The 124,017-nt window shown below is 38.1% G+C and overlaps 4 protein-coding genes across 4 annotated transcripts in view; 2 read left to right on the forward strand and 2 right to left on the reverse strand.

Annotated features, from left to right (window-relative positions):
• The window catches only part of GPRC5B (G protein-coupled receptor class C group 5 member B), a gene marked incomplete at its 3' end in the record, with an annotated part of 8,204 nt that extends 2,891 nt beyond the window's left edge, over window positions 1–5,313 (forward strand). Inside the window, exons 2-3 of the mRNA XM_082006499.1 lie at window positions 3,724–3,836; window positions 5,269–5,313. Coding sequence (XP_081862625.1) covers window positions 3,724–3,836; window positions 5,269–5,313 — 158 coding nt within the window. The remainder of the gene's footprint in view (window positions 1–3,723; window positions 3,837–5,268) is intronic.
• Window positions 5,314–10,264: 4,951 nt separating this feature from the next.
• Window positions 10,265–53,742, reverse strand: IQCK (IQ motif containing K; the record flags this gene model as incomplete). Its single annotated transcript, XM_082006771.1, has 9 exons — window positions 10,265–10,323; window positions 26,698–26,809; window positions 32,705–32,789; window positions 42,545–42,622; window positions 42,738–42,790; window positions 48,478–48,575; window positions 50,436–50,574; window positions 52,318–52,373; window positions 53,694–53,742. 9 exons carry the CDS (start codon window positions 53,740–53,742, stop codon window positions 10,265–10,267), a joined length of 729 nt encoding a protein of 242 aa, XP_081862897.1.
• Window positions 53,743–54,988: 1,246 nt separating this feature from the next.
• KNOP1 (lysine rich nucleolar protein 1) lies at window positions 54,989–63,615 on the forward strand (the record flags this gene model as incomplete). The annotated part of the gene is made up of 4 exons (XM_082006979.1): window positions 54,989–56,371; window positions 60,091–60,159; window positions 60,652–60,729; window positions 63,304–63,615. 4 exons carry the CDS (start codon window positions 54,989–54,991, stop codon window positions 63,613–63,615), a joined length of 1,842 nt encoding a protein of 613 aa, XP_081863105.1.
• Window positions 63,616–67,432: 3,817 nt separating this feature from the next.
• On the reverse strand, window positions 67,433–121,545 carry VPS35L (VPS35 endosomal protein sorting factor like; the record flags this gene model as incomplete). Its single annotated transcript, XM_082006938.1, has 31 exons — window positions 67,433–67,531; window positions 68,091–68,237; window positions 75,218–75,336; window positions 77,146–77,311; window positions 79,338–79,477; window positions 89,346–89,460; window positions 91,016–91,093; window positions 91,888–91,986; window positions 93,983–94,046; window positions 96,734–96,814; window positions 97,876–97,961; window positions 99,021–99,083; window positions 99,888–99,968; window positions 100,388–100,441; window positions 100,804–100,920; window positions 101,126–101,237; window positions 103,409–103,455; window positions 104,167–104,289; window positions 104,673–104,750; window positions 106,969–107,062; window positions 108,106–108,153; window positions 108,570–108,666; window positions 110,604–110,663; window positions 111,624–111,708; window positions 115,511–115,639; window positions 117,063–117,139; window positions 118,183–118,207; window positions 118,569–118,691; window positions 119,024–119,191; window positions 120,179–120,292; window positions 121,426–121,545. The coding sequence occupies 31 exons, from the start codon at window positions 121,543–121,545 to the stop codon at window positions 67,433–67,435; spliced, it is 3,009 nt and encodes a 1,002-aa protein (XP_081863064.1).
• Window positions 121,546–124,017: the final 2,472 nt, after the last annotated feature.

Below are 124,017 nucleotides of genomic sequence, written 5' to 3' on the forward strand. Positions count from 1 at the left end.
TTCTGCGGTGCAGGTTGTGGTCTGGTGCTGTCCCCCAGTCGGATGAAGGATTTCAGTACGAGTCCAACTGCTTTTTACTCCCTGCGATTGAGAAGAGGACTTCGGTATCCCAGCCAATAGTTGCCACGTGGCTTTGGCAGCCCCCAAAAGAAGGCTTGGGGCACGTTGTCCAGGCACTTCACCTTCCTGTTGATCTTTATGTATCTTTGATTTCCTCTGGGTTTGATGTTTCCTCTGGGTATAGACCAGATACGGAGGAAGACAGCACTCTTGTTTGTCACAGTGTCAGGTCAGGAGGGCATTTTTCTTCTAAGTGTTTCAGCAGGAACTTTAAAGGTCTCCTAGTATGAAAGTTTTGAACAGAAGGAGTTAAGATCCTGTGAGTGTATACCAAGCGCAGTGGTAAAACAAACAAAAAATTGCATGGATAAAAGAATGGTTGTTTATTGCTAATGTTCCAGAGTAGCAGAGGCAGCTTCATGACGGACTGTAAAAGCGCTCATCTTTTTTTGCTGTCCTCCATTCCCCGTTAAATTAATTTCATAGTAAGGTAACTGCAGGGACTTCGGTGGAGCTATTTCTGACTCAGGAAGATCTAAGAACAAAATTGGATCTTTCACTCTGTCTTATTCCCATTCATGCATACATTTTAGAAAGAACAGGAAGTTCCTTTTCAATCTAATTATTTAGTGATTAAGTTTTTTAGTGAAATGGATAGACGTATGACAGCTATAAAATCATTATAGGATCTATTATAGTGCAATATATGTTCTGTTTCAATCTATCTGAATTTTATGCAGTACAACACAAAATAGATTTCCTTGTCTGATGCCCTTATTAATATTTATCATAATAAATGCAAGTCATTCCTATTCCTATGGCATGTGGGAGAGGGATTCATGCATTTTTAATAAATCAAAACAGATTCATTATTCCTTTGCAGTGGTTCTTTAAGTAAAGACTTATGACAGCAGGGTTTGGAGAGAAAACTTACTGGTATGGTAGAGGCTTAAAGTAAACACAGGTAATAATACTCAAGTCACGTACTATGGCTACTGAAGTGTTGGTTTAAGTCAGATCACTGTACTGATGGTTGTCAGTGGCTGAGCACCTGGAATCTATTAGCAATTGGCTCTCTGCAGGTATGTAGAGAATGCTCTCTCTCATTCATTTAATTAACCTCAATTCAAGAATTCATCATTAAGCACTCATGATAACCGGAAAACACCTCTTAGTTCCCTGACTGTAATATTTGTTTTAGTAAGTAGTTAGCTTTAAATAGAAAACATGCTTGGATAAACATATTTTCCATTAATTCTTGTTATTTCCATTAATACTTGTATAAAGTAATTTAGTAATTTTGCTCTTTTTTCTTTCTCTTTTTAAAGACTTTAAGCAGCATTTTATGAATCTGAACAACCTTTAAACAATAGGCTCAAGCAAGCATACATTCTCCTAGTTTCTCGCTTTCTTAGCAAAATGTAGCTCCAAGTTATATGTACCAGTAAGAGCTGTTCTATTCCAGTAATATCATTAAGCATTAATAAAGCAAAACTATTTTAAAGTCAGTTATTTAAACATCATTTAAACAACATGCTAATCTGGGATTTTAATGTTCATATGATAGGTGAGTTGAGGTATCTACTTAAAAGAGTTATTTTCATACCTGTTGTCTTGCAAAAATGTTAGTAAAGTATTTAGAAACCCTGGAAAAAGGCAATTTGGATGGGTTCTCAGTGCTCTCTGGAGATGCAGTGCGTACTAGTAGGGCAACTTCTGTAAGGCAAAGCGAATTTGCCTTCTACGTGAAAAATCTAAATATGAAATGTAGAGTGCTACAGCTGTCAAGAAACGCAAGCCTAAGCAGCTCTGGTACTCAACTGATTTCATTTAATAACTTTTAATACTACAAGTCACCCTTGGAGCCAATGCCTAAAACCAAAGATAAATAAAACTTAAAATAACGTGTTAAAAGGAGACTTTGACATGACATTAGCTCAAATCTTCTTGGCACTATTTTTTTTAACCTATACATCCTCTATGCAAGTAGATGTATTTAATAGTAATGGAAAAAGTACAAGAAAAAAATGGTAAAATGGGTATGAGAAAAAATTCCAAAATTAGTATTTTTTCCACAAGCTTTATCTCTTGATTCTCATGTTAAAAGAATTTTAGAGTTATTGCAATAATAGGGAAGGAGGATTTAGCGATCTGTAATCAAATTTACTGGCTGTTTAAGATAACTTTGAAATGACAATGGAAATTTTCTGTAAATATTTTCTGTAAATACTTTAACGATAGTATGCATTATAAAGAGGTTTTTTTCTTTATGTGTATTAGCAAATACCAGTGCAATCATTTAACACACAATAAGAATCCAAACTACAAAGAAAGAATACTACTGACCCTGAGATGGTTAAATATGAAATAAAAAATACATAATTCTAGTATAGGCATTTTCATCTTTTGTTCTTCCAGTGTTCTGCAAAAATATCTAATTTTAAAATACAGAGCAAGTGAGGGTCTGTGCGTATCTGAAGTCAACAACTGAGCATTTGCAGGGCTGGATTTCCAAGTATCTGTGCTAAATCACTACTGTTCCTCCTATCTGTGCACAACTCCCAAAGAGAGGAGTAGCAGTGGCTGGGGGACAGCATATGGCAGTAGGATCCATTTAAATCTTGTTCCACGCAGTGCAACTGTATTAAATCCTGGCTTCATTAAAGTCTATGCTGAATTTCTTGTAAAATTCAGCTTGTTCATGATTTCAGCCAGAGAGTGCAGAATTGTAATTTGAATTAACTCTAAGACAAATTCTTGCCCCAGGTGCCTGAACTAGGCATGTTTCTGTTTACCAACTCACAGATGAGTATTGCCTGTTGTAACCACGCAAGTCGCATGGATCAATGAGCTCTCTTCCCTGGCCACAGCTGAATTCAGTGAACGTTATTTACCCCCAAAGCAAAAAGAGAGTTTGTACGTGCCAACCCCTGGACTGGTTTAGAGAGAAAGAAGCATATCCCCAACTGTGCGTATCTCTCATTCAGAATATACATCTTGAAACCAAGCTTGTGCTAAAATTAACGGAGAGATTGATGTATTTTGGGTATAAATGTTCTGAAGGACAATCAGTATCTTCTCTTTTGCTTCAGTCAGTTGCCATGTTTAAGCTATTCAAAAGCAGTATTTACTTCATATTTCTAGTTTCTCAGAGTAAATATAATCTGAAACATCTGGAAAATCCTTATACGCTAGTCATGCTGAAGTAATGCTCAGGGGGGTTGTGAGCATGCTCACTGGCTCGAGCAATGTTTTGGATCCTTGTCCTCTGAATTTGATAGAAAGCAAAATGTGATATCACTTTACTTAACCCCACAGTATCCAGACCAGTACAGTAAGCACTTTGCAAAATATACCGTGCAAGATACGTCAAAGGTTCAGTGATTGAAAACATTTGGATCCTATTGGAATGAGATGAAGCAAACTTCAAAAATTTGGTTGCAAACAGTTAATTTTATGTAAAACTGATTCTTCTGTGATCCATCCCTAACTATGTAAGAAAAACTGCTGTTCAAAAGCAACGTGAAAACTGGTATGGCAGCGTAAAAGTTAAAATCAATGGCAAAGTTCCCAGTAACTAAACTGGAAGCAAGGTATTTTTATGATTTCAAAGGAGATGCATTAATTGTGTTCCTAAGAACGATCTCTCTTTTCTAAACACAGCACTAAGAACGGCAGGATTTCGAAACGGCAGTTTGGGAAGCCGACCTAGTGCTCCTTTTAGAAGCAATGTTTATCAGCCAACTGAGATGGCAGTTGTGCTAAATGGTGGGACTGTAAGTATCAAAATGTGATGATTTAAGAAATCTTTGACATGCACTGATATATACAACCACTGCTAACTGAAAAACCTTATGCTTTTAGCTTATTCACAGCAGGGGGAAAAACTATAGATGAAAATTTGGGCAGCGAGTATGCATGTAATGCTTCCCTTCCCTCTAGAAAAGATGTAATTACAAAGTATTTTGCATTTCTTTACTTGGCCGTTCATGTTTTGCAGTGTAGCTTGAGTGAACCAAGTTCTTGGTGAGACTACATATTTAATGGCCCTTTCAAATTAAATTTGTGTTAAGGTATTTAACATAACTATCAAGTGACACAATTTCTAACCTGATTTTTTTTCAAGATACTGTGAGTCACACAAATGTTTACAGACCAATACATTACTTCAAATAAGAATCACTGTTGCAGATAGTGGTGGTCTCTCACATATCTTTCATTTTCCTGTAAAATGCATGTGGTTCTTTGTAACTGAGTTACAGATGTTTACGTCTCTGGGAAAGGGATTCATCAAAGAGGAATATAGAATATTTTAATGTGAATAGCATTGATTTTTCTTTCCTAGACTATAGTTTGGCATGCCATTCTTTGATGGACCTGTTTTTCTGCAGCCTGGTGGTTGTAAGAATGGCTTAGTGATCTGATGCCAAACAGACTTTCTAAACGTTTTTCATATGATGTGTAATTTGTACTTGAAGACATTTCATATAGCAGGCGTACTGTTGAAAAAGAAGAATTTTCATCCCCACATTTTTCATGCATACCTACATGCTTCTTAAAAATCTACCCATGAGCCAGTTTACACTCATGTGAGTTGAGTTTTCTTTATTTTGAATCATGAGCTGATTCCATAACTCAACCTCTACATTTAAAACCAAATAATGCAATCTGATTGCAGGTCCCTTTTTGTTTTTAAATAAGTAAAGTTTTGGTTGATTTTAGTGAACAAAAGGGACTAGATACAAGGATTCTCCCGTGTGGGTAAGACAGTGGGAAACATATCAACTTGAATAAAATGAAAAGGCTTGTGCTTTGCTGTCAGTAATGAAGAGCATCCTTCTGATGTTTGGATTTATCTATGCCTACGTTTTCTGATACTAGAATATGCAGCTTTGGGGGAAAGGCAGTTTAAGGATGAGAAGCTAGAGAATTTGGTTTGGGTTTGGGTTTTTTTTGTTTGCTTTGTTTTGAGGTGGATACAAGCTTACTGGAGAACATCAGATAGTAAAATGAGAGATTAATGTGTGTATATATAGTCATGGTTTTTACAGAGAGTTAAATGTACTGTATGGGTGGAAGATGAGTTTCCTTGTATCACTTTGCTCTGGAAATACTGTCTGGAAAGTTGTCATGTACATATAGCATGGTAACACTGGTTTTTGAACAGACTAGATCTCTCAGTTATGGGTTTATTATCCTTATTTCCAGATACCAACTGCTCCGCCAAGTTACACTGGACGACACCTCTGGTGAAAGGCTGTAGGCTGTAGAGAATAAGCATCCTTGTTGCAGATGTTGTTCCCTGGCAGTGTGTCTTTGAGGGAGGAATCCATAAGAGTACCAGAACAAAGCAACAAAACATCCAGGAGCTTTCGAAATCCCACAGAGGATTTTGTCTAAATGTGAACACCATTGAATGGAAAAGATAATTGCAAAAACAAAATTGTAAAACTGAAGCTGAATCTAATTCAAAATAGAAGTAGGCACACCTTAAATTGGAAGAGGGGGATTCTGAAATGTAAGATATTCTCTTGTCTGTAACTAGTGCGCGAGGCAAGCCTGTTTTTGTTGGTTGCCAGTTGCTTGCAAAATACCCTCCTCACCTAAGCTGAATTCATGTTGCCACAAGAGATTGCCACTACAGTGTGAAAACGTGCAGGATTTCTTTCCATATTGCTCCTTTTCCCTTCATTTCAAACGTCATGAAAAGTCCCTTGTTTGCTTCATTGCCTAGCTGTTCAGTGAAGTCACGTAGCACCATGTGTAGTCAAGCATTGTCACTCGGTGGCAGCTAAATTACCATTACGCTGTAGCCTGATACTCTCCTCCTTAAAAAGCTGGTGTAGGAAATGCAGTTCTGGAGGGATGAAAGCTCTGTGCATGTTTCACGCGAGTTATGGAGCTTCCTGAAGCAGAGGGAAAAAGCGTAGGTCCAGCTCTCCTTGGCCGCGTGGGATCAATTCCCCGTTATTTCAGCCTCAACCCCAGGTGTGAGGAAAGAGCCATGTGCTCGCACGTTCTCCTACAGACGAAGCCATTAAGCGAAACTTTGGAGGGACATATTTTTGCAAAGACTTAGCTGGAGCGAGAACGTGCCTCGAGTTTGCCAGGAGTTCGTTGTGATGGTGGACTAAAGGCAACCCCCTGTACGGCCCGGGCCAGGCTGTTCTGTTGGGCTGATGGTGTCGAGCAGGAACGCGGTGGCAGCCGGGAAGTACTGACCACCTTTCAGGAGAAACTCAGCAGCAGGCAGGGTCAAGACCTCTCTTTCTAATCCCTGGTTGTACGAGTAGTCCCCTTGACTGCAGCTGTTCGTGCATTTAAATGTGGTTGTGCATTTTAGTGCCTAGCTAGTAGAATCTCCGTGCTGGAGGTGGTTTCTTGTTGTTTGTGTTTTTTTTCAAGGTGGTTTCTTCCCTACTCCTCCCACACACACACTTTTTTGAGTTGATGTAAGGCAGACTTTCGCAAAGCTCTTCATCTTTGTTTTCTACAGGTTATTTAAAAGGTTCCCATTGCCCATTGTTTGTGCCATGGTTTTTCATTATGTTTAAGCAATCATTCCTTTATTTAACATTTAATACATATCAGACATTGAAAACATCATTGTATCCTCACCGTTTGGCCAATATTAATCTTAGCTTTCCTCAATACTAAAAGCTAATTGTTTTTACTTGATGGTATAGGAAACATATAACAACTAAACTTTGCATATGCTGTGATAAAAGTATATATTTTCAAACTAAAAAATACAATGTACAAATAACTGAATAGCTTAGTAGCTTCACAGAAGGAAGTTACTTGCTGTATACTGCAAAAGAAATACAAGCTTTTTATTTTTCAAGAGTCTTCCTGATTCTTCATGTACCTCCATTTCTACTGAATTAGGAACCTAGTCCTGCAGACTTGTACTCGCATGAGTATTCCCATCGACACCAGTAGGTCTACACACAGGTACAGAGGCTGCAAGACCAGTCCCTGAGTGTTGCACACAGATACATATGTGTATATACATATGGAAAAACTATGTATTGCCATTCTTGCCATGATCATCTTATAGGGTTTTACTTCAAAGCCCTTCTCTTCCAGAAGCTATGTTTTTCTGTCATGCATGAGTAAAGGAGCATGTTAGCTCCCCCCTGCCCTTCCCTCCTCCAGGCAAAGGAAGCATGTGCTTGTTTTAGGGATTGCTTATTTTATTTTGTAACTAACTAGATGGCCTTAGCAACCAAGTAGGGTAGGGGGGGATATTGCATGCTATCCAGTGACTTAGAAATACATTTTGCTTGTTTTAAGGAAAGCTTTGATCAAATAAGATAGTATTTAAGATAATGATAGTTACCAAGAAGATGAATCATTTGGAACAATAAAAAATGTTACCATCACTTGCTTGCAGAATTTTGCTTTTAAAAACCAATTTAAACAAACCCTCATAAAACTCTATTGTAAAAACATATAAGATGACCATGGCATAAATGGTAGGACAGCTTTCTTTTAAAAAAGTTTATCATGCTACAACCAAGATTTATGAACTATAATACACATTTTACAGACCTTGGACAAAATCTGTACAAGATAGTTATCTTAAGAAATGATTTTTTTCTTTTTCTAGATGTGACTGAATTGATAACTAGAGTTCCCAATCCTGCTCCTGATGAAGTTGTTTGGAATTTGAGGCCTTATGCAAAGATATGGCCAGATCCTCAAACTGCTACTCACGTGACTAGTCTCATTGGGTTAGTCATGTGGACAATTCACAAAATTAAAAATTAGCAGGATTGGGTTTAATTTGTGGTGGTGAAGGTGTGGCAATAGATTAGGAGGGTCTTTATTTTCCAACTTTATACAATTAGTAATAAGCAACTTTTTTTTTTGTAAGTCACTAGTCTGTGATATAATATGCCCCAAATAAAACTGTAATTGAAGAAAGGCACCTTTATGTTAACTTTTATTTTTGTTACAGTAAACAAATTGTTTACTTTTGCCTTTTATGAAAGTTATCTAGAATGTAGAGCATCTGTGAACAACGTAGTAAGTAAGCACAAGCCTTTCGCAGTTCAGTTAATTATAATTACCTTTTATACTATAAAAGCTACTATGTTGTCCCTTGATGGTTATTGCTCTTGGTGTTTCCATGCAGAGAAATGAAGTCATAAGGCATCTGAATAAACTATTACCGAAACAAGATTTATAATAACTGGCTTTTGATCAATGGCTGGAAAAAAGTTCAAAGCCATACTTTACAGATCCTGTCCTGCTTTCAGATGAGTTAAGGGTGTTTGACACTTGCCAGAAAATATGTAGCATCTTCAAAAGAACACTCTCGATACATACAGTTGTTTCTATAAACAAGGTACATGAAATACTACAGAAGATGCTTCTGGTTTTAGTCTAAACACAGGCATCTTGGTTGGCTTTGTTTGAGCTTGATGCGTTGGGTCTAACCAAAGGCCCTGCAAAAGGGAGCATTGTAGCTTTTATAATAAAACAATTGGACTATTCTACCAACTTACAAGATTAAAAAGCAGGTGCTTTTTATTAATTGATAAGAGCTAAAGCTAATTTTTGATAGATAATATATATTTATTAAATGTATTAATGTGTGTTTTATAACATACCCTTTTTTTCCGCTGATTGTTGCATACTGGTATCTTATTAAGTACATCTTCAAAGGATTTTCAAGACAATCAATGTGTACAATGAGGACTGTACATAAGTATACAAAACTACAAAGGTTGTAAAGCATGGGCAAATGTTTTATTTTCAAAATGCTGTTCTTAACGAGAATAAAGGCTTTACTATTTACTTACAATGTTTGTGTTAACTTGGTGTTAAAATCAACCTAAAATTTTTCCATTACAGTAACCTACTGGTGCTACAGACAGCATTGTCCCGTGGTGACACCTTGGGTGCAATTCTGCAATATAAGCTAAGTTGAACTAAAGGAATCCAGCTCCTAGAGGCTAGGCCCACATTCCTTCACCTTTGGCCACACTCCCACATTTACCCGTAGCTCTGGTACCTATCAAACCCATGGTGAGCCAGTCAAGGAGCTAAGCAGCCAAACTCTTAACACGACGAGTGATTTTTTTTTTTCCAGTTGGCACAGCAGTTTCCCGTACTGGCTCAATTGCTAGTGCTTGGGAAAAGGAGGGGATAAGATCATACAGCTGGGGTTCAAAAATGCAGGTTGAGAGTTTTTTCTTCAAATGGTTTGGTTTTCCTGATCTGGTGCAACAACCAGCATCACCAACTAGGAAAAAAACGAGGGGTGGGTACTGGTATAACAGAGAGGAGAAAGTCTGTGTAAGTGATGGAAGAAATCCACATTGAACCACAGCAAGAGCTAGAGGATATCCATGTTTTATCATGGTTTCATTCAAATCAACTAGACCTTTGTTTGACTTGTATGGAATTGTATGCAGTAGAACTGCAAATATCTTCATTAACTGTGAAATTATAAAGGCCTAAATAGGACTATGCTTGACAAGACAATTAAAAAAAAACAATGAGAGCTCCTTAGCAGGGGGCCCAATCTGATTTTTATTCTGCTTGCACCTTATATAAGTACGTACATGTACACAACATCGCTGAAAATGCTATCACTGTGATCTTAATTTTACACTTTCTCAGCACATGTGCTAAGTGATAACAACAAAAGGCCCTTTGACTGTTTTCCCCTGCAGAAATGCAGAGAAACCCTAGCTCTCACTGTGTTCAGCTGGAATTGCAGAGGCACAGCATTTCTGAAAATTAGACCACTATGAAATTAGACTACGACGAGTGATTTGTGTAAATTGCCACAGCTCTGCAGAAGTCAGTGAAGCTACTCCAGGTTATACTAAATCAAAATTTTTGCCTTAGTTTTAACACTTGCCTACATGTGGGTCTAACCCCATTTATTCATCCAGAGTTTTGTCCCTGTCAGAAAAGCCTGCAAGTGAGCATTCAGGAACACAAGATAAACACAGACTCAAAATTTCTGGCTAAATGTGCACAATTCCATCTGTTTTAGCAGAATTGTGCTCACTTAAACTAGGACTGAATTTTGTCCTGGCATGTTGGATCCTTATGTAATTGCCCTTTGATTTACACGACCTCACATGTAAAAGTAAAAACGTAATGCTAAGAATGTTTCTAAATCAGTACCACAAAGTTTAGTCCATGAGCTTTGTGTTTTGTGATATTGGCGAGAAAACTAAAATCAAGACGTTGAATGATTTTGTGTATGTTCTTCTGAGTCTTCCAATTGTTTGCTTCCCACTGCAACCATACAAAATAAAACATTAAACACTTAACTTTCCAAAACATCCACAGAAACAAAAAAAGTAAACATCCATATTTCCACAGCAAATACTTTGTTCAATAAATAAACCCCACTCAACCCAAAAGACATATTTCTTCTATGCATGGCATTTTTTTGTTTTGACACAGCAAGATACTTAGACACAGTTCTCAGTGCCATCTGTGGGAGTTGTGCATGTGTAGCTGACGGCAGAGTTGTTTGCTAGTAAGAAGTTATTGGAGTGTTAAAAAAAAAATTAAAGCAGCTCTTTGAGGTTTTTAACTTTGAAGAATTTTCAATTAAAAGTCAGTGACGAAGTCATACAGTTCACCTAGTGTATAAATATATTTGTCATTTAGGACAACAAGCAAGGTCAATAAAGAATAGTTTTCTATGTCTCAGTGGAAAGAAGAATGTTATCCATGTGATTGCAAAGGGTTTGCCAAATGGGAAAAATCAGTCAAACAAAGAGCACAGGGTTGCTTGCTGGAGTAAACAATTCTAAATGAACAAAAGCTCTACATAAAAGTAAAATGTCCCACCCCCTAGTGAAAGCTGTTTTCAAAGCTCTGTATTCTTTCAGAGTGCTGTAATACAGATTAACCTAATGTTTTTCTTCTGCTGATACAACAGTCTGGTTCCTCAGTCTACTTCTGTGATTTCAGCTGTCATATTCTGTTCTTAGTATTTTACTATTTTACAAATTGCCTTTTAACTTATAAAAATCTGGTTTCCTACTCCCAACACTTCAGAAGATTTCACATCAAGCAAGTTTGGTGGGAAGATACGCTAGAGGCAAAAAAGGCCAAATAAGCCCCAAAAATCCACTTTTGTACATAGAGTTTCAGGAGAGCTTAGTTACCCTTCCAAGGCACGCAACTGAAAACCAGCAAACAAAACCCTCTTGGTACATACCCAGAATACCAGGCTGCCACAGGCCCATGTGCTAATTTAAGGTGCTCAAGGTGCTACCAACCTGGAAGATCTCAGCTCATAGAAACATACAGGACAAGTGATATATGATGATGAACACAGACAATACCTTAGAAACCCAAAATACGACTGCAGTGGCAGGATACGGCCTGTGTTCTACAATAGTCAAGGCAATATGTGCCCAGTGCCTTGCTGGCACAAGACCCTTCTGGATTTTAGGGCTTTTGTTTGTACAGCTGGTAAGGAGAGAAATCAGACTAGATTAAATACCCCATGTGACTAGGAATGTCCCATATACAAAATACTAACTACTGCACTGAATTTTATTTAATATTCCTTGATGTGATGAGGCTGGCCTTTGCAAATATTTCATTAAAAATGCAACAAATTCAAAAGCCCCAGGGCTCACACACACTGTTTCACATTAAAATGAGCAGGTGTTTTAGGTAGCTGCTAGTAGTGCTTTTAGTCAGGAGGGTCCATGTCTTATTATAACCTGTGTTACTTAAGCATAATAATTTCAAATCACATCACACTAACCAGGAAGCACAGGTTGTCAGCATGAATGTGGATTTCAGGCAGTTATTTAAATAGTTTTTGACACATACTTGCTTCCCATGCAGATAGAAAAGTAAGATGTCCTCAGGATTCAGATAAGTTGGAACTATGAGGATAGAGGTTGCCTAGCTAAGTTAGCCTGGCTAAGTCTTTTGACTAGAAATTTCCACTGGAAAAAATGTATTTTTCAGGCTGAAACATCATCAAACTGAACTAACTTGCTTAAAATACTGCGAAATGCCTAAGGAAGATGTTTAGTTCATATATTAGCATAGGTCGCATGAAATTTAGAACAACTTATACTAGCTCATAAGCCATCCCTTTTTTTTCAGGCAACACATATCTAAAAGCAATGAATAGTGTAAATGTCAATATGAATAACTAGCTTACAAACCATGCCATTCATATGCTGAATTTTAAGCACTTCAGTCTTAGAAGTCCTCCCATTCATTCAACAGAGCAAGAGAAAGACCCATTTCTATTTTCACTTGCATTTAAAAAAAATTAATAAAAGTTGAACTTTAACACCACAGTTCTCATTTTATCCCTCTATGTCCCTAGTCACTGTGTGCAGTTATGCTGGCAGATTCCTCCCGTTGCAGAACTGTGACTCTACTGCAATGGAGACCACCTCTTTTTCTTTACAAAGATTTCCTGCATGCTGGGGAAAGGCATATGGACATAACTGGGCAGAACAAACTGCCCGAGGATGCCAGTTACCCAGTGGCGATTGCAACTGCGCACTGCTGCCAGTCTCCGGGCAGTGCCAGGAAAACCATTCTCGCAGGAGGCTGGATTCAGCTCCCATGAAAATTACAAACACCTTAAGTCCCAAGACATTTGTGTAACAGAATGTGTGAAAATTACCTACAGAGAACGCATAATCACTAATTTAATGAGGTGCAACGTAAGATTTAAGTAGAATTAACACAATCGTGATCACTGGTAGCATGACCACAGTATTCCATATAGTTTTAAAACATCAGCTTCTGTTTTAAGTCCTAAGACACAGAGCACTTAAGCCCCTAAGTGCTATGACAGTGTTAAGTTAAAAAAACAAATCTCACATCTCACTTATTTCCAGTGTTACAGTTTCCATCTATATAGGTCATACGGTTTCTACTGTCAGGACAGCTGAATTTGTTAGCGCTATGTTTCAGTCTCATTACTCCTATTTTTTAATACAGAGTGAACCTGATGAAAACGAGCTTTAGTCACACGCATGTTCTAAATCATAAGACACTAAATGATAAGCACTAGTGGAGACTGTGATTAATTTCCTTGGAAGTGAGGTGGGGGTTGCTCTGAAGAGGTTAGCACTGTTATTTTTGACTTGCTATTCCTACTATAATAAAGTTACCTATTAGTTTGTCTGCCACGCTCCTTGGAAATGCAGCTTGTCTGACATACTTCATCATGCACATGTTGCGATGTTGTGGCACAGATGACGGCTAAAGGAAGCACTGGCTTAGAATGTATTTGGATCTACTGTTTTGGTCAGCTCCTGGGAGTGGAATACTTAAAATTCTGCAAAACTCCTATTAGACATCTGAGGATTGGCCTTTCTCCTATTTATATGTGCATTAAGTTTAAACACCTTTACCATCTATTTTGGATAACAGAGGCAATTTTCCCTCATCTTAAGGCACTAATACAGAATCAGGACTGCCGTTCTAGTTTAAGACTTGGTGGTTTTCAGCATAACAGCAAACAAACTATGACCTACTTTATACACTGCTGTATAAATACAACTGGTTTGTGACAGTAGCTTATGAAATGTTTATACACCCACACGCTTTATTTAAGTCATAAGAGCTCTAAGAATTACATTTAGTAATTTAAACAGTTGAAAACTACTAGTAATGAAAAATGCCATAGACTCAGACTATAAGAAGATGAAAATCCATTAACGAAAATCTATTGGAATAACTTATTAGCAGCGGCTTAGAGTAAAAAATATATATAGAAAGGAGTTTCACCCTAGCCTCCCAATGAAATGCCAGAGAAGTCTGAACATGAAATTGGAGCCACCAGCAATCTGTCTGAAATAAGACCTGACTTTTAAAGAGACAGTTCTTTATACAGTGTGTATAATTTTAGCCTCTTACTATTTGGAAGACAACATGTAGGCAATTATTAGCGAAACCTTTCACTTCAGGAAATCTTGGGTCACTGATGATAGGAAAATGATGTATTGAAAAAAAGAGATGTTAAACAAACAAACAAAAAATAAACCTGCAGTTATGGCCATACACATGCCTGCTACTCACGAATCTGAAATGGAACTGCCAGAGGATCACGCATCAGAAGACGCTTCTGCAAAATGGATATATAAAAGTGACAGGACAAACCTAATTCTCCAAATCAGCAACAGAGTTTGTAAAATGATTAGTCTTGCCTCCAGGACTTTAGAGAACAAACAATTTCAGGGCATTTTTTTTAATTCACTTACGATTAGATTAGGGAAGCAAGAGCTGACATAGACGAGACTCCCAAACACCAACAAGAAGTAATGGAGATAGGGAAAAAAGGGCTGAATTTGTTTGTGCAATGCACCATGCCTTCCTAAAATTTTAACAGAAAGATGAAGAATTCATTTAGATATATCTGGATAGCGTTTTTACAATTCAAGGTGTACAAAGAGAAGAGAAATATTGGAAGATACATGCATTAGACTAGACGAACAACTGACACGAACACCTGAGTTTAGGAGAGAATGAACTACAAAGATTTTGATATACTGGAGACTGTATTGCTACTGATTATCCAAGTGTCCTCTAAATCATTCAGTGACCTGAGATTCATGAAGAGACAGCCACAGAAACACAACAGTTTAGGGAAGATGACCCTGGACTGAGAGAAAAATCCAGAATGAAGGTAACCAGTGCATCTTCAGTGCATCTGTTTAATGCAGGTTTTGTCCATGTAAATAGTCAAGATAGAAAAAGAGAATGGTCAAAATAGAAAGAACTGATCAGAAATGGAGAGAAATCATTCCGGAGTGGCAGGTCCCCAGCAAAAAGCATTTGGGGATTTACAAGTAGAAGCCAATTTGGGCAGAAAATAGGAATGCCAAATTTGCTGGGCAGCTTCACGAAAACAGCTCTTACACCCATTAGACCCTCTTATTTCTGAAATGTTTCCTACTTGCAAAATATGATACGTTCTGTGAAGTCACAATTTAAGGTCTTACACAGACTAAAACAAATGATGAGGCAAAAAAATCCCACAGTTAGTTACATCGAAAAAGACGACCAAGTGACTAATACCATGGTGTGGGTTTAAAGGGAAGTCTGGGGCAAGTGGCTTGTATGTTCTGCAATCTGTCACCCACTTCTTTGCTAATCTCTGAATCATATTTTAAGCCTCCACTAACAGTTCGTGGTTTTTGTTCTCCTGCCTCCCCCCCCCCGCCTTTTTTTTTAACCAAAAGAGTCTCAAGTCTAGTTTTGCTGTAGGACTATTTGGAGGTTTTACTTTTTAACTGATGACAGTCTTTTCTCCAGGCTTTTAATGCATCTCATAGTTACAAATAGAAATACTGCTTTTGCATATCTAAATGACTAACAGACAACACCAACAGAATTTTCAATAAAAATTCTCCCATTTTTTTCATTATTAACTTGAAAAAGGTTGAAAGAAGAAAAAGAAAAAAGAAGATTGCAAAACTCATGAAGAATTTCTCCTCTCCTTTAAAACAGAAAAACAAGCAAAAAAATTTTGTTTATATAATCACAGAAAAGTCACCAAATTGCAATTGTCTTTTTTCCATTACAAATCATGATTAACAACTGCAGAGTGATGGGTAAAAATACAGCTTTGGTACTGGAGGATTAGTTCAGACTTGTGCTAGCAGATACACTGCTATGCCTGTATAAGCACAGTTCAGAAGATGGTGTATTTTGTAGCTTATCTAAACGATCATCTTTCCCCCCCCCCCCCCCCAGCATTCCCAACGTAGCTTTAGAAATTAAATGTTACTGTAATCTTTATAACTTTTCAAAGATGTCTGAGTCCAGGGTGTGGACCAATAAAGTGGAATCTGCATCATGAGTCTTATGACTTTTATCACCACATTCTCAGCTGTTAGTGCCAAGATTAAACTTTCAGAAACATCGCAAGCATCTTGAATTAGGCTTGATGAAAACCACCACATACTCAGCTATCGGCACTGCTTTGTTCTTGGATCTTCTTTAAAAAAAAAAAAAAAGGAATTTTGAGGTCTTTTGTGCAACTGAAACCTTATACTTTTGCTTTTAAATCAAAAGCAATCACATATGAGAATCCATTTCAAACCATTTTGACTGCAGCACTTTCGTTTTCAGAAAAGAACAACTGAATAACTTAATATACTGTAAATACAGTAACGTTTAAAAAAAACCCAGAGACAAATTCTTTTAATTGCAGTATCCTAGTGACAGCAAGTAGCCTTCCACTTTAAACCTGTTTATACAGTTCAGTTTAAAACAAAGTAATTTGAGGAAATACCTTCAACATGTCAGATCTTAACATATGTATGTGTGCTATATAACAGATATATTAGAAGTGTAAAACCATGGAATATGGGGAGGTCACCACTTACAAGAGCTCCATAATGAGATTAATTAAAGAATTACAGCTACAGTAAAAGGAGGGCAGATGAAATTAGAAACAAATTATTTTGCTTAAAATCTTCCTAAAACATGACTACATTTCAACCACCATGTGAAGGGGAGCGAGGAGAAGGAAAGAAACTCATATAAAACTGATTAATTCCTTACAGTTTACTGAGCTGAATTTTCCTATATAAACGACAGAGTCTTTAAGAAACCCATTAGCTGTTCAGACCATGTCTTTTCCTAATCCAGCATTATTACCTACAGTACATTTTAAATATTTTTTTAAGCCTAGTGTAAGATGTTCCATTTTTATATATATCCCCTTTTCAATATTTCCCTTGGGAAACTACTCAGTCCTGCAAACATGCACACTATTGTAACTTCATTCATGGCCTCATTAGTAAGGATCCATTACAGCACATGACTATACTCATATGTTTATTTCTTTATGGAATTAATTCCAAGAAGTTTCACAGTGGAGCCATTTTTTTATATGTAGTGAATTTAGAATTTTTCTCTTCTTAATTCATTCTGCTTTGATGTGATTACATTTACTTTGCTATGATTACATACAGCCATCCTTCAAAAGTACGCAGACCAGACTCCCCTGTTCGACTTCACTTGGTAAGCATACTTAATTTTTGAATCCTTCCTCATAATTCAGGTGGAGATATATCCCAGCCGCATAAGGAGTGACCGAGTGCATTTCCTTGCTTCTTGACAGTGCGATCTGTTCCTGCTCTAGCGCTCCTAAAATGTACAGCCTGTTCTCCCCTTTATCTGCAATCTCATTCATATTTTCAAGGATTTTCCAGTGACAGAACACCTACATTTTGAGTTCTTCAGCATGTTGCTGGTTGCATTTTCCCAAGGGAAAAGATTCTTTCTATGAAAGAAGTATTTTTAAAATCTCTCAGTAATAACTTCTACTGCCAAAGGAGAAATACAGCTAGAAAATCGAATGGCATGTAAAGGACTATTCCCTCCTGTATCTGGAAATCAGCCTCCCGACCACCTGCTGTGAAGATTACTTTCTGTCTCAGTTTGGTTTAACTAGATTTTCCACACACTGTGTACATTCACAGTTACAGAAGTACCTTGCAAAGCCGAGGCTACGGTTGATCTGTAAGAACTGCTAGTCAATGGGGTCACAATTGTTTTTTCCATAAAACCAGGAATATTTATTTATTTTACTATTTTCCCTAGGAATGATGCTTGTTGAAAATAAAATTTTAGAAATTTTACGCAGGTAAGAAGAAAAGAAAGCCCTTAGGAAACAAAATAGCTGAAAGTACTATATACAGTGTACACAGAACCAATCGCCCTTTCAACAGCACACCAGCAGAGAAACAACCATTGTAACAGACAGTGTCAGCAGAGTGTTTTGTTCACGTAAGTGATGAATGAAGATTCAGATACTTTCATTAAAAAGGTCAGATATTTTCAAATTCCTTTCACTGTAGGACAGATACTTCTTCATATCCAGTGATGTCCCATCAGTACTGCATCTGCGTAATGCACCGCTCAGAATCACGACTAGATGGGGTTTGTCCACTGCATGGAGGCACAAATCGAAGTGAACAGATTTTGAACTAAAAAGTGAGGGCCTATTTCTTCTTGGAAACATTAAAGCAAAAATGTTTTGTGGGATGTCAGCTAGAAAACATGCAGCAAATTATGTCTAGTTTCAAAAGGATGTTTTAGGGTCCAAATATTGACAAAATTGATAGGGACTGCCCTAGATAAATGCACGTTAGGAAAAGAAATTCTCCTAAACAGACAATCTCATGGTAGATCATCAGCCTCATGAAACCAAAAGCAGGTCTCGCTATGTGTGTGCTACTGTGTCACATCCTGCCAAACATGATCTCAAATAACATGCAGGTAATTAAATCACCTATCTAAATACACTTACATTAAAGTAATTTCAGCAAATTGGAATAATAAAATCAGAAAGGACATCATGTTCAAAAAAAAAAAAAAAAAAAAGGCCCAGCTCATCTGCTCTTCACTCACATCCTCTGGAAGTTGTTTTTTATTAGCTGTATTTTTTACAAATCCTGTAAAATATTCTGGAACAAATTTATCCCATCAGCTGTGCTATATTGGGGAGAATTCTCTTTCTCCATACAAGTCTAAAGCTGTGAGCCACTAAACTGAGTCTTGAGTGCTATGCTTCTCTCTACATTTTCAGTCTGAAGTAGAAACTATTAAGAGTAAGAACTATCACAGCTTAAATATAGATCATTTTGTGGAATGTAATGTTACAGCAGTGGAGCAGTATAGCAAACAAAATGTCAGCTAAGAATGCTGTAGCTTTATGATCTTAGGTAAAGGCTTCAACATACCTTTTTCTTTGCACTCATAAAGAAATTTAGCAGGCATATGCATTAAAGAGGTTAACAGTCCTGGAAGATGGTGTTAATTTAAAGAGACATTTTCATGCAAAGTTGTCACACTTCTATCCCAGAACACTTCTAAAAACTAGTAATAAATAGTATAAAAGACACAGTGAAAGAAGAATAAAGAATTACAAACAAATCAAAATTTAAAAGAGATGCTTTAAACATGCTGTGAAATAGGGGGAGAATCAGTGGTTTATATGAGGCTGCATTATACCCTGGCCTACCAAACCACGCAGACATACCATGCAGGGTATGGTTTCACGTGACACAGCAGCCACGGGACAGATTAGCTGATCTAAAAGTGAGCGGCCATCATAAATGGGCAGTTTCCCTTCCCCCTATTACTGTTGCACCATTTCCCATATATTGGGTGTAAGGATTGTGTCATTACCGGGCAAGTCAGTTTATCAATCAGGTGGATCCAGCAGAAAACTAACCCGAGGGGCGGCAGAACAGAGCTGAAGAGCAGATCCGCCAGCTGAACCAACTCACCGTGAAGCCATGATTGCCAGAGCCAAGCAAAGGAAAGGATGGCAGAAACCTTGGTTGAGGAAGGACAGGACTGCCTTTTCAGTGGGGAAGTTGTTGGATCACCTTAGCTGGCCCATAAAAATCATGCTGTGGGTCCCTACGTGAAAAAAATCCCCCAAGTGTTTCGTTCTGGTTATGTTCTAATGAAAACTAAAACTTCACTATTTGTTTCAATAATAATGAACATGTTTTAACACACCTTCTGAAACTAGAAAAATAAATTCAGAATGCTTTTGGATTTTTTTAATTACAATCAGTCTACCTTTCTAACTTCTTCTTAATATCCTTTTTAAATATCACACTGGTCAAGATTATACAAACATACTTTCACAAAATTATAGATCTTTGCCTAAAACATACCCATGAAATAAGGTATACATATCATTGTGCTGAAAGCCACAACAAAGCAGAATCTGACTGTTAGCTCACATTAACCGGGTCTTTGGCTGATATTTGCAGAGGAGGTATGCTGATCTTTCTAGTAGTGTCAATAGAATCACATTACGGCTCGAGTCAGCATTTTCTAAAAGCTATTTGGCAGCTCACCATTCATCCCCTACAGTTAGATTCAACACTGTTTACAGCATCTAATAATCAGAGTTAGAGTCATATACAAATTTAAGAGCTACTTCATTGTTATTCTTAATGTAGTTAACTTTGTCACTGATTGCTGTATCTGTTTAAAAATGTTTTTCTTCTTTTTCTTTTGATCATGAATCTTAATGCTTTATTTGTGACATCTGAGTTTTGAGTAACGATAAATGCTTTGTCCTGCTTGAAGTGAAGAGCGCAGAGGTTTAATTAAAGGGGATTAATTGAATTAGCTGAATTAATTAATTCAGTTAAACCAAATGCACAGAAAGACAACGTTAAGAAGTAGGTGAGTTATGCTATGAATGCTCACAGTCCACTTCAGTGCAACGTCAGCTGGGTTAGATTGAATCACTGGTAAGAGCAGTTTAAACTAACCTTGCTGACTTTACAATGAAATAGGGTTTAATGACATTAATAAACATCAGAATAATAATAGCAGAAATAAGAGCAGCTGGAACACTAATACAATTAATTATGGCATCACAGCTGAGACTGATAATGAAAACCCCTGGACAGTAACTTCTCAAACTAGTACAGCTGTTTCCAAACAGCCATCTGTCTGGGCCTCAAGGCTATTTTATGTATGGATACTCTTAAATTAACTTAGCAGAGCTCAGTTAAGGAATTACATAAACACTGTGGTAGTACTGAAAGCTAACGTGATATAAGCAATACCAACGTGCTCTGGTTTAAGAAAAAAAATTGAAAAGGGGCAATTTTACAACTTTCTTTGAAGCGGTGAAACAGCTGTGCGTCCTAGAGTCCTAAAATACTGATTTGATGACAGAAAAGCTCTATGAGAGTGATTAAAAGGAAATTTGTTTTTCCTTTTGAAACAATTGGCAAAGAAGGCAAGTGAAATCTTATCACTACATTACTCTCCAAAACAACACAAATATAGTTTATGGAAGATTAAATTTCTTCAGAGACAGGAGGTTTTTGAATCAATTCAACTGCCAAATGACACAGTCCACAGTCCTTAGCCCCTACTTTTCTTGGTTGCAACATTTTAAAAATGGTTTTGTCTTGTCCTCTGCAAATGCACTTGTAATTTTCAGCTTTAAGATTTTACATGCATGAAGACTGTAAACTACGATCATATAATCATCTTATACCATACAGATCCTTTTTCACAGTGGTATCTTGTAAATATATAGGTTCATTTCTTAGTAATAAGTGGGAAACATACCAGTAAGAGTTACAAGTGTGTATCACATATGACAGAACATGTGAAAATACATGCCTTAATGAGATGATGTAAATGCTAACATATTAAAAACAGAGTCCAAAACACAAACATTAAACTGCAGTCATTTAAAATGCATTAGCAAGCCAGCTAGGTCAACTTCCATCAGCACCTTCAGGAACGCAATTTTTCAACAATTAACACTGACAGAATTAAACATGTATTACAAAGAGAATAATTTGGCTTTTATTCTTTAAATTTATAATAGCATTAATTTTATGATAGTAAATTTGAATCCACTGTTTTCAGACCCTCAAAACCAGATCTATTTATGTCGTCTTTAAAAAAAAAATGCCTATTTTTTTTTCAAAGTAAACTCTTAATAAACCATAGTAGATAGGCTATGAAATCCCACAAAGACCTGAAGAAAACCTTGGTTGCTTTGCCAAAGTTTTCTTTACATATCAGTCAGGTCTGCTGGAAGACAACTTATGTCTCGTGGATTTTATTTTTCATCATTTCTGTACACTGATACTAGTTACTACTTTGTTCAATCTTCTAGCTCTAAGCTACTAAAGCCAAGAATTCTACTTTACTTACTGCATATGAACACCCCATATATACACAAACATATAAATGCAGTTCTTCCCTGTTGTGATGTATGATTTTGCTCCTCAGAATTAATTCTTTTCAGCTATAAAATATCCCTTAGGCAACTGCATGGTTGGTAAATAAAACCTTACCTTTTGTGGATTAAAACTGCAATATAAATATGAATAAATGTTTGGAAAATCTATGCAGCCCTTGTAACAAACTGCTATCACCAAAAAAAATCATGACAGTCTTCCAGTTTTGGAATTTGTACTATAATGTATATTGCTCTAAAGAAAATTCTTTTTGTTCTGAACATTTCACAATAAAGTGAAGCGGTGATCAAAAGGTCCTGCACATAGCACACTGCAAACACAGAAAAGCATGTCAGCTCATAACACTTTGCAATACGTAATGCTGTAATGGCAAGGCATTGAGGAGGCATACTCTTTCATGACAGCTTTGATATCAGATGATACTTAACTGTCTTTATGATTTAAAAAACTCTACCCTGAGAATTCTGCAGACTGAATTCACACTTAAGCCTTCACAGCTGAAATACAACCTGCAGGAACAGCTTTCATTGTGGTCCTGCTGTTGGTGTAGGCATGCAGAACTGCTTTTGAGGTTGTCATTTATTACTGTCTTAATTATAACCCTGCCTCTCAATGTATCTACTCAAAGAAAACTATTGCTATTTGTACTGGTATCAGTACTGGTATCAATGCAAACACCTTCTTATGACAAGAACTCCTAACATTTGGAAGGAACATTGGAAGAATGTCAAGCATTTTGAAGTGTACGCAGAACACCAACTAATTCTGCAATCGGAATTAGAAAAGCAGATTTCTCCACTGTATATTTCCTAATGAACTCTGGGTGTAATACATATAGCATAAATCTTGCAGTATTGCAATGGAAGCAGATTTTACTTGACACATTCTATTAAATAACACAATGCAGCCGAAGCTACCCAGCAGGAGCTTCAATCCAGCTCACACATTTTCTCTGGAGATCACGAAGAATGGCTGTTGGCAGTAAAAGTACCTCCAACAGGAAAATGCTTTTCCTTGCACTTGCAAACATGCAAACCACAGAACCATCCAGCAGCTGCTGCGGCAGTCACCATTTCTCATCACAGGGAAAGCAGCAAAACTGGAGACAGACCTCCCCCTGTGCAAGAGCTTCGTCTAGTGTAGGTAAGCCAGGAGGAGTTACTGGGGCTGTCCAGGCCCGGAGGAACATGGTGGATGCAGTATTTGAACGTGATTCTCTCAGTTGCAAACACTGGACCCTGCGGTACCAGCTTGTGCACGTGACCGGCAGGTGAGCACTGCAGAGGACTAAGACACAGAGGCAGCTTTTTCACAGTGAACACTGTCCTAGAGGATGAGAGTTGCCACTGATGCACTTCATGTTATGTGACCAAATGGGGATTACTTCAGAAATCCAGAGCAACGATTTAAAATGTTTGCTCGCAGTACTGCCTGGAGTTCGCTGCACAAACAGCCGGTGTGTGAGAGTGGGCTTAAATACTGCTCCACTTCACACAATAGAGGAGAAGCTGTGTTACAACAGCACCATGTATTAAGATACTTATTGGAAAGATTTATACTATAACTACTAAACCCTGTGTTCATTAGAAAATACGCAGTGGAAATACCTACTTATCTACTTCTGATTGCAGAATTAGTTGTTGTTCTGCATACACTTCAGAAGGCTTGACAGCGAACTTAACACAGTATAACTGCAACATTCCCCTGACTAGATGTTCTAAAAACTAATGCTATCCAACAGATAGACAAGCACCCATAGGAAATAATAGAAAAGAAGTTTAGGGAATCAGTTTTTTGCCAGTGAGGGAACTTGAAAACATGGAGAACTTACCAATATATAACTTTTTGTTTGCTGGTGTTATAAAAAGTAGCCCATTCGGAAATGCTGGATTTCACAGAAGAAAGAGTCTAGCATTTGTTTAAAATGTTATTATTAGCCCCAAGTGCCTATTACATTTTTTTTGCGTGAAGAAAAAAAAGTCAAAATAAGGAAAACTGAAAACAAGGGTCTATTTTGCAATCCCAGTTGTTAAAATGATTGTTACTAGTACGAGATTTCTCCTTTCACATATGTGAAAAGGAGGCAAAAATTTCAAAAGAAGATTGCAAGCCGAAAGGGAAATGTGTGGAACTTTCATGCCATCCTTTTACCCTGATCTACTTGTAGCCAATGATAGATAGAATGGATGCACAATAAAAAGTGAAAGAATAATTGCAGTGCATCAGGTTAACGACCCGACTGCTGTTAATTCCTTTGACATTTACAGAGCATGGACTATTTTATAATTAAAATGCTTCATAGGGAAATTTTAGTTGTATCATCTATTAAAAAGTAGGACAATTTTGAAATTAACAATAGCCACAAAAGATTTGATGACTAGTGTTACTGAAGATTTGCAAGGCTGTAGTCACAACAAGCTCTGATTGCTATAGCAGTGATGTTAATAAAGTACTCTTTACGTATGGACATTCCTACTGCAGCTTCTAAAATAAAGCATACTGTGAGGATGTCAAACATTTAATTCCAGAATACCTTATTTCATATCTATGCATAAGTACAATAATTCCAGTTAATTAAAAAGAACAGTTAAGTTGCATAGGGAATAAGGAAAGAAAAAAACATTTGAGTGAAGGCCCAGCAGGACATATTCGATGTCTCAGCTCAGACTTTAAGTGTGTAGAAACTGGGTACCTGAAGGTGAACCAACGAAACAACGGCATGGTCTACAGAGGCAGCAAAGAGAAAGAGCTCCAGATGGTGACCCACAAATATTGAATGCTGAGTGAAAAGCTGCCTAGGTCATTAGGCAACACAGAGGACACTGGCCTCCCACTAAGCTGCCTAATTCCAGACTGCACATCAGCAATTTTTTGTCACTTGAAATCCAGCATGGTGAATTTTTATGGATAGTAGGTATCTAACTGACCGGGACTCAGCATTTTAAAACCTTTCAAAGAAACCTGATTCTGAACACCATGCAGGTATTCAAACATAAGTCTTTCCTTTCCCAGTGAAGTCCCATGAAACAGGCTCAGAATGAGGGCATCGACAGACGTGCTTTTGTGTACTGAGCTGAAGAGGTCTAAGCCATGACTTGCCCCTGGCTTTTAACTCCTGCCACTCACTTGGAGATCAGCACTTCTTCAGCCATGAACAGTAACTAGATATGAGAACACCATCTCATATTCTGCTCAATTTAACCAAGCTATGGACTGCTGAAAGCCATTGTCCCTCTCATTATCCCCAGTTCACTTTCTCCTTTGTGTTTAGATACAACAATCACATGGTAACAACATTGTGGAAACTAACCTGCCCCATACAAAAAACCCTCACTGATCCAAACCCATGGTGCAGTTACACAATCAACTAAAATTGATGGAAGAGCTACATAGGGAAGTGATCGTGCCCCTGTACTCAGCACTAGTGAGGCCGCACCTCGAACACTGTGTTCAGTTTTGGGCCTCTCACTACAAGAAGCATGCTGAGGTGCTGGAGCGTGTCCAAAGAAGGGCAACAAAGCTGGTGAAGGATCTGGAGCACAAGTCTTATGAGGAGTGGCTGAGGGAACTACGGTGGTTCAGTCTGGAGAAGAAGAGGCTGCGGGGAGACCTTATCACTCTCTACAACTACCTGAAAGGGGGTTGTGGTGAGGAGGGTGTTGGTCTCTTCTCCCAAGTAACTAGTGAGAGGACGAGAAGAAATGGCCTCAAGTTGCACCAGGGGAGGTTTAGATTGGATGTTAGGAAAAAATTCTTTACGGAGAGAGTGGTCAAGCATTGAAACAGGCTGCCCAGGGAGGTGGTGGAGTCACCATCTCTGCAAGTATTCAAAAAATGTGTGGTTGTGGCACTTCAGGACATGGTTTAGTGGGCATGGTGGTGTTGGGTTAACGATTGGACTTGATGATCTTGAAGGTCCTTTCCAACCTTAATGATTCTGTGATTCTGAGTGGGATCAACCCTTTTGGCAGCTCCCAGTTTGATCCAACTGACCGCATGAAAATGCACTCTGAATGCTTTTACGTAGTTCAGGTCAAATATCGGCCACCTGAGAACATACCTGCGACAGTGCCATCAGGCTGAAGGACCACACAATGGTGACTGTTACAAAACAATTTTCCCTCTCTTCAACACATGAACAACATAGCTGAACGACCTCTTCTCACCTCCATCTATTGGTGTGTAGTTCACATCCCTATGTGTATCACACTTTGAGTCCAGCCTAAAGAGGCTGATAAAACATAGACTGGTTGAGGAGCTAGTGAATCCTCCTGCATTAGTAGACAAAGAGTCTGGGTGAATAATCATAATTACACCACTGTGCCTTGAGTAAGTGAATGGTAACTTTGGCCCTGTCAGTAAAGCCTTGTCCACAACCAGGGCAAAAAGGAAACATCTTACAGTGTTGGTTCTTAAAGCAATCTGGCCTCATTTCCCTTGGAAATTTTATTGGGTTGTTTGGGTTTGTTTTCTTTTTTTAGAACTGTACAGGCCAACTTCTGCTATAACTAACTACAGGAAAATTCCAGGAAAACATTTACCAAATAGAAATCCCACAGTTCAGAAAACCTGTACAACCACCCATCTGGTAAAAATCACTATTTACATGTTCTGTAGCTGGTGGAGGTCTGATCCCACCCTAGGAAATACTCTGCCAGCACACTGCCATAGTCCTCTGAAATTACTGAGCTTTGGCTCTGTACTGTATTTTTAATTGCCACTTTCAGTTATGCAGGCAACTAACTTAGAGTAAGTACTGACTGTAAAGAAACAGCCAGGCATTTCCAATGACAGAAGACATTGCCTTCTCTTCTCACTCTGTGTCCTGTTTCTTAATACAACTTGAAATTAAACAATGTAAAAAGAAAAATCATTAAAATACACAATTTAATTCACCTACCTTTGGCTTCCTGCTTAGCCCAGAATTCTTTCACTCTTTTAATAATGTTTTTGTCCTCTCTCAACTGCTTCTGCCACTGACGTAGCTCTTGTATTTCACTATCACAGCGGACCTGGGAAAGGGAAAACAGAAAATGCAACTAAAATTACGCATGTTCATGTTATGCAAGATGATGAGACAGTTTTTCTCGTGGGGCTGTGGCTGGGCAAATATGTGACAACCAAACTTTTTGCAGGGTCTGATAAAAAAGCACAGTCCCAGAGGTTTACAGTTTTTGGCTTATACAGAAATTAAAACCACTTAATTGACAAACCACATTGAAAACATAAATATGCCAATTAGGGGATCATTTTGATTACCAAGGACTCCTGAGAATGTGATTGCAGCGAGACACTTATTCTTTGAGTTAATTAAAATTTAAAGCATTATGCTGAAGGGTATTAGTGCCTTTAGAAAACCACAACACTATAAAATCAACCCATTGACCAACATAATAGAGCAAAAGAGGAGCATGAAGGATCGTACAGCAGGAAATTTATTCCAGCACTGAATCCAAACTGATTCACACCTGCTACCAGCTGCAAATAGGCTTACTGACAATCCCAGCCACACAATTTCACAAACAGGAGAGCCATTAATCTGTTATTTACAGTAATTGGAATACATTACATGATATCTATTCTTTTTCATTCAGTCACCCCTATGAAGGGTGACTGCTTCCACATAAAATGACAATAGTCACAGGCCCTGACTCCATTTAAGATTTAAGTTGAATTTTTCTGTTATTGCTTTTTGTAGTGGTGTAGGTCCTACTAATATAAGACAGAGCTAGCTTGGCATCAACAGCTTTTACCACTCTACTACTTAAACTTGCTCTAAGCAGGATTTGATTCATTAGCAGTATGTTACCAGTTGTCTACCTTAGCATTCACAAAATTATTACCACCAGTGCTAGTGCAAAAATCCAGAATAGATGCCGTCCCTCTGACAATAGTGGGAAGGGAACATGCTAGTATTAGCTTAGACATTGGTAAGTGATTATTCTCTTAGAGTCATATTCAAATTATAATAAAATTATTAAAAATGCAGTTCCTATTTTTTCTAAATGTTACCTATATAAAATGTCATTATGTTTTAGGACTTAATGTCCTAGTAATTCAGGCTGAAGTTGAATAACATGGTAGAAACAGGCAGGTTTCTCCTGGCACATTTTTGCTTTCAGGAAGTCAACTACTTAATTTTCCAGAAAATTTTTTATATTTATTTTATCCTTTCATGATATGGTAATGAGTTTTCTCTGTTATTTGAACTCTATTACTCTACTTCACTACACTCCGGTTTTCTCTCACTTTCCTGAGATACATACAGAGCAAAAGAGCAGGACTTAGTTTTCCACTAGTTTAAAAAAAAACAACAAACAACAAACCTTAAAGAAAACAATATAAATTATTTATCAAAAGTATTCTTTCCACCCAGAATTTCTCCTTTGTGGTGCAGCTAAGAATGCAATAGACAGTAGCTGACCTCCCACAGCACTTTTCAATCCACTTAGGAGAAGACAACTTGCTATATTTCAGATAGGGCACTGGCAGAGCAGAAACACAATACAAGGTTACCTGATCAATAAAGACAGGCAAGACTTGTACTCGGTGACTTCTTAGGCCTCTAATAATATCCCATTATACTAATATAGTTCTGTATCACCTTCTATAAAAGTTATATGAAGTTCTTAAAAGGTTGATATGAAACTTTAAAAATTTTTTAAAAATTAAGTTACTGTTACTAGCAATACTCTTTTCAGCTACACAAAAAAATCAAAACCATTTTCTATTAAATCCATCAAATACTATTTCCAAAAATACAATACAATCCCAAACACAGGATAGCTTCTTTAGGCTTGCAAGAGACATTTTTTCTTTTATACTGTCACGTACGCTTTTATAGAATCCATAATTCCCTAATACATGGAGTCAGCTTATCTGCACAGGAAAGGGTTACAGGAATGCTTATGGGACATATAAATGACAGTAACAGAAAAGATGCAGGAAGATACAGAAATTACTACCTCTATTTCTAACAATAAATTTTTTGAAAAAATGAAGTGTCCATTTATAATTACAGCTATGTAAGACCTGTATTTTGGCCTGTGACAGGGCCACAGTGATCTCTGTATACTGAAAATGAAGACAATAACTCTTAACAGTTAAAAGATAAAAGGCAAGTATACTAGATTCTGTGTACGCTCCCCAGATAAATAAAATAGTGAAAGTATAGTGAAATACTATGCTCTGGGATAAAGGCATAGTCAGATAGAGTCAAATACTCCAGCATCCAACATTAAATCCAAGCAGTGAACATGAGCTCCCAGAACAAAGCAATTTTTTAGAGAAGTGAAAGAAAAGAAAAAGGAACACAGATACATCACCTGCAGTAAAACAGGTAACAGTAACTTAACAAAACACTATCAACATGTTCCAAATATGTTTAATAGATTGTAATTTAGCATAGTTGTGATAATTTCTCCGAAAGTGTTTTGTAATCAGAGTCCAATTCTACCATGATTAAAAAGCCATGACTCAGCAGCAAAATCTCCAGGCGAATAATCAAATGGTCAATTGTCTTGTCCAAACAACTGATTGCAGACCAGCAATGCATGAAGCACTGAAGGATTCTTAACTTTGAAGTGAGAGTTCACTCCTACCCAAGTCACTTGGATTAGATCTACACCTGCTGAAAAGAACAGTGACGATTTGTGTGACCTGGGTTTGAGCCTTTGCTAGTAGACAGAACTTGCTGGAAAGGAATATAAATTGTGATAGCAAAAGCACAACAAGACTTTGTAAGATACAAAGATAAACCTGCTTCAATTTTGATTTAACTTTTACTCAAACAATATTTATGTATAAAATAGCACTGAATATTTACGTAATGCTGATCAATTTAAACTCCATGAAATGACAAGATTTAGTCAAAATAAACTGCTTTCAATGCTAGGAGAGAACATGTTGCACAACACTGGAAGGATAACATTAAAGCATTGACCAAAGACATTAGAGCAAATTGTATTAACGAAAAATCCCTTCAGTCTAGAACAGTTATGCAAATTGTAAAGATTAAAAAGACCCCATAAAACAAATGGCACTAGGCACAGATTCTGCAGTGGAGAAGTGAAGGAATAGATCTTCTATTGGAAAAGTGCCTGGAAAAATGATACCTACCAATCAAGGGTTTTCATCAGATACTGAATACTGCCTTGGCCCATGACAGATGAATGGAACTTCAACAAAAGAGGATGATGAGAAGTGAAGAGAAAGAATTCTGATGACAGAGCTATCTCAAGCCTTATTTGGGTGCTCCTCCTTGCCCTCAGGACCCCTCAAGATGCCATCTTCCTTTCTGATCTCCTTAGAGTACTCAGCAGTTGTAGCTTCCACTGCTGTTTGTGCTGGAATTTGATTCTTAATTAAACCTGAAATGATTTTCAGAGTACTCATCAATGTCTTCGTATGAAAGATTGTAGAGAGGACTTCGTTGATGGCAGCCATTAATTATTACTATCAAAACAAGTAGTTTTCTGAAATTCGCTTCAGGTAAGGATGAATGTACTGCTTTGATCATGCTTTATTATCAAAAAGTTCTCAATATTCCTTACCTACAGTTTTTTTGCCCTTTACATAGAAAAACCTTTACTGCTTGATCCATTTTTGCTGATTGCCATGTGTTTTGATACCGGCACACTCAGACAGCTAGATGTGGCAGAAACAAGTGAAGTGTCATGTGAAGACATGATGCTGTCAGTTATATAACTAGATAAACTCTACTGCCTAGAGCAATATGATTAACGAAATATCTCAAAAATGGTCTGAGTCTGTAGAAGATGTGTCCAAGAAAAATAATTTGCCGTGGTTTCTCACACTTTATATGACATTGTTTAAGAATAAAAAACGTACAAGGTTCACATTTGGGATAGTGTTGTTAAAGACAAAATTATCCTACCCAGATTTCTGAGTCTGTTACTTTTTCTGAAATCCAACAGTGAGTCCAGAATCCTTCTCCATCCATCTTTCAAACAAGTACCTATGGCATATGATATTTATGTCCTTCAAAGCATATCTTGAGAAGACCAATGATGAAGTACACTGTTCCTTTATCACAGTGCCATGTAAAACACTTATGTGTGCTTCTGCTTAATTATTCAATGTTATCACAATGTGTAAATTTTTATTTCAAGAATACTGTTTAAAAGTTCCAAATTCTGTGAATTATAAAAGAAGGTTTAATGAAAAACATCAGAAAAGAATTTAAAATACTGACACAATAATATCCTTAGAATGCAAAAGGGCATTATTTGTAAGCATTCAGTTATTACCGCAATAAAACAGTGTTAGCTGACAGAGCTATTTATTTTAAAAGCAAATCATCCGAATCCTTTGGTAAATTTTCATCATATACTTTATCATTAATGCAATGAAATCCCATTTGAGCTTAGTGTTCTCTTAATTTACAAGCCCAAGGATAACACATTGCCCTATGTAGTAACTTGTTACTAATTATTTTTATTTTCTATTCCAATTTTAATTTTGATTTTTAAAAACACAAGTTCTTTCAGCTCTAATAAGCTAAAACATGTAATAATTAATTTTATAGTATGAATTATTTTTTATGTCTCCTGCTTTTTATAGCTACAGTTCCTCTCTCATTCCTGGGAACTGGTTTAGAATGATAAATACTACTGCGAAAATTTTGAAGTTAATATATTTAGCAAGAAAGGATAGTGCCGTTCAGAAGCTTTGGTAGAAGCACAAGGTATCTTGCACTGTTCAGCAAACATAACTGTTGTTGGATAATGGTTGCCTTTGCAATACCCCACTGTAAGGATGCCTGCAGTGATATTGTCAGTGCTAATTAATGTTAGTGTCAATGCCATCTCTGTTTAAAAAAAAAAGAAAAAAAGGAAAACAAACAAGCGGAAAGCAACACAAAATTCAATCAGTCAAGAAGATAATTTCAAGGTATTTCATCATCTTTGGCTGCACAGCACATTACAGTAGCCACTCATATGTTCACGCTTGTTAAAAGTAGTTAAGAAGAACTGACACAGAGTGTTTTATACTGATTGTTATTTAAACACCTGATGTACAGAGAGAGAGGTGTCTCACTGTCCATCACAACAAAACTACTGCTGTATCCGGGGTCTGTTTACAAGCTTAAATTTTGACAAAGGCAGCCAAAGACATTTCTTTATCACCAAAGTCACCTGACTTTCAAGCCCATTTCTTTCCAAGGCATGAATGTGTTAGAGTCTTTCAAAGAAATATTTGACAGAATCTGTTCAGGATTTCCAAAACAATTTATTTTGTATCCTAGGCTTAGCATGGCTGCTACCCTCCAAAATAATAGTATTAGCCAATTTTCTTCGTATTTAATTTATGTGTCTTGCTTTTCCCCCTTAAATTGGGGATTGCATTAGTGTTGTATTACTAGTATGGCTTGCAACATCTGTTTGCCATTTTCTTTTCCCTTTTCTTGAATAACAGCCTTCATGCCTCTCCTACATCTCCTATCTCATTCTTGGTCTCAATGTTTTCTCCTTTGTTTCTGTATGCTTTTATTTCTTAACAGACCTCACCAATCCTCCTTCTGCATCTCCACACTGACACACATATCCCTGCACAAAGCAAAATAACACTTCATCCTTTAGCAACTAGCCAAAGATCAACTAAAAAAAAAAAGAAATTGTTCAGTGTTAATTGTACTTTTGAAAACCTAATTGGTCCAGATTTTCTGTTGTTGAGGAAAACAGTGAGATTACATCAGCATAAATGCCTGTGAAAAAATTGTAGTCGCTAGGCATAAGGCAGAACAACATGCAAAGCCAATGAACCATGGGGGTCTCGGCAGCTATTTATAGTATCCGTTACTTAAAATTTATGTAAGGATTTTCCCTGGGGCCTTCATGGTCCTATGGTTTCCAACATCAAGCAAAATAATTATAGATTACTCTTACCCGATAACCTCTCCAGAAGGACTGAATTAGTATGCTTGCTTCTTCTTCTGATAGAAGGAGAGAGAGAGGAATTGGTGGCCTAGGACTTAAAAAAAATTAATGTTTTTTAAACAGACAGCCTATAAATGTAACTTACTTTCTTCCCTAACAGTATATGTTATAAAAAAGAGAAAGGTTGTTCAGGAGCTTGAAAGATACCATTTCTTACTGCTCCAAAGAAAAAAATATGCAAAGAAAATCGCCTTTTAAAATATATTCTGTGTTATGTTCGCTACAATAATTTCTTCTTTAAAACAATAATATACAAATGGCACATCAAGCACAATAATCTTTCTTATTCCTCCACATGGATTTCAAATTCCTACAATTATGGTAGGGTTTGAGGAGGTGGTGGGAGGGGAGCAAGAGAAGTAGGCATGACATTTGTAAAGCAGAGGAGGTTTTAGTGTGCATGCAACAATGAACAGACTTATGACACAAATGTTTCTAACAATTATTAAATACACAGAATGTAACTACATTTTTGTACATTAATTTACATTTCACTTAAAAAATGTACTGAAAAAAATTAATTATTATCATATCTGCATAAGCATGGATCCATGCTTAGAAATGTCTAGACAAGTTATTAAAATGCTGAATTTTTACTTTTGATAGCATATACATATTGTTTGGTGATAAAAGAAAGTAATACATGTGTGAAATCAACACTTTTCAGCCAATATACAGTAATTTGAAAGCATTTTTTGTGATTTTGTTGCTACAAATTTAATGTGAAACACTCTATAATTACAATTCAGCCATCACTAACAAAAACTCAAATCACTATATCAAATCTTGCTTCCCAAAAGCCATTTTCTATGGATGTTGATTTATTTCTCACACACAATGATCAGAAAGCATCCATTGAAAAGGAGAAGACAAAATTAATTTCTACAGTTGCTCTTAAAATAAATGTCATTTAAAGCTAACGAACTATAGGGCAACAACGCTGCAACTCATGAAAATACCAGTTATAAACAGTAGACTTGGCAAGAGTGTTAAAATGGCTGCTAAGAGCCACTCTCGCTGCATGAGACACAGATTGAACAGAGCTTTGACTTGGAAGACCATAGCGTTATGAATTTGGATGCAGCAATCATTTGGATTTAACTATCAAATATGTTTTTGTCTATATCAGTTGTAAACTGTCTATTTTACCAAAACTACAGACACATGCAACCCATGCAGGAACATTATTTGTAGTATTTATACCATAAAGACACATATACTGCCAAGACCGTCAATTAACAAGCTATTTATGCAGTCTTACATTTTCTGGCTAAAACATTACTTCTGCCATTTCCTTTGGAAATTTATTTTACAGTATATTATAGCTCAAGCTAGAAGGCTTGACAGCTTACATTTTCCTTTCTCTTAATTTCCTCCATATTAGTCTCTGCCCTAGTAAGCTTCCTATGCTCTCTGACATCCTTCTCTTAGGGCTTGTCTTCACTGAAGGAGCATTTCAACTTAGAGCACTATCTTAGCTATTACCTAATGCTATACTGACTACACCATTTGAGTCTGTGTACTCAGCTAAATTGGTCTCATCATCACATCAGCTGGGTTTTGGCCTACATTTATTGTAACGTGAAAGAAAACCTTGGTCTGTTTGGAAGAGTAGAAATAAGACAAAATAAAAAGAAGTCTCTCCATTAAGCTAAACAGTTTTAGCTTTGCAAACATTAATTAGCATTTCTACTGCTCAAGGGAAATGGTAAGTGCTGGGCAAGCAAGGTTTCATGAGCTAACTACTGCTTATAATCAGATTTAAAAATATGAAGTTGGACTGTGCTGGTTTGGCCGATAGGCTTTCATCCTCTGTTCATTTTTGATCTTTTTGAAAACCAAAACTTAGAGTGAGAAAATCACAGAAAGACCTACATATTTTACAGCAGTCATAGCAAAGACATCGAACTTTCTCTAAGAATGAGTACATCTCTAAAGAACAAACTGAGACTTCTCCTAGCCTGCAATGCTGACTCTAGAATTAATTTGCTTTCATTTTCAAATTATAAAAATGTCTAGTTTATAATCTAACACTAAATCTGAGAAACCAATATAAAAATCAAGCAAGAAATGGGACCTAATTTTCAGTATGACAGTCACTGGCAAATATCAATCATTTCAGCAGGGCAGCTATAAAGAACAGAAGTCGTGCCAGGTCCAGTTTTGTCTAAGAGAATATACGCAATTGGCTTCGGGTCAAATAAAAATAGAATCTGAGCAGAGGCAATCACCCCTCAGCAGTGAACTAGGAAAAGAGGGAATATGTCATTTGTGGCAGAAGACAGCTGTATGCCTCCAAGAAGATTAAAACTGACAGTAAAATGCACACTAACTGTATTCTGCTTATTTAGTCTTTGATGATGCACAATCTTAAAAGCCCACACATTAAACATATTGATATCTACCAGATACGCTGTTTAACATAAGTTGCACCTGTAAAAGACGACTAGTAAAATGATTTTTCTTAAGTATTGTATTTTACCAAATCTGAATAAAGCAGGCACTGACCAGAGGAAAGGTAAATTCCAGAAACACGTTTCTTGTTTTCTGAGCAAACATGTACAGATCCTGATTATGTGAGATACTTACTAATTACATTACATTATGCAGGTGGAATCTGGAACCCAGAAGATATAAAGTAGACTTGCATTAAATAAATGTATGAAGTATTGAAAAAGGTTCTTACTGAAGACCTGTGTCTGATTTCCTCATGGACAGAAACTGGGTTTCTCAACGAACTCTCAAGAAGGGGGAAAAAAAGGCCCTCCATTATCTTGTCACCAAAATAGACAAGCTAATCAATGTGTGTTCATAGTCATACTGGTGGACACTATATACAGTCAGTATTTTTACACAGTAATTTCCAGAAACCCCAATTGTCATTAAGTTCCCAATCTGCCCTACAAACGGAAGGTCTGATTCCTTCCTCGAAAAGGAAATATGAGAAAAAATTTAATCAAGCAAAATTTTCACTATGTATAATTCAGGATTTTGTAATTGCTCTTTTTATTCCAATCTGTTGCCTAACAGTAACAGACAAGCACCAAATGTAGCCACCAGCCTTACAGCTAGCTGCCTGCAGGACCACGGCGCTAGCTACAGCGAGCATCAGTGCCCGGGGCGGATGGTGTGCAGGTGACAGTGGAATATCCACGCGCAGTCAATGAATCAAGGTTTCTCCCTGGTTTTAGAAAGCTCGTCTCTAGCAATCCTGAAGCAACCCTAACAACAAAAATCAGGTCTCCTGGAGGCCTGTAAGTTTCAACAGAACAGCCACAGCCACTTCACCTTTAATTTGGCTGTGATGGTTATTGCTCTTGAATATTTGTATCATGTATGAACACAGGCAATGACACCGTCACTGCAAAATTCATAATCTAAAAGACAAAAGAACAGACCAAAGAATAGGGATAAATATAAGACATGCACGTAAATGACCATGGTGATGTGCATAACTCTTAAAAAAGGATTCTGAGAAAGTTTTTGGTTTTGAAAGAATACAAAAAATTCATATGCTGGTCTGAACAACCAAAAAAATTGTTCTGGAATTTTTTGGAAGAAGTTTTCCTTTATATTTTCAATATTTTTTATTCGTACTTAGAGAATCTAGAAATATTACAGCATATTAAGTCCTTCTTATTACATGCCTATCCAGAGTTGCAAAAGTGTGCAACAATGAAAAAGTACTGTTTTGATCATTCAAAATAAATGTCTCAAAAATCTCTGATTATAGATACTATTAAGATCATTTACCCCAAAAGCAGGAGAAAGATTTTTCATAAACAATCAGATGCTGAAGTACTGATTTATGTGACCTGGTATGTAAAAGCAATTAGATATATTAATGACATAACAGTATTACTGTGTAAGACTCACAGGTTTACAGGGAAATATTCCCACAGACACTTGACAAAAATACCCTTGAACATTTTCACAGGTCAAACTGAGTGTGAACTGAGACCTTTCTTTGTAACATTGTTAGAATTAACACAACTATTCAACGGTCAGAAAGAAATTACTAACTATTGGCTTACTTTTGCGGTAATCTAAATGCACTAGAATAAAAGAGAAGTATTTGGAGAAAAAAAATCGTCCAATATGTAAGAAAACATTTTTGTGTATTATATGGAGGGCACATTTTTGAAGGATTGTGAATGTGTGAATAACCAAATTTAATCTCCTGAAGAAAGGAAGTGCAAATGAGGAGACATTTTGAAGTGTGACTCCTGCTAACTGTCTGAACTTTGCTTCTCTATCACCTTCTCCAAATAAAAGCTCGTTAGTACTGTCAATAGCTAAATGAAGAATAAAAAAGAAATATATTTTGATCCCTTTTGCCCCCCTCCATTCTCAGCATCTTCCACTGATTTGCTGGTCTTTTGAACACACTTTTGTCTTTTGAATATCCTCAAATATAAAGGCTATAGGTTGTGAACAAACAAAACATTTCACTTCTAAATTTCCCGCTTCATTTCTGTCTCAGCCACAATTCTAACAAAACAAAACCAAAAAAGATGCAAAATATTACAGTATAATAAAACTATAAAATACACTCAGAAGTATTATTAAAGTGGTCAAAGTGATAATATGCATACAACTGTTAACACGTACAAACTATTTATATACTTATTTATCTATTTATAATGAAGAAAAGATACAGTAGAAAGAGAAGATAATGTGAAACCAACATGAGAAAGCTGGGAAGTGGGGAGGCAGAGTCCTATAACGGACAGGAGGATGAGGCAGAATAGGTGAACAGTAACAAGAATGTGAGAGGAATTGGAGAAAGCACAGCAACAAGTGTTAGTAGCAAGAACATGCCAAAATAATAACAGAGCAAGAATCTTTTGTCCTAAGTTCTGTCTGAAAATTATAATGGCTTTCTTGCCTTTTAATATGCTCTCTACCTGGGGAGGACTTAACCATTTTAATGATAAAAGTCAGTCCTCCTTCTGTGCTTGCATACTCGCTACGTATTTTGCAACTCACAATGGTGTTGCCTCAGTTTTCTCTTTTGTAGGACCAATATTTATGTATTCTGTAAGAGTGTTTGTGGTCCTGGACCGAAGGAAACCAAACATGGTCCTATTCCAAAGTCCACTCATGTCAATGGGGAATTTCCATCTATGTTTGTATACTTTAGATCACACCTTGTATCCTGTAAACATGAAAAACTAACAGCAGCAAAAATAATCTCCAGTTAGTGCTCTACCAGCAACATTAGGAAGATGTCACAAACCACTAATACGTTTTCAATTTTGTCATTGCAATTTTGACAATCTTTACATAATTAAGGCAAGTTTCAACACTGCATCAGGATTTGTAGCCATAAAACCTCAACCTCATACAAGACCATTACACAATACAAATATTGCATATATGACCTTTGTACAATTTTCCAACACACAGTTATAGTTTTTTAAGTCAAAATTTTCTCCTTCATTAACTTGAATTCTGCCACATTACTGGAATGGCAATTCTTTACTTGGATCCACATAAAATAACATCCATAGAGATATATTTGTGGGACTTTTCTGTTATTACAATTAAATGTGCTGCTCATACACACACACCCCCCCCCGCTTTAACGCTCAAATTATTAAAGAAAATGAAAGAAAAAGCATAATGCAAATTAAATATACTCTAAACATGGCTGGTTTAGAGACAAACCAGTGAAATAAGGCAGTGTGCAGAAAGCAAAACCGGTGGAAACTGGGCACATTATGGAAAGAAAGAAATCGGTCACCCATGAAAAATTACCCCTATTGGCCATCTGAGAACTGACAAGGAAGTCAACTGGAAAGGCAGCTGAGAGCAGCAGACTTCACCTAATTAAAATATTGGGAGGGGGGGAATAAATGTATATATATACGTAAATACAGATATTTGGCAAAAAGCCACTACTTCAGATTTAGCAATTGTTTACAGACATATATATATATATATTTATCTTAGCTGTCCACTTCATCAAAGCCATGATAAATTTATTTTCTCTGTATCGGCACATCTGTTTTGGTACACACAGATAGATTAAAGCAGGAAATGTGTCCTCCTGAACCGAGTATCAAGTAAATACTTCTATGCAGAAAATGAGAAAACGCGGATAAATAAATTCTTTTGAAGGAATGTTTATTTATGAAATACACCTTTAGTTCCTTTAACCTCTGTAAAATATGCATACAAAGACTGATCTTCCTAACCTAGATCCATATACCATTCTCCTTCATTCAATGTAAGGGTTGAAGGTGAACTTGAACAATACTGTCATATTACTAAATTCATGTGACAGTAGACTTTTATGGTATCAGTACTTTTCAGAGCAGTGGAACTATTTTTTATTGTTTTCTTTATATTTCTTTCATTAATATGCTAAAGAAGGTTGGGTAATGATACTCAGAATAACGACTCAGCCTACCTATGCCAGGAAAGTAAAATTTAAGGGGGATCAGGGCATAAACACAGGTCACTCTTTCCCTGTCCCTGATTCAGTACATAGAGTTGGTTACTTGTGATTGAGCTTCACTGCTATTCAACCTGAAACACCACTGGAAAATGCCGACAAAAGGCAACTGTGTTGCTCATTAGCATATTTATAGGGGTACAAAACATTCAAGGCTCTAATTCTATTTACTTGGCTATATCAGCAGTCTTGAATGTAGGAATGGAGACATCAGTAAGTATCTCAGCAAGTTTCCAAAAACCTTTCTTAACCTCTTGTTAAAACTCCAGTTTCCTGTCCTCTGAAAGGTACAGCTGTCCTTTAAGACAACAGAAATGTTTTGTGCTCTCCTGGATGTGAAATGTAGATTACCAGTCAGTCTTGAGACTGCTCCTTCTCTTGCTTTTGAAACCTGCTTCAGCAATCAAGGATTCCCAAATGATATATTTTGTCAGGGCTATTGGTAAAATACAGAACCCAGCGGAAGAAAGGTAACTATACTGAGGCTTTTATTTACTAATGTCATAGCAACTACTATAAATACTAAAGCTGGAAACAAATTCAAATTGTACAAGCTCCTTCACCTATAGTAACCAGCTTTTGAAGGTATAACATTTACATTTAAAATTCTGGAAACCGATGCAGCATTTGGGTCTCCTTATAAAGGAAAAGTAGGCTGCAAGACCTCATTTAGAAACACATCACACAGACAGCGAGGCTCATAAGACTGTGGCTTTGACTATTCTTTTAAAAAATTGAGCTTCAAAGAAAAAACTGGAGGCACTGGAGGACAGCCAAAAAAGTCATACTCAGGTACGGAATGTATTAAAAAAAGATGGATTTCTGATAGAACAAAAATTTATCCCTCTGTTTTTGGGGGGTTTTTTTGTGATTTTTTTTAAGCATGAAGACCACTTTGCACTGATAAACCCTATTTTAACAAAACATAGAAATTTATGCCTATTTAACAGACCTTTCAGAATGCCTTCCAAATTTAGACAAGTAACTGAAAAAGCAACACAAGAGTTTACCCCTTAAATCTGCAGCAAGTTTTTACTTCTTTTTCTTTACTATATCATCTAAACAGTTGGGATAAGGATGCTTCCTATGAAAAACTGACCAGTGCTTTTTAGCATATCATCTCTTACACATTCATAAATCCTATTAAAAAATGAAAACTCTTTTACAAATAAAAATGGAAATGTCAATAAAAAGCATAGAAACAATTACAATTAATTTAATTGTGATATCTGGAAGGACATAATAATAATAAAATATTTATTACATATCCAGAAGGACATAACAATAAATTCCCTCATTTTTATTCTTATTTAATATTGCAATCTTTCACTTTGCTTTAATAATGCTTCATAAGAAATATTTTTTAAGAAATCTGCAATTTTAAGGTAAGTTCACCAAAAGTTGGGTTCTAATAATCATTTAAATAATTATTATTTTTAAAGGCCTACTTGTTTATAGGACTTAAATCAAGTGTGTATCAATTTAAGTAGGACTTCAACACTTCAGTGTCCTTGTAGAGCTGTCACTATGTTATTTAGGAGCACAAGTACTAACAGAAGCTATGAGTCATTCGGGCTGTGATTCCACAGTGTATTTCTCTTGTTGGCAAAGCTGACTTAAGCAGTTCCTGCCACCACCGCTGTATCTTACCAGCTCATTTGTTCTCTTCACCTTGCCCTGAGCCCTCCATTTTAATCCTTTGTTTGTGCCAATACAAAGGTTTGCTAGGCTCCCAGGTGAACCAGATTGAAGAAATTTTGTCTATTTTAAATAGCTATACAAACCCTCCTCACACATTTTGGCAGGGAGATTTCTAACTCGGAGGAGGTCCTGATCAGAATAACCAAGCATCCTACCAAACAGACAGCGTGCTATTAGGCTGCCTACAAGCAGGTTAGGGGGAAGAACGGGAGAGAGCAGGGAACCATTTAGGTCAGTACATTTACTTCCAAGAGAAACATTTGTAAAACTGGGATCTTAGATACTTATCTTAGGTACAAACATCCTTACAAATCAGTGGTATCAAAACTGCCTCACTAACCGATGGCTCTTCAGTATGCTTAAGAAATCATAGAAATTCAAGAATAGGGTTGGAAGAGTCCTTTAAAGATCATCTAATTCAACCCCCCTGCAATGACCATGACAACTCATGATACTCAAAATGAGTATGACGACCTCACTGCTGTTCATAATTAGTTTCAAAACTACAAAATTCACTGCCTTAAATGAGAACCTTGCTGGCAAGACCTAGCGATCTACAGAAGAAACTGTTAGAAGTGTCCCACCAGTGATAGGGTTGAACAACAGTGGCTGGACAGCATGATGCAGTAGCAGGTACCTGAAGGTAGTATCGGAGTTGAGATGAAATGGGTCACTCTCCAAAGATGTCCGTCTCTTACTGCAGAAGCTTCCTACACAACTTTGACAGCATGACTACCTCTAAGATAGTCAAAGTTAACTGTTCATGCCACCATCACCAGCTTGTCTCCAAAGACCTGTGAAGGTCAAGGAGCTTTCCTCTTGTTGGATCAGTGACTCAAGGTTCTAAGTTTCACACCACAAGAGTTTAAGAAAGCTCAATTTCCACTTACATAGTGTAATGAAGTAAATATATCTACAAAGATTAATCTCTAAGTTTTCACTGACCACCAACCTAGCCTCCAATTAAGTTTTCAAATTGAAAATTTTCTTTAAAATCTGACCTCTGTAATTTTCTTATTCTCTCACTGTGGACTATACTTTTCTTCTTTTCTCATGCAGCTACATTGTAAAACAAACTGCAATCTCAAGAATAGTAACATTTCTTTAAAAACTACTCTGTAGCTTGGTTCTACAGGAATAATGAGGAATATATGATTGAGGCTGCCAAAACAAGTGTTCATTTCTCAGATGCAAAGTCATAAATGTATGCAGAAATTCATCCTAACGCCAAGGATTATTACAGGTATTTTTAAAACAGCTGCTTATAGTTAGAGGAAGACTTTCTAGACTGTATATCCTCAAGGATTTCCATAGTAGAAAGCAGCATTGAAAACACTGCTTTGCTCCTTAGTACAAAGATATTCACAATACTACCAGACTATTTGAACGCCCTGCACTCTACAATTAAAATGTTTAAGAATTCTAAACTAATTTCCCTGTGAACAACTCTGGTACAAAATACCCTGTAACTAATACACTAGAAAGCATCACATTGTTCTTTGCTGCACGCAGTAAAGGGCATTTAGAGAGCACAATTATAATGCATCGAAGCTCTATTACTTTTTTGGAATAGCAGGGGAAAAAGAATAAGAGGAGAAAAGGTTACTCAGAGTACAGCAATAACTTACTGGTCCTTTAGCCAGTTGTTAACAAAAGGAATGGAAAAGAATTCTGTGAATGACTCATCTTTCCTCTTTGGGTTCTTGCTGATAACAAAAAAAAGAAAACAACTTATATCAATTTAAATTGTATATTCTATTTGCAAATTAATGCCTTTGAATCATTGAGCATAATTAATAGTAAAAGCCACAATTAACTTACTTGTATAACCACTCCGTTAGGAAATCACAGGCAATAAATTTGGTCCTTCGTCTCTAAAGATAGAAGATAGTTTCAAATTATTTATTATCTTTGGATTGGTAACATGTTTTTACTACTGGAGAGGAACAGAAGCTAAATTGACTGCTTTTATTAAATAAAATATACAGTACATTACTCTGTCTACTTTAATATTGCTACTGCCAACAGTCAGTGGCTCAGCCAAAATTTTAGACATTTTGTGGAATGCTTTCAAGTCAAGTCAAAAAATGAGTGAGAAAATTCTACATATACTGTCTGGATATTTGCTCAGTATAGCTATAACAAATATCTCAGAATGGTGTTATTTATCAGTTGCAATCTCATTGCAAAGAAATTAATAGAACTCATATATGAAAACATGCTGTAAATTACTTACTCTTTTGTTCAAAGCTCTTTATCATACTTAAAATACTTCATTGCTTCCAAGGCACAGAAGGAACATTAATGGAATATTGTTTCCTGCTGCATGGAACCAGCTTGAAGGTATTGCAAATACTTAAGACACACACAGAGCAGAGCATTGTATGGCTGCTCAGACAAAATCATCTGTTGGGTAGTCCAGAAAGGAAGGCAGAAACAAGGCGTATGTACAAATGAGTACAGGTGCTTATTCTGCTTATCACAAACCAGAGTAACCACGACGTGGAGAATATAACATACACTTCTGGCTGGAATAACAGAAGAGCTTGGCTAGTATCTTCTGAACCCCTCCTACATGAGATGTGTTATGGGTGTACACAGCCAGAGGGTGAACGCTAAAAGACGTTAAGCCCCTGCAGAACAGAGACACGGAGCGCTTTATCAAAACAGCAGCCATTTAGCTTAGAGAAGGTCTAGCTCCCATCCAGAAGGTAATAGTTAGCCTGCCAAATGGGAGATTTAACTGCAATTCTTACTTTTTAGGAAAACAATCCATACTGGTCTAACACATTTGTGAAATTGCTAAATGTCCTGAAAGAGGTTGGAGTCTTTATTAAAATGTAAGAAATTAAGGTACTACTACCACTAGTAGAAAACTAGAAAAATACACATGTAATTGGAAATTTAATGCTACAGGAACATGATGCAAAAAGGACTGTGGTGTGTGAGCAGAGAGGCAGAAAAAAGTGCTCTACATGACATAATTCTTTCTGTCTGGGGTATTAGCACACGGCATAATTTGGAGGTTAGTGTATTACTTCAGCCACAGGTGAGGTAGAAGAGGAACATTATGTGCGGCACTGACTGCACAGCGAAGAATTCCGGGTAGTCATGCAGCTAGGGGATGACAAATATGAAGTTGAGAGCGAGACTGCACAGGATTCCTAGATGATACCGAGGAAAGCTTTTACTTTTCTAAGTGAATCTTATCCTTGGCGGACATATAGTCTGACTCCCACAGAAAAGTAAGAGAACAACTGGTTTTTTTAAAAAAGCAGAACAGAAAAAGAGAACAGCACAGAACGATTATCAGTCCTGAACCCCATGTGCCTTTATGATCTGTTCCATGGCAATAAAATCTTCGGGGTTCACGTAGCGCTCCATTAGAGTGCTTGGCTGTGAAAAACACATCTCCTTAAGCAATTTTCACACTTGTCACACTAATACCAGATACTGTTCTGAGAAGCCAAACACCAAAGCTTTAAGAGACCAACACCTTCACTGGAGAGCTTTCTACAGGTCATTTTAGATGTTAAATGGACAAATTCTGACTTGAACAAGTCAATACTTGAAGTATCTGAAAACAAATAGCAGAGTCTGATTGTCTTTTTACAGCTATTCTCAATCACAGTATGAAACTGGGTCCCATTACTTAGTGAATTGTTTCAGAGAATTAATTCTGTACTTTGACAACAAAACTCAATTTAATCTAGCAGTTGTAATTTAATCTGTTTTAAGTAAATTGCTTTTCCTTTGCAACAGGAAAAAATTATCAGAACAGTGTTGTTGAAACAGTCATCACCAAAAGTATCAAATTCATCTTCCTTTGCCCTTGCTAGATCCAGTACACTTATCAGGGAGGAATTTGGTCAAGCTGAATATATTTTTATTTTGTTATTTTTTTGCCAGGAAATAGTTGACTTTGTTAGTGAATTAAATCATTAGTTGCACAGCAGTCAACATTTATAGAAGGGAAAAAATGACATGAATTGACTTGCCTTTGACACATTCCTCCTATGCTACATGAATCAGGATAAACACAGGAAATATCTGCACAATGTGCATTGTTAACCTGCAGATGTGTTTATAAACTATTTCTAGTAAGAATTCATTTTCCATTTTTCAGTTTAAATATGATGTGCTTGGTAATTATCATGCAAAAATAATGGTGATCAGGAGATGGCAAACTCATTAGGAAACCTTCTTCCACTCACTTTCCCTGATCAATCATACTTTTAAATATAAGATATTCCATTACAGAGTCTGATACAGCATCCTCTTTCTGTGATCACTAATCAGAAAGAAAAATCAGAGTTATGCTAATAAAAACATTTAAACATTTTTCAGTTTTAATGCTGAAAAATTAATGCATTAGTCAGTTCTCATGAGAGAAAAGATTTAAGAAAATAGTCTTCCCCCTCGAGACATTTGACAGCAGATAGGATAAAGCACAGGAGAACTTATGGTAGGGAAAAGAAAAGATCAGCAAGGGCAACCTAATAGGTTTCTTTCATCTCTAATTTAAAGATGAAGCTTCTGCAGACTGTTCTCATATTTATGTTAGTTTGAAGTCTCCAAATATATCTAGCTGCTGGTGGTTTTTCTAGGTTTTTGCTTTTCATATACACTATACTTTTTCGTATACATTACATAATGCAAGAGAACCTATTTTAAATTAAAAGTTTAAGTTGTCATGTTTCTCTATTACCTTCCAAATAAGATCTTGCAGATTTCTTTCCTACACAAATGACTATTTTCAGCATAACTGACTTTCCCATCTGATTCTACAATTCTTCCTTTCCAGACATGGATGCGTCTTCTGATCTCTTCCTTGAATTTCTCTGTTGGTCCCATGATCTGATCTCCCCTACCACAATCTCAATTGCTAAACAACTCTCCTACTTAATTTTTCATTCTCTTCTCATTCATCTTCATTCCCCTTCAAAACATGAAAACTTTTAGTCCTTCTCATAAAAAACCCACTCTTCATTCTCCCTCGCAATTCCCTCTCTCTTCTCCAAGGCTCATTCAACGTTGACTGCAGTCAGTTTGATTACTCCTCTGTTTCTTCCAGTGCTTCTTCCATTTATCTTCCACTGGTTTATTCTACACAGATGCCTTTTACAGGCTTTAATGACTCATGTCAAGCCACAATTCAACCCCAGTATTCTGTTCTCATCCTTCATGATTTCAGTTACCTTAATCACAATTAATCAAGTTCCTCTCCTGTTCTCTCATGAATTCCATCAATCTTTCTACTCTTTGTTCTCCTCCTATTTCTTGAAGCTATCTTCTGGTGTGTTTATCACAAGAACCTTTCTCCCTGTACCTAACTTTCTCTGGGTTTTCAAGGGCTCTGGTTTTGATCCTAAAAATCAGTGCCAGTTACCGAACTAAACATTTTAATACAAATTATAGCATGTTTTTTTCTCCAAATCCATATGGAACAACACATTTCTTAGGAAACAAAAGTATAATTAGAAGTTACATATTTAAGTCAGATAAGGAAACAGAATGTCCAAGTACAAGCACCTGGACAGTAATGGAAAAGAACATAAATATTCAGTTACATGGCAAGCATAAAGAGCTATTGTTTTAGTAGTTATTGTTCAAAGGGAGGAAGAAATTATGTCACAGTGGAAAATGATCATCTGACATAAACTTGCTTTCCTAAACCTGATTCCCCAAGCGCAGGGCATCTCTTCATATAACAACAAAAATCACTTAAGTGTCTTTTTGATAAGCTGTGCTGATTTTTATGAAGTTTCTATACATTAGAAAATAATTGTTTTTATTAGTTTACTATAAAGCAGCACACAAACCCATACAAAATCCATTTTCAGAACAGATACTGTCTAATCGATATACCACTGAAGCTCTGCAAAATTTCGCAGATTAAAAATAGACAAAGTAACCTTAGATTTGTCCTGAGTTTGAAATGAAAATATTTCTAAGAATCCTCATAGTTTCGTATTAAGTGCTGTTTTATTGCCTTCAGAAATATGTAACATCTATAAAGAATGGTATTTTAAGCCAGCTGTAAGACATGCTTTTTTCCTGTTAAAGGATATGTGCTTCCTCCTCAAAAAAGAAAATCAATATAAATTTTGTTAAAAGTGTGATGAATAATATATATGTTCAATCCATTCTTGGCTAGGTAATGTAAATGTGATGGCAAGAATGATGTACAGAGATGTCATGCCATAACGACATGTAAATGAACCATTTTCCTTTTTCACCTGTATTATTCACACGTTATAAATACATATACACGCATCTACAGATCAATCAGTTTATACACACACAAATCTTGTGAAGACTAAGCAAAAAATTGAAATAACTTACTGTTATTAAATGTACAGATCTGAATTTGAAATTCAAGTTTGGGGTGTTCATTCAAGCATGGTAAGCTTTGTGTATTTTTGGCTGTGCCAGGCATGTATAGGTCAGTGGCAAAGAGCACACATGTAATTTTTACAAATCGTTCCACAATGTCTGTTATCATATATAAACATGCCTGTAACAGGAAGTCCATGTCAGTAGCTAGAGAGGAGGTAAAGCCAGACTTAAGATGATTAATAACACACTAGTAACACAAAGTCCTCCTCAATTCACTATCACTTTAATCTATAACACAGCACAGACTGTATTCCTTGGATGCGTATCATGTAGAATAAGTGAGATATTTTCATTGTCATTTATATTAATTGCTCTTTGTACTATGAAGCTGCAAGAGGAGGCTCAGCTGCAGGCATAAAAATTTTGAGAAGTTTTACATTGGAAATTGTGGATGACAGACAGAAATTAGGAAAGAAATAGAAAAAAAAAATACTTCCATGATTAGAGCAAATAGCAGAAATGGTGGAAGACCCCACAACTCCCAGTACGTAGTCTATTGCTGGGGGTCTGTGAGTTAGGCTATGGTGATACAATGAGCTTTATTTTGCACCAGTTCTAATGCTTTTTTAAGCATTCCCTATATACAATGAAGAATGTCTCTCTAAATATGTTTAGGCACACATACATTGAAAACAAATGTATAAGTATATATGTAGCAAACAATGATTTTTAAAATGTACAACTTTTATAAGCTCATTAATGCTGAATACCCTGCTTTCCAATTAAATGGAATTTATAAAGAATGTTAAAAAACTAAAATACAAAATGTACTTCTATCAGGATGCCAGGCCAGCAAAAATATTCCAGTAATGAAGTAAAATTCAAGTTCTTTATGTCACCCTCAAATGAGCGATGCACATTAATCTGAAAGGAAGCCTGTTTCTCTAAAATACAACACTATTTATGCTAGATACAACTGATATTTAAGAAGGATTTGTTGTGAGTTAGAGCTTGCCGTTATGATCAAGTGTGTGTAGTATGCAATCTGTTCTGAATTACTTGAGAGAACAACATTCAAGACCAGATGCAAAACAACTCACGATATGTTATTTCGTATTATTGTGGTTGGTTTTCTTGCAAAAGACCAAATAAAGAAATACTGCCTATGAATAAAAGGCTGTAACTTCCTGCCAATGATTTGAACTGAAAACTAAAAACTAACCTCAAAACACTTTTCCTTCTTTGCTCGATGCAGAAGTTCAGACATTCCGGGTAAGAGTACTGGAAATATGTAATACTCCAAGTATTCTCGAGGAGAACCTGAGCAAAACAGTACAGCCTTCACTTACAGGTAAGCACTTAGATTTAAAAAAAAAAGACAAACATTAGATATCATAAACTAAGTATTAGTCATTTTATCAATACCATCACAGCTTGAACTGAACAGATTCATTCAGTTCCCATACAGCCAGGGATCTGTCTTCACTTCTCTTCAGCCAAGACAACATAAACTTGAGTAAATTTCAAACTAAAGGTGCATCAACACTGCAAACTACAGTGTGCCTCAGAGATGTCAGACTTAGTTTTAAATGAGTAAGCTCAGACACCAGAAGCAGTTTAGGCATGGAAATGAAATAACAACGTGGACTAATTTACCCTGACAGAAAGAAAAGCAAATTGGCCTGTGCCGAACTCAGTGCTGTTACAGCTAGACCACTTTTGGTATGTATACTCATGCCCTTTAAAATCTGCAGCGACAGAGTTCATCATAGAACTGAACTTCTAGACAGAGGAAAAAACAAAAGTTATATTTCAGTGGTGCTGTGATTTCTTTCTCATCATAGATTTCTTCCTACTTGTCCGATCCTACAGAAATTTGAACGACTCCGTATACCGAATTTTTCCACCTTGAAATGGCTCGTCTGGGTTGGCATGTCTCTTTTACGTTTCACTGCACTGCCCTTACATGAGGTTTACTTACCATACATCCCATGTGCTCACACACTTTGGCATCACTGAGTTCCATGCAGAAGAAAGCAGCTGCAGTCAGCATCACCAACAAACGGCGGTGCTATTGCCCTTGCTTTATGTATAGCCTAATGGCTACATGCTTGCCCCACTGAGAAACTCAAGCTCCATTTCCTTCTCAGCTTTTCCCCACATCTCCATCTTCCCATGCAGGACCTTTCACCATCAACTTATCAACTGTGCTAAGTGGAGAAGCCTTTTACCCCCTCCAGTGAAGACAGTGCACATGGAGGAACTCAAGTTCACTGGGCCAGAGGGAACAGGGAGCGTGACCCTGTACGAAGCTGTAAGACCGCTTCCCTCAGAAAGGTGAAAACAAAACCTGCTAGGATCCTAGACAAGCAGGGGTGGCTTATCGACTGAAGTGCTGTCCTTGATTTAAAGCCAGATTGCCTGCCATTCAGTAAGTGTACAGGTTTTGATGTGGTCAGTATAGATTAAGTCATAGAAGTGTTCTCTTCTGGCAACACAGCTGAAACATGGAATTTATTCTCTGCTTTATACCTTTAATTGGTTCATATACTGCCAGAAAATGTTCATAATTGAAAGGACACAATATATATAAAAGCCAAGGGTAACACTGCTTCTGACTAGCAACAGGAATTCCTAATGAGCAAGAATGAATGGAAGAGAAGACAAAAAGGAGGGCTAAAATGCATAATAAAAATACATTGCTACTTGGTAAATTTTAGAAAGTATAGAAATTGATAAAAATGGAAGAACAAAACTTTAGAGCTGTTTCCATTCTAATTTGTAATCAGACAGGCAAAGATAATATTTTGAAAGCAGTTTTCAAACTCAATTGTCTATTTAGTCTATTGATCCTAGTTTTGCATTACTAAATTAGCGGAAGAAATGCCTGCCTTTCTCTGATTTAAGTGGCTAAATAAAAAGTCACTTATTCAGAATAGAACGGAACTACCTTAACAGCTAGACAATGCTAATGATTTGTAATGCACCACTTGAGCTTTCTTCCACTGACCAAATGGCCAAGCTGGCTCCCTGTTTACAGACCAGGGGACTTACCATGCAAATTCCACTCAGGAAAAGGTGTTGTAGCTGTAAACACTTCAAATTCAAAAACTGACAAACCCTTGCCAAAGGCAAGAAAAATAATCACAGCAGGGTTCAAGATAATATACTCCTACTTACACGTTTTTGGATCAGGTGGTTCTGGAAAGGGGGCTGCCTTGGGTATGGGAAGCAACTGCTGGACAACAGTATCAGCTGCAGGGGCTGAATAAAATTGTTCCATACATAATGGCTGCAATATTCCTGCTTCCAAAGACACCTGTTCAAGATAGATGTAACCTATATAAATACTCCAGTCAGACTGTAAAAAAAATATAGAAGCCAATTCAACGGGAAAAATTATAAGGTCAGTTAAAAAAAAAAGGAATTATAATTTCTAATTAAAATATGAAAATATTTATGTATTTTGGGAATATTTTAAAAGAAATAATTACACTTTAAAAAATTCTGCAGGTTCCAGAACAATAAAAGCATCCAAACCCAACAGAAGGTATACGACTGCTTTTAAGAGAATATGGTGAGATACCACAATTTAAAAAATATTTTAACCATTGTAAGAAATAGTAATTATTTGAAAACGAAAATTGGCAACATTTTCTGAAGAAGTATTTTTTGACCCAGAACCTTATATATTTGTTTCTGTATTGTTCAGAAGTCCTGACACTGATCTTTTAAAGAAAATAAGCTTCCCTTCTAATCAAAGCACAGACACATTCAGAGCAGATGCAAATCCAAATCTTAAGTTTCCCCATACAGAAACAATTATGGATACCATGTAAAAAACAGTCCACAATTTTACATATAGTTTTTATGAGTGCAGAACCGTTACAGTGAGGCAGCAGAATACTCCTAACAGACACTGAGCTACACATTCTAGAAAGGCAGATACCTCCTATTATCCCCAAGAATGCACCACCATTACAATTTGCTATGAAAATATGTTATGAAAACAATGTCATCTGAACAGTTTCACTTTAAAATCCAGTTGGATTTATGAGCTACTGAAAAGCAGGTGGTGGGATCAGGCCACTACACTGATAATACACGCCATGTCAATGACTGCTGAGAGACTGCTTTTTAATATATGCAAGATTCAAAAAACAATCCTTTTGGAAATTAAAAGAAAGTGCATCAACATAAAAAGGCATATTATTTCATTTTGATGCTCAACTATATCAAGATATTGTTCCCAGACTAATGCCCCAAGCAGAGTTCACTATTCACATTTAATAACAGCCTGTAATGAAGCCAGTTTCATTTGTGGAAACAGGATTGATCTAAACAGACCAACTGTCAGACAATTTAAACTACAATGTCTTAAAATATTTTTAAAATGACAAAGTAACCTAAATACCAAAAAATAAAAGTCTACAAAAATACCTTATTTAAATGAAAGTTAACTCTGTGTGTGATGCCCAAAACAATTAATTTTGCTGCTCCTACAACTGCTGGGGACAAAGATTTAAAGTGGTTTGTCTTTCTTAAGTTTTTAAGTCTGCCAAACAAGTCTTCCTAGACGGAATTTATTTGGTCAAAATTAGACTTCAAACAACTGTGATCAGGTTTAATTCCAATAATTTCAATGGCCACATCTAAGTGACCTATCACGTATGTGAAATTGGGGCATAACTCCTTCGTTGCACTTGCTCGCCTCTCCTGCGTCTTTCAGTGCTCAGTCTATTTGCAACACCACCCAAAGGAGATCCTTGCATACTTCAGAGTCCTGCCTACAAAGCAGACAGTCACAGAAAAAAAACCAGCGAGACATACAAACCAAACACAGCTGGTAATCTAATTTTAGCATAGCACTGCCCAAGTTCCTATAAATAAAAGCAATGATTTGGAATATTACATTTGTTGATTCACAAAAGTTGTTTGCAAAATGTAGTTTTGGTTTCATTTTATGAATGAGTCTACTCTGCGGTACCTAATTTTCCCATTTAGTTATTTAAAATCTTTTAAAACCAGCCCTATGCAGATTTTTTACTTGAACTATACTCACAGATCCATGTTTTGATTCAGGAACATCTGGAAATTGAGACTGTTCTGCTTCATACTCTAAAAATAAAAAGAAGTACAACAGTTATCCAGAAGACTTTAAAAACATATTTATTTTTCTCCTAAACAAACATTACTTTCTAAAGGTACTTACTCTGTTTTGAAACAATAAAAATTAGCATACAACAATACAACAAATAACATGAAATCTAATGTTTTATAACAAGTGAGAATTTTAGAGCCTCTTGTCTTAGCTTTAAGTCAAGTTCAAGGTTCTCAGTGATAAAAGAACCCTTTTTTGGGAAAAAGATTTTTAACCAAAATAGTAATTTAAAATACTTAAATGTAAGTAAAATGCAGATGCTGGCATGGACTTAAACATTTAGTATTATACAATAGTGCTTTTCGCTTTTCAACTTGAATTCCTCTATAAGCAACTAAATCCCCAGGGCATTGCCAAGTACTACTGCCTCTGCTTAAAAAAAAAAAAAGCAAAAGCAGTACATGACCCACATAGGTCACGGAGTACAGATGCCTCAGCTGAGTCATATTAGAATAAGCAATTTTATTCCTACATTTAAAATGGCCATTTTAATGCAAAATACCTACTTTAAGGCATTATAAAGTACTAAGTGAGGAGAACCCCATTTGGGCCGATGTGGGGTGCTGATCAGTCTCAGCACTCTGACTTTGGGAAAAGACCAAGACTTTTGCTATCAGAATTGGATTCCGACAGCAGAAGTTCTACGTTCACTGAACTTGCACGATAGCAGTAGCATTGTCACCTCTCCGCTTTCCCAAGGCAATAACCTAACTCTGTTACCAGGATAACCCACAGAGCCGGAGCCACGCAGGGTGCAGATCACTGCATGGTAAACCGCAGGCCACGACACCATTTCTTCCTCACGCCTGCGCTGAACTGGGTACTTCAGGCCATGTAACATGTAAGCATGTTGCAGGAACGCGCACAAGGGTACGTTTCTGTCAGAAGATGACGGCAGTAAGACGTAACGAAACGCCCAGGTGTGGAAACGCTTTGGGGCTTGCTCTCGGCCGTGAGAAGGGCGGTTTTTTCGCACTCCGCGCGAGGCAGGTACCGCCAACACCTCCGCAGGGCCGGCCCCGCAGCACGGACACGGGAACGGGCGCCCCAGCGCCAGCGCAGGAGGCCGCCGGCCGTGGCCCAGGCAGCAGCGAGGAGCGGCCCTGAGGAGCCCCGCGTGCCCGAGGCGGCGAGGGATGGCGCCGACGGCCCTCCCCGCGGGAGTGCGGAGCCGCGGCCGCCCTCACGGGGCCCGCGGCCCGCTCAGGGCCGGGCTCGGCCGCACACCTTCCCCCCGCGGCCGGCAGCCCCGGCGGCGGCAGGGGAGGCGCTCCCACCTGCGCACACCCGCTCCCAGAGGCTCAGCGGCCGCCCACCCGCCGCCATGCCGCGCCGCGTTGCCGCGGCAACCGCTCCGCCTGTCCCCGTCGCGGGGCGGGCGCCGTCGCGTTCCCCTTCCGGGGCGGCGGGGCGGCACGGGGCGGCGGGCGCAGCACGTGGGCCGCAGCAGGTAAGCGGCGGCGGGGCGGCCTGAGGGGGCGGCCTGGCCGAGCCGAGCGGTGTCCGTGCGGGCCAGTAACGAGGCGTTGCCGCCGCGCTCCGCTGCTTCAATCTAACGGGGACGGAAGTGGAGCGGGATGCGGGGTGACCCCTCTCGCCCCATTGCGTGGGGCTCGGTGGGTCCCCCTGAAACCGCGTTCAGTCGGCGGGTGCGGGTCCGGGCCCGGGCCCGGGCCCGGGCCCTTCCCAGGGCGCAAGGGCTGCCGGCGGGCAGGCCTGAGCACCCCGGGCCCGGCTCCCTCGGAGCAGCCGCAGGGAGGGGCGGGCGGCGGCCACACGCACCCGCTGGCTGTGTCGGAAAGCCCCGACACGCGTGCAGGTAGCGGAGGCGGTTCGCTGTACAGTGCCGGGATTTTTCCCGAGGTTTTGGACAGAGTGCCCTACAAGAGGCACTTAAAGAAGTCCTGCGGATGAGTTAGGGGTTCAAAGACGGGGCGCCAAGTAGGGATAAGCAGGTTGCTCAGCAAAGGCAGGGAGCGTCACCAGGAGGGTACCAAAGGCTTCTCTGCTGTAACCTGCCCGTAGGCATAAACCTCCCGCGAAAGGATGGGGATAGCGAGGACGAGAAATAGCAAGCAGAAGCAAATTCAGGGTAATGACTAAGGTGCCCTGAGGCGCTCTTGTCATGGTAAGTGGGCAACGAAGCGATGTGAAGTTCGGTGTTAAGTGAAAAGTCATACATATGTGAAAAACCATATACATAGCAAATTTTTATATATATATATGTATATGTTTTGTCATTTAGGAAAGATTTTTAGAGGGTAGATATTTCTGTGAAAACGTCATGCTTGGCAGCTATCAAAAAGACAAATTGAAAGTTGCAAACAAAGTAGGACAGCAGTAAAGAACAAGACAAAAAAAATCACCCTTTGACCACTCCAGTAGACTGTATTTTTAGTGCTGCATGCGGTTCTTGTTCCTTCCATCACAGAAAGCAGATTGTGAGTTTGGAAAAAGAGTGCCGGGGACAATGAGAGACATGGAGTGGTTTCAGAATAAAGGAAGCCAGATAGACTAGGACTTGTGTCATCTTGATGAGGCAGTGCGCTAACATCTTAATTTCATTTTTAGAATGATAATAAAGAAAAAGGGAAAAGAAGTTCATGAGGAGCCTGTACAGAAGAAGAAAAAGGTGAAAAGTAGTAGGAGCCAGCCTATAGTTAAAACTGAGAAAGATGTTCAAGCTGTCGTTATAACTGAGGATGACGACCAGCTTGAGACAAAAACAAAGGTAAGGAAAAAGGAAAATTTAAAAGATGAGTGTTTAGACCAATTAGAACTGAAGAAGAAAAAGAAAGTTGAATCTGAGTTACTGAAAGAAGCATGTTCAGAAAGCTTTGTGAATGTACAAGGCCATCTGGATTCAAAACCTCAAGAAGAATCAGAGAAACAAATTAAAATTCTCAAAAAGAAGAAGAAAAAAGTCCAGTGTCATTCCTCCTTATTGGAGGATAATCAGAGTAGTGATGTGAAGCTTTCAAATCATCATACAGATGGTACTAAAGAAAATGACTTTGCTTTTAAAAAAAGTGGAAAGAACACTGCTTTGAATTTGGAATTGGATGGTAAAGTAACTAAGAAAAAAAAGAAGAAAGGCATTTTTTCTTTTTCATTAGAGGACAACCAGGACAGTGAACATAAACAGTTGGAAACAGTTCGTAAAAAAACACACAAATACATTTCACAAGAAAAAGCTTTTATGGGCGAAAACCATGGAACAGATACTATCCAGAATGATGGAGAGAATTACGTGAGAAGAAAGAGTAGGAAGAAAAAGAAAGAGAAGTCAGACTCCTTTTTACCACTAGCAGATAATCGGGACATCTGTGGAGCTCCTGATAGCCACATTGAATTAAGTGACTTCAGAAAAAGGCAAAGAAAGAATTCCCAGGAAATTACATTGACAAATAAAGAGGAGGAGGACCGTATTGAGAACTCCAGAAGTATCAGAGAGACCAAGAGGAAGAAGAGAAGCAAAGGTGTTTCTTCCTTAACATGTGAAGATAATCAAGTCTACAGTCACAGAGCTCCTGATAAGCATCTCTCAGCACAGCAAGAAGTTGAGTCGGAGGAAGAAGAGCTTTCTGGAAAAAAAAGCAGGAAGAATATCAAGGATAATAATGAAGTCATCAAGAAGAAAAAGAAGATTCAGAAAGAGGAGGAGGAAACAACGTATTCAAAAGTTTCTTTAAACAATGACAGTGCATCTAAAAGCCATAAAGTAACACTACTAGAAAGCAATAAAAAGAACAAAGAGAGCAAAATGAAGCAAGCTGAATGTGTCGCAGGGGACATTGTAGATAGGGTGTTATGCAATAGTAATCATATGCTCTGTGACAGAAAAAGGAAAAAAAGAAAAAAAGAAGTACCACAGGACTTTGCTGAAGAATCAGGTTCAAAAGCAAATACAAAAAAGAAAAAGATGAAAAGAGAAGACATGGGAAATGAGGGACTGGTAAGTTGTAAAGAAGGGGGCATCTTTGCACCCTCCTGCTAAGGCACTGAAACCTTTTTAGGTGGACAGTTTCCTATTTTGCAGGCTGTTCTGCCTCTTCAGACCCTTGGGTTACATTTAGGTCAATAGGGGCCTCCTCTGGCTTTTGAGAAGCAGCATCAGCTGATCTATTAATTCCAGCACGTAACAGTTGTGAAACACGGGAAAGTACGTTTAATGCCTGCTGCTGTAGTCATCTAGTGTTTCAGTTGTGAAAATGTAAATATTACAACTAACAGCAAGTATTGGCACAAAAAGAAAACTAGTACATACAGTCATAAATGTTCTTCTGTCCCCCCTTCAGTTGCTCTTAGAAAAGTGGCAACACTGCTATAAAATAGGATTTTAATAACATGTCATTTAACCTGAGCAGGCTGGTGTTTGTTAGACTTTTCCTCAAGCTTTTGCTGCTGTTGCTGCTGGAATTGCATAGTGTTAGAAACAAGGGAGAAATTTAACCAAAACCTGTTGTCTAACTTGGACAAAACTTTAGAGAAAAACCTAAGAATCCTAAGTGTAGACTAGGCTTAGAGCATTGATGTATAAATTCTGATAGAAAATACTAGAGAACAACCTAAACACAAATTCTTAATTAAAAAAATACATTTCTGCAAGAAAATAAATAGATACAAGAGCTGTGTAAGTTATAACTGAAGGTACCTGGAACTGTACCCAGACTGACTGTTAAAGGAAATCCCATCCCAGAGTCTTGCAGTACTAACATTTCTGAGGTAAAACATGGAGAGGAACTGATGAAAGGTTTGAAATACAGGGGTTTCTTCTTTGATTTTTCTTTTCCAAAAATTAGACTATTAAGATCTGGTTTTATTCCTTTCACTTTTTTTTTTTTTTAACTTTCTTCTTTTTTTAACTGATTGGGGTCCTATTTTAAAGCTATCCAAGTGCCTGAAATTAGTACCTACATGCCCTAACCTCTGTTGTTGTCGTTGGGAATTAAGCTGAGAGATGCTCAGAAATTGAACAGGTATCTATCTGTATTTGTAGGTGCTTAAACAACTTTGAAAACAGCTCACTGCAAGTCATTAGGAGCTTGTTTATATTTTCATAGGTAATGGGAGACTTGCACTGCAGTTGTTTTTTTATCAAGGACTTTGAATGCTTGGCTTGTTTAAAAGTCAAGCACTAGATAATAAAGCATCATTGAAGATTTTTGTAAACTAAGGATAGAGTGGGCCATAGTGCTTGCCGCCTCTCGAGCACACTGCATGGCGTGCTTTGCTTTGTTACACACTCATATATGCAGTTTCTTCCTGTTTTGTGGAAACCTGGCAGCTTTCTGGGGTCTGGTGCTAATAATTAAATATAGATTTCTGTAAGCACGTTCTTAGCCTTCATGGAGACCCAGATACAGGCTTTTCCCAGAAAAGTTTGTGTTAGCAGTGTGTTCGCTTATCAGTCATTATGTGAGCAGATGTTTGGGGCTTTTTACTTAGGTTTCTCCTTTTGACCTTTCAAAGGACAAGCTGGTTTTATCGCTGGGATGTACTTTCTAATTAAATTGACATTGCCTTTTTGAGACTGTTAGACGTTATTTGGATTCTTGCAGCTGCTCACATTCTGTGGAGGCAAGATAAGCCTAACAGTGACAAGTAAACTTGCATGATGGTGGTGACCGATTACAATGGAAAACACAGCAAATACCTTGCAAACAACAGAGGAGAAGGGTGTAGGATGATGCATGTTTTGTTTTTCTTCCCCATATTCAGCTCTGTCCCTTAATCATAAAAACTACTTCAGAGAAATTCTCCTGAATATTGAGAAGCCTGGGTGAATCAGTTCTAGAGAAATCTAGTTCCTGCCAGGCCAAAAGACACTGCTGTAATAAATGGCTCATAATGTCAGTCTTGCATTTAACTGTGCCATAGTCCTGAACCATTTTCTAATCTACAGTATGTCACAGACAGTGCTGCATGCCTTGAAAAATCCACTGTTGGGCTTGTGCTGCAAACAAAAGAGTAAATTTTTAAAGACAGTGTGGAACGATACCCACTTAATATCAATGATTGATATTTTTCCCGTTGGATGCCATTACAGTCACCTTGGGCAGAGTGAGGAGTGAGGACTCGGTTTACCTCTTTGTTTGCCAGCGGACATCAGAAAGCATAATCGTACCATGTGTGAAGGTACTCCCCTTCCATGAAGTTGGGGGGAATGCTGGCACACCTCCAGGGAGGGGGTCATTTTTGCCGCGCAGTCGCCGTCAGCAGGTCGGCGACATGCTGTGAATGAGCCGGGACGGGGGTGCACCCTTCCTCCCTCCCTGTCTGCCGTTCCACCTTCCAGCTGAAAAACCCCGCCACGTTGCAGCTGTTTGCAGAATCCGATCACAACGGTTTTCCTGCTTGTTTTAATAGCTCTGAAAAGACAGCAACCAGGCCATCTAGAAATTGGGGGTGTTTTTTTGTTTTTTTCTTTCCATCCAAGAGAAGGAGTGCTCCTTACTGCAGTCCGTGATCTCACATTTTTAATGGTGTGTGTACTTGCACGTGTGTGTGAAATCAACGTATAAAAGGTAGCTTTGGAAAACAAGGTAAGTAATTCATGACTTTTTAAATAAAACTGTAAACCCTCAAAAAAGTAACAGCAGCTTCTGCTGACAGAAGTATGTTACAAATCTTTTCCTTGTCTTACTGTTCCCTGGCTATTTCATGCTTGATTATGTTAGCTGTATCAGTAGATCTTCCCTCTGGCCACCTTTTCCAGGCTGGTCTAAAGCTTATGGCTCTAACTTACCACTATCCTGGACTTACTACTTACCCTGTTACACTGGATGCCCAAAAATCTTACCCTTATTACAAATTTAGAAAAGAAAGGCTGAGGGCAATGATCTAGAAACGCCAGTCAGTGGGACCAAAAGCTGCTGCAGGGCTGCGCTTTGTGGAAGAGGTAGCAGCAGCTGGCTGCGGGTGGACTCTGCCGTTGGTTCACCTCCTGCCATCCTGCCCATCCGCTCCTGCCGTAGCGGCTCTGTCTCTTCACATCAGCTCCCCGTTCCTCGCTCTCGGAAGTGGAACCAAGGCGCTGTTTGCTGCCATTGTAGGAGACACTTTATGTATGTGTCACACCTCTCCCTGGGCTCTTTCCAGACTGGGAGCTCCTTGGGGACCATCATCTACTCTGCATTTGTACAAGACTGAGCACAGTGCAGCTGCCTCTCAACTTTTGTTTGTTTGTTTGTTTGTTTTTTGGTGTTTTTTTGAAGTGGCTAGTGGGGTCAACATGACTCAAACCTGTCTTGTGCCTTTAGAGGGGCCATTATCTTACCACCAATTACTTTTTTTTTAACTTTCACTCTTATGTCCCTTATTTCAAGCATAAATTTAAACTTTTATGAAATGGTTTAATTTGAAATGACCTTGTCTGCAAAGGTTACTGTATGTGCCAGTGATGTTGGCAGGTCCATTTTAGTGTGTGAATTTTTAAAAAATCCCTTATCCTCTTTGTTAAAAAAGGGATCTCTTCCTTGAGGAGAAAGTCTCTACATAGAAATACACAGGTTTAATTGGCATTTCCGGCTTAGATTTGACTATTTCTTCTTGCCCCAGAATGGTACTACTGTATTGCTTTCTGTTTTTACTACTTTTGTGGTCAGAGCTGTGTAAATTCTAATTAACCAGAATGGATAAAAATAATCATACAAGCTTTTTCCTGTTTTACAGGAGTATGTGGATGATGTAATTATTGTGCAGGAAAAAAAAGGAAACTGTGATGAAGTTAATGTAGACAAGGTATGCTTTGTCTTAATTGTGTAAGATTTAAAGCAAGTCAGCATTTAATGTATGCATAGAATTTGTAACAAAAAAGCTGCTTTGTTGCTCATCTATGCCAAGATTTCCCTAAATAGAGCTCTACTTAAAATGTGCTTTACCTTCCATGGGTTAAGTCCAAAATGTACAGCTCCCGTCAATGTCAGAAGCTTCTAAGTAGCTTATTAGGTTAAATACAGGTTTCTTTGTCTCTCATCAATGTTGGCAGTTCAGTGTGGCTGTTCCTGCAGTTAGAAGATTAAATGTATCTGATACAGCAAAACGTTCATTTAAAATACCACTAGAAAAATCACAGTTCTCGTGTCGAGTGTGTAGAAGGATCACTTGCAACTTCTTAATTATCCTTGCAAAATTCTGAAGGGAACTAGTTATTTTATTCTTACCTTTTCATTGTGAATTAACTGTCATTTAACAGAGAAGATAGTGTCTTGTGCTGTTTTTTCTGCATGCTAGGTGAGGCGGCAGGCTCTGCAAGAAGAAATAGATAGAGAATCTGGCAAAACCAAGGTTTTCAATCCCGAAGTGGAACAGGTGTGTATGAACTTACACCTTGATCTGATGGAAATATGTGTCCTAGAGCAAGTTCCTGAAAAAAGCACTGCACCCTTTTTTTGTGTGTGGCTCAGCTACATGGCTTGGCACAATACTTTTCCTTCTGACTGTAAATTTAAGGTCATGCTATGGAACAAGTTAGTACGATCGCAAAAGAGTCTGGAAGCTAAGCAGTGAACTCCGACAGCAGTTGGCATTGTACAGAGCTCTAATTACCATTACCAGTCCTCAAAAGCGACATTTTCTGTGGTTCCTCTCAAGAATGAGCCATGACAAATTGCTAAAGAAGCATTTTCTGCTTACTGTGAAATATAAGTAATTCCAGGCTACAGATACAGCAGTCACTGAATTGTCTTCTGGAAGACTTTGCAGACATTCAGCAACAGGGGTGCACATGGAAAGATAAAAGGGATGACAACTGCTAACACGGGTGTGGTATTTACAGTCAGTCCTCTAACTTCTACATCTTTCCTCCACCTCTTTGAAAGATAATTCTTTGGTTTTGCATCCTACTCAGCCTGCCTCCTGACAGGTTTACAGTACGGTACTGGAAACCGTTGCGGTACTGTTTAGCAGGGGTAGTAACATTCAGGAGCAGAGAAAACTTTGATAGTAATTCAGGATTCTTAGTTGTTTTGCAAGACTGCCAGTATGCCTAGAAGGTTGGAATATACCTGAAACAAATGCCAGAAACAACTCCTGTAGGTTTTTACATAGCGGGAAGCAGACTGCAAGAGCTCTGGAACTGCAGCTGTCGAATAGTCTCTGAAGTCATTGAGAAAAATGACATCTTTGGCAGGGAGTCTCAGTTCTTTGGTGCTGATCTGTCTCTATTTAGTAGTATGCAGAAGAACAGAAGCTATGGAAACTAATTCATCAGCTTCACGAAGAGTGAGCTGGAAACGTTGCAGCAAAAGCTACGTGTAGTGCCTGCCAGCAATTCACTTAAAAAATTACAGGGTTTGACAAGCCACAATTATTTTTGCATCTGCGCAGATGTCTCCCATTCCAAAGGGAGGACGCATATACACGTGTATGCGTGCATGCGTGCGTCTGTGTCACAGACCTGGGCTTATACAGCAACTTGTCTTTGGGCAAGGTAAAAATAATGAAGTATTATGGATAGCTTTCTTTTAATAGCAGGTATTCTGGCCTGTGATAGTGAATAATATTCCAGGCTTGCATTTTTTAAACTTAAATAAACCCACTACAGCTTGCCTGCAATATTGTGTAGCATGCTGTGTGTCATGTTGGCTATCTAGCGGAGAGTGACTGTTTCATGAAAGCTACAACTGTTCAGTTGGAAGAATTTCAGGCTTACATAAACACCTACTAAAGTCACATTTTTTCCTTTGATGTAGCCAGCTCAGTCTATTTAATTAATGATCAAACATTCTTCCATTTAATATCACCCCTGATTTTAAAGAAAAAAATTAAGACTAGCAGTCCTGCCAAAAAAGTTAGAAATGACGGCATGGCTCATAGATATAGCTCAGGAGTCAAATGAGATCCTGTCCTGGCTTCATCTGGGATAGAGTTAATTTCCTTCATAGAACCTAGTATGAGGCTATGGTTTCGATCTGGGATGAAAACAGCAACAACTGAAAACATCAGTATGTTATCAACATTATTTTCATCCCAGTCCAAACCATAGCCTCATACTAGCTTCTATGAAGGAAATTAACTCTATCCCAGATGAAGCCAGGACAGATCCTTAGATAATGAAGCCTGTTCTTAGGTAAGCCAGAAGTTCATAAACTTTATAAATCATATGATATATCTTGGGTTATCCACAAATGGCTGAGTTCTGATTTTACTTAGACATCGCCTGTATTCTCAGAAAGAAGCCAGTATCTGCAGACAAAAGAAAAATCCTGGAGTTAACTAGTTTAAAGAATACAGTGAAAGGCAGAGTTAGGGAATGGCAAACTGCAAGGGAGGGGAGGCTTTAAGGGTACTGTATTTAGTCTGTTGGATAAGGGTATGCCCTCAGTTTTTGCACCCTTTATTACCATATTAGTGGTAATCAGTGAGAATGCAAACATTACTTGAAGTATACAAGACAGATTGAACACTGCAAAACTAACAAAACACTGCTGAAAACAACAGCTACCTATCTAGGCAGTAGGAGAATGAAAAGATAATCATACGACGTGACAAAGTGAAAGAGAAATAGGATTAAGCCTGACAACTGTCATAGAGTAAGAGAAATGACTGGGCAATGTCTGGCTCTTTGAGCTAGGTCAATATTATCCAGAGAGCAGAAAAGTCAAGATTCCTAAAGACAGAGGGAAAGGAGATTCTGAAAGCGCATTAAACCCTGTCTCCAGGTTAAGTGAACTGAAGTGCTAATGAAGATGCACTCTTGCAGGGCTATGTCATTCTTTTATCACATCCTTCGAGAGGTGCTACCCTTAGAATGACTGCTTCCCAGATTTGACAACTCTGTCAGGTTTTTATAGCTGGTTCTGTTCTCATGATACACAGCCAGAAATTGTCTTCCTTGGTCTTGGTATTATTTAATTTTAGCATTAACCGTGTTTTGCTTTACAGGATACAAAGTTCGGCCAGTGGAGTACAGCTGCTTTTCGAAGTTCTGAGGAAAAAATGAAGTTTTTTAGACTGATGGGTGGCTTTAAAAAGGGCTCTGTGCCTATCCAAAATCTCCCAGCAACTACAAACAAACCAAACATGGCTCTGAACAGGGAAGGGGAGGAGAAGTTACAGCAGGCTCTGAAGATAGAATTTGATAAAGCAATGGATTTGAAGCAACATAGAGGAATTGGTCTTGGATTTCAACCTGCTGCCAACAAAAAAGTATACATAAACAAATATTCATCTAGATCTATAAAATTTGAAGATTAAAACTCTGAAGTAATAAAAGGAATGAAAATTCAACAGCCAAATTTCTTTTTACTTTCCACATCTTTTTGAAATAAAATACAAAATGTTTAAGAAATTTTATTTATGAGGCACTTTTAGTACAAGTTTTCAACTGCATATGCCAGATTACATGGAGCTGGGTCCTCCCTTCATCTAAACAGTTAAGTTTTTGAAACCTTTACAATGTTTTCTACAAGGCAAGAGACCGACTCCTCCAAAGATTGAAGCTATGTCGGCAATGCCTGCAACAAGCCCAAACTTTGTAAATTTTTTTAAAATGCTAATTTCATAAAATTTTTTGCTCCACTTTAGTGATTCAAAAGATTTTAGTGTTCTGTAGAATCTTTACATTTTTTACACTCAGTGAGTGGTACAAAGTGATGACATTTTACTCTGAAGAAACAGTACTGGTGTACTGCCTACAAATTTGACGAGGGGAGACTTGGAGACTTTTAACTCCAAAAGTAGTTTCTTAAATATTAGCATCTTCATTATAATAATGAATAGCACTGAACGTCCTCTATATTTTAACTATGCTCTGGCAGTTGGAGTTTCAAGCACTGGCTGTTATTGTAAATTAAGGTAAATGCTTTCTGGATAGCAAATATATGGATCTAGACTTTCTAAATTACAGAAAGCAAGGTAATTTTAATAATGTGTGTATTGGGTTCATTACACAACAACCTGAATGAAATTTCTAACCTTTGGATTTTCAGGTAACTTGCACTTTCACTGGCTTTTTAATGAGTACAAAATATGAGACTGCACGTTCAGAATTCAGGGGCCCAAAGGAATCTATCAGTGTCTTGCATGAAGTTACAAGAAGATAGTGAGAAACTGTCATGTATTTTATTACTGGCTGTGACATTTGTTATGGGAGACAGTGTTGTTAAGTTTTAGTGTGACTCTGGTTCTTAAGCAGAATAAGGTGACCATCTCTTATGTCCATGCCTGCTGTAGTGTAATAGTGGCCAACTTGCAGGGGAACCCCAGCCCCTCAGGACTAGGTTACTATCTCTACTTACCCAGCTCGTCATTTTTCCACCGAATTACCCACCCTTTTTGATAAGACCATGCCAACTGAACTACTAAATTTCTTGCTCTTTTTAAGGTAACCTCACTTTCCACAATAGTCTCTTCCAGTGGACCACTCTACCCGAAAGCTGCTGCCTTCAGCAGAAAATACACTTAACAAAAGAGCAGTGTGTTTTGGGCAACGCCTGAGGGGAAGCGAAAATTATGCAGAGGCTCCAGCTTCAGGGATTGCCGTGAATCCATTCCCATACCTGGGAAGAGGGCGATGATGAACCACTTCCTGCAGGTCTGAACTTGTGTTTGAGGAAACGACCTCCTCTAAAGTGTCATTTAAAACCACCGCTACCTTAAAGCGAGCCTGTTTTGCACCAGTGCTCTCAAAGCTCAGTAACTGGCTTCGGTCAGCCCTTCTAGGCTTCAGCTGTTGCTTTACTTAAATTCAGGTTGTGGAGGTTCTGTTTTCTCTTGTGATTTAAGAAAAATGCTTAATTCAGGCCCTCAGCTACTTGCCTGGCAAAAAAAATGAGTTAAAGGAACAGGTAGGAAAATGGCAATTAGTGACTTTAGGAGGAGGGGGACAGCATGTCCCCATCAGTGACTGCAGAGCCAGTCTTGGTGGGTAGTAAGTGGTCTTCACTGCCACTGATGAAGACGCTGAAGGTGATACTAGTCCTAGCCTTGCCTTTGGGTAAGGACTCTTTTTCCTATCTAGAATTGCATAACGTGTATCAGCGTGTCGCTTGACTATAGCGTTGTGGATGGCTTGGCACCTTGCTCTTGATAATACTGAGGGCATGAAAATGTCATCGTTCAAAAAACAAGACACATACCTGGCGAAAAAAACCTGTCAGCTTTTTTTAAGCAGCACGACTTGGTCTGGCCTGTGTATTTGCTATCTACAGAAGAAAGAGGAGGTCTATAATGTAGAGTGCTTTAACTAAAACTAATTTTGCTCTAACGTGGAATTAAGCCAAAAGCAGTTTATTAGAGTGGCTGTGTTAGCTTTTATGCTATATGTTTAGAGTTTGCTCCTGATAACTAACCAGAGCTTTCTGCCTGTCGTTGAGCTATTTTTGCATTAATAAAAACAGCAGTAAAACATTTGAAAGCATTTTTCATGGTGGTCTTACATCAATAAAGAAACCAAAGTTATACTGTGCTCAAAAGATAACAGGCAAAAATTGGTGCCTGTATGGGGAACAGAAGCAGTTGGGACACTTGCAAGCCTGCCGTAAGAGTTTCTGTTTTACAGAATCTGGAACAACGCCACGCTGGGTTTAGAGCAGTACATTTGCCCCCGGAGGGCAATTTCTGCCATACCACAGCTGCTGAGTGTGACCCACTGGGTGGTTTAGAGAGCTTGGAGTTTAATCCCACTTACCAGTTCGTGGTTTATGTTTCCAAGCCCAACAGGAAGAATCATCTACATGCTGTTGAGAGCTGTTCTGTGCAGCTGCAGCGAGAAGGAAAGCTAGATTAAAAGTGGGACACGGTAACAGATGTGGTGCTATCATTTCATTATCTGTGTGTGCTTTACACAGAATTATTTAAGGAAAGTCAGTATAATTAAAATAGCTATGTACTAAAGGTTGGAAAGGTTCTGTATCAAGCTGATACAACTTCATAATTGTTTTGTATTCCTGCAGCTGTACTCAACTTGCATGTATAGTCTGTACCAGGACCAAAGGGTCCTTGTTCAGTTCTTTACAACCTTAACACAAAATACGTATTTTAGATGTACCCAGCTTCAATAACAACTGAGGAGATGAAAAACATGCAACAAGAATGGTTTAATAATTTGGGTGGTATTTATTATCAGCTTGCTAACTCCTTAAATACATGGTTCTAGCAAAACTGATGACTTGTTTAGCCTTGACAAAATAAAACATTTTTGTGCAAAAACTGTGTCTCAATATCCATACAAAGATTTAGCTCATTAAAATACCACTAACCAAAAGCAGCAATAGATGCAAGGTCTCGACATGGTTCCTCACCGTGGAACAGAAGTGGTGAGAGTGAAATTTATGAGGTGTAATAGCAGCACATGTAACCAAATTCCACAAGGGTAAGGTGATAAATTTGTATACACAAAGAAACTCGTCCAGAACAGATGAACTGCAAATTGTTTTATTCAGTTACAGTGTACTTCGCATACATTTCCATTTTCCTTTGCAGACAGCACTTAAAGACTCCTTCCATTTTACAAAATACCACTGAAATAAAATGAAAGCATAAGCATGTCTGTGAAAATGTATTGTAGATATTAGAACAGTAACACCTCAGCCATTTTTCTCTTTTACTGGAACTGACCAAACAAATGTTGGCAGCATCCCAAAGCAGAAAGACAACTTAGTAGGATTATTATATTGAAATGCTGCTTTCTACACAGGAAAAAAGACTATTCTGCAAGTGGGATGAAGTTTGGAGGCTATGAATTGATCTGTGCAGATTATCTTCTTCCTGTGTTGCTAAAATGCCAACAGATTAGATTTTGAAAGGCTTTTGCAACCATAAAGGTTCAGAATACCCTTTACTAAATCTAAATCGGCATTTAAAATAAGAATATAGTGGTAAAACTGGAAACAGAAATTCAGGTTAAATTATTGCACTCAGAACAGTTTTGCTTTTACCTGTGTCCAAGTAAATCTGTCACACTAAGTAAAATAAAAATACACTGAACTCCTCCAGTCAGAATCTAGATCAGTGATTTTTCGCCTCGCCTACATGCTCTTGGACAGGTGACTCCTTGGCAAAGAGGCATTCATCAGGTCCTGGACTGCAGAGGAAGCCGAAGGGCCAAGTCTGCGAAGTGGCTCATTTCAGGTTGTTTGCTTCGCCTCTTGATGTATTCTAGCGTTTTCACCTGGGCATGAAAAGAAAGATATTTTGAGATTTTTAGTGTCTTCGTCTTGTCTCATTTCATAGGCCATCATTTAATCTATGTGAAGGTGTTTATTTTAATAGGCACTCTCAAGATTTTCCCTAAATTTCACTGGCTACAGGAGCACTTCCTTTTCTTACTCCAGAGCTCATTATCATGTGTATCTTTCTTAAAGGCTCTAGAATGCCCACTTCCCCAGCTTAAACCATGCAGTTCCTCCACTAAATAAAAAGGCTGTATTTCTCTGTTTTCTGTACTGAAAAAGTTACAGCACCCAGCATTTCCAGGTTCCTTAATGTGGAAAATACATTTAGAAGTGCTAGAAAGATAAAGACCACTTGAAATAACAGTAGCTGCTTATTCATTAAAAAGCATTTAAGCAATAAAGTTGGGGTTTTTAAGATTTTTTGTTGTTGTTAAGAGAGCAACTTGTAAAGAGATTAGGGTTACTCAGATCAAGAAAATGTTACCTTTTCCCAAAGGAGGAGTTGAAAAAAAATCTTAAGAACTAAAATTTCTCTACATTATCTGTTTTCCTTACCATAGTCTTGGTGTCAGCAAAGCCATGTTTCTGAGCAAGATTCCAGAGATTGACTGAAAGCTGGTTTAGTTTGTTGTTTCGTAGATCCCCATGAGCTAGAATAGTGTTAAAGAAATAGAGTGCCAGCTGGCTCTGACGCTTTAGGGTCTACAATGAAAAAAAAATAAATTCCTGTATTACCATGTAGTCATCCCAAAATAGCCAGAATAACCTTGCCAGATTCTCTGAACTCTTAGAAGTGCAAGGGGCAGATACTCGTTCTGTATTACACAGCAACAATTAGATGCAAGAATATGGGCATAGTTTCCACGTTTCATTCAGAACGCAAAAGTAGTGATAGCCATAGTCATGGATCAACCTAAGTTGCTGTAAAGAAAAAACCCTCACATTGGCACAGCACAGTATGTTGCTCTGACACATTTTTAACACAAGACTCCCTACAATTGCATAGAAATCACATTCCCACCAACCAGCCTTGCACTTATGCCACCATGCCTGTATATTTTTTGGAGAGACCACTATCATAAATCTAGACTAATGCAAGTTCCGGCTTTTTCCAGCAGTCTATTCTACTTCTATTTATTTAACCAAAGATGTTTTTTTCCCTGCTATTCTTTCACTGAAACTTTGGTGATACCAACATATTTGCAGCTACTTTCCCTAAAATTGCTGAGGAGGGACCTTGAGGAGGATGCTTGCTTCACGGTAATCTACCATGGAGGAGCACTATGCTCTTAGCCTCTACGGAGGGGTTCTGGGGTGCAGACATCCTGCGCTAAGCTTACCCCAAATCAGGGTGCTAGCACCCTGTGAGTGGAAAACAGAAGTAATTAAAACGCTATTGCAGATTATGCCTATTCCTACAGAATAAGTTTTAAAAAGCTAAAAGGATGAATTATTATTGGATGCATCTGAGCTGTAGTATTTGTTTATACTTCTTTCCTGCAGCTGTCCTTTGTTTTTTGCTCAAGGAAGACCACCGATAAAAGCCTAGCTCCATCTTACACAGAAACCACAGCAGTAGAGTAGTAGTTAAAACAGAACTGTCAGCTGGGCACCTCAATTAATGAACTTAATACTTCAGCCCTCGCAGTTCAATACATGCTAGGGTAGCTAATATACTTAGCTAATATACAGCTAATAGAGCTGCTCAAGGCTCCAGGAGAAGTTCCCTAAGCACTAAATCATTATATGAAATGACAAAGAAAACAGCTCTTCCTGTAACAGTTATCTACATCAGCAATTTCCATCCCAATAGCTCCAAAACCTGTTTATAGGCTAAAGCTACAACCATCATTTGGAAGCATTGAGAAATGCAATTGATCCATCTAGTCCAGTAGTATTAAAGAGCACTTTAACTTTTACAACTCAAAAAGACAATAAAAGGGAAAGTAGTTATGCTTAAATATTACTGTAGTATCTCTCTTATAGGACTAACATCCTTCAGGGAAAAACAGATAGAGGGTACAGCCAGCTAGTCCATGTTTTGCCACATCATTCACAAGGCATCCTGCCACATCACCATGTACCCTGGATTAACACAATAACCTGTATTACCTATAATTTTTTTTTTGCATTGACCATCTAATGCCTGTCTGTCTTCTCCTGAATACAAACTTCAAAGAGGTTCCTGGGAATTGCTTGGAAGTTACCTCACAAGAAGTGCGACAGTTAAATTATTGGGCAGAATGCAAAAGCAGCAGTGCTCCAGTCTGAGTGTCAACTAGTGAAGTTTTCCAGGCATATCAATGCAAATACAAAATCCATTCTTTAAAATAAGGATGACATTTTGACTAGTTTAAAACATACATACTTCAAAAAGGATCTAGAAACACGTTAAGCTAGAAGAATGAGCTGCACACTAACTCTCATTGTTTTGGGGTAGGTATAACAGGCAGGATTTTGGCATCTATTCATCAGTTACACAATGCAAAGTGAAGACAGAGGCAGGCTCGGGTATGCAGTACATCCCACCATCCCTGACAACGAACAAGAAGAGTCACACAATGCTTCACATGATGACGAACAGGAATGTTTGTGTAACATGGCACCGACCCCCAACCCGGGGGGAACATCTATGTTATATCAAGCTAAGTGAGCTTGAATTGTGGGTGGCACGCTAACTCACAGGATGTAGTCACAGGCAGCAAGGAGAAAGCAACAGCTCAACTATTTGGCAACCACATACATCACAAGACTAGCAATTCCCACACCAAAAAGGATTGCCAACCTTCCAGGCAGCGCATGTCCCATAATCTTTGGAATAATGCTGATGACAATGAAACAAAGAACAAGCTACATCATCCCAGAACGTGACCCCCTGGTGTCCTAACCCTTCCACAAAAGCGCAGAGCAACGTTCAAATTTCATATAGCGTAACAGAAAAAAATTGGACCTTTCATACAATGGACCACGTACCTTTGCATTTCACAAAAACTCTGGCTAGCAATTCAAACATTCATTCCTGCTGTCCAGTGACTTTTGCCAGACACCTATGCCGTAAGGGTGCTTCAAGCCTTCTGTTAGAAAAGCATTTGTGCATTTACATAGGTTGCTTCTCTGAAGGTGCATCTAGCTTGCTGCTGCTCCCATGCAGGGCTTTAAAATAACTGGCTCAGATACTTGTTAACAGTCCATCCGCAGCAGCACAGAGCTCAGCATGGGCTGTAAGGCTCCTCCAAGGTACTAAATATAATCGGTCTAGGCTGAGTCTCCATGCTGATACAGCATCTGTTTGCTAGTATTATGTGAACTATCTAGCCCAAAATTATTTACAGCACTACTGTGATGCTAGTGGTTACATCCTTGTGATCCAAATCTAGATATTCCTAAAGCAAGCCATGACAGCCTTGCCTTCCCGTAAAAGCTCTCACATGAAGTCTTTTGGGAACATTTTAACATCTGTTAGTTCACTGGAAAAGATCATGAGCTGCATGGGACAGACCAGGTTCTCAACTCTCTCATTACACAACTGTCCTAACATGGAATAAATGAAGCACCTAGCACCAATGGCAGCTAAATCGAGTTCAGTTATAATAAAAGGAAACAATGATTTGAGAAAAGAAAACACCAAGAACTAAGGTGCAGCTGGGAGCTCATACCACACAAGAGAATACATATGCCTTATTTCACCATTCCTCTAGCACACTGAGATGGTCAGAAGAGAAAGTGCTTTCTTTCAGATACAATCCTTGAAAGAGCAAACCAGAACCTCCCTCTAGAGTACTCAGAGTCACACTGACAGCTTCTGCTGGCTTTAGGGTGCAGTAACACACCTTTTAGTTAAGGCAGGTTGAAACATTTTACTCCTAGCTCTATACTGGCACCATGGTAGGTTCATCTCTTATTTCAGAGTCACAGAATCACAGAATCATTAAGGTTGGAAAAGACCTTCAAGATCATCAAGTCCAACCATTAACCCAACACCACCATGCCCACTAAACCATGTCCCGAAGTGCCACGTCCACATGTTTTTTGAACGCCTCCAGTGATGGTGACTCCATCACCTCCCTGGGCAGCCTGTTCCAATGCTTGACCGCTCTCTCGGTAAAGAAATTTCTCCTAATACCTAGTCTAAACCTCCCCTGGTGCAACTTGAGGCCATCTCCTCTTGTCCTATCGCTAGTTACTTGGGAGAAGAGACCAACACCCACCTCACCACAAGCGCCTTTGAGGTAGTTGTAGAGAGCGATGAGATCTCCCCTCAGCCTCCTCTTCTCCAGACTAAACAACCCCAGTTCCCTCAGCTGCTCCTCATAAGACTTGTTCTCCAGACCCCACACCAGCTTCATTGCCCTTCTTTGGACACGCTCCAGCAACTTTATGTCCTTCTTGTAATGAGTCCTTAACCTATTTTTAAAGCTTTCAATATTCATAGTGCTGCTCACATCAGTTTGATTTCCCTCTAAAATTCATCCAACAAAGATGTGCTCCATGTGGAACTTGTGGTTCATGGAAGACTAGACCGTACTTTCCAAAGCCATACTCAGTAATCCTGCTGTAGGCCATCAGCAGAATCCCAATTTATTTATTTTGATTTCCACCATTTACCAAGTATCTGACAAACATGCAGAAACAATGTTCCAAATCAAACTATTTCTAGTCTTTAAACTCCGCCAGCATGCCAGAGACAATGGTGTAATAAAAGGAATAATCTGGGAGTTACGACTTTCTAACTCTGAGACAAAGAAGTGGAGTCAATACGCGCTTACCGGCCACAGCTCCTCATTGCAGTGTACCCATCCTTTTGCTGAGCCATCAGCAGGTAAGCTGCAAGCATGCCAAAACAGGCAGCAACACCAGCTGCAACATCTTCTGGAAACTGCAGCAGGTAAATTCCCTTGCCTCGCTACTCCCAACAGGGAATGAAATGTTTAACCACCTTTAGAAAATCTTGGCCAACGACACAAAATCCTTCAGGATGAGCAACCTCTTCTCAACTTAAAACACACCCACACAAATGAGAACTATGTCCAACTCTGCCTGTAGTTCAGTATTCAAACACATGTGAAACCAAATGAAGTTTTAAGAGTTTATATAAAATAAAAGTCAGTTGTGTTGAAAGCAGAAGCTTCATGAGCATACCCAGGAATTGCTTTCTACTGCTCCGTTTTTTATATTTACTATAAAAAGTCCAGTATCTATCATATGGTACACAAGCAAGACTGCCGTTCTAACATAGCACTGCCAAGGACACAACATAGCACTGCCAAGGACACAACATGCTCCTAATGTTTTGGATCAAAAGTGGTGTTTGAATACAACATACTCCATCTGGACATTTATCACTGAGTAGCAAGAGGCAAGGTATTTACATTTCTAAGAAACCTGGAGCATAAGATTAGTCTTCCACCCACACAAAGGCAGAGAGGATTCACTGATACATGCTCTCATGACCAGAAACAGCTTGAACTTTACAGAACTGTCCAGAACTGAAAATTTCCATTCAAACACTGTAACATAAACTCAGCATTCTCTAATATTGCAAAAAGACCATGCTGTGTTAACGTAAGATACATTGTTCTCTTCCAAATTGCCATTTTGGTGAAAGCATTTTATTGTAAGAAAAATTTATTTTCTTTTATAGCTTTTAAAGGAAATGAACCAATAAAACCCCAGTATCACCAGAGGCTTCTTCATTTAAATGAGCAGTCAAGCAGATGAATAATAAAAGGTCACCAACACTGAAGCAATCCAAATACCGCAGTGATTTTATGATCAGTTCTACTTCAGCACAAATGAAGGTTTCCGACAACATTCTCGTAGCCTTTATTTCCTCAGGAACAACAGCTTTCTCAAAAAACTATTCATACTTACAAAACAATTTTTATCTAAATCTCTCAAGGACTTTTACTCAACAAAGCAAAATAAACGCTCCCCCTTTGTAAATAAGGATGGACAGAGCAGTAAATCCCAGGCCACAGAGGCAAAGGACCTATATCCATGCTGCTTAGCTTTAAATCCAGTTTTCTATACAATAACTGCTTCAGTGAAACAACACAGGATCTCATTACTCGAAGTATTGAAAGCAGGGAAAAAAGCGCAAGCCTTTCAGAAAACACAGATTTCAAGCCCTACAAACGTTCCCACCCACATGCTCCATATAGGAGTCAGATGTAAAAAATCCTCAATATACAACTCACAGTCCTGGAAACTGTTCGAAATCTCCTTCCAATACCCACTTGGACATTCTTAGCTGTGCAAGAATGGTTGTTTTCTAAAAAAGAACTGCTATTCACTGTGGTGATGTGTACAATGATGTAGAGGCATTTGAGCAAAGGATTTATTCATCTTACATCTCTGCAATTGCTCAAGGAAGAATAAACAGGATAGCAAAAGCAGAGAAAAGGCTAGACTTAGTATAGTGTCCTCCAAACATGTATCACTTAACACATTCTGTATTGGCAAACACTGCAGGCTACTGTGCAAACAGGCTATCTAAAAAATTCCATCAAATTAATCATCCCCTGCCCTCCCATTTCAGTCTATAAGCCACAACACTTCTATCAATATACAGCATTTAAGTAAGGGGTGATTAGGAAGCTGTGGAGGGGTTCAATCTCAGAAACAGGTACATTAGCAGAACAGTAAGTTCTCATTATTTCAGTAATAAAACATTAGTCACCTGCCTTTCACACACAATCCATTAAGCCTCAGAGCCTCTGAACTCCAATCAAGAAATCCAATAAGCTGCCTAGAGTTTTCTTTCTTTTACATTGAACAAACATAGCCCTGTATTAAGAACAGGGTAAAGCCAGAACACCTTTTACCTCCCTCTGCACCTCTCTCCTGACTTCATCCTAGTGTCTGGGATCCAAAACTTCTACCAGTTAAAGGCGCCTTCCATTGTATTTTACCCAGTAACAGACTAGCTGTGAATTTTCACTTTGCCCATTGCAGAATTGGACACTTCAGGCTACTGTTAACTTATCTGGCAGGAAAAAACAGTTTATTTGCAGAGAGAGAAATTTGTCAGCCAGGAGGAAACAACAGGAAGGACGGACATGGAGCAGATTCTAGGTGTAACTATACTGCAATCAAAGGAGTGACAGTGGCACTGCCTCCAATTCTCTAGCTTAGGCCAATAATTGCAGTACCAGCATCACACGGGTTATTATAGGCAGAAAGACTCTCCTAAGAAAAAAAGTTGTCCCACACCAAGCATCATATTTCCATAACCAGACTACACTAGGACTCAAGTTAGTTGATTTAAAGCTAACTCTAATCTCGCTATGCTGGTCTGCAATTGCCATTCTGTATTGCGGCAGAATCGCATCCTTTGGTGCACCGCCACGATCGATACCACCGAGTATGCCAGAGTAGCTTCTCCTGCTTGTCGGTTCTACCAGACCGTCAATGTACAGCACACAGCTAAGGAGGTCATTTTAGTCTGCATCTTAAAACTATATTATAATTGCTACATGATCTCTTTCACATCATTAGGTCTTTCCACCACGAGCCTGCCTACATGATTGACTCACCTTTTAAACAAGTAAAATTACCTGATTTACTCTTGTAAGGTTGCTGGAGCTTTCTAAAAGACCAATGCCTGGTGAAGAAGGCAGTCCATTTATTCAACTCCAAAGTAATTTTGGTTTTGTATTGCATCAAGCTGCATAAGAACATACCTCTTCTTTTCCAAGGCTTTTCAGATGATCCAGGATCTGTGCTATCACTGTTTCACATAGTTTATTAATTTCAGCCAGGAACTTGGAGTCTCCACCATACAGGGTATCATTGGAATCAACTGCAGAGATGAATTCAAGCTTAGGTCTGGCTAAAGAGCTAGGCACTTGTTTGCTACTGATAACACCAGCTATTTATAGAAGACCAGATCTGGAAGTCATACAACGACCCTCCTCCATGAAACACAAACAGAACAATCTTGTTTAAGTGCCTACTGCTTGGTTGCCTACTATGTCCTCTTGATTTTAGGAACAAAACACTAAAAAGAATTTTCTAGCTTAAAGCTAGTCCTGTATTCCTGGATGCAGCCAGGTTCCAAAATATCTGCTAGACATAAATGCAAAGCAACATATAATGTCAGTTTTTACTTTTTCCACAGACTCCCTGTTCCCATCAGTTTGGAAGAGTATGGCCATCATCTTCAATGGCAGCAGGACAGCACCAAACAGTTCATGTTTTACTTAGTGAAAACAATGAGATTTTGAAAGGAAACTGCATTTTAATTTTTTTTTTCCTAAAACAAAACCTTGATTACTTCAAAGTCATGGAGAGAAATTCAGAAAAATATATTTTCTATTTCAAAGGCCTTGAAGGATTTTTTGGAGGGAGAGAGCACTTGAAGATTTTAGAATTTATATAATTGTGAGTTTAAACATGTTTCAGCCTCATTTATTTATCATGTTTTACTAAGAAGTTACAAGAAATTTCTAAGTTTAAGTGTATTCCAGGTAAATCAGAGAGCACATAGGATAAAAGGTGATCCTGTGTTCTCAAGTAAACTTCATTTTAAGAAGCTAAGGTACATGGTCCACCTAAGGGCAAAAAAACCCCCCCAACCATCGTCCAACTACAGGGGAAAAATTACTAATTTATATTTCTATGCTTCTCTCCATTGAAATCTAATTAACTTAAATTTCTCATCTTGGGATGATGCAGTTATTTTGGTCATATAAAAAAATGGAATGAAAGAAAAAGCAGCTAAACCATGTTTCCTTACAGAATTTAAACAGCAGATTTACTATACAGTAGTTGTTCAACTGACAACTATTTTCTGTGCTGTTAACTGCAAGAGATATTTTGTCACGGTTGGTAACCGACAGACTATTCCCCAAAGAACTGCAGAATATATTCCAGCCTGCCTCTTTGTAAAAGTCCTGTACATCGGAAAGAGAAAGCCAAACTAGCTTGGCCTCTCAGACGAACTGATCTTGCCAGCATGTTTGAAAAGACTCGATTAATACTTTCTCTTAATTTAGTTACCTCTCTATGATCAGAAGGCAAACACTCAATTTCAGAGCATATAAAAATCTTATAAAAAGACTACAACCATTTTATAAAATGTAAAATCTTTAAAATTTTTTTCCAGCTGTTCTGAAGATTTTTGTAAGTTAACACCACAATTTCCATAACTGAAAGCCTGCTTTCAGAGCAGCAAATACATCATTTAAATAACGAAGACTACGCATTACATTCTGAAAACTGGAGTTGTTAATAAATGTGAGTATAACACCAACGATAACTATAAATCAAGCTGATACTTTAGATCAAAAGAAAACCCTCCATACATTTACAGTTCTAATATTTACTTGAAAAGTTCACAGTTCTAAGTATTTGCCTCAATACCACCAGGAACAAACTAAGTAAACCACTCTGCACAGATTCACTTTAAAGAACAGACTGTACATCTGGCCAGGAGCCACCTCCTGCGATTATTTTAAGTTACAATAAATAACTGGACCTGCACACAAAAATAATCCATTCTGTAAGATTGACTACTACCACTGACCTTCATTAACTAGGTACAGTGATAACACAATACTACAAATCGCATGGTGGAACGCAAGGATCCAGAGCCACCCTTATGTATTACCTTTATCTACATGGTAGATATATGCTTCTTGAGTCATTGCAGACAGCAGATGCAAAACATGAGTATAAATCCTGACCTTGTCATCGTTGTTATCCTCCCAAGTGTAATCCTGGATCACATTTAGTAATCCTCGCACAAGAAACAACACTCCTTGTTCTGGATGGTCCTATAGAAAAGAAAAAAGATAGGTCAAAAACAATAATATAACAACCCCCAAACAAAAGCGGGATTATTTGCGGTCATTCAGGGGTTGAGAGTCACAGTATTGGTTCTATAAAAGCAAAAACTACAAGATAATTAAAGCTGACAGCTCCTCTTCTTAAGTGTGCTACCTGCAAATCCTTTTAAAAATGATTGTTCCAGTTTCCTTCTAAAATGCCCATTTGACCTATAATCATAAACTTGATCTAGGCAGCCTCCACAAGCTTTGAAATGCTTTGTTTTCTAGACATGGGGGAGTAGTACAAAATTAATTGTCAAGTTCTTAACAGCTAAGGCCTCTAAAATTAAACACACTGGGTAGATTTTTTTTTTTTTTATTAAAATAATGTCAGTAAGCTATAGAAACAAGTATATTACTCATGTAATTATAAGTTTCAGAAGAACACCTACACTGGGAAGAGCCAAAGTTACAGACAATCAACAATCCTTTAATATAAAAGGAATATAAAGACATCTGCTTACATAAGCTGTGAGTTTTTAATAAGCAGCCAGCTTATTTCAAGCTGGCAGTTGCTGCAACGGTACCAACATACGAAGGACAAATCACAGTCCACTGGGGACATTTCCTTCTGATCATCTATCCTGAGAAGTAAACAGGAGAAAAAATTATGGAAACTAATTTCTGAATCCTGGTATCTCATTGCAAGTTCTTCTTCATTACTGAATCTGAGAGGTTGGACTCCCTCTTTCAATCATCTGTGAACGATGCGAGCAATTCCTCTGCGCAGCACGCGGTTCTGGCGCAGCCTTCCTTCAAAGCCCTCCTTCCGCAGCCAGTGGACAGCAGCGGCACGCCGCAGCGGCGGCTAGCCTCCCCCACCACCACCGCAGCCCCTCCGCGCTGCCGAGCACGCGTGGCTTGGGAGACCCCTTCCACTGGAAAAAGGAGAACCCACTGCTCTGGTAATGAGGATCTGGGCAGCACTAGACCGTGTGCTGCTTCACCAAACATGCAGTCAAAGAAGAGAGGAAGGAGGAAGTCGTAAGGATTGTTTCGGTGAGAAGGAACAACCTCATTTCTCCAGGAACAAATGAATAGAAAAATGAATAAACCTCAAACTTTTTTTTTTCTTTTTTTTTTTCTTTTTTTTTTTTTCTTTTTTTCCCCCCCTTTTTTTTTTCTTTTTCCCTTTTTTTTTTTTTAAAACATGCCATGATACTAAGCCACCCCTTGCTGGAAAAAAAAAAAGAATCTTCTCAAGAGAGGGCCAGAGCTCTTAACAGAGGGAGGTAAAAATCTTCAAGCATTAGGCTTCCACTGCAGCGAAATCTTGAGCCAGAGGCCTCTCTGTCTTCTCTAAGGTCAACAAAATACCGTGGCTATCTAAGTTTTATCTCAGGTCTTCCAGACTCATTTACAATTTTTCATCATCTTTTAGCTATAGCTGAAAATACAGGAAGGAAAATTCGATCGATCTAAACTTGACAACTAGTTGAAAATTGTAAGGGTGCAGAATGGTAGCATTTTGTGAAACATTCGTCAGAAGATGAAGGTTATGCCAAAACACATCTTCTAATTATTGTTTTCACTCAAAAGATTAGGCAACCAGTAACAAAGTAACTGAAACTAATAGAAACTAGAGGTCTGTATTTTTTTTCTTCTCCTCAGGCATTAAATTTTATGAAAGCTCACCTAAAAAATGACTATCCTGCAAGGGCCTATTAAAACAGTAAACTATGTTAACAGAATTAAACGATGGCGAGATTTCAGTCTACCCCAAATCCAGCCAAGTGCAAGGTGCTACTGAGAGAGGCCATGCTGTACCTGCACCTCCCAACAATCGTTCTGCACCCCCACTGTGCACTGGGGTGGGTGATTTTGCAGACGAAGAGCACATCTGTTCAGCTTGCTCATGGAAAACTAACCACTGCATCTTCCACTCCCAAAAGCCCAGTCTACTCTCAATTTTTAAACAGGAAAGTCAAAATAGTCTGCTAGCCTATATGCTATTTACACACATACAACTTACCGGAACAACTAGTAATGTGGAAAAAAAATTACACAGGAATTCCAGGAGGAAGGCATCGGAAGGTCGCATCTTCCCATCTACACTGATCGTTTTTGGCACTTCAGGAACAAGGCTCACTGCAGCTTTGAAAAAAGCATCAGCTACAAAATAAAAATATAGTTGCTGTATTACCACTCCAACTGCGATGGCAGCCATGCCTGTGATTCAATGATTGCTTTGAGTTTGGTTCAGATAGAGTACAGTAAATGAATGTATGGATAACTGCAAAGAAACTCGAGACTCAGCAGTCAAAATCTGTGGCAATTCAAGAGATAATGGTGTTTGTGGGGTTTTTTTTTTTTTCCAAAAGAAGTTCCCACATCACTCAAGACTTCTCTTATTAAGCAAAGGAAAAGAATTATAATTTCAGGATACCATTGTTTCAAACATAATGCATATATAATAAAAAAAACTAGTACACAATTCAAAATCGACTTATCTAAAGAAATGCTTATGCCAGGAGAATGGGGAATCCAAAGGGGGCAAAAAAGCCAAATTTGATTATTATATATTATATTAGTATATATAATACATATAATATATATTAATATAATAATATAATATATAATATTATATTATTATATTATCTAATTGATCTATTAGATCACGCCAACTTGTTCAGGAATTCATTCACAAAAGGCTGTTAGAGTTACAAGGAAGTACAGCCAGCCTCATTTCTCCAAGTATTTACAGTCATTAAAAGCAAAATACTAATACAGTACCAGAACCTGAGGTATTTCTGGTTATCTAGATAAAATTATTCTTTCCAAGAATCGCAATACAGGAATTATAGAAACCTTGGCAAAGTAGGTATTAAAAGGTTTTTCATAACACTTTTTAGGTCTGTAATCCTGAAAAAAAACCCCAACCACAAGTCTAGAACATCTATTCCTCAGTTTATTAAGTTAATATTCACAAATTAAAAACAGTATTTTCCTTCCTACCCTAGAAGGCCTCCTATATATGCTAAGAGTTCACAAAAAAATTTCTGACAGCAACGTTCTTTTGCACTTTCTTGGCTGTATTTCAAAATATCCAGGTATCTAAATCACATTCAAGTTGCTTAGCTTTATACTTCAAAGCATCCTTCAGAATTAATACTGTATCTTTATTTTACAGAAAGAGAGACTAAGGCCATGAAATCAAATTTTAGCATAGAGTAAAAGAGAATTCTTGGTGAAAGCCAAGAGGTGTTACATGGCTGGGACGGAGATACCACTGGCAGGCATGCACGGGCATTTCCAGGAGCGCACTTGCTCTGGAAAAATTAATTTGAGCATATGAGACTCCAAGCAAATTTGCTAAATATAGTACCAGCTGATATCTAATTTAAGCTTATGAGGAATACCAGGGAAACATGTGCCTTGGAAAAGCTCTAATTCTTCTGACCCTTCTTTCTTTTCAGCACAGGAGTGCTCAAGCCTCTGAACTTTTCAGCACTTAGAATACAGACCCCTTCAGTCAAACATCGTATTTCCTCTTTTATTCTGCACATTTATTTTGAGGTGAAAGAATGTTTTTCATTTATTTCAAACAACATGTAAGTTTACACAGCCGACCCAAAGGAAGGTAAGTAATCTTCCTCTGAGCTTTATTAGGGGAAGGAAAGCAGCAGCAGATGTTCATTCTAGCACAAGTAAATGAATCGCTGTCGCTTCCACAGTTGTCTCAGCAGAAAATAAAAAGTGCATGCCCCACATCACCATATAATAAAAACACGTGACCAGACAAATGAAAAAATGTGTCTCAGAAAATAGTCTGCATACCAAAGTACCCATGTCCGTGCAAAGAATACTCCTGCCTTCTCAAGTTTTTTCGTAACAGGACAGTCTCCGCAATGAAAGAGAAGAGCTGCAAAGTACCTCACCTTAATTTACTGCCTGCTCTCCCAGCAATCACAGTCCTAGACATTCTCCTTTAAACTTCTGCCATAGCACAAAACCAAAACCTCTCATCTTCGCTACGAGTAACTGCAGTCGGATTCGATTTACTCAACCTCCTGCCGTCATTGCAAAACGAGAGCTGCCTTCTCAACTGGTCGAGCACCTTCAGAGACATGAGTCCCCTCATGAGACCCGCCGGCAGGAGCGGCGTGCCCGGCTCCTCCGCGGGTGACTGCTGCTGGGACCGTGCAGAGACCCCTCCGCGCTTCCATCTTTTTCTTCCCCAACCACAGCAGCTGCGGCCTCCACACGGCCGCCGTCCCCCCGCCAGCGCCGCAGGGCCGCGTTCGCAGGGCACCCTGCGGCCCCCACGCGCTGCCGCTGCCGCGGCGCCACGGCAGGCTGCGGGGTCTTGCCCCCACGCCGCTAATTCTTCTCCCTCGCCTCGGTCCCCCGCCCCCAGACAATGCAGCAAGGCAAGCCAAAAAAGCCGCAGAGCATAAAAGCAGTTAGTTGCGTTTTCTATCACAGAAACGGGTACTTTGCTTCGGTACATCCAGAAGTACTGGCAAAGGAGAGTATGTTCCTTTCACTACAAGTTCAGCCAATCTGTGCTAACCACAAAATGGTTCTTACGCCGAAACGCTAAAAGCACATTCATCCAAGGTATACGTGCTTCGAAAGAAGCAAAAGTAAAAGTAAATCCACACTAACGCAAAGGTTTTTATTAAAGACTTTGCAAAAACTGTTCTCCAAACACTACCACCCTACTCGCTTGTAGTGAGGTGTCAGAGCACACTCCGAGTTTGGAGGAAACGTTGACTAGATACGTTGTCCCAGAAGTGTATTTTCTTAACAAGTATGAAATGAGCATTGGTATCTAATTCTGAATTACACTAATTATGATGTTATGCAATGGTGCTTTCTCTGTATCTTTTAAAAGTCAATTTATAAAGCTATTACTGTAGAGATGTTTCAAGAGAAAACCATACACTTGCTGTTCCTGGCTTCCAAAAGGTATAAGGAACCATTTAAAAAGCATCAAAAACCACAACGATGTTATGTTCTTGATAAAAATAAATTTTAAAAGCTTCTTCCGGTCTGTTTATCTGCGTAAAGTACGATACTGCTTCTAAAGTGAGCCACTGCTAAGTTGAGTAAGGGGAGAGCAGCCTGCACGTTACAACAAATCCTTATGATAAAGTCTTCCCAGACTGCTGTTAATATCTTGTGCAGTGCTCCGAACATGACATACTTCATGCTTCGCTAAATTCATCCTTTCACAGCAGCTCCTTCATTTTGGTTGACCATAATCCTATAAATCTTTCCCCTGAGCACACATGCTGACCTTCAGGCTACGAAAACTAACACTCTTGGGTATCCAGGTCAGCACTTCCAGTAATACTCTCCTACAGAAAAAGCAAGTGAAATTGGGCTTGAATGCCTTGCTGTTGTCAAAATTCATGACTGTACATACACACGCACATTTAATTATACATACACACAAATATATGTACCTCCATATATTTCTATATATCAGTCTCTCTACATATAAGAATTTGGCTTACATTGTATTTGCTGCATCTATGATAGTCAATTAAACTGTACTAATTTAAGGTTTCAGGCAGGCAAAAAACCAAGGAGGAACAAAGGCATTAGAGATGGGAAAACAATTAAGCTCCTTAAGTCCACCTTCAAAGAGCAAGAGGGAGTGAGTTTGACATACCTACACCAACTATTTTTAGCCATGGATACAATTACACAGGGCTAACTCCAGCCAAAGGACAAAACCAGGGACCATATGCAGTTTTCTGCATTCCGCATCACCTTTGTGTCCTACAACAGTCAAGCACAGTATGAGAGATGTTGAAAAGTCCTGTACTTCGGTGCAAAAAATTAACGGGGAGCAAGCGTGGGGGTTTTTGTTGCCTTTTTTTTCCTGTTAAATAAATTAACACATTACTGTTTTGACAACCAAGCATTGCAGGCATTTGGAACTCCTTCTCCTCTCATTGGTGAGGTCACTGTGAGAATTTTGCCACGCTGTTAAAATGTGTTTTTCCCTTGAGCAATTGAACATTCTGTCTTAAAATCTTCTACACATCATTTCCAATCCAAAAACTACAAAGAATTATTTGAGGTAACAAAGATGAAATAGGAAAATGAATGCACTGCTGCTTGGTGAACTGGAATGTACTATGTCAATTCATACTATTTCATACCATGAATTAGTTGCAAATAAAAAGGTAAATTATGTGGATGAAGCTTGTTAGTACTAGTTTTAGGAATAGCTTGATTATAGATTGTTAGCAAGGCCTTACTACTTCCAAAGGCATACAGAAGCACAAGTGGAAGGGAAGATTCATACAGGGAGATCACACAGTAGAAGCAAGAACACTGGATACAAGATATTTTATTCTTAAGCTGTAATTAGTAAATGCAACACACACTACCAACCCTCCCATCCCCCTGCAAAAAAACCACCCAAAAATCCCATAAATTTCAGCCTGCCTCTAAATTCCACATAATCCCTAAAAACTGTGAGGTAAAGTATCATCAGCAGTCTTTAAAGAGAGCTCCATTAGTAATACTGGAAACTTTGAAATAATAAATGCTATTATTAAACACTGTAATTTCTCCTGGTTATGAGGTAAAAAAAAAAGAAGTATCAAACAAGCAGACACATGGAAAAACATGATACAACGCTGAAGAGTCAATATGTTTTTTGTAGAGAGAAATCATTCCTCAGAAGTCTCTGAAGTTTTTCAAAGAACCATCAAGTTTGTGTTTAAAAACCACCTAAACCAATGCAAACACTTAAGATTTTTAAAAAACATTTAACAATGTCCCTCATACAAAGGCTCTGAAAACAACTAAGCTGACAAAAGATAAGGAGGAAAGTCCTCCTGAGGATTCATAACTTAATAAAGGATGGGGTGCAGGGGGAAAGGAGTGGAAATAAAAAGTTTTCACAGTGGAGTGAAATGACTACCGTGTTCCTTAAGGTTTTGCAGAGACATGTCCTTACAAGGAGCTGGGAGGTGACAATGTTTGCAGTCTAGACTGGAACATGACTGCAAAGCATCACAGATGGATCTCATGATTCTGAGCAAGAAAGCAGCAGATGAAATCTAATATTAGTAAGGCATGCGGGAAAAGAAACAGCCGTTGCTATAACTATAGAAAGATAAGCTCTAAATAGGCTATTTACACTCATGAAAGACTTTGGAGTCATTATAGATGGTTTCCTGAAAACTACATCCTAAACAGCTGTCGAAAAGGCAAGACAATTATAAGAATCATTAGGACAGTAATGGAAAACTGAGATGTCATTTTATGATTTATATAGCTCTTGTGCATTTATACCTGGAATACAGTCCTGATCTCCCCATTTCCAAAAGGACAAAAAGAAGATTAAAAAGGTGCTAAGGCATGGAACCATTTCCTTATTAGAAAACACTATACTGACACAAATTCTTCAGGAACTTATCAACTCCCATCATCTCACAGGTAGCATGGAGAAAATGAGCCGAGAATGAATGAATATTCACAGTATCACTAGTAGGTCAGCTGCACGCACTGAAACACTCATCTAACATTTAAAAAAACATACAGAAATAAATCCAAGTAGCATGTAAATGTGTAACTCACTGTCACGTGAAGTTACAAAGGCCAAAAAGTAAAAACAGATTAAAAAATTAAATTCCTAAGGAATGGTGCATGTATTTTATTAAATACCATGGTCCATATGCAACCTTTGTTGAAGAATGTATTTAGACTACCCACAGCTGAAAGCTAGGAAGCATCGTTCTACATTATTGTTTCCTGTATGTTGCCTTAGTAGATGCTACTACACACATTCAAAAACAGGTCATGCGCTAGACAGACTTGAAGAACTGACAAACTGATATGAAATGCTAGTCTGAAAAGCTTACAGAGACAGAGACGTCATCTCTCTCACATCATATGGACAAGATATTCGCTGGAATAGAGAGCAGAACAAGAAAAAGCTCAGTGAATGGGAGAAGTTTCCCGCTGTGGAAATTCCAGGTAACAGTACAAGTCATAATTTTGTTCAAATAAAGCAACATTTAGTATTACTAGTAAGGAAAACAGTATCTCATCAGTTTCTCCCACAGCTACTTTGCTGCCTTTGAGGAAAACTGTATCTTTTTAAGATAGCAGAGAAAGCATACAGCAATCTTACCAGAGAAGCGTGAGCCGAGAAGTCCCGAAGTCTCTTCAGGTTCTTATTTCTCTAAATTCTTTACCTCAAATTCTCTCTATATTCTATTTATATTCTTCAGATCTATAAATATTTTGGGAGATTATGAAGGAATACTAAAAATTATTCTCTAATGCTACTGAGAAAATACACTAAAACGTTACTAGAGTATGATTTAAAATTACTTACTAGATAATTTCTCCTAAGTATGGTTGAAGTCTGTCATATTTAGAGAACATACATGGAAAAGTTAACGTTTTCTGAGGAAGAAATTCCTTTTGCAATCTACTACTGAAACTGTGTTTCAGCTGCATCTGAAGAACAGAATAAATATCTAGAAGTACATTAAGCACTGTATGCTTCAGAATTAAAATCTGCATTTGCTAAACAAAATAAAGATCTGCGTCAGTTGATTTGGGGGACAAAGACTCTCCATTTTCATAAAGTTATATGTTTGACAATATCCCAGGGAAATGAGTCAGACAATCAGTTGAATTACTTTATTCACTCAGCATGTTACTTCTGAAGCGAAGCAAGGATTTCACAGTCTTTAAAATAAAAATGCTGCTCAACACACGTTACCAGAAAGTTGTGTCATCTCTACCCACCTGCTGAATGCTGTGACCAACAGTTAAAAAATTATGTTGTCTGTTCTTTGACAGGCAAAAGCAGCATTTCCACAGGGAGGAAATATGTGCAATTAAAATAATACCTATATCTCAAATCCAGAATAGTGACACAGTGGACCATGCATTTAATCTCAATTTAGTCCAAGCACTCCCTATGACAGAAAGCATGACTGATGAGAATTTATTATTCTATGTTGGCAGCATGCAGTGTTCTGTGGCTCAGTTAAAAAAATGAAAAGCACATCTCTAAAATCTAGCATCTTCCTTTCTAAGGTGAGCTCTTAGTAGACTCTCCAGAGGTACAAACTATGCATCCAGGGCAAAAATCACCTAAAATATTCTGAACATAATTACAGATTCATTTTATTTAAAGCATCTTGTGGGAGCTGGAGACAAAGATACAATAGTCATGTTAAATACTCATTGAACAGCATACCCGGACAGACATCCATCAATGTATTAATATTGGACTTTTCATGAGCCTATAAATTTACTTTTCTGACCCATTTTCATTTTATTAAAGAAAATCTATTCCAAGAAAAATTACAATTTTCTAATACCGAAGTATTTGGGTGAGTTCAAACAAGCACCACACAGTTGCTTTGATTAACAGCATGGCAAATCCCAGCAGGCAAGGCCCTGACAGCGGAAACTGGAACAGCGAGACACTAGGACTGATGGTCTGCTACTGCTGCCCCTTGAGACTGGGAATGAGGCAAAACCCAAGCTCCTGTGGCCAGGAGCTGCTGGCTGTTAGCTGTGGCTCTCCAGTTGTGGGCAGTTTATCAGTGCAACCCTCAGACTGGCAAACATTATTTACTGTTAATGACTCGCACATCCTCTTTATAAAAAAAGCAATCTTTTAAATTCCCCTTATCTACCCCAATAGGTAATTTTATGCCTTTTTCAATTTAGATACATTGGCAATTTGGAGAAATCTTCCTATTGCAAACAGAAGTCTATCCTGTGAAATCCAATTTTGTGATATGTTTAAGTGAAAACTCAACTCACCAAAATAGCTAGAATCCCTGCAGGAACTTAAAAGTTTTAAAACCAAGAATTTAACTCGCTAAAAACAACAGCTGGAATCTTTAAAGAGAAACTGCATGCACCTGCACACATGCATGCCCCACTACTGACTGAGCTATCAGATCAGGTACATTACCTTTCAGTTTTATTTCTCTTCCCAATTTTAAACTGATGAAGCTAATTCCAATCAACATGAAACAAAGGTTACATGCAAGGCACAATTACACTTCCTAGCCTAATGCTATCATTAATTGCACACTCTTAAAACCTCACTTCATGCTGCATTGGTTTTAGTAGATCAGTGTCTAACTGGCATCAGTTAACTCCGTTAACTGACTGGATTTACATTTGCTGTTATGAATTCATCAGTACTTCTTATCCACATGAAATGCATTCAGTTGAGAAACAGATTAAACTGTGTTGAAAGTAACTTTCAAGGACACGTTATCTGACTACAATACACTAGAATGTGCAAAAACAGGTCACAAAAAGTGTCCCAAGATTGGTGTCACTGTTGTCTAACTGGGTAACACATGCTAAATTACTCACGCAAGTCACATATCTCTGAGCACAAATTATGTCCAAAATACCTTTTCTAAGGAAGCAAAAAAGTGTATAACAATAAAACCTTGGTAGACAAAGTAAGTTACTGAACATCAGAGTTTTGCACATGCTCCACTTCAGCAAAGCTGAGAGGGACCAAACACTCCTCTCTCCAGCTTGCGGGTCTAAAATTCATGTTAATAAAAATGCATTTTAGAGATTGAGTTCATAATATATATTTTTTTTATATATATATAATATATATAAGCATATACCTGCTACCTTAAAAGATTTCAGAATGGCGATCCTATTCATTGTTTAGTGAGTGCACTGTGTTCACATTGTCAAACAGCTGTGCACATTTATAAACTCTAACACTGAAAAATGTGGACAATTGTTGGGGCCCAGGAGTCTCACTCAGAGAAGTACTGCATCACAAAAATAGTGGAAAAGCAGTTTATGAATTGAAAGATTAGTAAGTCACAGAGTTGGTCCCAACATAGGCAAGGCACAGACCTCAAAGACTGAATATTACAGAAAAACTGCTTTGGATTTGCTTCTAACAAGAGATGCACTGCAACACAGCAACAATCAAAAAATTGATACGAAGGCTAAGGTAAGCTGGACAATTAAACGAAACACCATAGAAAGAAAAAGCGAGGCCATTTTTTGTAAACTCTGTTATCTACAAAGAAACTGCACAATACTAACTGCACAACAACAGACTTTGCAGATCTTTTATTTGCAAAACATACTTGGACACAACAGCCAGCTTTACTCTAAATCCCTCTGCTTCGCTATATGGGCAGCATCAGATTCAAAACAAAGAAATACAACAGTCACCCTGTACTAAAAAGTCTTAATCAGCATCCTAAGCCAACTTGTTTGTGCAGCTGGAACTTACTGGTAAATGCAGAGCTTGGAAAACAAGCTCTTGTGAAGAAGCACAGAGCTAAAGCGAAGAATTAATAGCCACAACAAAAGATGTTGCAAAGTAATCCAATTTATTACTCTCATAGCTACACTGAAAACATGTAAAGGAAAAGCATTTGCCATTGGAAAGCAGACACTTAAAGCCAATATTAAAACTGCAAAACAAAGTAGAATGTCATCACTTTAAAAAGGAAGAGAAACACACTGCAAACAGTTAAAAGTCTGAGGAGACTTTCAGAATAGGTAACCATCTTCCATTTGTGATATGAACGGGAACAAGATCATATTAAATAGTGACATAAGTTTTAGTTCTTTTCCAGCTCGTTGCAGGATTTTGTCAGCCTGTGAACTACTACAGAGATGAACTAGTTTCTTCTTCCACAGTTATAATAAAGCACATCATTTGTGATTAGAGTGTTTGCATAATTATGCAGAAGAAAAACATTCCATGCTTTCCATAATTTCCAAGTAATTTAGGACAACCTACCTCACAGCCATGACTATGTCAACTAGAGTCAGCTGTCTTGGTTATTCAGATCACAGAATTAGTGTTAGAATTGAAGAGTTGCTTTAATATGCAAAGTTTTCACTGTAACAGTGCTTGAAACAGGGCTGCATTTTAATTACATCATAAATACATGACACATAATTTCAATCAAGTTACTATTCACAGCTAGAAATATTCCTGAAATAAGAGAACCTTTAAGTAGACAAATTCGTGCCTTACCTTGTGAAAGGCACTGATTTGCCAGAGCAACCTGTCCGGAGTGTAGATACAGATTAAGACGTGTGAAGATACTGCTCAAAGATGGAATTGTAATGAAGCAGAAGGCAACACAAGCCTAAAGCAAATATAAAAAAAAAAAAGAAACTGAAGAAAATTCATAACTCAGAGTTATAGCTATCATTACTGATTTTATACACAACTAGGAATCAAAAATCTGTAAATCAGTTTTGGAAAAGACTTTCAATAAAAAGCAAGTATTATATGAAGTCGAAAATCAGCAACTTCAAATTTCTCATTATTTTTTCAAGAATTATAACAATATTTATTATTTATTATTGTTATTATTATTACATTAGCTCAAACCTTACTCTATGACTCGAGCTCAAAGAGTTCCTCTCTCCTCAGGTAACCAGCTTGCAGGTCACAACCAAAATCTAACTAGAAGAGACTACTGGTCCTCAGGGAAAATCCATCTGTCAAACTGGTCAAAGCAGGGGCATTGTGTATATTTGGGAGGAGGCAGATCTAGCTGCAGCTTTAGGCCTACTGGAGGAACCCAAACACCTAGATGGAGTGAGCGGCTCCCAGGCTTGCAGAAGTTGGCCAGGGTGACCCCAGCTATCCTTTGTCCAGGACACTGTGCACAGGTGCCGTGAACAAAAACCCATTAACTAACGGCAGCATATGCAAACACCTTCACAACACATGAAGATGAAGACATCTTAGTTGCTATGTTTCAGGTGAGAAGTGAGGAACAGAAGCAACTTGCATAGCCTGTGCATAGTTCAAAGCTCATTTGACCATATCTATATAGACCCAGAGGCACTAAAGCCGAAAGCAGCACTTTACTTGAAATTCAAATACTGATTTCAGCATATTAACACTGATATTATGACACAGAAGTTTAAAAACATTCTTCTCCCTCTATCTCCCATTCTCTCTGGGATTGAGTTACTTCGAAATAAAGTATTTTATTTCAAATATAATTCTAGAAAGCTCAGCTTTTCAAATTCACAACAGACACCTCTCCAACAAACCTTCCTTTAGAGAGGAAGTCGATCTTCTTGCTCTTTTTTAACACAAAGCTGCCATTACATGCTTTGGGTCATTTTTTTCCTTAAATGCCAGCATTTGGCTTTAGAGAGTAAAGATCACAGAATCATTGAGGTTGGAAAAGACCTTCAAAATCATCAAGTCTAACTGTCAACCTGACACCACCAACCCCGCTAAACCATATCCTAAGTGCCACGTCCACATGTTTGTTGAATGCCTCCAGTGATGGCGACTCCACCACCTCCCTGGGCAGTGTTTGACCACTCTCTTTGTAAAGAAATTTTTCCTAATATCCAATCTAAACCTCCCCTGGTGCAACTTGAGGCCGTTGCCTCTCGTTCTATCACTAGTTCCTTGGGAGAAGAGACCAACACCCACCTCACCACAACCCCCTTTGAGGTAGTTGTAGAGAGCGATGAGATTTCCCCTCAGTCTCCTCTTCTCCAGACTAAACAACCCCAGTTCTCAAAGATCAATGGTAACAAGAGAAAATGAGACTACAAACAGTTTCAAAAAATATTAACATATTGGTTCTGCAAATACTATAAACTTTGGTGGCAGCAGATCCTATTCTCTGCTTAGAAGGCAGGCTCAAAGTTTATTAGCGTTAGACCTACCCTGACAAACGCAGCAGTCTTTCTGGAATGATTTCCTTTCATCACCTTTCTTGTTTCCATTGCTAGTTGGTTCACAGACTACACATAAAAACCAAATCATTAAGAAAAATGCACAGATTTATTAGGTCAGCAGCAAATAACAAACTGCATGTTTTACTGCATGCATTTAGGGAACAGAAACTGTCAAAAGGGACCCCAATATGGTATACCCTCACTGTACTGTTTAGTTTTTACTTGGAGAATTTTAGTGACTGTTCCTTAAAGCAAATATGATTCTGAAGGTTTGTGAAGGTAGACTTGTTGATACATTCAAGGCTTTAAATCATCCCTTGCTTCCCAGCTATAGTGCTGTCATCACCTCCTTCCTGGCATAAAAATCATGATTTCTAGCTAATGCACTTATTAAAAAAAAACAAAAACAATATAATAAAAGGATTTAAGAGAAGATATAATGTTGCAAAGGAATCAGATGCAGCTAATGCTCACCTGACATGTGACTCAACACAGAAGAGATTAACCTCTCCAATCACAGCAGGACCCTGCCTATATCAGCCTAATCTCTCCTAGATGGAGGATTATAGAAGAGAGAACCCAAATTCTGAATGCAGAAAAGTGCCATTTCTTTATGAGACATGAAATCCCTTGCAAGATAGCCAGTTTTCTTTGTTGCAATGATATCATGTATACCTGTCAATAAATAACTTCAGAGAGGCTGGGGTGCTAAAATGAGAGATGAGAGAAGCCTACTTTAACAACACCTGATAAAAAGGCTTCACATTTATTTTGACATAGATCAATAATGTGGGCAGGGAATGGGAGAACTGCAAATATACCCCCACTTATTAAGATAATGTAGATAAACTGTAGCTTACATGAATCAACTGGACTAGAACAGGCTCCAGATTGCAAAACATTGACCTGGCTTCAACATAGAAACTCAGCTGTTGTTCAAAGTCACGGCCAAACGAAACCTATAAAAAACAAACCGCCCCCCCTAGATTTTAACATTGTAGACCATTAACTTTGAGATGCATGCAGATAAACCACAGGTATTCCAAAGTCAAAATCCCGAGATATTGGTAAGAAAAAGCCCCACCGTTAACAAAATAGCACCTGGAGATTCTCTGTCCTTTTAATGGTCTGTTTTCCAACACTTAACCTTCAGGGAAACTTGAAAGTTTTGCTGGGGTTTTTTTTGTCCATACTCCACATGATCTTCTACTTTACAGATCAAGTATTTATCAAGAAAACAAAATTTAAATCCTAGATTTGTGAAGTGTTTTCAAAACTAGCAGAACTCTTGATTCTCTACAGAACAGGGACAAAGGCTTGGTATAGTATGAACTTAAAAAAAAAAAAAAGAAAAAAACAGAAAAATAGAAATCGGTCACTGAATCCATATTCAGATTCCTGTAATATCTAGGTGCTAAAAGGCCTCCAAGAGAAATTAGCATCTTGCTAACTAGATACACCAGTAAGAAAAGCAGGTTTCCCTCGGGTTTGGTTAACAAATATATGCATATAGAGTATGGCAAGAGCCTGCAACCTTGCATGCTGGCAGGAAAGAAAAGAAGTCAAAACCAACCGTTGTTTGAGAACATCCTACTTCCAACCCTCCAGATTTCAAACAAACAAATGCTGTCAGCTGGAGTGCCTCAGCTGTCAATTAAAAGCCTAGCTAGAGAAAGAGTCTCCAGGCAGTCTACATCTAAGTATTCAAATGGAATTTTTTTCTAATAGAAGTAAAGGTTGCCTTAGTTATTAGTTCTCAAGCCACATGCAAAAGAAGTTTTTATAGAATTAAAAAAAAAAAAAATTACATTTAATCCATACAGTGGAAGAACAAAGGAACCACACCAGAAAACAAAGTATTGCTTCTTATCTTACAGACAACTGTCTTTGCCTTTCCTCTATTTGTGCAATTCCTAGTCACAAGAAATCTTCTCTAAAAATATACATTTTTCCACTAAAAAGCCTGACTGTAAGGATGATTGTTACAACTGCCTTTCCCTCCACATCTTAATGTGTCCTGGTTTAAAATTTGTAACTAGACATTTTGCTGCTATGGGATTTTTTTCCCCCTAAACCAAGACTATAAAGTCACATTCAGTATTATTCAATGTGGGAAATCCTCCTAAGGAAATTATACAATATTATACTGCATATAAAGCAAAATTATATTAAAAACATATTAAATAGCGAATCATTATAGCTGAAGAGAAAGCAACCATCTAGAGATAAATTCATAGAATTGCAAAGAACAAAGAGGACAAACAGAGACAAAGCCTGTCAGCTCTATGTGAAAGAAAAGCCAAGCATTGAGAGTATCTGGTTAGAGAATAAAAAAAGCTTGAGAACATTTCCCTAAAACAATCTGACATCTCAAACACAACAGACAAGAACAAAAGGTTTTACTGGGGTAAGAGAGAAGGAAGTGTTAAAAACTAATTTCAAGACAAAAGAACTGGAGTTTTTGTGGTACTACTAATTTGATGATACAAATTATCTTCTTTGGAAATTAAAATAAACAGAGATAAGAATAACATGTAAGTTATATTTATTTTGTGTTTTTTAAAGCTGGTATTGGTTCCAGTTAGAGCTGGGTAGTGGAACTTCTTTCACACGAATCAGTGACCTCTCCGATGCTATCATAGGCAAGACTTTAATTGCTGTTTAACTTTTAAATACTTACCACGTTTCCCATGAGATTTAAAAAGCTTGAAGAACATTTAATTAAATAAACAGCACATGCACTTTAAACTCTCGTATTGCACCACATGAGCTTCAACGCTGTACAAGATTTCTTTTGACACAATCATACTTATTTCACTAAAATATACCAGTTGGGGTTTTCAACAGTCTTAAGCACGTCAGACTCAGCTACACAGGCACCTGTTTCTCATGGGGATCTGATGAAAATCCAAGCTCTAAGGTACACCCCAGTAGTTGTACACAATTGTCACTCACCATTTTTATGAATCCATTTATCAAAGCTGCTAACATTCTTTTCTCATCCTCAAGTGTTAGTGCACTAAAAGAGAAAATTTATATGGTAAATGTTTGAATATTGCTTATATTATTTATCTGTAAAGGCTGAAATGATACATACTAATTTATATAACGTTATGTCCATATAAAATATTTATTGCACTCTAAGACCACTAAATTCATGACTTTAGCTTTAAAGCAGTAACACTAATTTTAATATGAATATCACCAAGTCAATCATGCACCAAACTAAATTCCAAATTTAAAAAAAACAAACGTAAAGATTACTAAGAGTGTCTTTAGATTTTACAGAAACTCAGAACTGGCATGAGGAGAAGGAAGCTAAGCTAACGTTCTTTACCGCAGCAAGCAAATAGCTTCAGTCTTGTGTTACAACATGAGAACTTGAGTAGGAACTGATTATAAAAACCTGAAGAAATTAGTAAATCTATTTTTAGAATAAAGGTATCCTATTTAAGGGGAAAAGTTTTAAAAATACACTACAACTAGCATTATGTAATAGTTAATGTATTTATTTTAGAAACAACATTCATTTATTGTTTTGTTTGCTTTTTTTGGTTAGGTGTTTTTTGTTTTTTTTACTAACCCTGACACAGAATTTAAAAAATAATTAACACAACCTTGTTACAGTGCTGCCTTTTTCATGTTTTAGTAAGAACTGAACTAATCTGATATGTAAAAAGAGGGGTTTTTTTCCCAAGATTATCACAGATACCTATTCTACAGCAAGAGTCCAAATCTGATTTGAAACAAACTTACATCACACAAAAATCCATTAAGTTAAATCTGTTTCAGTGAAAATGGATGAACAAAAAGTTAAATTGCAATTAACTAATCCTGTTTAATCCTCTTACTATTATATACTTGTCTGCAGCTTTGACCTTTAGTATATCAGTTACCAATTTGCCAGCTCAGACACCAGATGGGACAAGAACAATAGTTTTCTTATATAAATTCAGTAAAGGAGGAAAGAAAATCTCAGCATGATTAGCTCATTAGTGCATTGCCAATCAAAAGAGTCAACCGATGGGCTCTGAAAGGCTCAGAAGACTTGTAATGAGATCTCCGGGTCAGTTATAGGTTTCCAGTTCAATTCTGAATCAGACCCCTACCAGTCTAAAGGCTGTTATCCTCCAACAGCTGTTACGGGGGTCAGCGAGCCCTACACAATGGGTCTGGAGTTTCCTGAACTAGGATGTAAAAACAGATGCAGGAGTTACTTTAAGATAGTTAGACTGTATAATGATCTGCCAGTAAGAGACGATACAACAGAACCGAGGTAACGAGCCACACCATCTTACTTCAGCTAAAAAAAAAGCTGGCATAAGCCACTTTAAGGATCCCAGTAAACTATCAAAATTGTTTTGGCAAAACATCAGAGGAAGTATCAAATATGGATCACCATATACTGCTTAATTTTTTTTAATAAGCTGTTTTAGCGTCAATGTATTGTTCCATTTAAAGGTTGAAGTGGGTTTTAGTGCAACATACAGCCAAATAAGGCGCTCTATCCCAAAATAAAGCACTCTAGCTGGTATAAATTGGAATTACATGCCAAATCTGACTTCTTTATTGGCAATAAATCTTGCATTCATGGCGTATCAAGGCTGAGAAAGTTACAAGTTCCTTTACAGCGTCTGCCATACTATGAGGTTCCGGGCTCAGAGTGCCAAAAGAAACTGTGCCCTTACAATTACACTCAACCAACACCAGAAGAAAAAAAGGAGATTTTTACTCTTAAGATCTAAAAGTTGCAAGCGTTGCGATTCTGGCTTTATTTTCAATCACAGAGATTTCTGTGTGATTTTTGCAAGTCACCTACAAACCACAACTGTTTTCCATATTGCACAACTGAATGTGATGGAAGCTTCATTTACAAGTATCTGGCCAGTACTCTAAGACACTTTACAAAAACGGAAAGAAAATTGTCATTGTACAAGTTGGGCACACAAAACCCCTTTTTTCCTGTTCATAAATCAGTTTAAAACAAATATTAACAGAAATTACAGGTAGACTGTCAAGTCATAACTGCTGAGAACCTGGCACATCAGAAGGCGTTGGCACAGAAAAGAAAAAATGTCCTGACCGATACACAACAGCTATTCAAACAGCGAGGGTGCAACAGGGCACACAGGATCCCTAACAACCTCAGCACTCAAAGTCAAAGGGAAAAAAAGAAGAGGAGGATTCAGGGGAAAGACATAGACTGTTCAAGAGCTGCTCCTCTGTTCTAGCTTCCCCTAACCAAGTTCCTAGAGATCTTTCAGGTGTCCATTTGAAGACTTCACACCCCTTTGTAACAGCTGAAAGAAATGGCCCATAAAAAGGTATAATTGAGTATGGCAATCTGTGCTTTAACGACTACATATTCACTTAAAACTCAAAAATAGTTTTATTATTCACTATACCTCAAAGATTACATATTTTTAATACTTTTAAAAGGTTGGATTGTTTAGTGTCTCGGCTTCACTAGAAAACTCTACAAAACCACTGCTACTTTCCTTTCGAAATTCTGCTTCAGTATCAGAATAAAGTAGCAATTAAAGAGGAAATGATACATGCTGCCACTTCACTGCACAGCTCTTCCCTCACCACTAATTGGATTAATGTCTTAATCCACCATGAAACAAACAGCCTCAAAAATGTGAAACTGTACACCAAGCCGCCAAACTTTGCATAAATGATAGTTATAAGTAAAGTTAATCTTACTTCACAGAATCATGCATCGTCTTGCAGATATGCAGAAGAGCATTGAGTATAACAGGATCCTTCGTAGATTCCTGCTGATGCCTATAAAATGTTTTAGAAAAAGCGATGAAAAATCCTGTGCACTTAAAATGAAAAACACTGAATAGAAAAACACTGATTTAATCCGTAAGTCAAATCATCAGCGTCGCATGACAATACAGAAGCTTTACATTCATTTTTTAACCAACAGATCACATGGCTAATAGATCTAAAATTCCAGTAAATGCCAGTCAAGAAAATTATCTTAATACACACAGCTTTACTGCCAAGCCACAGAACCTGACTCCTTAAGGGGCACAAGCAGCTAGACATGTGATACACTGAGGCAACCAAAGAACATCAAAACAAAGCAATCCTACATCTACCAAGAAGTAATATAGTTTCTCAGCTATTGATGGACAGACAGGAAGGATAAACGTCACGTTTGGGTACAGAGGCACATGTGCAGTGGAGCACCACTAAGATGATTAAGGGGCTGCGACATCTCGTATGAGCAAAGGCCAAGAGAGCTGGGACTGTTTAGCCCAGAGACAAGAAGGCTTGGAGGGGCTTAGCAGTGTATATAAATACCTGAAGGAAAGGTGAAAAATGAAAAAAAATGTTTCAAGGAACGTGTTAATAATTTGAAAAGGACTGTTTGACTTTTACAATATTTGAAGATGAAGCCTCATCTTCTAAGCTCATTTTCAACTGTGGAAATACCCATTTTTCTACATAATACACCTTGTAACAAGAGACTGTTTCGTTTCCTCCATTATACCAAAGTAACAGTTCTGTGTTGTCACATCAGCTGGAACACGAAATAAATTTCATAAACCAACTAAAGCAACACAAATTTAAAAAAAGCTCAGAGAACAACTACTCTGTTAATCCACAGCAAGTCATCATCAATATGACTACCTAAATTTCAGCTTTCTTTGTAAACAGTTAAACAGTCAATCAATAGATTAACAAAATTGACATATTTTCCTTTGTTTTTCCCCATAGCCTGGAACACCTTCACAAGCTAAGTGGCCTATATACTGACTCATCTTCCCTAGCAATCTTTCAATACATTCCCCAGACCCTCCAGAGTGCATTTAATCTCAACATTCTCCACTTACTTAATAAAAGATTCCATAATGCACTTGCAAACCTCCACTCTCACACTTTCCTTCTGGAACATATCCAGAAATGGCAAGAATTTCTCCTGAAAGTACAAATACATAAACAAGTAAAATTAGGTTTTTTACAAACAACACATTAAAACAATAAAATTTTTGATAGGTTACGATCATAGCTGTTTTAGTTAAAATCATTTTACTCTTTTTTGAAGACAGTAATTAATCTTGAAGGGTGAAAGAGTGGAACAAATGGAAAAGCACCAATGGCTGAAAGGTCTATCAATTTAGTGATTGCAGAGATACAGAATAAAACACAAAACAGGACTGTTTGAATCAAATGTTCCAATTTTTTTAAAAGCAATATGTGCTTGCAACAGCTTAAGATCACACCACATTCAGACATTTATGGGAACAAAAGGTAGGATATTAAAAACAATGACAACAAGCCACATGTCAGCAACTATTTTGCATGTATCCAGGGCAAATTATGAAGGTCCAAGACATTCATGTTTTCGTCAAAAATAAGGGTTTAGATTGTTAGGATACTAAAATACTTAGTTTCTGTAGCATCTCAAGAATACAGCAAGGGTAAGTTTTTCAGAATTATCTGAGCAATCTGTGAACAAGACTTCACTCCAAATCCACAGGGTCAGTCTTGAATTTTACTCTTCAACTGGTTTCAGTACTTTGACACCACGCTGTCTTTGTTCCTCTTTCTCTACCTCATATACAGTCTGACATCTCTAAGCTTCACCTTGTTTCAATGCCAAACTTAAGCCCTATAACAGATCATGTTAAATATATATCATAACATAGAAACAGCTATCAACAATTATATGAACCCACACAGAAATAAATGGTATTTTATCTTCCATTGATTGTCACTTATGCCATAGTAACAAACTTAGAGATCTAACAGCCTAAGGAGAAAAAAAAAATATATAGAAAATTGGAACTAGAATAATGAATATTTAAGTAGTAAGCAGCAGAGATCTTCCAAAACGTTTCTGCACTTATCTACTTACTAAAAAGTCCTCTCATTATGTAAGCCTGCAAACAATGTAATATCCAAGTCAGGTAAATTCTCTTGCAGAAACAGTGCAAAATATTTCTTCCAAAAATGTATTAAACAGAGTATCACTTACCACTGAAAAAAGCAGAGAGAAGTCATAGATATAGGTAATAACTTTCTGAATAATTGACTGCAGCTAAAAGGGGAAAAAAAAAAAAAAAGAAAAAAGGGGGAAAATTATTGTAATACAAGTTAAATTAAGACTATGCAGACCAGAGGTTATTCTTCCCCAGTTATTCATACAGAACTGGGTTGGATTTTTTTCAGGATCAGCTACAGCTATGCTGTTCCTAACAGATGTTTTTCCAACATGCTCTTCAGAACTCATACGAATAGAGGCTGACCAGCCTGCCCAGGCCTTATTTGTTCTTTACTTTTTATAGTTAGGCAGATTTTTCCCATTTATAGTCTGCATGTCCTCCAGCTCTCTAGGCTAAAAAACCCTAACAAATAAACAAACAAACCAAAAAACAAAACCAGTTTGTTAAATCTTCTTTTGTAGGAACTTTATCTACCCTCTAAGTAACCACAAAAACCTTCTTCTAGAACCTCTTCAATTAATCCATATCTCACCTGGCATACAATCTCAAGAACTGGACATGGTAATTCACTGAAGCCTTAACAACACCAAGTAGAGATGGATTATTTTATGGTTTACTTCTGTTTAAACAGTCTGTCATGATTGCTAATGTTCTTCAGCAGAACACCACTGCTGAAGGAGCAGTTAGATATTGCTACTTCTGAACTGAAAGATTGATGCGCAGGGAAAAAGGGAGGAACGAATCACAGCATTACACTGTTCCAAAAGGTTTCCCAAATCATAGCCAGTGTTTAAAAATAATTATTTTGTGGTAAGAGCCATCAGTAACGTTTAAGAATGAATTTCATCTAAGAAAGTGCACACCAGTTTTTTACAGATTTAGGAAAATAAATTCTTTACCTGTGGGTAAGCATCTTCAAATGCTCGATCAGGAGTCATGTGTTTGATCACATCAGCCAAAACTGTATTGATCTCTCGCTTCTGTGTAGCAAAAAATGAGGTTACAAAATACAGTAATGAAATTGGCACATAAATCAAGTCACTGAAAACCAGCCGGATAATTTATTTCCACTTGCCAAAGCATCAGCTTTCAGCAGAGCTCTAGTCAAGCCAGGAACTTTAGCCATAGCTCCAGTAAATCCCTACTTAAACTGCTCTATCTGCCATTAAAATAAAAGGGTAAGAAATATGTAGTGCTGGGGAGTGAGAAAGGCTTCTTCAAAGCTGCATCTTTTGTCCCTATTCATCTTTCATGAAATACATTTTTTCCTTCGCTACTGAAGTCCTACACACTTGTATTGAATAGCCATAGCTTTTCCATTTTTAATACCAAACTGCAAATACAGCCACTTAGTCTGTATCAGAAAACCTCCAAAAGAAACAAAGTAATTCTCACCTACCCTGAAATGTCTGCATGTATACTCCACCCACACTTCAGCACAGTTGATATAATCCTAGAAATACATGTGTCATGATTACCAATATTTACAGGAGGTTATGAGAAATACACTTGCAAAAATTACACTTAAAATAATTAAATCCTGATGAGTTATGTAGATTCACGTAGACCTAAAGATCTAGCACTAATGACAAACCTCAAAAATAGAATTATGTTATGCAGAATTAAGTTACATTTACGTAGCAGTCAGAAAAGCAGGGGTCATATAAGATATTACCAGGTATCATATTTTTTGGCAACTGTGTTCATCTAGAAAAAGTAAACCATGTCACGCTAAGCATATCCTTATTGAACAACTGGCTACAATTTTGCCCTAAACACAGAATCTGTAGTGAAACAAAATGGACAGTAACTCACCTGTGGGTTCTTCAGCTTTGTTATAACCTTCCAGGCTTCATTTAATATTTGAAGGCGATCATTTTCAGGAGGATCAGCCAATGCCAAGTTTAGTCCCAAGGAGCGAAAGAGGAGATGCTGCAAGTTAATGAGAATTTTAAATTAAAAGCAGAAGATGCATGTCCATCCAACACTGCTCTAGCAGGTACACTGTGCAGAAAGATTTTTTGGAACAAAACACCTTTTATTTAAATGACGTGCAAGTTATGTAGGCAACTAAGAGCATAAAGAACTCTGTCAGGCAACGAACAGGAATTGTTACAAATTACACACACAGAGTTACCTTTGGGAATCCAGATTCATCACACTCTTTAATCATGCCAATGAAGTCCATAGATCTCGCAGCAATAAACTCTGCTCTGAATGCTGACATTACTGAATTCAACAGCAAAGCACTACAATGAACATAACACAAGTCAACACAGCTCAACATCAACTAAATTTTTGTTGTCCCTTCCTTTACATTGATCTGAACTTCTTAGGCTAACAGCTGCCCAGCATCTATTCTAAATTTAAAAAAAGGGGATAAGGAAGAAAAAACCCTCACAAATTGAGCTTGCATTGATGAGGAGCAATAGTGCATAAGCAAAACAAGAAAACATTTAAGCCATCAGATAAGGAAAAGGTACACCAGTCTGTAGAATACTTGCTCCACACAGGTTTTTTTTAAGCCATCATTTTACCAGAAGTTTGCTAGAAAGATCAAGTAAACCAGAAGTAGCAGACACATTTAGAAATTTACTCTATCTTTTTAACTACAGTTCAGAAGTATACTTTGGCAGGGCAAATCTCTATTGAGGTTTTTCTCATTGAATTAAAATATATATGCATTACAAAAGTAAGATTTCTAGCAGCCACATTGGATTTATTTTAATCCTAACAGTTATTATCATACGGTAACTGGCAATGACGTATTTAGATATTTATGACTAATCATTCAGACCTGTATTTGTATTACTATCAAGCCAAAGTTACCGATGGAAGAGCAAACTCACTGCGCTAATGTAAAGCCTAGTTTACTGATACTATGATGCAAACGTCAGACACAAAACCTAGCACTATTCAAAAGGCAATTCCTTTAGGCAAACTCAGCCGTGAGTTAGCACAGAAGCTGCCTCATAAAACAGTGTCCTTCGTTAGGCTGAAACAGACAGTTTAAATACAGGGCAATTACCTTGAGGGAAATTCTATGGAGCGCTTAAAATAGCCCAGCATCCTCTGCGTCTCTGCCTGAGCATTAGTGGTCCCTTCGCAACTTGACTGGAATTTGCATTTTATCATTAGACATGTACTTCCAGCTCACTAGGTATATGCTTTGCAATACAAAGCAGCAGGCTGTCACTTTTCACTTAGGTGGTTGCAATGTAGTTCATGGAACATACTGAGATTATTTAAAGATTTATATACTGATGCCTCTTGCTTTGTAGTACTTTGACAGTCATAAGAAGACATCAAAACACATAACTTCACTTTAAAAGAAAACTACTGTGCTTTATAGATCATCTAAACTGGATTATACAACTTTCCAATAAAAGACAGACATGTCCCAAAAACATTTCTTTAAAAAACCCTCATTATAACTCAACATTCTCTCCTTCCTTCAAAGAGCAAACAGGCACAAAGAGGAGGCGCCTAGCCCATCCTTACAATGACAAATGCTAAAAGGTAATTTAAAAATAAAGTTCCACAAAACAAATCAACACCTATACAAAATAATTAATACAGCACAGTATGTGGATTATTTTTACCCATATTATACATTTTGATACAATAGCATGTTCACATCACATTTTTAAAAACGCACTTTCCCTGCACTCCTTAGCTCAGTGACAGAATGCTAATGTTGGCATTCCTCGTCTACATGATTAACATATTTTAGTTCCTCGGCCACTGCAGAATTGGACTGTGCAAAGCACATCAGAAAAAAACAGGTAGCTGAAAACTTTCACAGAACTCGGCCTACCTACCCAATAAAAGGAACTGAGATTTGCTTATCAGCAGGCCAAATCGCATTCACACAGCTCAGAAAGTACATCCAAAACCTTCAGACCATCTTCCTGAACTACTCACTGAAGGTGATTTGTATGCATACAGACTTCCAGCAGACATTTCGGATACTACTTTTAATACTGAAAAAGGCAGTCACCTAAATATTACCATCTTCCAAGGGCGTTAGCTGCTTTACAACCTCCCTTGCAAAATGCACGTATGGGCTGACTGTAGCCAGTGGAGGACAGGGGAAAGAAAGGGGAGGAAAACAGAAAAATGAAGCACAACCAGGAATCAGAGACATGGCTGATGGAGAACACGTTATGTGTCCTAAACTTCGGCTTAGGAGCCAAAATGCAGCAACCAAGTTAAATTAATTTAACTTTTGCTCTACAAGTAATCTACCATATTTTAAAATTAATCTCTGAAAAATAGATGTTCAAAATCATGACTTAATAAGCTCCTGGGAGAACAAAAGCTATACTATGCATCCAAAATGTGTTTTCAAAACGGAGAGAATTTTGTTACAGGGACTCATAGGTACTCATTACAGACTTCTACGTTACGCAATACTTACTTGTTCCCCAATTTTTTGCATCTCTCCATCATCTCAGTAAGCAGAACCTGGAAAAATTACTTATTAAAATTAGTGAGTAGAGACTCTGCAAATAAATTCAGCTTTAATTACCGTAGTGAAGTCTACTAAAAGGTGTTTTAATTACCTACCCAATACATTCCAATAATTGTCTTATCCTGTATTCACAACACAAGAAAACAGTGGTGTAGTATAACATAAAACACACCTACTGGAATAGGTACAGTGGTATTTTAATCAAAACCACCATTTTATGGAAGTCAAATTTGCAACCCTTCAGCCATGCCATTTCTCAAAATAATTACTATTTGCCAGCCAGGTCAATTACCTCTGGCAGGAGGTGAAGATTACCAACTCTCTGCCATAGAATGCAAAGCAGACTGACCAAGATTAAAATACCCTGTTGACTATTTTAAGCAATTACAAAGCTACAGTTTACTCAAATAATTTTTATATCTGTATGACAGAAGAAACTAATGAATTCAGGAAATAAAGATTAAAGTACTTAAAGGACAGCAAGAAACAAATAGAAATACTGCCTATGAATTTAAAGTGGTCTACCTTGAGCTTTGTGGAAACGAATATTCTTCTCATATAGAAGAGATAAACAGGCAGTTGTGTCTAGGCTCTTCATAATACTTACATGAGTGTGAAAGTGACTGAGTGGTTTTTCTAATAGGCAAAATTAACTCTTCACCCCAACATTTCCTTTAGTATCAGGCATTACCAGGCTTACTTACTTCAGGAGCACGGTATGCAATACACTGTAAAATCCAGTCTATAGCAGGAGAATATAGAGTCAAATACAAAGGAATCTCCACACTTTGTACCACCAGCTGATTCTGAACCGTATCCCCATGAATCTGTTGAAATAAAAGACAAAAACATGTCACTGTAAAAAGGTATTTAATAGGAGCTATGATAAACTGGAAACTGGATGAAGTCTGTGTATGAATGGAAATGACAACAGACAAGATCACAAAGATACACAGATATTCTGAAGTATTCCTTGCATGCTGGGGAAAAAATGTCAAGCTCATAGCATGTATTATTAAAGTATGGAAACATGCCAAATAGATCGGTTTCAAATTATCAGGATGTATGCAAAATTTACCATACTGTATCTGGGTACAGGAATATCACCACATCTAGATTTAAGAACTTCAAAGATTTTTAAAAAGTATGTGGTATTTGGGTTAAGGGGTGTATTTATATGATTTTGCGAATAAAAACCCTATTTGCTTACTTGTTTAAATGTTAGAAGAAAGTCAAAGAAATTTTTGTTAAGGCTTTCTTTGAGTTGTGGTGCCACTTCCATCCCAACCTGTATTAAAAGAAAGAGAAAGATTTTTATCTGTATCTATCACCTACGATTCTCCTTCAACTCCAAGACAAAAATGCATTTTCCGGAGAAGTACACCTAATCACACACATCAAATCAACAAACAGCACTGAATCACATGCTTTTGACTGATTATTTCCTTGCTTACTGTTATAGTCATGTCCACTAACAACTACTCTGAGGTAGTTACAGCTGTGTTTAAACAGGGTTCTCGTAACATTAGCTCCAAGTATCTGTAAGCAGTAAGGAAACCAATGTCTACCCCAGTGCCTGCACTGCAACAGCCTATATTCATTGTATGCAGACAGCTTACAGTGAAGAACATTTTAAAAGTCAAAGTTCAGAAATTGCTTAAAATCATGTGTATTTATTCCATGGACAGCATGAAGCAAGGATCCCAAAGGAAAGTATGAATACATAGATAAGATATAGATAAAATATTGATAAATAATACAAGGTGATGCAAAAACACAAGGCCTATATAGTAAAGCTGAAACTGCAAAGGAAACTAATCCACACAGGACTGTTTTCAATAACATAGATAAAATATCAAAAAATAAAAATGTGACATAAGAGAAAGATGCAGAAGTGAACAGAAGTTAGTAACAGATCAGGCTTAAAAACACACACAAACAAATTCACCTCAACAGCTTAAGGCTCCCCTCTTTAAACAAACCCAGGGTTCTGAGTTTTTGAGATGCCCGAGCATATGCAATTCTAGCTGACTTCATCACAAAGCAGAGTTACCTTGCACAGACCCAAGCCAGTCATCTATCACTTTATATATAATTTCCTTTCAAACCATGGGGCTCAAGAGAAATGCATCACCTTGCTGTGTAAACAAGTGTTTATTCCCACATTTTACTATGCTGTGGCTTTAGACATCATGTATATCAGTACTACAGGTTTCCTATTCAAGAATTTATATTTTTTTAAATGTATTTTCTTCTATTTCTCTTCATTGTGAAAGTATTAATGTACTGTCAGTAGCTGAAATACAGAAGATTAAATGCCTTCCATTCCAGTAAGTTTTCTTATTTTAAACAAAAGTCAGGATTTGAACAGCTAGTATTTTACTCCAAGAAAATTTTCACTATTTCATACAATCATGTTTGTGGACAAAAAGGAGCATGCTAAGCTCTTCCTTACTACTTCCTCACTTATTGCAATTACTATTACTAGATTATTAGTTGTAACTGCTCTATCATTACACATTTCTTTTAGCTGTATCAGAAGCAGTAAAAGGCAGACTGTGCACACAAACTGTTTCCTACAGAACCTTCAGAAACCTTGCACTATGTAGCAGGAATGATTAGGCTATAACAAAAATGCAAGCATTATTGTATTTCAACATTCAAATAAACTAGACAGCTCATCTATCAGAGTAAACCAGAGGTTAGCGATTACTTGCAGATGCAGGAATTCATATGGACACCCCTGAATAGTATACCAAAAGCATACTGGACAGTTTATTCAAATATAACAGATATATTGACCCTGAACAAACTCATATTTCATAATGGCAGCTGATTTCATGCCAGCATTGCTAATTAGCAGTGCTACTATTTTCCAATTATACTTGAGATCTTTGCTACTATCTCAAAAAAGTATTTCTCAATATTTTTCCACTATTGATGACTTTTTGAATCATTTTAGCACCTCTTCTTGGGTAAGTTTACCTTGGCTGAGCTGTTACGGTAACTGCAGGAGTAGCTGAGGATAAGAACATAGCCACACTGCACAGTCAGTCAAAAATCCACTGTCTGAACCACTTTACCAACACTTTACCTCCTCTGCCAAGAAGCCTGCCAATCCTCTGCCTGCCACATACACTCCAGCAGTAGTAGGAGGAAGATAAACATTGGGAAAGTATAGGAAAGCAGTGCCTAGCAATCAGACAACAGCATGTAGTCTCCAAGTCCAAGCTCTCCTTCCACTCAGGTCCTTAACATTTTGCCCTACCTGAAGATGAAAAACTGGCATAAGCAGCACATAAAATTATTTTTTACTTTTTATGAACACTTAAAGAAAGATTCCCCATTACTAAAACAAAAGAGAAATTTTAATTTTTGTTAGAAGGAAGAGACAGGTTGCTATTTCAAATAAAAACAGCAGTTAGAAAAAAAAAATTTTCCTTTAGTGGCAGAGCCAGCTGCAGTAAATCTTTGATACAGATCTGAAGTGTTAAATGATAGCCTACCCTGCAAAGGTATGCTCTTGCATAGACTGCAACCAGCGGATCTCCAATTCCTCTAATCATAGACGTTAACCGTGGGAGACATTCCGAAATCCCCCTGTTAAGATTTTTCAGAAATGAAAATGAGGTGTAACAATTGATAACAGAATTATATCACCTACAGCTAACTTCAGTAGCTGCCTTGTAGATTGACAATTGAGCAAGAATTATAGAAAGACCTACCAACGCAGCAGCAGATTAGCACAAAAATTTATTTCAGAAGTGAAATTTTATGTGTATAGTAACACATATCCTATATTCAAATTGCAGTTTTTTGCCTTTGGGAGTAGTGCAGATAGCCAGCTGGGATGCTTGGCTTGTGAAAAACATGCACAACCAAAAACCTCCTCCTCTAGTTCGGAGGAACAGAAGAGCTCTAGAAGGGCTGTAATTCAATGTGAAGAATGCACCTGCTTACAGCAGAACTGGCAGAACTCCTTATATGTCTCATTTTCCCCACAGGTCCTTTTGACAGAGCTGTACCAGTGCCTGGAGATGAGGCCCATCAATTCCAGTAAAAGAGCTGCTTTTTAGGGATAACGAAGTTGTCACTATAGTAGCAATTTGGCTTACAACACTAATTTCAAAATATAACTGAAAAAGGATGATTATATGTGAAGGAACATTTTCAGCTCAGCAACTGACACTGTTTGCCAACATATGAAGCTTACACCAAGATTTTCAATAGATAATGGTTCATTACTCCTAATTGTTTCTCCAACTCCGTCTCCAGCATTCTACATCAGGATTTTCCTCACAGTTTTCTATCCCGTCTTTTTGCCACGCTCCTCATCTCGACAATCTTGCTCCCTCCTCCACCATCTGAAGCCACTGGTTTTTAATTTGCAAACTCCTGATGTCACAAGTATACATGTATTCCAAAACTGCACGCACTACTGCATTCCAAAGCGTACCGCGGTCCACCTTGAATTTATTCCCTGTCATTCTCACTAAAAACTCCAAAATCTCTCAGTACTGCTGCTTCTCAGATCTATGGAGACCCTATCCACCATTAATCACAGAACTTGCATGCTTAACTCCTTAAATTAGTTTATAAGCCTGCCCATTCTCTTCCTTCCCACACTTAACATTTACTCTTACGTTTTGGATAGGAACTTGTTGCACTTCAGTATTGCTGCTTCCACGTAACTAAAATGAAGCCAAGTTAAGGAAACAAACTAAGATGCATGCCATTTAAAACCACAAAAATAAACTTATATTCCAAATACATATTGAACGAACTATTTCAAGGCCTCTGTAATTAATTTCACTGCACTTGGTTGATTTTTACGATCTCTCTAGAAGATTTTTATTGTTTCCCAAGTTTTCATACATCAACTCTACTTTATCACTGCCATGCTGCTCATAGCCAATAATTCAATATTCAGTTTATTATGAAACATGACTCAAAATTAAATTCAAAATATACAGCCTGAAACAAATGAAACAAAGTCAGTATAAACATCAGATTGCTGTGGGTTTTACTGAAGCAAACATGTTCATTTTTGGAAAAGTCTACGAAAAGCCTGCAGACACACTCCAAGAGCCTCATTTGTCAAGGATACAATCTGGGAATGAGTTCTCTGATTGAAGCAATCTTGAAAAACCAGTTTAAGCAAGTTTCTTTAGCCGTATCGTTAACACTCTCCGGAGAAAAATTATCTGGGGAAAAAACACAACAACCCAGAAATAGTTACAATCTTTCAGGAAAGAAGCTACTTTTCATTCTAAGTTTAAAATTGTGTTCTCTTTCCTTTCAACAAGGAATTAAGCGCGCCATAGTAAACTAGGCAGTATGTTTGATTCTCGGCTCTCTCTTGCAGCAGGAAGAGCTGAGTACACAGACAGCAAGAAGAGGTGACCAGAGCTTCCATCTTGCATTAAGTAACATGTCAGAAGCTGAAGTCAAGCACTCAAAGCTAATCTCAGATCTGCTACTTAAAAATCTAACCTCTGCCTCCCCGCAAAAGCAAAAATTGTAAAAAAAAAAAAAAAGGGAATCTATAATAAACACATGTATATAAATCCATAACATATGCATACATATAAAAGATTTAAGCGCTCACATTCTTCACTCTAAAAGGCTCATATAATTTTTAACTAGTATTATTTAAAACCATATTGCAAGAAGTAGGCAGTATTAAACACTGACAGAACACTTGTCTCTGTGTGCTAAACAGCTAACGCCGCAGCGCAGTTCTCTCCTCACGAGCTCTGGGAGTATTTATGTCAGCTGCCAGCAGGAAAAAGCTGCCACCCCCGGGTGGAACAGATGGGTTATGGGGACAGTGCTCTGGTCAGGCGGGCATGCAGTTGCCTCCTCTTTCTCCAGATTGCCTGGAACAGAAGGCAGAAATGGGCTTTTTGGGATCTACCCAGGTCTGAGGCAAGATGGTTCGGAAGGATGAGTCCCTCTTCTCTCGGTGATAAAGCTACGCAGGCAGCTTCTGCTGCCAATGTCTGCTTACAAACTGCTTGTGAAACAGTTTTAAAATCCCAGTGCTCCCCTATCCCTGCCCCCAGAAGGTAAGAAGCTCCTGTTCCACAAGAAAGTTTCCAACTTCCAAGACTAGAGAAGCTAGACGCTAGATGCTGACCAAGTACAGGAAGATGTTCTTTCTCATCTAGGAGCACAGGAGTTCTCGTCCAACTTTGTTTCGCTTGGTTCCCACGGAACGAGTGTGGACGTTGGGCTTGAAATCCCCGGGGGTTCACGCTGCCATGCACAGCAAGCGCAGCACAGATCTTCCTTCTCCTCCCCCTCTGACAGCGTTGGGAAGTTCCCACCAGCAATGCCCCCAGCAGCTGCACAGCAGCAGCATGAGCTCAGCTCCCCCGAAGGGAGGGAACCGTGCCCAGTAATCGTGCCAGGCTACGGGAACCGTCTGCCTTCATTAACGCTTGTAGGAACAGTTTATCAGAGCTGCAACAACCAAATTTAAGTATTTTCTGTAAGTTTATTTCAAGTTAAAATATTTGCTGGTTTCAGGCTTCTGGCTCAAATCCTATAGATTTGACTGTAACCTAATGGTACTGTAGAACTGCCAACTACACAGTAAGAATGTTTCGTATTTCAAGGACATGCACTTAATACACTCCAAATTGCAAGGAAAAGCCCGTATTTCAATGGAATGTTTCGGTGCCTTCCTAAAGAAGTACTTCCATATACATTTGTACCGTAAATGTCAAATTAAACTTCTACATTGTGTTATAACTTCAACTGAAAAAATGAAAAGGGTCCAAGTTGGAAAGATCATACTGACAGCCTGCTCCTTCTTCCAAAATTCTTCCCTAATTAAAGCAAAACTACCAACAGTTTCCAATGTAGCAACAAAACCAACTATTTACCAAAAACTGAGTTTCTCATCTTTGTTTGTATAATCTTCACAGTTAAAATGTAAACTATGTTTATGCAATAAACACTGTGAATGGTGAAAGCTATAAAAGCAATGGATTTTACTCTGTTAAAAAATAAGCATTACTAGATTCAAATCAGAACTTTTTTCTTAGGAAATAAAATAAGGTCCTATTTAACCTTTCTCAAATTAGTTCAGACATGATTTTTTCCAGGCTCACAGTAGAAACAAACACAAAATTACCTGTCAGAGAGACACGACTGTCCACACACATTGACAGAATTCTTTCATACACTAGTTTCCCTGTTTAAAAACAAAAACAACAACAAAATCCATAACAAACTGTGGAACACAAAATGTTGATACAAAAGTTCCCTTTCAAACATGCTGAAATCAGCTGGAAAAAACTTCCTAGAACACTAACATTATGCTGCCCTCTAGTGAGGCTGAAATGTTAAGTCTGAATTTAGCACTTCGCACGCTACAAAAAAATTCATCTGGCTCCCTTCAGTGCAGAGGTAGCACACAGGTCAGATTTCCCCCAGGCCAGGAAAGGACAGCTGGCGTCCCGCCTTTGCTGAGTTTGGATGTTATGTTACCTTCAGCAACTTTCAGGAAGTAGGAAAGAGCACAAAGAGGAAACAAGACCTGAAAAAAAAACTGGATCTATGTCATAGCATATCCTGCTAAACATCAAAATACCTTCAACATTGAATGCCATCGGAAACCTTTTCCATAAGATGGCAGAAAACCAAGAGAATCACATGCGGTGGATAACAATTTCACTTCAAGTATCATTTAAAAATGATAAAAATAAGACTAAAAATTCAGTTACATTTTGATCACTTCATAGTCCCTATTCAGCTAAAGAAAACTTTCTGACTTCTATTCTTCAAATATAAATCGAATGAAATATTGAGTCAAGAGGCTGCCAAATCCAAGATATTTTCAAAGTAACAACAGTGTGTTTTAAATTTCAAAATGCAGAGATCATGATTTTTCCCAAGGTTTTATTCTAGATATTCACTAATACATGAAGCCTAAAAACCTACAAAATCAAGTATTTTTATTTTAGAGACTTCACTTATAAGACTTTTTGAACAATTATATACCACTGGTGTCCAAATGTTTATGTTGGAAATATTATGTATTAAAACTGACAGTCATTTCAACATTTTCTGGATAACTTTGATGTTTTCTAACATTACAAAAAATTAATTTCATCTTATTAACAATTGTAGGTCTGACACATTAGATACTTACCAAAAGTATCAAGGATATCTGTAATTAAAACAAATTTACTTGGATAAAACTGGATTACTGTTGTGTCTGAAAGAAGCTTAGAACACTAGAAGGAAAACAAAACACAAAAACAAAGAAATATTTTTAGAAGACAATACAAGTTTGTGTTTTTACTCCAGACAGGCTGGAAAAGATGAATAGCTACAGTTAGAAAGAACCAACATGAACTATCCACCAAAAAGCACAAGAACAAGCACATCATGGTACTCTGTATTTTTCAGCGTATTCTTCATGTCCAGCAGAGCTAATGGCAGATCTGTTTTTCCTTTATACAAGATAATCTACAATGCAGAATTTCAGCTGACCATGCAGATCTGTGCATTTGTTCATACAAGACAAATCCTCTCCCAGATGAAGCACAAAAAGGCACTTCTTTTCTAAACCAACTTTTTTTAAGGGCATATTTCAGTTTTTCACCATGTCTCTAAGCATCCATATTAAACACAAAATTTTATATAGACTAAATTAAGAAACAATTTTAAAAGTTCAGCTAATGAGCTTTTCAACGCATCTTTGTGGCTCACATAACCAGTTCAGACATTTTGTCCAGTTGATCCACAGTCACCTCCAGGGAAGAATCTGTAATCAATCATCACCCGCAGGCACCCAACATGATCACGGCAGTTGGGACTATGACAACGGCTGGTACAAAGTCACATCTGAAAATGTATTAGCCAACGTAGTTCTAGTATCGTTGAATGCTAAGACCAGGTAGGAACATGTCCATTTATGATATGAATTCAAAACACACACCGAGATATTTTTAAGATATTTAATTAAGCTATAATTTGTTTTCCAAGATGGTCCAAAACCTGCAGACTAAACTGGAGTCAAAAACTTCGGCAGAAGTTTATTCACAAAAAAATCAACTTCCACCTGAAGAAAACAGGCAAATGATTGACTGGGGAGAAAAATCCACCTCGTCCCTACTGGAACCAACGGCAGGCTTTGACCATGAGACTTCTGTGGTCTCTATTTAAGACTGAGAAGTACAGAATTCTCTGTGATCTCTGTCTCTTCTCTCTCTTTCATCAGGAGACAGTTCTTCAATCTCAATGGAATAAATAAAGTTCAAGTTTTCATTACATTCCAAAAAAACAGGAAGCAATCCAATACCCCACAAGACTGCTTTGTTGAAACAAGAAAATCGTAACATTTGAAGCATGCTTATATGCTTGGTCTTTTTGCTTTATTCATCAGGGAGGAACTTAGGAGTGCACCAGAAAGACAGGTGAGAGCATTCATATCTTACAAACAAAGCAAAACTTACTCTTCCCTACCGAGCAGTAAGTCAGTCACCTTCAAAGAAAGGTAATTCAGTAGCTGTTTAGGACCTATGCATACCGTGAACGCTTAATTACCACTTTTCTTAGAGCTCACATACATAATCAACTTACTTCAGCTTACTCTAAGTAGCTTAGCTTATTCCATCTTGACAAGTAAAGTATCTTGTAAAAAGGCACTTGAGGAATTCATGTCATAAATTCAGACCCTGCCTTAATAACCAGAACTCTTCCTCCACTTCAAGCTCTGAAAAACTCTCATACAAAGAATGAAGGCTCCATCCCCAATATCCATATCCTGGTTTCACCAGGATAGAGCTGCTTTTCTTCACAGAAGCTAGTGTGAGACTATGTTTTGGATTTGGGATGAGAAACTGTTGATAAGGTGCTGATGTTTTGGGTTGTTGCTGAGCAGTCAAGGACAGTCCAGCTTCTTGTGCTGGCCTGCCAACGAGCAGGCTGGGGGTGCACGGGGAGCTGGGAGGGGACACAACCAGGACAGCTGACCCAGACTGGCCAAAGAGATATTCCCTACCATATGACATCATGCCCAGTACATAAACTGGAGTTGGCCGGGGGGTGGAAATCATTGCTCGGGGACGGGCTGTCGATCGCCGGGTGGTGAGCAATTGCTGTATTGGGCATCACTTGTTCTTGTACATTCTTTTGTTGGTATTATTATTGTTGTTTCTTTCTCTCTTTCTGTCCTATTAAACTGTGTTCATCTCAACCCATGAGGTTTTTTTCTAATTCTCTCCCCCGTCCCACTGCGGGAGGGGGAGTGAGTGAGCGGCTGCGTGGGGCTTAGTTGCCGGCTGGGGCTAAACCACGACAGTCCAAATGAAAGATCTTGTGTAATTTCATCATTAATCCTTAAATCAAAGTAATTCTGGCATTCAAATTAGAATTGCTTTTTCCAGCCCAGTATACTTTTCTGAAAATAACCACAAAAAAAAAGCCAAACCTGCTCCTCCTGTTGCACACTAACCAGTATGTGATGCTAATAATGATAGATTACGTATATAATCACAGCCTGATGTCAAGAAAACTGCTTAGCTCTTTAAGAGGATACAACATTCTTAAAATTATGTTATTTACTAGGAAGAACCACAACAAGGAAGTTCAGTCAGGTTTCTACCCTATCCTGCTTTTTAAGTACAGAATTATTATTGGTTACTTATAGTCTCCTTTATGAAACATTTTTGTATTCATGCTAATTACCCAAACACCTACTTCATTCTTGCCCAGTCTTTCAATTAATGAGCATCTACAGCGCAAAGTTCAAGTGCAATACACAGACAACACTCAGAGATAAACGTATGCAATTTTGATACCACTTTCCTGAAAGAAAGCACTGAATCCCATCTTAGAAACTACATTGTTTCAAAATCATTTGTGAAACCATTTGTAAAAAAATATATGAAAGTATTAATGCATAGATCATCACTGCATCAGACACTGTATGTATATGTATTAATGCACTGTAAATACAGTATATGCATGTCCCTTTTCTCCTCCTCTCCCCCTCCTCCAGACTTTTCATACTGTATTTTCTACAGGGAATATCTAAGATATTCACACTTCACAATGCTATATATGGATTTTTTTTAAAAAGAATAATAGTGCTGATTTCATAGTATTACTACAGAACATTAGTCACCCTAGGTCACACATAATTTTCTGATCTCCATTTATGTTTCATTTCCTTTACTGTCTTTACCACAATTTAAGCTGAAATTACTGCAAACAGTTTTCACAAGAGTATCCATCACAAGAAAAAAACCTCCTGACTTTATATAACCCCGTTTGATGACTATTAGCATTACATCAGTTTTACAGCTTTTAAGGGTGTCATTACCTCCTCTGTCCTCTGATGCACTCTGCCTCTGGCCTTTTTTTAAAGGCCAAGCCAAACAACAAAGCATTTAATTGTCCTATCCCCCCCTGCTCCCCTCACAGCCCATCACCCCAAATAAGCCAGAGGAAGACTGTGGAAAACTTTAAAAAACAAAACAAACAAAAAAACCCCGCACACACCAAAAAAACACCCCAAAACAAAACAAAACCATTTTAAAAAAATCTGGAGTTGTTTTCTGTACTTTGCTAGGGTCCTAAATCAGATTATTCAGTTGCCTTAGTACATCTGGATGGGGAAAACACTGATGTCCAAAAAGCCATTCTTGTATTATTTGGGGTGGGGTACAAGGGGGTAGAAAGGGAAGAGGAAAGGAAAGGAAATTACATGTCCTAGAAAGAGTTGATATCACTACATGTTATTTTTTCTAATTATCCCTAACCAGGTAAAATTTACACATCTGTCATTTGGCCACTTTCTTTAATGAGAATTCCATCCCACATAGCCTAGTCAAAATCAATATATTACAACAGAGTTGAAAATCCAACTGTTGTCAGAAGTCATAAAACTCTTAAAGAAATGGGTTTCAGTGAAGAACTGAGGAAAATAGTAGAAAAATAATAGAAACCCTTCTTTCCCCAAGAAAGAAATCAGACAAGCCACACCACCAAACTCACCAGTTCTGTACAGAGCAAAAGTGTAAGACTGACCTGGATAACTATTTTCAGAGCTTTTACTTTCTGATCAGAGGACCAAGCATCCTTCAAAGACTGGTTCAGTTCTTCAATTCGGTTCATGTAATCCTGCTGAGTCAAATTCAACAGCTCCTTCTGCGACCCCTGGCAAGAAAACACAAGTTACTTATTAAGAGAGGGAGGGGAGGAAGGAGAGTGCCATTATTAACTGAGTCAAATCACTGGAGAGGAAAACCCACAAAACTTTAATTACAGAATTACCTAATTTTCCCTTCTTTCCTTTGCAGCATCCATATTGCAGGTGTTTGGCACAGGAGTGCATCACAACTGCTTTGGTTTTCAAGAGACATACATGCTGGTACTCAAAGCTGTCCATGAGGTCAGAAATGTCGGACTATTTCGGTGGCATTCTATGTGTGGTATAATTAGTGCACTAACACTCTACATAAGCATAGTAGCACCTATGTAGAAGCAGCATCAGACAGAAATGTTTTGCCAGCAAGGTCCTAAGAAACTTCCTGACAGCAAGAAAAATCCGCTGTGATTCACCCTCAGTAAGAAAATAGAACTATCTTTATTTCATGCTCAGTACTGGAGCATTCTCGTTATTTTTTTCCAGAAGATCTTACAGACCTTGTAAAAAGATCACGTATCAAAAATAAACTAGTGAAACACTGGAAGCAGAAATAATTGTTTAAAGCTTTAAAACCAAACTGATACAGGAACTAAGTGACTATAAATGCATTTACAAAAATCAGAAGGTGGTTCTGGATCAGTCTTCAGTAAAAGTATGAGCAACACTGAAAACTACCTTCAGGACTAGTTTTGATGAGTTTATTAAGCTGCAATACAGAACAGATTTCATAATACCTGAGAGTCTAGAAACAACCATCAGTAACAAAAGTCACAGATGAAGACATAACATGCAAATGCAATTTCACAAAAGTTTACATGTTTCCTCAAGATAAAAAGTACTTCAAATTTCTACTAAAAGACTCCAATCCTTTATTTGTGATATGCAAATGTGCCTCTTGCAACAGGCAACCTGGAACTAGTTAAGAGGCAGAGGTTTCAAAACATTACCCAAAACAATTCATAACGTACCCCACAGATTCAGGTTTTAGCAAAGTAAAACCTCATCTTTGCACAGCAAAATACTGCAGTCTGAGAATTGAGTAGTCAGGATTTCTATCAAGCACGTAAATGTAACTTTAATTAAGTTTAGGTAAACAGCACGCAGTTGCTGCAACAGGGGCAAACAAAATTATCAGAAGTTTTATAGCAGCTGCAGACCATAGACAGTACCAAGGTAAATCAACATTGGTAGATTGGGTGACTTTTCGAATCACGATTTCTAGTGATATAAAAATATGATTCTGCCTGAATTCTGTAAGAATAAGGATTGAAATTACTAGAGAAGTCCCATGGAAATTATATATTTATCTAAATACTGCATAAGCACATGCAGAATCAGGACCGTTTTAAAAGGTTTCATAAAAGATTTTTATTTCAAAAATTTATTTAACTTTTAAAATTATGATATAATTGGATCAGAAAACTTTCTCACCTCTTCCAGATCATCCAGTTCTTCTAACCTTGTCCTCACTTTTTCAGAAACTGCTGAGCCAGTAGTTGTAGCTTTTCCTGTAAGGAATTATATGTTTAAGTTTCTTTAACATTTAAACACTTGGGACTTCTGAATGGGAACAAACTTGAAGGAGCCTGATAGACTCAGACAACTTGTCAGCTTCAATGACAGAAGACAGGTTTGATTCATTTGGCTATTCCTGAAGACACGTATTTAAACGTACCTAAAGTTCATTCACTTCGAACAGGGAGTGACAAGTAAGCAAAACTGAATGTAAATGGATTTTCTTGCAAGTTTTTCTGGTAAGGAAAGAACCACTGGGTAGAACCATAGGATAATTTAGGTTAGAAAAGCCCTGCAGACGTTTGTGTCCGCCTCTGCTCCTCAAAGCAGGTCCAATTTTGAAGTTGTAAGAGGTTGCATGGGGTTATATCCAATCAATTTACTGATATCTAAGGATGGAGACGTGTCACACTCCCTTTCAGTGTTTGACCATTCTCATTCCAAAGAAGTATTTCATTTTTTTGCACAAGCTGAAATGCTGCATGTTTACTCATATATAAGAATTCTGATTTACTATGCAATCAGCTATGACTACTTAGCCCAGATTTGCTTTGCTAGAAAACATGATAAAATATTTAACATTTGGTTCTTTTTTGAACACTCAGCGTACAGCTGAAATCATTTCACTTTCATGTAAACAGAGTAACTGAACAAGTTCCCAAGGGACTTGTTTGCTTGCCCTTCCAGCAAGCAGAAGAGTTGATGAACATGATCCTCAAAAGATCACTGCTCACTTTAAGTGGAAGAAAGCTTTAAGCTAAAGTGTAAGGCAGTTAATTCCATTTCCTTCCACAACACATAATCACAAATTCATTAGCCTACAGGAATACAAGACACAGTGGTTGAGTGGTTTGTTTTCAATAATTATTTTAAGTAAAAATCCAGCAGAAGTCTTATTCACAAAAAAAAAATATAGATCCAACCACAAGTCAGAATGGAGGAGGACAGGAACACACATTTCAGCTATGCTTGACCACAAACCTGTCGCTGCACCCTGCCTCAAGCAAAATCTGTTACTGTTAAAGGAACTGCTTACCTTTTTCAGATCCCATGTACAGATTCTGTGAAGAAACAGAAAAAGCAGACTTTTAGGAACATGTACTCACTAGCATTCCAAGAACGCACAGAGTAATTACACTGCTAATTAAGCCTCTAACCATTTAGAAGTAGACATGAGGCCAGAAGTTATTTGTATTGTTACAAAAAGAAAAAGCGATGGCTTCTGAGCATCAAGAGACTTTTAAAGTCTGCTCCAAAACAATCATTGTAAGTTAGAGCTTGTGGTACAGCCTTCTACAATTTCAGTTGAAACTGAAATTGAGAGAACCAAAATTTACTCATGAAATAATTACAAAACAGCAACATCCAAAATACATTAAAGGTCTAGTACAAATAAATAAAACCAGAGAAGGTGCCACTTACAATAGAGAGCTTCTCTGTCGTTGTATATCTAGCAAGGATTTCACCACGTTTGCTTGACCATGGCTCAAAGTCACTTCCTACCACAGAGCTGTCATCTTTATCCCGTTTCTTTCGTGTACTATCCTAGGAGGAGAGTACAAGTGAAAAATGTTAAATACAAATCTGGAAAAAAAAGAAGAGAAGGCTGATAAAGGTCAACTTAATGGTTCAAGTGCTAACTGATCCTTTCAAAAGTTACAATTTTTGAAAAAATTTCCAAATTTAAATAAATGTCAACATACATCAGATAAATATAGGTAAATAAAAAATACATTATTCTATTAATACAGTATGTTTCCCATTTGCATGAACCTCCTAGTTGGTGAGACAAATATATTTTATCCAGGGTTGGCTTTGTAGTTTCGTTTTGGGGTTGTGGGGTTTTTTTTGTTAAGACAACTCCCCTCCAGTGTTACCATGGCAGCAGTAGTAGTCACAGGATCTGCAGCTGCTGCAAATAACGACAAAGGATCGGTACCATCCAATACACTGCTCAATGGATCCATCACAGAACTAGAAGAAGAAGAGGAGGTAGAAGAAGTACTTCCTTTCCGGTTCATTTTCTTAGTCTTGGATTCAGTAACCTGAAATAAAAGTTCAAAACTATTAAACAAAAGGGATTTATCTTCCTCCTATTTTCTTTAATAAATCATCAAAAGATGTGCTACATAAATTGTGCTGTTGCAATGAAAGAAAGGACCAAGCAAAGGAACTCTTTAGAATGAGCATCATTATTTAAGTTGAAGCACCTCCTTTTCCCCTGAATCTGGAGGCACTCTTCAATAGCATTTCCATTACTTTTTTTTTTTTCCCTTCCAATTTCTAGGTCTACAAAACTGTAAGAACAGCAGTTCTTACAGTTCTAAATTTCTCTAAATTCTCAGCTCTCCAAGTTTCTTTCTAGTACTCCTTCTCTATTTTATTGTTTCTCTCCCTCTCCTCCAACCTCTTCTTGGCTATTTGATTTCCTCTGCCAGTCTCACCTTTACTTTTCTTGTACAATACTCAAGCCTGGAATGTCAAATCCATTCTTAAGTCCTCCGTCTTATCTCCTTACTGACCTTCCTGAGTAGAACCTCCTCCATTTATCATTCATTAGTGTATAACTATCATCTCTTTGAAGTTGAGTTTTTTTGTACACCCACATTTTTAAAAGCCTCTCATACATTAAAGAAATTATAAATGTTTTAGAGCATACAGCTGACTGGAAGTTCACCCAAAATCAAATATACATTGAGCAATTATGCAGGTTATTTGTAATGCAACAATCTGATTTTAAACTTATCCATTATTCAGCATTTAATGCAACCAAGAAAACCCACAAATTGGAATGCTATATTTGTCAGGAGGAGACTGTTTTTGACATATAACAGCACCAGCAAATTTCTGTAAAGGACAAACAGAATAAACCTTGATGCTGCTAAAATAACAGGACACTAACATAGAAAGCAACTTCACCAGTACCACCACCAACTGCAAAGCCTTTTAATTTCAAAGGAACAAATGTAAAAAGAGGAACACAATCAGTTTTACTTCCCATTAATTTTCCAAAAGCACAAAAAGAAACTCACTGTAATGGGTTTTAGTGGATGGTAATCACCAAAATCCAAGGGTACAGATTCCAGTTTGCACACTTCAAATTCTGAAACATAGTTTCTTGATCGCGCGTGCCTTAAAAAGCAAGAGTAAAGGGAGAGTATATATGCATATAAATAATCACATACAAACAGAGAAACATATCCTACGTCTATAGAGATGCAGGCAAATTTACAAAAAGAAATGCACGTTAAAAAATAAGTCAATGTAAAGACCAAAACTTCTCTCTCTACTGATACAGAAAACTAAAGCTGAAGAAATTTTACTTTCAGCCATCCAACTGTATTCTGTCTCTACAGCTGGATTCTCTTTCATTCCATTGGACATCAAAAGGGCAATTTAAGCAAACATCTGTACATGTCACAGGCTGATGGAGATTATTAAACACCCCTCCCAAACTCAATAGTCATAGTGAAGGAAAAAGGTAAGTATGAAAACACAAGGGAAGAAATCAAAGTAATCATGCACAGATATAATGAGGGATTGCACAGATAACTTGTGTAGCTGCAAAACTCTTCCCTGAGAAATCTGTCCAATTCATAATAAAAGTTGCAAAAGTCAAATTATAAGAAAAAAACCTATCAGTACTCATATTGTGGATAAGTCCTGGTCTAAAAGCCTTGCCCCGCCTATGAAAATTAAGTATGTCATTAAGTGAAATAGATCACAAAAATATATGTATTTCAGGTTTTATTTTGAATCTGATATTAAGAGAGAACTGTGAGAACTATGGCCTCCATCTTTAATTAAAAAAATACTTGATTCCAGAAAAGAACATAAATAAAAGTATTTGAATAAAACAACATTGCCACTAAGAACTAACAGTAACATACACTAATTTATCAATCACAGTTTAAGGATGCTGCTCTTTTATAAAACAGACTGTTTGTCCTGGTTTTAATTGTACTAAGAATGAGTTTGATTTATGGTTGTGCTACTCCAAGGAGAGGCTTTGACATCTAATGAGATACAGCAGAGCAAGAGTCCAGAAATCCATGTGCTTCTTCCTTCTGTTTTCTTGTTCTCCAGCTCCCCTCCTTTATACATTAATAGTCTCTTTAATTTACTCTTGTCCTATCATTCAGTGATTCTCCTTGCTCACCTGCTTCATGGGTTAATTAGCACTTGGGTAAAAAAAGAAAAATCTTTCAGGCAAACTTTGGGGGCCTAATTATAACATTTCTATTACTCTGGTACAGTTCTGTCAGTATTTCCGTACAGGTATTTCCAAACCAGCAGTACAGACAGATGTGACTGACAGCTCACACTTGGCATACCTCTCCCAGGCCAGAATCAATCGTACTTTAATTATAATGTAAGACATCGCTGGGCAAGTATACATGTCTAACACACACGTGGGAATGAAGAAGAGCTGGTCACCCTGCAAATAAGTCTTTAAAGTACATTTACAAGGCGGCTATTCAAGTGATAAGGCAGCTTGTAACGTAGCTAATATGGGGAACAAGTTCAAGCTTGCTCTGACATTACGTTCCACTTACTCTCCAGGGAAAGGAGATTAAGCGTTCCTTCCTCAGCCACAGCAGTGCAGCCAACTTCCTAGAGTAAATAAAAATAAGACCCAGGCCATGCTGGGGTTTCATCCTCAGTGCATACTACAAGAGACACCTCTGCTTGCAGGTGCTGTTTTAACAGCGGGTTTCAACCTTTCTTCACACACAAGCATTACTGCAACTGCCAGCACTCTATGCCTTCAACACTTGCCAGACTGCCAACCTTTTTCTCTCCTCCTGGTAAATAATCTTTTTTTCCTGGGAGTGCTGTACTTCCTCCTTACACCCAAGATACTGGAGGCTCTTCCAGTGCCCAGCCCACCCTACGAACTCAAGTGCCTGCCTCACGCTCCAGGTTCAGCAAAGAGACAGACTCTGCACAGCAGAGCCACCAGCCTTCCAAGAGACAGAAAAATATGCATTAAAACACTTTACTCTGGTTCATAGCCACTTCTGCATCAGTAGTACCAGACCTACTTATTAGCCTGCTCATCACTGCATTACATAAAAATCAGTTTGCCAGCATCCTTACCACTCTGCTTTGTGGCTGAGGTCCTTAGTTTTTCATTGTATTTTGGAACTGCTAGAAATTTAAAAGTTGCAGCCACATTCATTCCTTTCTGCTTCTGCAAGGTCACTGACCACACACACATCCCACCGAAATTACTGCACTCAAACTAAGTACCAATAGTTCCAACAGCCAACTAACAAGTTAGAGCCATCTTATACCCTCAAATTTTTTTAGCTACGTAAATTCAAGTTTTAAAGTATCCATATCCCAGTGAATTTATTTTTAAAAAGCACAGCTCTGACATTGTTATAAAATCTCAATTGGTTTCATTAACCATGACTTTTAAATCCACCAATTATTTCCACTTTTTATTAAACATTAAAGCTTCTCACACACTAATAACAATGAAAGAGTGAGACAGATGATTTTCAGCGTGACAATGTATATATGGGGAAAACTTTCTGGCATCCTAATGCTCTAATTGGCTCTAATTGCCGCATATTACTTTTCTTGATTCCACATAAGGTTTGATTTCTAGCTTGCTCACGATTGTAACACATCAGCCACATCAAAACCTGGAAGTTAGATATAGTCAATGTGTTAAAAGAACAATAGCCTCAGGAGAGCAAGTCTTTCAGAAAGAGAAAATCAGCTTATTCGTAAACAAGAGCAAGTCTGGAGAAAAATGAACTATGACGATATTTTCCTTTACTCTGTCAGAGAGAGTGCATCTATTTCGTCCTTCCTTTCCATAACAAATACCAGACTGTAAGTTACTCCACGTCCTACACAGTACAGCTTCCTCAGCTGTACACCAAGTTCTCCCGTAGAAATGTTTCATGTCGCTAAAGTCGCCTCTGCCTCTTCAGCCTGTAGCCTGTAAACACCGTGTCTACTTCTAGAGAGCCTGCGAAAGGTAACTAACGGAAGCGAAGCTGTGCCAGTAAGCTTGAAGTCACTGCACGAAACCTTCGTCTTGGGCGAGTTCCGAGCCGCACGCCTGCTGCGGGCCCGCGGTGACACCGCCTGGGCGCGGCGGGAGCAGCACGCCTGTACCCCACCGGCTCCCTTCTCCGAGTGAGGCACCCATCACCAGAACACAACGTGACCACGTCACACGCGAGCGGCCCTCGAGGAACTTTCTTGCACAGTCAGGGGAGCACGAACCCACGGCAGCGCGCAGAGGCCAGCGGCCGCCCTTCCCGCGCGGCTCGGCGGCGGGGCCGGCTCCCGCCAGGGCTCACCGACACCTACGGACCCCGCTCCTGCGTGGGAACCCCACGTAACGTCGTGCAGAGTCGCACCACCGCCCCGGCACCCCACGCAGCTTAATGTAAACACAGCGTCTTAGAAATCTGGTCTCTGCCTTCAGGTTTCTCCAGGCAGCCGCCAAGCGAACTGCCGCACTGCGCTGCCAGGCCAGCGGAGCCGCGGTGCCCAGCGCCCCGGCTCCCTCCCGCCGCTGGCGGACGTTCCATTCCCCGTAGGCCAAACAGCCCCGAGCCCCGCAGGGAGCAGACCCGGGGGCGGGGAGCGCTTTCGCCTCCTGAGTGCGAGGTTTCCCCAGCCCCGCAGCCCCCGCTCGGCGGGGAAGCTTCCCCCGTTGGCGCGCTCCGGCGTCCTCCGAGCCGCCCCCGCCTCAGCGCCGCGGGCCCCGACCGTGAGGGGCGCCGCGGATGACGGCTGCCCTCACGCAGCCGCGGGAACCCGCGGCCCCCTCAGAGCCCGCTACCCGGCCCTGCCCTCCCCCAGCGCCGCCTCGGGGGCCGGGAGGAGCGCAGCCCCGTCCCGG

The sequence above is a fragment of the Phaethon aethereus genome (assembly GCF_964289735.1).
Source record: "Phaethon aethereus genome assembly, chromosome: 15".
Taxonomy (NCBI): Eukaryota; Metazoa; Chordata; class Aves; order Phaethontiformes; family Phaethontidae; genus Phaethon; species Phaethon aethereus.